The sequence below is a fragment of the Somniosus microcephalus genome, unplaced genomic scaffold, assembly GCF_052327205.1.
Source record: "Somniosus microcephalus isolate GS21.2 unplaced genomic scaffold, FLI_Smic_1.0 unresolved_chr2, whole genome shotgun sequence".
Lineage (NCBI taxonomy): Eukaryota > Metazoa > Chordata > Chondrichthyes > Squaliformes > Somniosidae > Somniosus > Somniosus microcephalus.
The window spans coordinates 15,562,175-15,685,458 of NW_028225180.1; the positions used below are offsets into that span (position 1 = coordinate 15,562,175).

At 49.1% G+C, this 123,284-nt stretch overlaps 1 protein-coding gene across 1 annotated transcript; it reads right to left on the reverse strand.

The window, feature by feature from the left end:
- Positions 1 to 29,384: 29,384 nt before the first annotated feature.
- On the reverse strand, positions 29,385 to 84,291 carry LOC147092180 (serine protease FAM111A-like). The gene is given in 4 exon segments (XM_085975866.1): positions 29,385 to 30,039; positions 30,041 to 31,707; positions 41,780 to 41,853; positions 83,842 to 84,291. Coding segments are annotated over 3 exon segments (1,797 nt in total). The 5' UTR covers positions 41,834 to 41,853; positions 83,842 to 84,291; the 3' UTR covers positions 29,385 to 29,963.
- Between the last annotated feature and the right edge of the window lie 38,993 nt (positions 84,292 to 123,284).

Consider the following 123,284-nt stretch of genomic DNA (forward strand, 5'->3'; position numbering starts at 1 on the left):
CTCAGACCCAAACGGCCAGGAGCTGGGTAGTCTGAGAATTCACAATGTGAGTAAGGAAGCTGACCTACAAACTATCTGGGTCATGCTAAAAATAGCTGGAATCCAAGTGAAAATGGAGTTGGACACTGGATCAGCTCTATCAGTCATAAATCGAAGGGATTACCACCGGCTATTCTCACATATACCCTTAAGAGATACCAAGTTCGTATTGCAGACATACACGGGGCATAAAGTATACCCCATGGGAAAGATAAGAGTCAAAGTGAGAGATAGGGGTAAAGAACACCCAAGAATGAACTTATACGTACTACATGAGGGAGGACCACCACTTCTAGGACGGGAGTGGATCAAGAAAATAGACATGGAATGGCACTATCTAAAAGCCATAACGAGTGAGGACTCGGTGCAGACAATCAGCTCAGATTCTGAAACGGATGACGATAAGACCAACCCAAATATGAAAGACAAGGCTGAAATGGACTTGCCGACGAAGGTTGGAAAAACGAAGGCAAGCATAAAGGCTTATGCTCCAGAGAAGAACAAAGTTTCAGAGCAGAACTCCACCGAACAACGACAACCTAGTTTGACAGAAAATTCTGAGCCTGTTCAAGTTACGGACATAGCCATGACGGAAGAACACCGAGCTCGGACTCAAACTTATTTCAAATTACGACAACAATTAGAACAATTGAGTTACCGTCTCGTACAAGAGATGAAAACAATGAAAAAGTTCTATGACACCGAATGGGAGAATCTGGAAAGACAACAGAAGCAGCTAGCTCAAGCAGAGAGCGACCATAGAGCCATCGTGACCAATTACCGATCACATCTCCCTTATGCTGTTCAGGAGTTAGAATATTTGCAGGAAGAAGCAAATGAAGAGGAATCTTCAGGAAGCCAGGATTTTATTCCAGTTCTTCTCTACGACTCCTTACAAGCAGAGTGTGAGAAGTTGAAAGAACAGTATGAACAGGCCCAGGCTACAATTCTGGAAGGGGTTAACTCGGCAACCTCCGAAAAGCTAGTTTCAGTGGAAGCATATGAGCAACTGAAGGTTGAACATGAGCAAGAAGTCCAAAGGCTGCAGGAAATTCTTGATGAGCTCAAGGCCAAGACAGACTCATCAGTAGAAGTTCCATCCATAGATGAGAAATTAGAGGTGAAAGACATGGCAGAACATGAAAGACAAGATGTACAAGAACTCATAAAAATATTAAAGGAAACCCAAGACAAATATGGGGCGGCAATGACCGAGATTCAACAACTTGAAGAACAGATTCAACTGGGAATCCGTTCAGTGGAAGAAAAGGGAACTGTAAGAAACACAGAGACTGTAAGAATGGCCTCTGAACATGAGCTAGAGAGCATCAAGGCGCAACTTCTCCGAGCGCTGGAAGCCAAAGTACAAGAGGAAGAGAAGGTGAAAGCATTGGAGGAAAAGGTGGATGAAATGGAGAAGACTCTGACCCACAGTGTTCCCGTGGAAGAGTTAACGGTCAGCCAACTCCTTCATATGCTGAAGGACAAGACTCTACAATGGGAACAATCTGAACACGAGCTTCAATCTTCAAAGGGAAGGAGTTCGGAGCTCTCAAAAGTTATGGAAATAGCTGAGGTTGCAACACAGATTTTACAGGGATGCCAAAAGTACGCTGAATCACGTCAATGTGAACAGCAGAATGTTGAAACAGCTGCTCCAGTAGAAGGATTGAATAGCCTGATCAATCAATCCCCGAGGGAAGGGGAAGTATTGAAATCACAAACAAGGTCATTAGTGAAGGATTTGCAGGAAACCCAGGAAGAGCGGGATGAATATGAACGCATGAAGAAGTCTCTTCAGGAAAGATGTCTAGGGAGGGAACAACAGTCGGCTAACGTCCAGTTGGGTACGGAAGAAGTAGCAGGCCCTCTCGCTAGACTAGCTCAGGACGACACCGAATATTACCATGACCTGTTGAGTGACACGGAATATTACGATGACTTGGTCTGCCCAGCTTGTGATGAAAACTCCCAAAGTGCAGAAATCAGGATGAAGCACTTAAAGTCTAAGGAACATAGGGAGATGGTGGCGCTACAGCTGGCAGCGGATAAGGGAGCCCCGAGAGTCTCCAAGAAGCAGAAAAGAAAAAGACGAAGCAGAAGACGATAACCATCTAAATCATTATCACTTCTATCAGATCATGCACGTGGGCCCACGAAGGGGGCCAAATCAGTTGGAAAGTAGGAAAAATTACCAAGGCAGTCCAGCTGTTTGTAAAAGTCAGCACTGCTGGTTCAGCAGGACGGAAGTTCAAGCTGTTAAGCCAAGGGAAAGACTATTGGATGAGTCACGCTAGAAATGTGAACCGGCTACACCACAGAGATGTTGTTCGGACCGAGTCAAGACCAGAGACTGAATCTGTGAACTGTTCCCGCAGAGACTGAATCTGTGAACTGTTTCCCGCAGAGACTATATCTGTGAATTGTTTTACATGAAGTTGATTATATGTTATGTTTAATGGGGAATAAGTATGTTGTAAGCTAAAAAGGGAGGATTGTAGTGTATGTACCCGTCTACCTTTAAGAGAACTATTGTATGTAACTGTTCACCTTTAAGAGAACTATTTTAGGTGTGGCACTACTTTGTTTGGCTTCTGTATACGGTAATACCGACGGTGACCACACCAGTATATAAGTGTTGTGCCAGGAGTTATTGGGCAGATTCGCCCTGACCTTCGAATAGTAAAGTCCTGTTTTAAGTTACTCTTGGAGTCTGTGTATTAATTAACTAAACAACCCACAGACTTTACAGTAGTGGCCCCAAAAAAGGTCACTTACGGCCCCATTTACACCGGTGTTCTGGCTGACACCATCTTGGGTATGGGGGTCCTGAGATGAGCGGCCTGCTTCTGGCAGAAGGCCACTTGTAATATACAAATCGTGATCCTATGATGTACATGGGACCCCCATTGCAATTTCGAGGTACCAATGTGCAGAGAATGCGCGGCACATACTCTACCGATTACGCACTCGGCTTTAAGTGACCCTGGCTATGCTTAATATTTCTCAAAATAGTGACTCAGGCAATTTTATGCTATCAGGTGGACCTGACTGAATATCTTCACTCTGGAGCTTACAACCTATTATATCATAGAATCATAGAATGGTTACAGCACGGGAAAAGGCCATTCGGCCCGTCGAGCCCGTGCCGACTCTCAGCTGGTCCCACTCCCCCTGCCCTTTCCCCGTAGCCCTGCAATTTTTTTCCCCTTCAGATACTTATCCAACTCCCTTTTGAAAGATAAGATTGAGTCTGCCTCCACCAACCTTTCAGGCAGTGCATTTCAGATCTTAACCACTCGCTGCGTAAACTTTATTTTTCTTACGTCGCATTTGGTTCTTTTGCTGATCACCTTAAATTTGTGTCCTCTGGTTCTCGACCCTTCTGCCAATGGGAACAGTTTCCCTCTATCTACTCTGTCCAGACCCCTCATGATTTTGAACACCGCTATCAAATCTCCGCTCAATCTTCTCTGCTTTAAGGAGAACAACCCCAGCTTCTCCAGTCTATCAATGTAACTGAAGTCCCTCATCCCTGGAATCATTCTCGTAAATCTTTTCTGCGCCCTCTCTGAGGCCTTCACATCCTTCCTAAAGCGCGGTGCCCAGAATTGGACACATTACTACAGTTGGGGCTGAACCAGTGTTTTATAACGGTTCATCATCACTTCCACAGTTTTGTACTCTGTACCTCTATTTATGAAGCCCAGGATCCTGTAAGCATTTTTAACTGCTTTTCTCAACCTGCCCTGCCACCTTCAATGATTTGTGCATATATACCCCCAGGTCTCTGTTCGTGCACCCCCTTCAGGATTGTACCCTTTAGTTTATGGCCCAGAAATTCGGGTCCCAACGCGCGAGTACGGACGGGGTACTCACGCGTGGACCCGATGGAAGTGCCGGAATCTTGCATGCACTACGCATGCGCGGGAAACCGGCACTCCCGATCCTCTGAACCAAGGGGTTCAGAGGTCGAACGCGTGCGCGCGGGAGCCTGCGCCTGCGCGTTGAACTTCCTTTTTTTTTTCAGGTTTTAACGTGCGGGTAAGTCTGTACATTTTAGAAATGTAAAAAGCAGCCGTAAGGACTTCATTTTCAAAGGTAAGTGGTCAATTATTTAAAATTAAAACATTTTTTCCACAGGTTTTTTACTTTTAAATACTTTAAAGCAAGGTAAGTTTATTTTTAGCCCCTTTTTTTTATTAAATTATTTTTTTCAAAAATTTAAATTTTTGTTTAAAATAGTTATTTAATGTCATTTATAGTTTATTTACAAAGTGTGATGTTTTTTAAAAATTTATTTGAAGGTAAAGTACAGTTTTACAGCCTCAGCATTTATACGTTTTGACAGGTCTATCTGTCAAGACTTATGAATGGAGCATTCCCTGCTCCGATTGGCTGCCTGTTGCTCACGTGATCCCAGGGGACGCTTCGCACTAACTACGCCCCTGGGACACGCCAGCATAGCACGCCGGCCTCTGGGACAGGCCTCGGAGAGCAATTCCACGCAGGCCAAGAGGTCAACTGCCGACGCGCTAGGTAAGTGTAGGTCGGGGACTTGCACCCGCGGGAAGCCCCCGACCCAAATTTCTGGGCCAATATGTCCTCTCCTCATTCTCTCTACCAAAATATATCACTTCACACTTTTCTGCCACGTGTCCGCCCATTTCACCAGCCTGTTTATGTCATCCTGACTTCTATCAGTTTCCTCATCACTGTTCACTATGCTTCCAAGTTTGGTGTCATCTGCAAATTTTGAAATTGTGCCCTGTACACCCAAGTCCAAGTCATTAATATATATCAAGAAAAGCAGTGGTCCTAGTACCAACCCCTGGGAAACACCACTGTATACCTTCCTCCCGTCCGAAAAACAACCGTTCACCACTACTCTGTGTTTCCTGTCACTTTACCAATTCCGTATCCATGCAGCCACTGTCCCTTTTATTCCACGGGCTTCAACTTTGCTAGTGGTACTTTGTCGAATGCCTTTTGGAAATCCATGTACATTACATCAACCGCATTACCCTCATCACCCTCTCTGTTACCTCATCAAAAAACTCGATCAAATAGGTTGAACATGATTTGCCTTTAACAAATCCGTGCTGGCTTTCCTTAATTAATCCAAACCTATCCAGGTGACTGTGAATTTTGTCCCTGATTACTGTTTCTAAAAGCTTCCTGTGATGAAATATGCCATTCATCACTCATCGGTATTCTCTGCCTGTGACTGTGGTTTGGTTTCAGTTTCATTTCCCTTACCTCAGTTCCGTTTTCCTCACCATTGTATTGTATTGTGTGTAGGGCTCCGCCCATACCTGGCCCCTATGTAAGCAGGCCCAGCCTGCCTCACATCCTGGATGGAAGATACCTCTCCGCTGTGTGTTACCTTCTAAGTTAATAAAAGCCTTGTTTTGTTCCGCTAACATTGAGTCTCGGATTTATTGAGGCACATCACTTCCCCACTAGCAAGGTTAAACTGACTGGCCTGTAGTTGCTGGGTTTATCTTTACACCCTTTTTTGAACAATGGTGTAACATTTGCAATTCTCCAGTCCTCTGGCTCCATCCCCGTATCTATGGAGGATTGGAAGATTATGGCCAGTGCCTCCACGATTGCCTCCCTCAATTCCCTCAGCATCCTAGGATGCATCCCATCCGCTCCTGGTGATTTATCTACTTTAAGTACAGCCAGCCTTTCTAATACCTCGTCTTTATCAATTTTTATATTATCAAGTGTCTCCACTACCTCCTCCTTCACTATGTCTATGGCAGCATCCTCTTCCTTGGTGAAGACAGATGCAAAGTACTCATTTAGTACCTCAGCCATGCCCTCTGCCTCCATGCATAGGTCTCCATTTTGGTCCCTAATCGGACCCACCCCTCCTCTTACTACGCTTTTATTTATTGTTGTTGTAATATGCCTATAGAAGACTTTTGGATTACCCTTTATGTTGGCTGTCATTCTATTCTCATACCCTCGCTTTGCCCCTCTTATTTCCTTTTTCACTTCTCCTCTGACCTTTCTATATATAGCCTGATTCTCAGATGTATTTGCAACCTGACATGTGTCATACACCCTCTTTTTCTGCTTCATCATATTGGCTACCTGTTTCGTCATCCAGGGAGCTCTGACCTGTCTCCCTCGAGGGAATGTACCTCAACTGTACCCAAACTATTTCCTCTTTAAAGGCAGCCCATTGTTCCACTACAGTTTTGCCTGCCAATCTTTGATTCCAGTTTACCCGGGCCAGATCCATTCTCATCCCACTGAAATTGGCCTTCTCTCAGTTAAACATTCTTACTCTAGATTGCTCCCTGTCCTTTTCCAGAGCTAATCTAAACCTATGACCACTTTTCCCTAAATGTTCACCTACTGACACTTGCTCCACTTGACCCACCTCATTCCCCAGAACCAGATCCAGCAATGCCTCCTCCCTGGTTGGGCCGGAAACATACTGATCAAGAAAGTCCTCCTGAACACACTTCAGAAATTCTTCCCCTTCTCTGCCCTTTACACTATTACTACCCCAGTCTATATTAGGATAATTGAAGTCCCCCATTATTACTACTCTATAGTTCTTGCACCTCTCTGTAATTTCTCTACAAATTTGCTCCTCCATATCTTTCCCACTATTTGGTGGTCTATAGAATACACTGGTAATGTAATGGCACCTCTATTATTTCTTAACTCTAGCCATATAGATTCTGTCCTTGACCCCTCCAGGACATCCTCCCTCTCTAGCACTGTAACATTCTCCTTAACCAATACTGCCACACCACCTCCTATCTTTCCTTCCCTATCTTTCCTGAACACCTTATAACCAGGAATATTTAAAACCCAATCCTGCACTTTTTTGAGCCAGGTCTCAGTTATCAAATCAAAATCAAATCAAATCAACTTTTATTGTCATTGTTAGTGCACAAGCGCAGTACAACGAAATGTAGGCTTGCGGCTCCCGAGAGTGTACAATTTGGATTAGGACACTTAAACATTTCAACATACATTTGTACATATATATTAGCATAAATATGACCATAATAAAGTGCATCGGCAGATGTGCAGGCTTTAGTGTTTATTTGTGGAGTTCAGTAGGATGACAGCCCTGGGAAAGAAGCTGTTCCTAAATCTGGTCGTATGGGTGCGAATGCATCTGTAGCGTCTCCGAGATGGTAGGAGGGCGAACAGACTGTGGCTGGGGTGGGTAGGGTCTTTGATGATGGACATCATCATATTGCCACAGCATCATATTCCCATGTGTCTATTTGTGCCTGTAGCTCACTTACCTTGTTTACTACGCTTTGTGTGCTCACATACATACACTGTAAACCTATCTTAGACCATCCTATTCTCTCTTAGTTTGACCCCACCTAATACTTTACTATTTCTTATTTTAGCGCTCTCTGCCTCTCCCAATCCTTTGAGCACTTTATTTCCCCTTTCTAATGTTACATCCTGGTGCTCATCCCCCTGACAAATTAGTTTAAACCCTCACCAACAGCACTAGCAAACCTCCCCGCGAGGAGATTGGTTCCAGTCCTGTTGAGGTGCAACCCGTCCGGCCTGTACAGGTTCCAACCTCCCCCAGAACTGGTCCCAATGCCCCAGGAATCTGAAGCCCTCCCTCCTGCACCATCTCTCCAGCCATGCATTCATCTGCTCTATCCTCCTATTTCTATATTCACTTGCGCGTTGCTCCAGGAGTAATCTGGAGATTACTACCTTTGAGGTCCTGCTTTTTAGTCTCTTTCGTAGCTCCCTAAAGTCTTCCTGCAGGGCCTCATCCCTCTTTCTACCTATGTCGTTGGTACCAATATGGACCACGGCCTCTGGCTGTTCAACCTCCTCTCAGAATGTCCTGCAGCCACTCAGTGACAGCCTTGACCCTGGCACCAGGGAGGCAACATACCATCCTGGAGTCACGTCTGCGGCCGCAGAAATGCCTGTCTGCTCCCCTAACTATCGAATCCCCTACCACTATTGCTCTCCCACTCTTCTTCCTCCCTCCACTGTACAGCGGAGCCACCCGTGGTGCCATGGACTTGGCTCTGGCTATACTCCCCAGAGGAACCTTCGCCCTCACCAGTACTCAGAACCGAATACTGGTTGGAGAGCGAGATGCACTCCGGGGGCGCCTGCACTACCTGCCTGGTCCTCCTCTTCTGTCTGGTGGTTACCCATTCCCTGTCTGCCTGCGCACTCCTTATCTGTGGGGTGACCACCTCCTGAAATGTGCTAAACTCTTATTGATTATTAATATTACTCTTCACATATCCCTGTAGATGTTGACCACTTTGATATGGCAGCGCAGGTTCACTCCCCAATCTCTGCTTGCTAACAATTACAACTGCGTTAACTAAAATCTTCATTCCGAGTCACAGAACACAACTGGCACTACAACTCACCACAAACAGCTCACTGTCCACATCCTAACAGCAAAAACCCTAAATATGGAGATCTCAGTGTAAGTTTTCGATTAAAGTTCCTTGAAACCTCATAATTCCAACCCCAATTCCTGTTTTATTTCCAAACTCTGGCAATTCTGAAATTGCTGTGACAGGAATGCTCAGACAAAGCCAGTTAATATATTCACAGCAAGAATAAACACCAAGAATAAACATCGTATCTCAAAAAAAGCTTCTGCGTCTAATCTTGATGAAAATTTACCTGCACAACGGACAACTTTTGGGCACGTTCCAGAAAGTTCTTTGAGAAGAATTTTTTTTTTTTAAAAGAGGCTACATTTTAGCAGCTGACTTGTTTCATATCTAAGAAGTCACACAACACCAGGTTATAGTCCAACAGCTTTATTTGAAGTCACAAGCTTTCGGAGCGCTGCTCCTTCGCCAGGTGAAGGGTGTGAAGAGTTAGAAGTGGCTGTTTGGGTAAGGTACTGCTGATGTGGAGGTTCAGTGGTGTCTGGGCAGAATAGTGCTAGTGTGAAGGGTTATCAGTGTCTTAAGCAGGATAGCTCTGGTTACAGTCTGTTAGCAATGTCTGTGCTGGACAACTCTGGTGAAGAGGTGTATCTCAGCAGAGTTAGAGATAGGTCTAGGTCACATAGTGCCTAATTGGCAGCATGTATGTTCAGACAGTGTAGCACAGGGAGCAACTAATATTGGAGACCACAGAAATGTCTTTGAAACACTCTTACTCAGCCTTTGTCCATATATGGCATGAAAGTGATATCAAGATAATCAAATCCATTGTTGAAACCCACCAATATAAGTGATGTGATCAATAACGGGCATCGGTTGTATGCAAAACTACCTTATAAGGTGCTGTCAGTTTACGTCATAATGCATACCAAATATGGTTGTTGATACACTACATGGCAGTACTATGTCATTCAACAATCGCGGTGCTAGGTATTAAAGGCTGCCTACGGGAGCAAATATTCAATTGGAAATCTCAAATCAGTGAGATAGTATACCAGTCGGTTTGGAAATCAAGGAGTCATGACCAAGTCAAGATGTCGCAACAGACGCAGTCGTCCACGCAAACGATATGGAAGACGGCTGCGGAAAACAAGGTGTCGAAGAAGAGGAAGGCGGGTTAGCCGCAGACCTCGCCATGCAACTTCCAGGAGAAGAGTAAGGGAGATTGTGCATCTAAAACGCCGCAGTAGACCGCAAGATGACATTGATAATTTGAAAGTAAAGAACAACAGACGTCTTAATGAATCGCTTAAGCAGCATAGAATGCCCATGAGGGTACCTGTCTGAATGCCATGTTGCTACTTAAGAAAAGAGTATCACTTGATATTGAATAAAAAAACAAGTACTTGAGACTTGGAAAACATATTTGCTGTGTTCACTTTGCACTTTTCTCTTGTGTAGATAGGAAGAATAGTGTGCCACTTGTCGTTATTCAGTTAAACTACACTAATGAGCTTTCAGTAACTCTGAAGTTCCCCAAATTATCTCTCATAAGGGTACTGATGGTGAAATTTTAATACATTTTCAAAATTTATTTACAAAGGCCCTGCACTCTAGGAATAAAGAGATGGGGTTTAGAAATATGGCGGAGGCAGAACGTTGGGGGTTAAATGGCCATTTCCAGTACTTACATTGTGTTCTTATGTAAATTGTTGACAATCACTTCCCAACATGCTGTGTACTAAAACTTAGACTTAGTAGGAGCATCTGTCATTGAGAATGAGCTGGAGGAAGAAGCCATACCTTGGAAAATAAATTAACCACAAGCAAGACCTTTCTTGAATATGTGTGAGAACTAATTGATCCAATATGCTGATCCATTAAGTGATACATCATGGGGGTTGGGGAACTCAAACTTCAGGGAAGGAACAGAGCAAACCAGCCCAGGAAACTCGAGCACGTTGCCCAGCAACAGGTTACAGTGTGGCATCATTGGAGAGACAACAGCAACAACTTGAATTTATCTTGTTTATTAATTCTCGGGAGGTGGGCATCGCTGGCAAAGCAAGTATTTATTGCCCATCCCTAGGTGCCTTTGAGAAGGTGGTAGAAAGCCATTTTCCTTGATTTGCTGCAGTCCGTGTGGTGAAGGTGCTCCCACAGTGCTGTTAGGTAGCGAGTTCCAGGATTTTGACCCAGCGACGATGAAGGACTTGGACATATATCGCCATATGTGTCCAAGTCGGGATAGTGTGTGACTTGGAGGGGAACTTGGAGGTGATTGGGGTTCCCATGCACCTGTTGCTCTTGTCCGTCTAGGTGGTAGAGTTTGTGGGCTTGGGAGGTGATGCTGAAGAAGCCTTGACAAGTTCCTATAGATAGTACACCCTGTGGTATAGGGTGTAGATGTTTAGACAGTAGATGTATAGGCTAGTGGATGAGGTACATGGACTGCTTCATTATCTGCAAATGAAGCTAAACACTGCGATCATCAGTGAACAACCCCACTTCTTGCCATATGATGGAGGGAAGGTCCTTGATGAAGCAGCTGAAGAGAGTTGTGCCTAGAACGTTGCCCTGAGGAACTCCTGCAGTGGTGTCCTGGGGCTGAGATGTTTGGCCTTTAGCACCTTTAACACAGTTAAATGTTCCAAGGCCCTTCACGGGAGCATAGTCAGACAAAAATTGACACCGAGCCAAAGAAAGAGAGGACAGGTGGCCAAAATCTTGGTCAAAGCGATAGGTTTTAAGGAACATCTTAAAGGAGGAGAGAGAGGTGGAGAGATGGAGAGGTTTAGGGAGGAATTTCCAGAGCTTAGACCTTTGAAGGCATTGCCACCAATGGTGGGTCTTATGTTCATTAATAAATAGACATTCTTATTATGAACACAGCTAGCTTTTGCTAGTTACTTTATTGAGCACATGTGGACTAGGTACAGTATCTGTAGAGGCTTCCATCTTGACTGCTGCCTTGTGGGTAGCCTAGTGCCTCATGGGTAATGTAGTCTTAATATACATACAGCTGGGTAGTGTAGTCTTATACATACAGCTATATACAGCTCTATGGCTCCACCTAGTGTCCACTATAGAATGACATGTTATTGATCATTACAGTGGGGTGAAGGAAATGGGGGCTGCACAAGAGGCCAGAGTTGGAGGAATGCAGAATTCTCAAACGGTTGTATGGCTGAAGGAGATTACATAGATAGGGAGCGGCAAGGCCATAGAGGGATTTGAACACAAGGATGGGAATTTTGAAATCGAGGCGTTGGTGGATTCGGAGCCAATGCAGATCAGCAAGCGCAGGGGTGATGGGCGAGTGGGACTTGGTGCGAGTTAGGATATGGACAGAAGAGTTTTGGATGAGCTTAGCTTTATGGAGGGCGTAAGATGGGAGGCTGGCCAGGCGATCATTGGAATAGTCAAGTCCGAAGGTAACAAAAGCATGGATGAGGGTTTCCGCAGCAGTTGGGTTGAGGTAGGGGCGGAGACAGGTGCTATTACAGTGCAGTGCAGAGAAAGGTGCTTTTACTGAGGGAGTGCTGCACTCTCGAAGGTGCCGTATTTCGGATGAGACATTAAGCCCGTCTGCTCTCTCAGGTGGACGTAAAAAATCCCATGACACTATTTTAAAGAAGAGCAGGGGAGTTATCCCTGATTCCCTGGCCAATATTTATAGATCACTCAACATTATCGTATCAGTTTATCTGGTCATAATCACATTGCTGTTTTGTGGGGCCGTGTGCAAACTAGCTGTCGTGTTTCCTTTACAACAGTGTCTAAACTTCAAAAGTACTTCATTGGCTGTAAAGCGCTTTGAATCATAGACTCATAGAATGGTTACAGCACAGGAGGAGGCCATTCGGCCCGTCGAGCCCGTGCCGGCTCTCTGCAAGAGCACCTCAGCTAGTCCCACTCCCCCGCCCTTTCCCCGTAGCCCTGACAATTTTTTTCCTTCAGGTATTTATCCAATTCCCTTTTGAAAGCCACGATTGAACCTGCCTCCACCGCCCTTTCAGGCAGCGCATTCCAGATCATAACCACTCGCTGCGTAAAAAAGGTTTTTCCTCATGTCACCTTTGGTTCTTTTGCCAATCACCTGAAATCTGTGTCCTTTGGTTCTCGACCCTTCTGATAATGGGAACAGTTTCTCTCTCTCTACTCTGGCTAGACCCATCATGATTTTGAACACCTCTATCAAATCTCTTCTTAACCTTCTCTGCTCTAAGGAGAACAACCCCAGCTTCTCCAGTCTATCCACGTAACTGAAGTCCCTCATCCCAGGAACCATTCTCATAAATCTTATCTGTACCCTCTCTAAGGCCTTCACATCCTTCCTAAAGTGTGGTGCCCAGATTTGAACACAGTTGTCCAGTTGAGGCCGAACCAGTATTTTATAAAGTTTCATCCTAACTTCCTTGCTTTTGTACTCTATGGCCCCGATTTTCTGCCCGCCGTCCGGCCGCTTTCCAGGCAGCCGGGGGCCGAAAATCGCCGAAAAAGCAGGTCGCGACCCCCCCCCGCCTGATTCCCCGCCCCTTCCAACTTTCGGACCGCCGTTTCTCCGCAACCCGCTTCAGTCCCGCCCGCCGCTGGCGGGACTGTCCGTCGGAACACTAATCACCAATTAGTACCTTGTTTAAGTAGATTTTGAGGGGCCTTAGCGATTTTGGGGCTTCCCCCACGTGAAACACGCCTGCGGGGAACCCCGCTGATGAAACCTGGCGTGAAGCTTGCCGCATTGCTTGCTGTCAGCTGCAGGTCATTCGGGAAAGCTGCGATTTAAAGGGACAGCATTTGTTTGGTGAAGGACCTTGTTGCAGGTTTGGGGCTACTTGTTCAAGGCTTAGGCACAGCTGTGGAAGGTTGGAGCCTCACACACTTCTCCAATGTGATCTCCTGGGAAGCCCCTCTCGCCACCCTCACTCAGCGCTTCCTCAGCGGAGGCATCTACGAGAAGCATGGGACGCCTTTTTTTCCTTCCCTTCTTGCCATTAGAGGATCTCCAGCAGCAGAGGCGGCAGCAGCAGAACCAGGAACAGCAGGATGAGCACCAGGAGCACCAGGCTGCTGCTCACTCACCTGAAGCTGCACAGGCCAGAAGGGGCCAGCGCTTGGAAGTGGCTTGAGAGCACCTTGCTGCGCTTTAGGGGGCCATGGGGACCTGTTTCTGCACTGGCAGTCCTACTCAGAAGGACTTCCATGAAGATCTGGTTTCTCTGTTCAATAGATGGCCAACGCTCCTCAAGAGATGTCATTCTCTTATGAGCACTCACCATGTTTTCCGTACCCTGGTGAGTTATCTCCTCCATGGAGGTTGCCAACCTTTCCATGGTGATGCGTTCATGCACCAATGACTCCACAAAGGCTCTGCTCATGGTCGCTATGGACTCCTCCATTCGCTCCACACTCGCAGCGACCCCGGAGACAAAACCTGCCAGAGGTTCCTGCATCTGTGCATGGAGATCCATCACCTCTTCTCTTGCGGATGGACCCAGAGGCAGAGGGTCGATATGCAGCGCAGCTGAGCTGAGCTGGCAGTGTCCTGCGCCCTCCGACGAGGACTCTCCACTGCTGTCCCTGTCTCCAGAATCTGCTGAGGCTCACTTGTGAGCTGTGAAACACCAGGTGACAACACTACTCTATGTCCCGAAGGTCCCCCCGAGGTGTGAGTGTCTGCGCTGGTGCTGGGTGCGCTTACTTCTGCTGACGCTGCGCCCTCAGAGGTTGGAGCTTCCTCTGAGGAGTCTGGCTGCAAAGCCTCTTCCTCCTCCACAGTGAGGACGGGGGCTCTGGATGGTCCTGTGGGGGAGTAAAGGAAGGAGATAGAGATGTAATGCCAAGGTTCTTCTGGTGAATCCCAGCGAGTTGGCATCTGCTGACACCTGCATCCATGCAGCCTTGGTCTCAGTGGGAGGCCTCTTGCTGCCTGACCTAGGGAAGAGGACCTCCCTGTGGGCCCTAACCCCATCCAATAATGCCTGCAGTGAAGCCTTGTCAAATTTGGAGGCAGCTCGGGGTCTGGCACTGGCCACAGCTGCTGCAGGCTCCTCTGCCATCCTGTATGGTTCGTTTGGAAGCCTTCAGAGGATGCAGTGCTTGCTATGGACCTTGAAAGCACCACGAATGAGGACATCATACTGTGGGGCTTTCTGATGAGAAATGGACAATTAGCAAGGCTTCCCACACGCTGGGAATTAATTGGCCACTTGAGGGAAAATTGCGTGGTGCTGGCTGACACTTTTTTTGTGTGTCAGAACCCCACATTCGGGGGAATCCGACCATTTCCCACACAAGTCACAACATCGGGCCCTATGCCTCTATTTATGAAGCCCAGGATCCCGTATGCTTTCTTAACCACTTTCTCAACCTGCCCTGCCACCTTCAATGATTTGTGCACATATACCCCCGGGTCTCTCTGTTCATGCACCCCCTTTAGGATTGTACCCTTTAGTTTATATCGCCTCTCCTCGTTCTTCCTACCAACATGTATCACTTCGCACTTTTCTGCATTAAATTTCATCTGCCACCTGTCCGCCCAGTCTACCAGCCTCTTGAAGTCTATCACTATCCTCCTCACTGTTCACTATACTTCCAAGTTTTGTGTCTTCTGCAAATTTTGAAATTGTACACCTAAGTCCAAGTCATTAATATTGTAATGTGTGTACCTTTAAGGGAGAGAACTACTTTTTACAGCTCCTGTATACTGTAGTACCGGCAGTGACCACACCTGTATATAAACCCTGAGTAGGGATCTGTACAGGCAGTTTTAGAGTAACCCTCATTCAGTAAACACCTGTTGTACCGTTTCTCCTGCAGTCTGTGTCTTATTATACACAGGCACAACATTGGCGACGAGCAGATTTGAACCTACCTGCAACTCTGCATCACCTCCCAGGGATTCGCTCCTGGAGAACAGTGGAAGGAGGTCGAGTCCAGAAGCACGGGCGTCGACCACGGGCAACCGCCCAGTCATCCAGCGGAGATTTGAGCATCGCAGGGGAGGCTGTCGAGAGCCAGGCTTGGCTTTCCAGTCACGGTGGTCCAGCGAGGCGGGCTGGCAACAGGTACTGCGCAGACCCTTCCCGGACAGCGACGGGCTAGAGCCCGACTGAGCGGCACAGAAAAAGGCCGAGCAGCGTCGATGGGGGAGAGAGAGAGGGCAGAGCGCACAGGGCGCAGCCGGTGTTCAGGACCGAGTGGCGTCAATGGGGAGAGAGACGAGAGAGAGCAGAGCGCAGCCAGTGATCAAGGGCCGAGCAGCGTCAACGGGGGAGAGAGATGAGAGAGTGCAGAGTGCAGCCGGTGTTCAAGGGCCGAGCATTGTCAACGGGGGAGAGAGGCGCGCAGGAAAATGCGAGGTGCTGCCATTGCCACGAGGACCGCAGAGAGCGGCATTTGCAGCAGCGCAGGAGCAGCGCACGAAACCCACAGGGCATCGCCATTTACCACGAGGACTGCCGAGAGCGGCGTTGGCAGCAGCGCGGGAGACGCCATTTTAAGTCACAGCAGGGAAGAAAGGAAAGTGTGGGAGATGCCATTTTAAGCCAGTCTAATCACACCCAAAAATGCCGAAGAGTGGCAGTATCACAGTGTTCGACAATGAAGTCGAAGATTGGATGACATATGTCGAACGCATAGAAGTATACTGCAAGGCGAATGAAGTGCCAGATGACAAGAAAGCGCTGGTATTGTTGAATTCAATGGGTGCAAAAACGTATGGCTTACTACAAAACCTAGTAACCCCAGAGAAGCCAGTGGAAAAGGATTTTGAAAACATAGGCCTAGAAATTCAGTTGCCTTAGCGCCGCTTTTGAGGCGCTAGAGGGACTAGCGCCAGAGTTATGGCCAGTTTAAAAATTCCCTGGGGCCCTAAATCGGCGTTGCACCGGTAGCGCTGCGCCGGCACCGATGACGTCATCGGTGTGCGCAGCGTCCCGGTTGCCATGCCGACGGGCCCTAGCGCCGAAATTCAGTTGCGGCCGCCTCGCCCGTGGCAGCCGCAACTAAGACTCTGGCAACAGAGTCTTGCATGAGTTTGCGCCGGCGCATTAAAGGCCCCGTGGCGGCCGGCCGCTTTCCCGCCGGCCGCCTGCCCGCAGCTCCCTCCCCGGACTTCTCCCCCCCACCCCCCGGAACAGATGCAAGCCCGGCACTTGTCCGAGGTGCCGGGCTCATTTTTAGACAGATTTGCGCGGGCCGCGGCCGGGTGCAGGCAGCTCCTCCTTAACGGAAGGAGGAGGCCTGCACTTCCCGAGCCTGCCGCACCGCATCAGGTGCCGCAGCGCCGGAATTGCGGCGCGAAACGGCAGTTAGTGCCGATTTACCGCTGCAAAGACCCTTCAGTAGCGCCGGCAGCCGTTTGGGCGCGGCCCTGCTGAATTTTTGGCGCGCGCAGGGGGACTTAGCGCCGGCACTAACTTCCGGCGCTAAAGCCCTGGCTAAGCCAAAACCCAATTTCTAGGCCATAGTGTCAATCCTACAGGACCACTTAAACCCCACACCGCTGCTGATAGCAGAAAGATTTAAGTTTCACAAAAGGAACCAGCTTAAAGATGAAAGTAATGCTGAGTATTTAACGGAACTGCGCAAGCTATCGAAACACTGCCAGTTTGGAACGGAACTAGCAGATACTTTAAGGGACAAGTTTGTGTGTGGGCTTCAAAGTGAAGGAACCCAGAAACGGCTTCTATCAGAAAAGGATCTTATGCTGGACAAGGCTTTCAGCATTGCAGTATCACACGAAGCAGCAGCACGGGGCGCTGCAGAGATACAACGGAGACCGCAAGAATATGGCACAAATGAAATGTCATACAGAACAGTGAAGTGCTATCGCTGCGGCAGAACAACACACGACCATAATGATTGCTGGTTCAAGGACAAAGTGTGCAGACAGTGTGGAAAAGTAGGGCATATAGCAAGAGACTGCAGGTCGGGAAAGAAAACCAACAGCAAGAAATCTCCACAGGAGAAGTACAAGAAGGTACATAAGGTGACGGAGAGTAGTTCAGACGAACAGAAGAGTGATGCAGACTCCGGAAGCAAGGAGCTGGGTTGTCTGAAACTACATAATGTGATCAAAACAGAGGATCACCAAACTATCTGGGTCACGCTCAAGATAGCAGGAGTCCAAGTGAAAATGGAATTGGACACAGGATCAGCCCTAACAGTCATAAACCGAAGGGACTACAAGCGGCTATTCTCACACATACCCCTGAGAGATACAAAGATTGCCTTGAAGACATACACGGGGCAAAAAGTCTACCACAATGGAAAAATAAGGGTGAACGTTATATATAACGGCAAGGAAACACCAAAAATGGACCTATATATATTGCCAGATGGAGGACCACCACTACTAGGATGTGAATGGATCCGGAAGATACAGCTAGATTGGCATTCCATACAAGCACTGACTGTAGATGCCAAAAAAGGATGACGACATCACACCTGGACGACTGTCAAAAATGTTAACTGACACACAAGAAGTGTTCCAGCAGGGACTCGGAACACTAAAAGGCATAACAGCAACGATCAAAATAGAGGAAAATGCAAGCCCAAAGTTTTTTAAGGCCAGACCGGTACCTTATGCGATCCGCCCAGCCGTCGAAGCAGAGCTGGAAGGTTTGGAACATTCAGGAGTACTGTCCAAAGTGGACAGGAGCAAGTGGGCTACACCCATCGTTCCTGTAATGAAGAGGTCGTTGAGTAATACGCCTGGGGAACCAAAGAAGGTTCGCATCTGTGTGGACTTTAAGGTGACAGTGAACCCAGTCCTTCACACTGTACAATATCCGCTTCCGCGGATTGAAGATATTTTCGCCTCGCTATCTGGAGGGAAACACTTCACTAAGATTGATCTGGCCCAGGCGTACCTGCAAATGGAGGTAGAAGAAGCCTCGAAACAGTACCTCACGATCAACACTCATAAAGGTCTCTACCAATACAACCGGCTGGTGTTTGGGGTAGCATCAGCTCCGGCTATTTGGCAAAGGGCAATGGAACAAGTCCTGCAAGGGAATCCAGGGACCCAGTGTTATTTGGACGACACCCTGGTCATGGGTGAAAATGACAGTGATCACCTCGCTAACCTGGAGCAGGTGCTCACTAGATTGAAGGAATATGGGTTCCGAGCTAATCGCCACAAATGCGAGTTTTTCCAGAAGCAGATCTAGTATTGTGGCCACGTTATTGATAAAGAGGGGTTGCATAAGTCCCCTGAAAAGATTGAGGCAGTAGTCAAGGCTCCAGCACCGGAAAATGTGTCACAACTGAGGTCGTTCCTCGGGCTGGTGAACAACTACTATAAGTTCATGCCGAATTTGTCTACAGTACTACACCCACTGAACACCCTACTGCAAACGGGGGTACCATGGAAGTGGAATGACGAATGTAAACGAGCTTTCCAGAAGAGCAAAGCATTGATCACATCAAAAGAGGTGTTGGCTCATTTCAACCCAGCACTACCAATTCGGTTGGTGTGTGATGCATCACCCTATGGCATTGGAGCGGTGCTGTCGCACAAATTCCCGGACGGCTCGGAGAGGCCAGTAGCCTTTGCGTCTCGGTCACTAACCTCAGCCGAGCGTAACTACGCCAAGATTGACAGGGAGGCCCTCAGCCTAGTGTGGGGAGTGAAAAAGTTCAATCACTATCTGCACGGGCAGAAGTTCACCTTGCTGACTGACCACCAACCACTTGTCTGCATCTTTAATCCAAAGAAGGGCGTTCCGGTGATGACTGCGCAACGGCTACAAAGATGGTCCCTTTTTCTAGGGGCGCACCAATATGAAATCGAGTATAATCAAGTGGAAAAAGTGCTAGTAGGTGAGCACTTTGGTGATAGTGACCATAATATGGTAAGATTTAAGGTGGTCATGGAAAAGGACAGGGATGGGCCGGAAGTAAAGGTTCTAAATTGGGGGAAGGCCGATTTTAATAGGATAAGGCAGGATCTGGCCAAAATGGACTGGGATCAGCTACTTGTAGGAAAATCCGCATCGGAGCAATGGGAGGCTTTCAGAAGGGAGATTGAGATCATACAATGGCAACATGTTCCCGTAAAGGTCAAGGGTGGTTCCAAAAACCACAGGGAACCTTGGATGTCAGGGGATATACGAGAATGGATTAGGAAAAAAAGGAGGGCTTTTGGTAGATACAAAAGGCTAAAGACGGAGGAAGCCCTAGAGGAGTACAAAAAGTGCAGGGGGATACTTAAAAAAGAAATTAGGAGATCAAGGAGGGGCCATGAAATAACACTGGCGAGCAAAATAAAGGAAAATCCGAAGATGTTTTATAAGTATATTAAGGGTAAGAGGATAACTAGGGAAAAAATAGGGCCCATTAGGGACAAAAGTGGCAATCTGTGTGTGGAGCCGGAAGATGTAGGAGGGGTTCTAAATGAATTTTTTGCATCTGTTTTCACTATGGAGAAGGACGATGTAGACATAGAAATAGGGCGGGGGGACTGTGATATGCTCGAACATATTAACATCGAGAGGGAGGAGGTATTGGCGGTTTTAGCTGGCCTAAAAATGGATAAATCCCCAGGCCTGGATGAAATGTATCCCAGGCTGCTGTGTGAGGCAAAGGAGGAGATTGCGGGGGCTCTAACACATATATTCAGGACCTCTCTGGCCACAGGGGATGTGCCAGAGGACTGGAGAACTGCTAATGTAGTACCATTATTCAAGAAGGGTAGTAGGGAAAAACCGGGGAACTACAGGCCAGTGAGCCTAACATCAGTGGTAGGAAAATTATTGGAAAAAATCCTGAGGGACAAAATTTGTCTCCACTTGGAGAGGCAAGGATTAATCAGGGATAGTCAACATGGCTTTGTCAAGGGAAGATCATGTCTGACTAATTTGATTGAATTTTTTGAGGGGGTGACTAGGTGTGTGGATGAGGGTAACGCAGTGGATGTGGTATACATGGATTTCAGTAAGGCCTTCGATAAAGTCCCGCACAGGAGACTGGTCAAGAAGGTAAGAGCCCATGGAATCCAGGGTGCCTTGGCACATTAGATACAAAACTGGCTTAGTGGCAGAAGGCAGAGGGTGATGGTCGAAGGTTGTTTTTGTGACTGGAAGCCTGTGGCCAGTGGGGTACCACAGGGATCGGTGCTGGGTCCCTTGCTGTTTGTGGTCTACATTAATGACTTGGATATGAATGTAAAGGGTATGATCAGTAAGTTCGCGGATGATACAAAAATTGGTAGGGTGGTAAATAGCGAGGAGGGTAGCCTCAGTCTGCAGGACGATATAGATGGGCTGGTCAGATGGGCGGAACAGTGGCAAATGGAATTTAACCCGGAAAAGTGCGAGGTGATGCACTTTGGGGGGACTAACAAGGCAAAGGAATACACAATGAATGGAAAGACCCTAGGCAAGACGGAGGGTCAGAGGGATCTGGGCATGCAAGTACACAGATCCCTGAAGGCGGCGGAACAGGTGGATAAGGTGGTAAAAAAGGCATATGGGATACTTGCCTTCATTAGCCGAGGCATTGAATATAAGAGCAAGGAGGTTATGATGGAGCTGTATAAAACACTGGTTAGGCCACAGCTGGAATACTGTGTGCAGTTCTGGTCGCCACACTACAGGAAGGATGTGATCGCGTTAGAGAGGGTGCAGAGGAGTTTCACCAGGATGTTACCAGGGCTGGAGCGCTTCAGCTATGAAGAGAGACTGGGCAGATTGGGTTTGTTTTCCTTGGAGCAGAGGAGGCTGAGGGGGGACATGATTGAGGTGTACAAAATTATGAGGGGCATAGATAGGATGGATGCTGAGGAGCTTTTTCCCTTAGTAGAGGGGTCAATAACTAGGGGGCATAGATTCAAGGTAAAGGGTGGGAGGTTTAGAGGGGATTTGAGAAAGAACTTTTTCACCCAGAGGGTGGTTGGAGTCTGGAACTCACTGCCTGAAAGGATTGTGGAGGCAGAAACCCTCACAACATTTAAGAAGCATTTGGATGTGCACTTGAAATGCCATAGCATACAAGGCTACGGGCCAAATGCTGGAATATGGGATTAGATTAGGCAGGGCTTGATGGCCGGCGCGGACACGATGGGTCGAAGGGCCTCTATCCGTGCTGTATTACTCTATGACTCTATGACTCTATAAGGGCACGAAACAGCATGGAAACGCTGATGGGCTATCACGCCTGCCACTGCCTACTGCGGAGGAAGCACCAGCAGTGGATCCTGTCGAAATATTTCATTCGACTATAATTGAATGCTTGCCAGTAACTAACGCTGATATAGAGAAGGAGACCCAAAATTACCCAACACTGTCTCGGGTATATGATTTGACGGTGAAGGGATGGCCAGCACATGGCGACTCACTGTTGCTAGCATTCTCATCCAGAAGAGAACAGCTGTCAGTATGCCAGGGGACCTTGATCTGTGGATCCCGAGTGGTAATTCCACCCAAGTTAAGGGAGAGAGTGCTCAATGAGCTTCACGAAGGTCATCTGGGAGGGGTGAAAATGAAAAGCCTTGCTAGGGCTTATGTGTGGTGGCCGGGGATCGATCAGCAAATCGAGGACCTGACAAAGAGCTGCTCAGGATGCCAGAAGGTCCAAAATACACCACCACTTGCCCCTCTACACCCATGGGAGTGGCCCTCATCTCCATGGCAATGGGTGCATATTGATTTTGCTGGTCCATTCATGGACTCAATGTTTTTAATAGCCGTGGATGCACACTCGAAATGGCCTGAGGTGATCAAAATGTCCTCCACCACCACGGAGAAAACTATTGCAGTCCTATGGACCATTTTTGCCAGGAACGGCTTGCCAGAGCAGATTTGCTCTGATAACGGACCACAGTTTGTGTCCAAAGAGTTTCGAAGATTTATGAAAAGGAATGGGGTAAGGCATTACACATCCGCCCCGTATCATCCAGCCACAAATGGATTGGCTGAGAGGTTTGTACAAACCTTTAAAAAAGCAGTAAAGGCCATGTGCGATGACGACATTCCACTGCAGCATAAGGTGGACAATTTCCTGTTAGCCTACAGAAATGTGACACATGCAGTCACCAAACAGGCCCCAGCCATGATGTTCTTTAACCGAAGGTTGAGATCTCGTCTGGATTTGCTCAGACCAAATGTACGAAGAGATGTTGAGAGTAAGCAATTCCAGCACATCAATGAGAAGCCGACAAGGAGCTTCAATGTAGGGCAACCAGTCTTGGCCCGCGACTACCGAACAGAGAAATAGCAACCAGGAATGAAATGCACACGGCAGGGCCCACTAATGTACACAGTGGATGTTGGGGAGAACATTGTGAGATGCCATGCTGACCAGATCCTAGAGTCACAGGAACGAGTCAACCCCATGTCTCGGTCATACGTACCTGGTGAGGAACCCGACGTACAGGTCGCATCTACCTCAGAAACAATAGCATTGGAAGCTGATGACAGGGTGCTAGAATCGCCTCTGCACCAATAGCGAGACACTCGGGAAAGGCATTATCCCGAAAGAATCAGGAAGCCTCCCCAAAGACTGAATTTATAAATAGACTATTTTCAGCTAATGTTGCATGTTAAAAGTGTTAACTGTAATTAGTTTGATATTTAATTGTTAAATGAGTGTTATGGTACTGTTAATCTAAAAGGGGAGGAATTGTAATGTATGTACCTTTAAGGGAGAGAACTACTTTTTACAGCTCTTATATACTGTAGTACCGGCAGTGACCACACCTGTATATAAACCCTGAGTAGTGATCTGTACAGTTAGTTCTAGAGTAACCCTCATTCAGTAAACGCCTGTTGTACCGTTTCTCCTGCAGTCTCTGTCTTATTATACACAGACACAACAAATATATATCAAGAAAAGCAGTGATCCTAGTACCGACCCCTAAACTAACAACTGATACTGAACCTGGGACCCTAGACACTGCTGATATTCATTCATTTCCTTCACATTCATTCAATCTTTCAAGCCACTCCACTTGGGATGTCCTTAGGTCATGAACGGCGCAACAGAAATATAAGCCTTTTTTGTTACAGAGGTGAAAGTAGACGGTCTTTGTGAAGGAGAGGAAATGTGGTTGGAAGCTCAGCTCAGGGGCAAATAGGGTTCCAAGGATGCAAATAATCTGGTTCAGCCTGAGACCGTGACCAGGGAGGGGAATGGAGTCTGTGGCTAGGGAACAGAGTTTGTGACGGGGGCCCCAGACAAATGGCTTGTCAGGTTATCTTGGAGTAAGTCACGTTGAGCCAACATTGAGGAAACCAGGTACATAAACATCTGCATTGTGACATCATGTGGGAAACATTGGCAAGGCCACTTTTATTGTCTTTTTTTCTCACCTGAGTGGTTTACTCAGAACTTCAGAAGACATTAAGGAGACAACCACAGGTGTAGACCAGATTTTGTGGAGATAGCAGGTTCCCTTTGTCCCCGAACAACATAATGCGCCAGTTTGTATGACAAACTGACAGCTATCATGGGCATGACATTACTGAATTTAGTTTCACAACTTGGTGAGATTTAACATCACGACTTCTGAGTTACTAGAACAGGTCCATACCCACTACATTAGCATCAGTTAATGATGATGGGTGGCTATACATTGGCCTAGAAATTCAGTTGTTAGCGCCAGCCACTAGTGCCTTAGGAGGAGGAGAAGTGGGGCGCTAAGCGGCTAGCGCCCGGGCGCGGCGTGATCTGCGCCTCTCGCGAACTTCACTCAAGATTTAGTGGCAGCGCAAAACCGCAGCGCCCGCTCAGCTGCGCGCGCAGATCGTGACGTCATTTCATGGTGCAACGCCCTTGGTGATCCCCGAACCGGAACTTCAGTGGCGCCGCCCTTCTTTGCACCTGGCGCCCCCAGCAACTAGTAGAGGGGAACAGTTCCCAGTCGCTGCGGGGCATGGGGGGCGCTATTTAAAGGGGACTCCTCCTGCATTATAAGTGGCAGCCATTTTGTGCCAATCCTTCTGTGTGAGAGAGAGAGAGATTTGGAGAGAGACAAAGGAAGAGAGCTTTCTGCTTTGACTCAGCGCTCGCACAGGTACTTCTGGCTTCAGGCCAGAGCTTTGCACTTGGATTTCACTTTCAGTGCCATAGCCTTGAGCCATCACATATAATGGGGACTGCAATGGGTGGAAACGTTGGTCTTTCTCCATTGCTTTCAAAGGACTCAGAGATGCCGTGAGAGAGTGCCAGTCATGGCCAGACGGAGAAGGGCCAACAGGCGTCGGCACAGGAGGCCTTACCCACCCAGGGTATACCGCCAGCGGTTCTCATATCTCAACATGTCTGAGGAGCAGTGTGTTCGGAGGCTGTGATTCAGAAGGGAGGTGGTCACTGAGATCTGCTACCTGCTTCGCAGAGATCTGCAGCCACAGCGGAGGAGCAGGACGTCTCTGTCGGTGGCAGTGAAGGTGACAGTGGCTCTCAACTTCTATGCCACCGGCTCCTTCCAATCCGCTACTGGGGACATTGCCAACATCTCCCAGTTCGCGGTACATTGCTGCATCCGCCAGGTGAACAATGCCCTTTTCAGAAGGAGACGTCAGTACATCTCCTTCCCCATGACCCCGGACAAGCAGCAAAAGTGTGCAATGGGATTTGGAAGAATAGCGGGCTTCCCCATGGTCCAGGGTGTAGAACTGATGAACCAGCAATGGTCAGGCCTTGCTTCAGGGCTGCAGTGTGCAGGGCATGGCAGCCAAACAAGTCGACCCTCCCCCTTTAAGAGCTGACCGGCGCCAGCGTGTCTGCCTTCAATCAGCAACTCGCCGTACCTGTGCTGCGCCCGCCCTCGGTGTTAGCGCCTCGGCACGCCGGCTTAGCGCCTTCTGATAGTCGTGCATCGCCTGCTTTAGCGCAGCAGCAACCTCTTGGGGCGATGCAACTGAATATCGGCGAAGGTGGCGCTAAGTTGCGCCGGGCGCTAAATTTAGCAAACGCCCGGCTGCAGCACCCCAAACGTGGCTATACTGAATTTCGAGGCCAATGAATCTGTGAAAACTTAATTTAATAAGAATTAGCATGAGATTGCAAGCAAACATCTGACAGTTATGTAGCGTATAACAATTACCGGTTATACTTTAGCAAGGGTAACTGTGAGGGGCGGGGTTTAGAGTGGGAGGGGCAAGAGTAACTGAGGGTTGGGGTTTACAGTGGGAGGGGCAAGGGTAACTGAGGGGTGGGGTTAATAGTGGGAGGGGCAAGGGAAACTGAGGGGCGGGGTTTACAGTGGGAGGGGTAAGGGTAACTGTGAGGGGTGGGGTTTATAGTGGGAGGGGCAAGGATAACTGAGGGGCGGGATTAACAGTGGGAGCGGCAAGGGTAACTGTGAGGGGCGGGGTTAACAGTGGGAGGGGCAACGGTAACTGAGGGGCGAGGTGTACAGTAGGAGGGGCAAGGGTAACTGAGAGGTGGGGTTTATAGTGGGAGGGGCAAGGGTAACTGTGAAGAGGAGAGGTTTACAGTGGGAGGGGCAAGGGTAACTGTGAGGGGCGGGGTTAACAGTGGGAGGGGCAAGAGTCAGAGTGAGGGGCGGGGTTAACAGTGGTAGGGGCAAGGGTAACTGTGAGGGGCGGGGTTTACAGTGGGAGGGTAAAGGGTAACTGTGCGGTGCGGGGTTTACAGTGGGAGGGCCAAAGGGTAACTGTGAGAGGTGGGGTTAACAGTGGGAGGGGCAAGGGTAACTGTGAGGGGCGGGGTTAACAGTGGGAGGGGCAAGGGTATCTGTGAGGGTCGGGGTTTACAGTGGGAGGGGCAAGGGTAACTGTGAGGGGCGGGGTTAACAGTGGGAGGGGTAAGGGTATCTGTGAGGGCGGGGTTAACAGTGGGAGAGGTAAGGGTATCTGTGAGGGCGGGGTTTACAGTGGGAGGGGCAAGGGTAACTGTGAGGGGCGGGGTTAACAGTGGGAGGGGCAAGGGTAACTGAGGGGTGGGGTTAACAGTGGGAGGGGCAAGGGTAACTGTGAGGGGTGGGGTTAACAGTGGGAGGGGCAAGGGTAACTGTGAGGGGTGGGGCTAACAGTGGGGGGGCAAGGGTAACTGAGGGGCGGGGTTAACAGTGGGAGGGGCAAGAGTCACTGTGAGGGGCGGGGTTAACAGTGGTAGGGGCAAGGGTAACTGTGAGGGGCGGGGTTTACAGTGGGAGGGTAAAGGGTAACTGAGGTGCGGGGTTTACAGTGGGAGGGGCAAGGGTAACTGAGGGGCGGGGTTAACAGTGGGAGGGGCAAGGGTATCTGTGAGGGGCGGGGTTTACAGTGGGAGGGGCAAGGGTAACTGTAAGGGGCTGGGTTAACAGTGGAGGGGCAAGGGTAACTGAGGGGTGGGGTTAACAGTGGGCGGGGCAAGGTTAACTGTGAGGGGCGGGGTTAACAGTGGGAGGAGCAAGGGTAACTGAGTGGCGGGGTTAACAGTGGGAGGGGCAAGGGTAACTGTGAGGGGCGGGGTTAACAGTGGGAGGGGCAAGAGTAACTGTGAGGGGCGGGGTTAACAGTGGGAGGGGCAAGAGTATCTGTGAGGGTGTTGAAGTGCCTTACTTCTTAGCTCTGGGTAATGACTCAATACACTCTTGGATTCGTCAGACGGACAGGCCTTTTATTTCCCTTGCAAGGGGAATCAGCACCTCCACTCAAGGGGTGAGGCTACTATTCCAATGATACAGCGTAAGCGTTCCATATTTATACAGTGTAACAAACAAGTTTGATTGACATTCCTTTGTTCCTCTATCAGGATACATTTTAGATTAATCATCAGGTCTTATGACATATTGACAGAAGGATCCTGGACACATAAGTCAACCGTTAATCTATAACAGGGCATGAATCGTGCAACCGGAGGTCCTCTTTAATCTTAATCATGTATTGGGAGGGTAGGTTTGCTTACGGTCGCAAGTTGTCAGGTCACTGGGTACTTCAAATGGAACCCATTGTTTCACTTCTACATTCTCATTAGGTGGGCAGACATCTGTTCTTGGCTGTAATCCAAGTACGTGCAATAGCTCTAGTTACACATCGACTCTTGACCGGTGTCAAGTCTGAAAACTTTTACCCAGCAAGCACCTGAAATTAACCCCTTATAATATGTAGATTTCCTCAAGGGGCGGGTTTAACAGTGGGAGGGGCAAGGGTAACTGTGAGGGGCGGGGTTAACAGTGGGAGTGGCAAGGGTAACTGAGGGGCGGGGTTTACAGTGGGAGGGGCAAGGGTAACTGAGGGGTGGGGTTAACAGTGGGAGGGGCAGGAGTATCTGAGGGGCTGGGTTTACAGTGGGAGGGGCAAGGGTATCTGTGAGGGGCGGGGTTTACAGTGGGAGGGGCAAGGGTAACTGAGGGGCGGGGTTAACAGTGGGAGCGGCAAGGGTAACTGTGAGGGGCGGGGTTAACAGTGGGAGAGGCAAGGGTAACTGAGGGGCGGGGTTAGCAGTGGGAGGGGCAAGGGTAACTGTGAGGGGCGGGGTTTACAGTGGGAGGGGCAAGGGTAACTATTCACAAAGGAGGACACAAATAACCTCCCAGGAATATCGGCAAACATAGGGACTAATGAGAGGGAGGAGCTGACAGAAATTAGTATCTCTAGGGATATGGTGTTGGGTAAGTTGAGGGGACTGAAGGCCGACAAATCCCCGGGGCCTGATAAACTACATCCTAGGGTACTTAAGGAGGTGGCCCTGGAGATAGCAGATGCTCTAAGGATCATCTTCCGGAACTCCATTGACTCGGGAACAGTACCCGTGGATTGGAGGGTAGCTAATGTTACCCCAATATTTAAAAAGGGGGGTAGAGAGAAAGCAGGGAATTATAGACCAGTAAGCCTTACATCGGTTGTGGGCAAAATGCTAGAGTCCATTATTAAGGATAAAATAGCGGAGCACTTGACAAATGGGGAAAGGATCGGACAGAGTCAACATGGATTTACAAAGGGTAAATCGTGTTTGACTAATCTGCTGGAATTTTTTGAGGAAGTAACTGGTAAAATAGATGGGGGAGAGCCAGTGGATGTGGTGTACCTTGACTTCCAGAAAGCCTTCGATAAGGTTCCACACAAAAGATTATCATGCAAAATTAAGGCTCATGGGATTGGGGGCAAAGTATTAACGTGGATAGAGAACTGGCTGGCGGATAGAAAACAGAGAGTTGGAATAAACGGCTCGTTTTCGGAGTGGCAGGCAGTGACCAGCGGGGTGCCGCAAGGATCTGTCCTGGGACCCCAGCTGTTCACAATATATATAAATGATCTGGATCAGGGAATTGGATGCAATATTTCCAAATTCGCTGACGACACTAAACTAGGAGGAGGGGTGGGCTCTGATGAGGATGTCAGGAGGCTACAGTGCGATTTGGACAGGTTGGGGGAATGGGCGGATACGTGGCAGATGCACTATAATGTGGATAAATGCGAGGTTATCCACTTTGGGGGTAAAAACAGGAGGGTAGATTATTATCTAAATGGCAATAGATTGGGAGATGGGGAAGTGCAGAGGGACCTGGGTGTTCTTGTGCACCAGTCACTGAAGGAGAGCATGCAGGTGCAACAGGCGATTAAGGCGGCAAATGGTATGTTGGCCTTCATATCAAGGGGGTTCGAGTATAGGAATAGGGATACCTTACTACAGCTGTACAAGGTGCTGGTGAGACCGCATCTGGAGTATTGTGTACAGTTTTGGTCGCCCCATCTGCGGAAGGATGTTCTTGCCATGGAAAGAGTGCAGCGGCGATTCACCAGGCTGATACCTGGAATGGCGGGAATGACCTACGAGGAGAGATTGAATAGTTTGGGCTTGTACTCACTGGAGTTTAGAAGATTGAGAGGGGATCTCATCGAAACATATAAAATTATGGCAGGCCTGGACAGGCTGAATTCAGAGAGAATGTTTCCAATGGCAGGGGAGCACAGAACCAGGGGCCACAGTCTAAAAATAGCGGGCAAATCATTTAAAACAGAGATGAGGAAGAATTTCTTCACTCAAAGAGTGGTGAGCCTGTGGAATTCCCTGCCACAGAGGGCTGTGAAGGCTAATTCAATAAATATTTTCAAGAGAGAATTGGATATATTTCTGAAGGCTAAGGGGATTAAGGGTTACGGAGAAAAGGCGGGGACGGGGTACTGAACTGGTAAGATCAGCTAAGATCTCAGACGAAGATCAGCCATGATCTCATTGAATGGCGGAGCAGGCTCGAAGGGCCGAATGGCCTACTCCTGTTCCTATCTCTATGTTTCTATGAGGGGCGGGGTTAACAGTGGGAGGGGCAAGGGTAACTGTGAGGGGCGGGGTTTACAGTGGGAGGGGCAAGGGTAACTATGAGGGGCAGGGTTAACAGTGGGAGGGGCAAGGGTAACTGAGGGGCGGGGTTAACAGTGGGAGGGGCAAGGGTAACTGTGAGGGGCGGGGTTAACAGTGGGAGGGGCAAGGGTAACTGTGAGGGGCGGGGTTAACAGTGGGAGGGGCAAGGGTAACTGTGAGGGGCGGGGTTTACAGTGGGCCAATGGCCAGGAGTCCATTGGAATAGTTGAGTCTGGAGGCATGGATGAAACAAGGATGAGAATTTAAAATGCGGGGCATTTCGACTCAAACTCGTTAGATTGCCTCCATTAAAACTTGCTCCTGGTCACCGGACGGCATGTTCTGATCATCAGGGGCCTGGTTACAACCGGTCAAATCCTGGATGGTGTTTCTTCATGTGGGCAGCAATGGCTTCAACAGTGTGCCCGAATTCGATCACACTGCTCTTCCTGTAGCCGTTGTCATACTCGTATCCTCCAGCGTGCATCCCCACAAGCTCACCAGAGGAATTGAACACGGGGGAACCAGAGGCACCATGGAAGAAGCAAGTATTGTAGGTAATCCTGTCTGAACTGAGCATTCCTCTGAAAGTGTACTTCGTGATCAGTTGGAAGTGTGGATGATTGTAAACTTCCACCTCTCGTTGTGTGAGAGGGATGACGAAGCAAGTGTCGGTGGATTTGCAAACCCCTTCAGGGTGACCTATAATGTAGACCTTTCCATTCTGGGGCGGGGTGGCTGCCCTGAGTGACACACATGGTGGAAGAGCTGGTCCTTGGCCATCAGGGACCTCCAGCCTCAGCAGCGCGTAGTCAAGGTCTTGGCAGTAGGCTTCGAACCACGGACCAACTTTGTGCCAGCCACTGGTCGGATGCTCATCTTTGTAGGTGAAGCTTACCTCAGTAGAATTCTGTATTACGTCTCCCCACTCACCCTCAGGCACCCCGTCCCCTACGATCATCATCACCACATGGCAACATGTCAGAATGTAGCGGTCACCGAGGTGGAAGCAAGAGGCGGTGCCTTGATTCCCGTTGTTGTTCCATCTGACAAATCCAACCGACTCGCTCAATTGCACCAGCATCTCGTGGACCCTAATGGTAACGGCATCACTCGTGATCTTCCCAAAGTTTTCCTTGAACACTTTCCATTGCTTCCGATACTCCCGACTGCCTCTTTCCCCTCCCAAACATTCATCAACCTTCTCCTTCAGCTGGCGGAGCAGCTGGTTCCCTTCTCCTGACACATTCCTCTCCTCTTGGCTCTCGCTGGGCTCGGCACCGCCTGCCTTACTCCCTGCTTGGTACTTGTTGTTGCTCAGTTCAACTTCAAAGCGTCGGGTGTGAAGGTCATTCACGGTGAGGGTGAACTGCAGAGACGTCTGCCCTTCGAGCAGGTTCCACATATTGAGATAAATTCCGGGCAAAAACCTCTCGTCCTCGCACAGAGCCTCTCGGATAGTCTCGCCCTCAAAGGCGAAAATGCACAGGTCACATCCACCACCTCGCAGGGATTTGGACTTGATGATAAGTCTCGCTGCTGTTTTAAGTTTGCCAGCTGACTTTCCAGTGCTCCGGACGTGGAATATAACGCACTGCTTACCTGAAGAGTCGGCATTGCGATAGCATAACTTACCGCTATTTTGGTAGAATATCACTTTGAAATGGGCTTTCTGTGGCAGACATTTGCACGGCATCCCTAGGTTGACAGCACCCGTGAACTCTCTCTCCCCAATTAAGTGGAATTCCTTCCCCTTGTGTTTAACTTGTTCTTCATTGAACGCCTCGGAAGACTTCAGAACAGAAAGCAAATTCTCGTCCGGTGCCCCTCTCGCCAGGTGCTCCGTGCTGTCCCTTTGGAAACTGAACGTGAACTCTTTCACTCGGTCCTCTTCGCTGTGCTCTGCGACCTTGCCCATGGTCGCCTCTGGCTTTTTATCCGTGTCCTTTGAGGCATTTCTGGCAGACAGAGGTTCTCCCTTTTCAGTGTGGGACTTCTCACCCGGTACTGGAGTGGGAGGTTGATTTGGATCTTTCTCCTGGCGAGGAAAGGAAAGTCAAAATTCAGTGGAACTGAAATGGAACAGGAGGAGGCCATTCAGCCACTCGAGCCTGTTACAGACAGGAACTGGAGGAGGCCATTCAGCCCCTCGAACCTGTTACACAGGAACAGGAGGAGGCCATTCAGCCTATCGAGCCCCTTACATAGGAACAGAAGGAGGCCATTCACCCACTCGAGCCTCTTACATAGGAGCAGGAGGAGGCCATTCAGCCCCTCGAGCCTGTTGCACAGGAACATGAGGAGGCCATTCAGCTCCCTCGAGCCTCTTACATAGGAACAGGAGGAGGCCATTCAGCCCCCTCGAGCCTGTTACACAGGAACAGGAGGAGGCCATTCAGCTCCCTCGAGCCTCTTACATAGGAACAGGAGGAGGCCATTCAGCCCCCTCGAGCCTGTTACACAGGAACAGCAGGAGGTCATTCAGCCACTCGAGCTGGAGGAGGCCATTCAGCTCCCTCGAGCCGGAGGAGGCCCATTCAGCCCCTCTCAAGCCTGTTACACAGGAACAGGAGGAGTCCATTCAGCCCCTCGAGCTGGAGGAGGCCATTCAGCCCCTCAAGCCTCTTACATTGGAACAGGAGGAGTCCATTCAGCCCCTCGAGCTGGAGGAGGCCATTCAGCCCCTCAAGCCTCTTACATTGGAACAGGAGTAGTCCACTCAGCCCCTCGAGTCTGTTACATGGAATCAGGAGGAGGCCATTCAGTCCCACTCGAGCCTGTTACACAGGAACAGGAGGAGGCCATTAACCCACTCGAGCCTCTAACATAGGAACAGAAAGAAGCCATTCAGCCTCTCGAGCCTGGTACACAGGAACAGGAGGAGGCCATTCAGCCCGTCGAGCCTGTTACACACGAACAGGAAGAGGCCATTCATCCCCTCGAGACTGTTGCACAGGAACAGGAGAAGGCCATTCAGCCCCCTCGAGCCTATTACACAGGAACAGGAGGAGGCCATTCAGGCCCTCGAGCCTGTTACACAGGAAAAGGAGGAGGCTGTTCAGTTCCCTCGCACCTATTACACAGCAACAGGAGGAGGCTATTCAGCCGCTCGAGCCTCTTACATAGGAACAGGAGGCCATTCAGCCCCTCGAGCCTGGTACACAGGAGCTTGAGGAGGCCATTCATCCCGTTCAGCCTGTTACACAGGAACAGGAGGAGGCCATTCAGCCCCTCAAGCTTGTTACAGAGGAACAGGAGGAGGCCATTCAGCTCCCTCGAGCCTCTTACATAGGAACAGGAGGAGGCCATTCAGCCCCACTTGAGCCTGTTACACAGGAACAGAAGGAGGCCATTCAGCCCGTCGAGCCTGTTACACATGAACAGGAGGAGTCCATTCAGCCCCTCAAGCCTGTTACAGACAGGAACAGGAGGAGGCCATTCAGCCCCTCGAGACTGTTACACAGGAACAGTAGTACACCATTCAGCTCCTCGAGCCTGTTACACAGGAACAGCGGGAGGCCATTCAGCCCTGGAGCCTTTTACACCGGAACAGTAGGATGCCATTCAGCCCCACTCGAGCCTGTTACACAGGAACAGGAGGAGGCCATTCAGCCCCTCAAGCCTGTTACAGAGGAAGAGGAGGAGGCCATTCAGCTCCCTCGAGCCTCTTACATAGGAACAGGAGGATGCCATTCAGCCCCACTCGAGCCTGTTACACAGGAACAGGAGGAGGCCATTCATCCCCTCGAGCCTGTTACACAGGAACAGGAGGAGGCCATTCAGCCCCTTGCGCCTGTTACACACGAACAGGAGGAGGCCATTCAGCTACCTCGAGACCCTTAAATAGAACAGGAGGAGGCCATTCAGCTCCCTCGAGCCTGTTACACAGGAACAGGAGGAGACCCATTCAGCCTCTCTCGAGCATGCTACACAGGAACAGGAAGAGGCCCATTCAGCTCCGTCAAGCCCCTTACATAGGAACAGGAGGAGGCCATTCAGCTCCCTCAAGCCTATTACACAGGAACAGGAAGAGGCCATTCAGCCCCTCGAGCCGGTTACACAGGAACAGGAGGAGGCCATTCAGCCCCTCGAGCCTGGTACACAGGAGCGGGAGGAGGCCATTCAGCCCATGGAGCCTGTTACACAGGAAGAGGGGGAGGCCATTCAGCTCCTCGAGTCTGTTTCACAGGAACAGGGGGAGGCCATTCAGCCCTGGAGCATTTTATACTGGAACAGTAGAAGGCCATTCAGCCCCTCTCCAGCCTGTTACACAGGAACAGGAGGAGGCCATACATCCCCTTGAGCCTGTTACACAGGAACAGGAGGAGGCCATTCAGCCCATCGATCCTGTTACACAGCAACAGAAGGAGGCCAATCAGCCCCTCGAGCCTGTTACACAGGAAGAGGAGGAGGCCAATCAGCCCCTCGAGCCTGTTACACAGGAAGAGGAGGAGGCCAATCAGCCCCTCAAGTCTGTTACACAGGAACAGGAGGAGGCCATTCAGCCCCTCGAGCCTGACACTGGAGCAGGAGGAGGACATTCAGCTCCCTCGAGCCTATTACTCAGCAACAGGAGGAGGCCATTCATCTCCCTCGAGCCTGTTACACAGGAACAGCAGGAGGCCATTCGGCCCCACTGAGCCCCTTACACAGGAACAGGAGAAGGCCATTCAGCCCCTCGAGCCTGTTCCGCCCTTGAATTACATCACGGCCAAGCCTTGATACCATAAACCTTAATACCCTTGGTAACAAAAGTCTATCAACCTCAGTTTTGAAATTTTCAATTGACTCCCAGCCTTAACAGCTTTTTGGAGGACAGAGTTCTAGATTTCCACTACCCTTTCTGTTAAGAAGTGCTTCCTGACATCACCCCTGAACTACGATATGAAGGTTTAGCCCCCTTATTCTGGACTGCTCCCACCAGAGGAAATAGTTTTTCACTATATACCCTATCAACTCCTTTAATCATCTTAATCCCCTCGATTAGATCACCCCTTACTCTTCTAAACTATAGGCAGCTTTTTGATCAGGAAGAGTGCTCCTATTAAACAGTAAATCAGGAGCTGCCAAGTGGTACCCGTCAGTGTAGCACTATCACCATACGGACCAGAATGTCCCGGGTTCTACTGCCTGTCTGAGCTAATCTCACTTTAGGCTATGGTGGGGCCACTGCAATTAGTTTTAGCACCTCTGGGCTAGGGAACGGAGCAAAAACTACTACACAGTATTTACAGCACAGAAACATTCGGCCCAATTGGTCCGTCCCGGTGTTTATGCTCCACATGAGCCTCCTCCCACCCTACTTCATCTCACCCTACCATAGTAGATCCTCCTATTCCTTTCTCCCTCATGTGCTGATCTAGATCCCCCCTTAAATGCAGCTCTGGCTGAGGTGCCAAATGAGTACTTTGCACCTGTCTTCACCAAAAATCACAGTAAAGAATATGAGAACATAAGAAATAGGAGCAGGAGTCGGCCATTCGGCCCCTCGAGCCTGCTCCGCCATTCAATAAGATCATGGCTGATCTTCGACCTCAACTCCACTTTCCCGCCCGATCCCCATATCCCTTAATTCCCCATGAGTCCAAAAATCTATCGATCTCAGCCTTGAATATACTCAAAGACACTGGGTGAAAAAAGTTCTCCTCAACTCCCTCTAAACCTTCCCCCAATTACTTTAAATCTGTGCCCCCTGTTTTCTGACCCCTCTGCTAAGGGAAATAGGTCCTTCCTATCCAATCTATCGAGGCCCCTCATAATTTTATACACCTCAATAAGGTCTCCCCTCAGCCTCCTCTGTTCCAAGGAAAACAGACCCAGCCTATCCAGTCTTTCCTCAGAGCTAAGATTCTCTACTCCCAGCAACATCCTTGTAAATCTCCTCTGTACCCTCTCTAGTGCAATCACATCTTTCCTGTAATGTGGTGACCAGAACTGCACGCAGTACTCTAGCTGAGGCCTAACTAGTGTTTTATACAGTTGAACATAACCCCCCTGCTCTTGTATTCTGTGTCACGGCTAATAAAGGCAAGCATTCCGTATGCCTGCTTAACCACCTTATCTACCTGGCCTGCTACCTTCAGGGATCTGTGGACATGCACTCCAAGGTCCCTTTGTTCCTCTACACTACTCAGTGTCCTACCATTTAATGTGTATTCCCTTGCCTTGTTAGCCCGCCCCAGATGCATTACCTCACACTTCTCCAGATTGAAGTTCATTTGCCACTGTTCTGCCCACCTGACCAGTCCATTGATATCTTCCTGCAGTCTACAGCTTCCTTCTTCATTATCAACCACACAGCCAATTTTTGTATCGTCTGCAAATTTCTTAATCATACTTCCTACATTCAAGTCCAAATCATCGATATATACCACAAAAAGCAAGGGGCCCAGTACTGAGCCCTGCGGAACCCCACTGGAAACAGCCTTCCAGTCACAAAAACACCCATCAACCATTCCCCCTTCAATAGACTCTGGAACAGTACCCATGGATTGGAGGGTAGCTAATGTTACCCCACTATTCAAAAAAGGTGGTAGAGAAAAGGCGGGGAATTATAGACCGGTAAGCCTGACATCGGTAGTGGGGAAAATGCTAGAGTCCATTATAAAAGATGTAATAGCAGAGCACTTGGAAAACAGTGACAGGATCGGACAAAGTCAACATGGATTTACAAAAGGTAAATCGTGCTTGACTAATCCACTGGAATTTTTTGAGGATGTAACTGGTAAAATAGATAAGGGAGAACCAGTGGATGTGGTGTATTTGGAATTTCAGAAGGCTTTCGATAAGGTCCCACATAAGAGATTAGCGTGCAAAATTAAGGCACATGGGATTGGGGGCAAGGTATTGACTTGGATAGAGAACTGGTTGACAGATAGAAAGGAAAGAGTTGGAATAAACGGGTCATTTTCCGAGTGGCAGGCAGTGACTAGTGGGGTACCGCAAGGTTTGGTCCTAGGACCCCAGCTGTTCACAATATATATTAATGATCTGGACGAGGGAATTGAATGTAATATCTCCAAATTTGCAGACGACACAAAGCTGGGTGGGAGGGTATGCTGTGAGGAGGATGTCGTGAAACTCCAGTACGATTTGGACAGGTGGGTGATTGGGCAGAAACATGACAAATGCACTATAATGTGGATAAATTTGAGGTTATCCACTTTGGTGGCAAAAACAGGAAGGCAGATTATTATTTGAATGGCAATAGGTTGGGAGAAGGGGAAGTGCAAAGAGACCTGGGTGTCCTTGTGCACCGAGATAGAGTCCATATTTTCAGCCTGTGCTCAGGACACAGCAGACCAGCTGTGTCTTTATGCATCTCTCCACTTCACCTGATGAAGGAGCAGCGCTCCGAAAGCTTGTGATTTCAAATAAAACTGTTGGATTATAACCTGGTGTTGTGTGACTTCTTACATTTGTCCACCCCAGTCCAACTCCGGCATCTCCACACCTTGAGTATTGTGTGCAGTTTTGGTCACCTTATCTGAGGAAGGATGTTCTTGCCATGGAAGGAGTGCAGCGAAGATTCACCAGGCTGATACCTGGGATGGCAGGAATGACATATGAGGAGAGATTGTGTCGATTGAGCTTATACTCACTGGAGTTTAGAAGATTGAGAGGGGATCTCATCGAAACCTATAAAATTCTGACAGGACTAGACAGACTAGATGCAGGAAGGATGTTCCCGATGGTCGGGGAGTCCAGAACCAGGGGTCACAGTCTAAGGATAAGGGGTAAGCCATTTAGGACTGAGATGAGGAGGAATTTCTTCACCCAGAGAGTGGTGAACCTGTGGAATTCTCTGTCACAGAAGGCAGTTGAGGCCAATTCATTAAATATATTCAAGAAGGAGTTAGATATATTTCTTAAGGCTAAAGGGATCAAGGGATATGGGGAGAAGGCAGGGACAGGGTACTGAATTTGGATGATCAGCCATGATCTCATTGAATGGCGGAGCAGGCTCGAGGGGCCGAATGGCCTACTCCTGCTCCTATCTTCTATGTTTCTATGTTTCCTGCCTCTGAGCCAATTTCGGTTCCAACTTGCCACTTTGCCTTGGATCCCATGGGCTTTTACTTTTGTGACCAGTCTGCCATGCGGGACCTTGTCAAAAGCCTTGCTCAGGTCGGTTTGATTAACTTGATTGAGTTCTTTGATGAAGTAATGGAGAGGGTCAATGAGGGTAGTGCGGTTGATGTTGTGTATATGGACATTCAAATGCATTTGATAAAGTACCGCATATTCGACTTGGTCACAAAATTGAAGCCCATGGGATAAAAGGGGCAGTGACTGCGAGGATACAAAGTTAGTTAAGTGAAAGAAAGCAGATTGCAGCGGTGAACGGTTGTTTTTCAGACTGGAGGGAAGTGTGCAGTGGTGTCCCCCAGGGATCGGTATCGGGACCACTGCTCTTTTTGATGTATATTAATGACCTGGACCTGGGTATACAGAGCAGAATTTCAAGGTTTGCAGATGAAACGAAATTCAGAAATGTAGTACAGGTAGACTATCCTTTATCCGAAAACCTCGGGACCAGCCGTGTTTCGGTTTTAGGAAAATTTCGGATTTCGGAAGGTGCGCGAAAACACTTCGGTTTTCAGAGGTAATTCGGTTTTCGGGAGTGCGGATAAAGGATACACTGGCCTAGAAATTCAGTGCCCTTAGCACCGATTTTGCGGCGCTAGAGGGCCTAGCGCTGCAATTGGCGCCGGTTCCTAAATTGCCTGGGGCCCTTCCGCGGCGGTAGACCGGTAGCGCTGCGCCGCCACCGATGACATCATCGGTGTGCGCAGCGTCCTGGTTGCCGTGGTAACCCGGCCCCAAGCCGAAATTCAGTTGCGGCCGCCTCGCCAGTGGCAGCCGCAACTAAGACTCCGGCAAACGAGTGTTGCCGGAGTCTGCGCCGGCGCTTTAAGGAGGCGCGGCGGCCGGCCGCTTTCCCGCCGGCCGCCTGCCCGCAGCTCCCTCCCCGGACTTCTCCCCCCCCCCCCCCCCCCGGAACAGATGCAAGCCCGGCACTTGTCCGAGGTGCCGGGCTCATTTTTGCAGAGATTTGCGCGGGCCGCGGCCGGGTGCAGGCAGCTCCTCCTTAACGGAAGGAGGAGGCCTGCACTTCCCGAGCCTGCCGCACCGCAGCGTGCGCCGCAGCGCCGGAATAGCGCCGCAATGCGGCGCGTTGCGCCAGTTTTCAGGCGCTAAAACCCTTCAGTAACGCCAGCAGCCGTTTGGGCGCGGCGCTACTGAATTTTTGGCGCCCGCAAAGGGACTTAGCGCCGGCGCTAACTTCCGGCGCTAAAGCCCTGGCGCAGCGCAAACTCAATTTCTAGGCCACTATCCCTTATCCGAAAGGGTGGGATAAATAATCGGCCGGGGGGTCGGGGGTGGGGGTCGGCGGGGGTCGTGGTCGTGCGCATTTCGGTTTTCAGAAGTCATGCTTTGCTCCACTTTCGGCTTTCAGAGGTTTTCTGGTTTCGGGTGTGCGGATAAAGGCTGGTACACTTACGCTGAGCGATTTCGGTTCTCAGAAGTGCGGAATAATGCTACACTATCCTTTATCCGGCTAGGCCTGTAAGTCGTGCGCCACTCTGGTCATGTCGTGCGCACGACTTACGCTGACCGAAAAAACCTTTGGTTTTTGAGGGTTTCGGTTTTCGGAAGTCCGGATAAAGGGTAGTCTACCTGTATACAGTGAGGAGAGTAACAGACTTCAGGAGGACACAGACAGGCTGGTGAAATGGGCAGACACATGGCAGGTGAAATTTAACACAGTGAAGTATGAAGTGATTTAGTTTGGTAGGAAAAATGAGGAGATGCAATATAAACTAAATGGTGCAATTTGAAAGGGGCTGCAGGAACAGAGAGCCCTGGGGGTGTATAAGAACATAAGAAATAGGAGCAGGAGTCGGCCATTCGGCCCCTCGAGCCTGTTCCGCCATTCAATAAGATCATGGCTGATCTTCTAACTCAACTCCACCTTCCCGCCCTATTCCCATATCCCTCGATTCCCTTCATAATCAAAAATCTATCGATCTCTGTCTTGAATATACTCAACGACTGAGCCTCCACAGCCCTCTGGGGTAGAGAATTCCAAAGATTCACTGCCCTCGGAGTGAAGAAATTCCTCCTCATCTCAGTCCTCAATGGCCGACCCCTTATTCTGAGACTGTGACCCCTGGTTCTAGACTCCCCAGCCAGGGGGAAACATCCTCTCAGCATCTACCCTGTCAATCCCCCTCAGAATCTTGTATGTTTCAATGAGATCACCTCTCATTCTTCCAAACTCTAGAGAATATAGGCCTAGTCTACTCAATCTCTCCCCATAGGACAATCCCCCATCCCAGGAACCAGTCTGGTGAACCTTCGGTGCACTCCCTCTATGGCAAGTATATCCTTCCTTAGGTAAGGAGACCAGAACTGTACACAATACTCCAGGTGTGGTCTCACCAGGGCCCTATATAATTGCAGTAAGACATCTTGGCCTAGAAATTCAGTTGTTAGCGCCAGCCGCTAATGCCTTAAGAGGGCGAGAAGTGGGGCGCAAAGTGGCTAGCGCCCGGGCGTGGCGCGATCTGCGCCTGTCGCGAACTTCAGTCAAGATTTAATGGCGGCACAAACCCGCAGTGCCCGCTCAGCTGCGCGCGCAGATCCTGACGTCATTTCATGGTGCAACGCCCTTGGTGCGCCCCGAACCGGAACTTCAGTGGCGCCCCCCTTCTTTGCGCCTGGCGCTCCCAGCGACTGGTAGAGGGGAACGGTTCCCAGTCGCTGTGGGGCGCGGGGGGCGCTATTTAAAGGAGACTCCTCCTGCATTATAAGTGGCAGCAATTTTGTGCCAATCCTTCTGTGTGAGAGAGAGAGATTTGGAGAGAGACAAAGGAAGAGAGCTTTCTGCTTTGACTCAGTGCTCGCACAGGTACTTCTGGCTTCAGGCCAGAGCTTTGCACTTGGATTTCACTTTCAGTGCCATAGCCTAGAGTCGCCACATATAATGGGGGCTGCAATGGGTGGAAACGTTGGCTTTCTGCATTGCATTCAAAGGGCTCAGAGACGCCATGAGAGAGTGCCAATCATGGCCAGACGGAGAAGGGCCAACAGGCGTCGGCACAGGAGGCCTTTCCAACCCAGGGTATACCGCCAGCAGTTCTCATATCTCAACATGTCTGAGGAGCAGTGTGTTCGGAGGCTGCGATTCAGAAGGGAGGTGGTCACTGAGATCTGCCACCTGCTTCGCAGAGATCTGCAGCCACAGCTGAGGAGCAGGCCGTCTCTGTCGGTGGCAGTGAAAGTGACGGTGGCTCTCAACTTCGATGCCACTGGCTCCTTCCAATCCGCTACTGGGGACATTGCCAACATCTCCCAGTTCGCGGTACATTGCTGCATCCGCCAGGTGAACAATGCCCTTTTCAGAAGGAGACGTCAGTACATCTCCTTCCCCATGACCATGGACAAGCAGCAAGAGCGTGCAATGCGATTTGGAAGAATAGTGGGCTTCCCCATGGTCCAGGGTGTAGAACTGATGAACCAGCAATGGTCAGGCCTTGCTTCAGGGCTGCAGTGTGCAGGGCAAGGCAGCCAAACAAGTCGACCCTCCCCCTTTAAGAGCTGACCGGCGCCAGCGTGTCTGCCTTCAATCAGCAACTCGCTGCACCTGCGCTGTGCCCGCCCTTGGTGGTAGCACCCCGGATCGCCGGCTTAGCACTTCATGAAAGTCTTGCATCGCCTGCTTTAGCGCAGCAGCAACCTCTTGGGGCGATGCAACTGAATATCGGCGAAGGTGGCGCTAAGTTGCGCCGGGCGCAAAATTTAGCGAACGCCCGGCTATAGCACCCCAAATGTGGCTATACTGAATTTCTAGGCCCTTTACTCTTATACTCAAATCCTCTTGTAATAAATATATGCACACGAGTCTTTGACGGTGGCAGGACAAGTTGAGAAGACTGTTCAAAAGACATACAGGATTCTTGACTTCATAAATAAAGGCTTAGAGTACAAAAGCAAGGAAGTTATGCTAAACCTTTATAAAACACTGGCTGGTCCCCATGGAGTATTGTGGCCAATGAGTTTTTACAAGTAACTGCAGTGAAGGTGACTTTCAGAAAGCAACGTACATTATTTTTTCTGCAGTGGTGCCTTTTGGATTTCCTGCGTTGTTTCGAAGGCATGTTTCCGTTTCACTGGTTATCTGTGGAATAATGACAGATGGTAATTGTCATAAATCGCAACTTCTACAAGTACTACTGAACGGCCAGCTGAGGGCGCCACCCGAGGAGTATAAATACTCAGGCGTGGGCCCACCTTGGCCAGAGACAGTCTGGAAACAGGAAGTTAGTGACTACTAACTAGACCTCCATGTTTTGTTACAAGTCGATTAAAGCCTTGCTTTATGTACAGCCAAGTGCGTAGTGAGTCTTTATTACGTCGGTAATATCCCTGAAAGACAATGATTAGTAAGCATGAATAATATACAGTGAGATGGTGGTCAGAGATGAACTTATGTAGACCTTTATAGGAAGGAACACAGGAACAGGTGAAGGGATATTTACTAGTCCTAGCCCCTTTAGGGCTACCCCGGATCAGGCATATTTCTCAAGACGTTCACTTTCAACTAAAGTTTGAAGTAGCTGAATTCTAAAGATGCTTAATTGGGCCTAAAGGTCGGGACTATCTCTCCCTTAAGGAAAGGAACAACCCGAGAATGTTACCATCCTCCAGATAGCACTTTTAATAAGTTTAGCCAGATTGTAACTTCCGGATATTGTGAGGGTCTGGAATACCCCCCAGAATTCTGCAACTCCTCACCAAGGAGTATTACAGTTCTTAAAGGTTTCTTATACAGGATATACATCAATATCAAAATACCTTTGATCCCCGAGGTACAAAGAGTGGAGACTACAGAGCCGCCTCTGAAGCCGAGAATCGCTTTGCCCGATTAAAGCGAGTCAATATCCCATTTGAGAGTTTGATATTTATACCCTTTTCCAGTGGTATTTCCTTTAAGGTTTTCTGCTGATGCAAGTTAAATATCCCTGTTCATTTTTCTGCCGACCTCTGCAGTTCTTACTGCCACATCAGCCAGAATCTTGTCTCATCTCCAGGTGTTCTAGGATCACCGTATAAAAACGGTGTGAAAGGCAGGTATTCCTTATTTTGTGTCATCTTTACGAGGTTTAAATTAGAACACCTTATCCAGGGTGAACCATTGTTTTGTTCCCAAAGGTTCAGCCTGTCAGAGCCATGCACCTTCTGTTTCAATAAGGTTATTTATTCAGGGTCAACAACTGTCTTATCTCAATAGCCAGAATCCTTTCACAGCTATTTCATAGTTAGGTTTCTAAATTTCCAAACCCAGTTTGTCCAGTTTTAGTAAGGCCAGAATTCTTTCATAAGATAGTGTATTTTTCTGAACAGGTGATATGGCTTATTCCTTCACACAGGAGGAAGCCATTCAGCCCCTCGAGCCAGTTACACAGGAATAGAAAGAGGCCATTCAGCCCCTCGAGCCTTTTACACAGGAACAGGAGGCAGTTCAGCCCATCGAGCCTGTTACACAGGAACAGGAGGAGGCCATTCAGCCCCTCGAGCCTGTTACACAGGAACAGGAGAATGCCATTCAGTCCCTTCAGCCTGTTAAACAGGAACAGCAGGAGGCCATTCAGCCCCTCGAGCCTGTTACACAGGAACAGGAGGAGGCCATTCAGCCCCTCGAGCCTGTTACACCAGAACAGGAGGCCAACTCCTGCTCCTATTTCTTTTGTTCTTAGGACTTCCCTGGTGTCTCCAGAAATTTAAGATTAATCTCCATTGTGAATGGCTTCCCTCTCCTCGGGCACTGCCCGATGCCCCTTTAACACCGCCATTATCACTCTACTTCTCAAAGAAGGCCCACCTTGTCCATTTCAGGCTTGCCTCCTTCTGCCCTTGAGGATAAGCCCCTTTGTAGGAGGCTGTAGATAAAGTCAGACCTAAGAAGATAAGACATAGGTGCAGGAGTCGGCCATTCGGCCCCTTGAGCCTGCTCCACCATTCAATGAGATCATGGCTGAACTTCGACCTCAACTACACTTTCCCGCCTTTATCCCCATATCCCTCGATTCCCCTAGAGTCCAAAAATCTGTCGATCTCAGCCTTGAATAGACTCAATGACTGAGCCTCCACAGCCCTCTGGGGTAGAGAATTCCAAAGATTCACCGCCCTCTGAGTGAAGAAATTTCTCCTCATCGCAGTCCTAAATGGGCTTATCCTGAAACCAAGGGCTAGAAATAGCGCACCAATTAACGCCTAAAGAGGCCGAGAAGTGGGGCACTAGCCAATTTCCGGGTGGGCGCAGGGCGCCTAGCGCTTCACCCCATATTGAGCATGCATTTAGCGCCAGCGCGAAATCTTAGCGCCCGCTCATGGGCGCAGGCAGATTATGACGTCATTTGAGTGTGCAATGCCTTTTGGGTGCCCCGGACCGGAAATTCAGTGGCGCCCCCCTCCGTAGTGCCTGGCGCTAATAGTGACAGCTTACCTGGAACCTTACCAAGTCGCCCTCGGGCTGGAGGAGCGTTATTTAAAGGGGACTGGTGTGGTTTAAAAGTGGCAGCCATTTTTAGAGCACAACTTCCTCGAGAGCTACAAAGAGTTGCTGAGCTGCACACTGAGAGCCATTTGACCACTGAGCCAGCGCAGGTAGATGAACTTCAGCCTTCTGACCATCACCTTGCTGTTGGTGAGCCATGACAACGGGGAACCTTCCTGTGGGCACTTATTATGGGGGCTGCATTGGAGGGGAACGACCTGCTGCTGAATCATCTGGAAAGGGCACTGAGACGCTGGGAGAGGGGGCGGGCATGGCCAGACGGAGGAGGGCCAACAGACGTCGCCACACCAGACCTTACGCTGCCAGGGTTTTCCGACAGCACTTTTCCTACATGAACATGTTGGAGGAGCAGTGTGTCAGAAGGCTGCGATTTAGAAAGGAGGTGGTGACTGAGCTGTGCCACCTGCTTCGGCCAGATCTGCAGCCTCAGATAAGGTGCAGGACATCTCTGTCGGTGGCTGTGAAGATGGCTGTTGCCCTGAACTTCTACGCGAGCGGCTCTTCTCAGGCTGCGTGTCAGAGGCTGATCGGAAGTAGCTTCTAGGCCCCTCTCATGGAATGCTTGCTGCCATTCCAAGAACAGGAATGGAACCGGTCTGATACCCCCAAGCCTGTGAAGGGCAAGATGCATGTAAATAGCAGACATGGCCATTGTAAATGAAGAAAGTGTTTCATTACACAAAATGTGGTTCCTTCAAACATGAGAAAGCTATGGCAACAGAAAGCAAAACTAATACACTGACACATAACTGACTCTCACACCCGGGAGACTGTCCAAAACATAAATCACATTCCGACCATCTTCCTTGGCCTTGATTTCACTGCGCCAACCAAAGCATCCAATGCCCCATCAGTGAGGTGTTCCGCCCTCTGCCTCACCCTTTCCATGTCTTGCTAGGCTGGTGCGCCACAGGTAGGCTCCCACCGATTTGAAGGCCGACAAGGCAGTGTGTCTGGTGATGCCAATTGACCTGCCCCTTTAAGAGCTGGCCGGCGCCAGTGTGTCTCAGGGAAAGTGATTATTGACAGCACCCTCGCTGCGCCCCGCCGCCGCGAAATTGGGTTGCGCCGCCGGGTTAGCGCCTTAGGAGTCTCGTGCAGCGCCTGATTTAGCGCCGCAATCACCTTCAGGGGCGCTGCAACCCAATATCGCGCTAGGTGGTGCTAAATTGCGCCTGGCGCTAAACTTAGCGCTTCGCCAGGACTAGTGCCCCAAACGGGGCAATACCGAATTTCTAGCTCATAGAGTTATACAGCACAGAAAATGGCCCTTCAGCCCATTGTGTCCGCGCCGGCCATCAAGCCCTGTCTATTCTAATCCCATTTTCCAGCACTTGGTCCGTAGCCTTGTATGCTGTGGCGTTTCAAGTGCTCATCTAAATGCTTCTTAAATGTTGTGAGGGTTCCTGCCTCTACCACCCTTTCAGGCAGTGAGTTCCAGATTCCAACCATGCTCTGGGTGAAAAAGCTTTTCCTCAAATTCCCTCTAAACCTCCGTCCCCTTACCTTGAAACTATGCCCCCTGGTTATTGACCCCTCTACTATGGGGAAAAGTTCCTTTCTATCTACCCTATCTATGCCCCTCATAATTTTGTACACCTCAATCAGGTCCCCCCTCAGCCTTCTCTGCTCTAAAGAAAACAACCCCAGCCTGTCCAGTCTCTCTTCATAGCTGAAGCGCTCCAGCCCAGGTAACATCCTGGTGAATCTCCTCTGCACCCTCTCCAATGCAATCACATCCTTCCTATAGTGTGGCGACCAGAACTGCACACAGTATTCCAGCTGTGGCCTAACTAGCATTTTGTACAGCTCCATCATAACCTCCCTGCTCTTATATTCTATGCCTCGGCTAATGAAGGCAAGTATCCCATATGCCTTCATAACCACCTTATCTACCTGTCCTGCTGCCTTCAGGGATCTATGTACATGCACACCAAGGTCCCTCTGATCCTCTGTCCTTCCTAGGGTCCTACCATTCATTGTGTATTCCCTTGCCTTGTTAATCCTCCCAAAATGCATCACCTCACACTTTTCAGGGTTAAATTCCGTTTGCCACTGTTCTGCCCATCTGACCAACCCATCTACATCGTCCTGTAGCCTGAGGCTTCCCTCCTCGCTATTTACCACTCCACCAATTTTCGTGTCATCTGCGAACTTACTGATCATACCTCCTACATTCATATCTAAATCATTAGTGTACACTGCAAACAGCAAAGGACCGAGCACCGATCCCTGCAGTACACCACTGGACACAGGCTTCCAGTCACAAAAGCAACCTTCGACCATCACCCTCTGCCTCCTGCCACTAATCCAATTTTGGACCCCTCGTTCTAGAGCCCCCAGCCAGGGGAAACGTCCTCTCTGCATCCAGTCTGTCTAGCCCTGTCAGAATTTTATACGTTTCAATGAGATCCCCTCTCATTCTTCTAAACTCTAGTGAATATAGGCCTAGTCAACCCAATCTCTCCTCATACGACAGTCCTGCCATCCCAGGAATCAGTCTGGTGAACCTTCGCTGCACTCCCTCTATGGCCAGTATATCCGTTCTTAGGTAAGGAGACCAAAACTGCACACAGTACTCCAGGTGTGGTCTCACCAAGGCCCTGTATAACTGGAGTAAGACATCCTTGCTCCTGTACTCAAACTCTCTTGCAATGAAGGCCAAAATACCATTTGCCTTCCTAACTGCTTGCTGCACCTGCATGTTTGCTTTCAGCGACCGGTGTACAAGGACACCCAGGTCCCTTTGTACATCAACATTTCCCAATCTATCACCATTTAAATAATACTCTGCCTTCCTGTTTTTCCTACCGAAGTGGATAACTTCACATTTATCCACGTTATACTGCATCTGCCATATATTTGCCCACTCACTCAACTTGTCTAAATCGCCTTGAAGCCTCTTTACATCCTCCTCACAACTCTCAATCCCACCTAGTTTCATGTCGTCAGCTAACTTGGAAATATTACATTTGGTTCCCTCATCCAAATCATTGATATATATTGTGAATAGCTGGGGCCCAAGCACTGATCCCTGCAGTACCCCACTAGTCACCGCCTGTCACCCCGAAAAAGACCCATTTATTCCTATTCTCTGTTTCCTGTCTCTTAACCAATTTTCAATCAATGCCAGTATATTACCCCCAATCCCATGTGCTTTAATTTTGCACACTAACCTCTTATGTGGGACTTTATCAAAGGCCTTCTGAAAATCCAAATACACCACATCCACTGGTTCTCCCTTATCTATTCTACCAGTTACATCCTCAAAAAAACTCCAGTAACTTTGTCAAACATGATTTCCCTTTCATAAATCCATGTTGACTTTGTCTAATCCTGTTGATATTTTCTAAGTGCCCTGTTATCACATCATTTATAATAGACTCTAGCATTTTCCCTACTACTGATGTTAGGCTAACCGGTCTGTAGTTCCCTGTTTTCTCTCTCTCTCCTTTTTTAAATAGTGGGGTTACATTTGCCACCCTCCAATCTGCCCGAACTGTTCCATAATCTATAGAATTTTGGAAGATGACAACCAATGCATCCACTATTTCCATGGCTACCTCTTTTAGTACTCTGGGTGCAGATTATCAGGCCCTGGGGATTTATCGGCTTTCAGTCCCATTAATTTCTCCAGCACTATTTTTTTACTAATATTAATTTCCTTTAATTTCTCCTTCTCACTAGACCCTTGGTTCCCTAGCATTTCTGGGGAGTTATTTGTGTCCTCTTCCATGAAGTATTGTTTAATTGCTCTGCCATTTCCTTGTTCCCCATTATAAATTCTCCCGTTTCTGACTGTAAGGGAACGACATTTGTCTTCACTAATCATTTTCTTTTTACATACTTGTGGAAACTTTTACTGTCCACTTTTATGTTCCTTGCAAGTTTACTCTCATACTCTATTTTTCCCCTCTTAATCAATCTCTTGGCCCTTTTTTGCTGAACTCTAAACTGCTCCCAATCCTCAGGCTTGCTACTTTTTCAGGCAACTTTATATGACTCCTCTTTGGATTTAATACTATCCTTAATTTATTTTGTTAGCCATGGTTGGGCCACTTTTCCTTTTGTGTTTCTGTGGCAGAAAAGAATGTATAACTGTCATTTCACATTTACAGCATCCGCTTGCAGAGGGAAGAGGAAGATGCAGAAGAGGAGGAAACGGAAGAGGAGGATGTCGAAGAGGAGGAATCGGAAGGAAGGATGAATCACAGACAGCCCCTTTGTGGCCGGGATATCCGGGATGGAATCATCCCCCTGCGGTCCCACTGGCTGGGCAGGCTGCCTCTTCTTGTTGACCCACTGGCTGGACAGGCTGCATTTCTTGGGTGTGTGAAATGAGGAAGGCACAAGGGTGGAGTTATGCTGACAGGAGGGCGGGAAGGCAATGAGGATACCCGCATCTTGTACCCTTTCAGCCCCACCGCTGGTCAAGGGCTCAACCATGCCCCTGCCAAGAATGGCCTGCACCGTCTCCTCCAAGGAGGTGAGGTGAGGCTCGGAATGGGAGATGTGTCTCGTGATTGGTGCAGACTGTTGGTAGGTGAGTGATTGGGGGTAGTACTTTGAGCAGTGTGTGAGGCGAGTGGTGCAGTTGGTAGGAGACGGCCTTTGAAGATGCATTCACTGACCTTGACCAGTGGTCTGATGTCACGAAGCTTCTTTGGGCACTGGAGCCAGGTGGTGATGGCCTTAGTGATGTACTCCCACATCGCTCTTTCTGGAAGGCCTCCTGGCCCCTGTGGGTAGAGGGCCTCTCTTGCAGTGTTGACCCCCTGCACAAAGCTGGAGTGCTGCGTACAAGACCCTGGTGCCCCTTCCCTGGCTTGGTGTTAGTGCTGAGGAAGGTAATTCAGCCTTAAGAGCTGAATGTTCACATTTGAAACTTCTTTCAAATATTGAATATTTCTAAAAAAGGCAGAAAGGGCTGAAAAATGTATCGATTCACTGCATTTTATTTTGTGCATGGCCCCTTTAATTCTCAGGCCTCTTCATTGCCCACAATTCAATGCGAGTGCCACAGCCTCGTTCCCAGAGGCTATGGGAAGCTGCAACGCCGAACCTGGACAGGAACTTCATCCCGATCCCTCCAGCAAGGCCTCCAGGACAGCATTGCACGGAAGGTGAGCGCTGCACCACCTATCTCCATGCACCCCCAGACCAATTTCACTCAGTTAGCATTGCGACCATTTCCAGCGACCATTAACTGCAGTTGTCGGTGACACTGGCTGCTTTGCTGGTGAACACACATTTTTCCCCCAATATCTCCAAGTTCTCGTCTCTCCAGCCAGGGGAAACAGCCTCTCAGCATCGACTCTGTAAGAATTTTATACGTTTCAATGCGATCAGCTCCCATTCTTCGAAACTCCAGCGAATATCGACTCATTCTATTCAAACTCATCTCATAGGACAACCCTCTCATCCCATGAACCAGTCTGGTGAACCTACGTTGCACCCCCTCTATGGCAAGTATATCCTACCTTAGGTAAGGAGACCAAAACTGTACACAATACTCCAGGTGTGGTCTCACCCAAGCTCTATATAATTGCAGTAAGACGTCTTTACTCTTATACTCCAACCCCCTCTTGTAATAAAGGCCAATATACCATTTGCTTTCCTAATTGCTTGCTGTACCTGCATGTTAACTTTCAGTGATTCGTGTACAAGGACACCCAGGTCCCTCTGAACACCAACATTTCCCAATCTCTCACCATTTAAAAAATATTCTGCTTTTCTATTCTTCCTACTAACGTGGATAACTGCACATTTCCCCACATTATACTCCATTTGCCATGTTCTTTCCCACTCAGTTAACCTGTCTATATCCCTTTGCAGACTCGTTGTGTCCTCCTCCGAACTTACTGTCCCACCCAGCTTTGTATCATCAGCAAACTTGGATACAAACACTCGGTCCCTTCATCTAAGTCATTGATGTAGATTGTAAATAGTGGTGTATGTAACCGTTCCACCTTTAAGAGAACTATTTTAAGAGATGCACTACTTTATCTTGTCTGCTGTATACTGTAACACCGGTATATAAGTGCTGTGTAATGATTTATTGGGCAGTTCAGCCTGACCTCCGACTAGTAAAGACCTGTTGAATTTACTCTTGTGGTCTGTGTGCAGTGATTCTTATTAACAATAACTAGAACACACAGACTTAACAGCGGCGACGATGACGATTTTACCCTGCGGCAGAGATATATCCAAGGCAGTTTAACGGGCGTCGAGAAGAGGCATCCACCCTCATCATCCTGCTGAGAAAAGACTCGGGTCTGAAGAGCAAGGAAAAATCCTGACACGAAGCCTTCCATCAGCAACAGGCAGTGATCATCCCTTCTATCACGGTGGTGGGTAAGCCGATCAGCGACGAGCAGCAAGTCGGCCACGTTGGCTGTGAAGTAGGGGAGGGGAAAACGGAGGATATAAGGGCGGAGAACTCGACCACGGCCGGGGAAAAGAGCCGGACAGAAGTCAGGGCCAGAGGCGCTGAGACTGGGGCAGCGTAAGGCACGGGAGCCGCGGTGAATGCAAACGCAGCCGGTGTAAAAGACCGGGCTGCAAGCGGGCTGGGAGACGCAACAGCATCGAGAAAGAGCTCGACCGTGACTGGGGAAAAAGGCCGGGCAGCTACCAAGGCCGCGAGGCGCGGGATAAAAAAATAAAAAAATAAAAAACCGCGAAGAACTCAGCCGCAGCCGGGGGAAAGGACCGGACTGCAAGAGGGGCTGGGAGGCACGATTTGAGAACCGCTGGGGAGGGCGAACGCAGCAATATGGCAATCGCCATTACAGCCAGCGGGAGAGAAAGGCAAACGCGGGAAGCCGCCATTTTCGTAGGCGGGGGAAGAAGACAAGCGCGGGAAACCACCATTTTGAAAAAAAAATAAAAGAAACATTTCTTTTTGTTTCTCAAGAAGATTGCGAGGATGCCTAAGCGTGGTAACATCAACGATTTCGATGCCGATGTTGAAGATTGGGCCACGTATGTAGAACGCATAGAGATTTATTGTAAGGCAAATAAAATATCAGGTGAAGATAAAGCACTAACCTTACTAAACTCAATGGGTGCGAAGACATACGGGCTATTGAAGCATCTTCTATCACCAGCTAAACCGGCGGATCAGGCTTTCGCTAATATTGTTGCTGTCCTGAGAAATCATTTGAACCCCACACCGCTGATGTTAGCGGAACGATTTAAATTTTATGCGAGAACGCAACTGAAAGAGGAAAGCAACGCGGAGTATTTAATTGAACTGCGTAAGCTAGCGAAATACTGTCAGTTTGGGGAAAGACTGACAGAGGCACTGAGAGACAAATTCGTGTGTGGATTGTCGAAAGAAGGAACACAGAAGCAGCTGCTTGAAGAGAATGATCTTACACTTGATAAGGCTGTCACTATTGCAGCATCGCACGAAGCTGCAGCGAGAGGCACTGCGGAAATGCAGCTGAAGGCAGCGGTACTCAGCGTAGATCAAATGGCTTTGGGTACAGCAAAATGTTATCGTTGTGGAAAGACAACACACGATCAGAACCAATGCTGGTTTAAAAATCAGGAATGTAGAAAATGTGGCAAGCTTGGTCACATAGCTAAAGTATGCTGGTCAGGAAAGAAGACCAGCAACAAAAAGTCACCGCAGGAAAAGTGCAGAAAGGTACATAAGGTGGCTGAGAAGAGTTCGGATGAACAGAATTCGGATTCAGACTCCAACAGCAAGGAACTGGGTAGTCTGAGAATTCACAATGTGAGTAAGGAAGCTGACCTACAAACTATCTGGGTCACACTTCAGATAGCAGGAGTCCAAGTGAAGATGGAATTGGACACCGGATCGGCGTTGACGGTCATGAATAAGCAAGATTACAAAAGGTTGTTCACACATATTCCCCTACGGGATACGGAGATAGTATTGCAGACATACACGGGGCAAAGAGTATACCCCATCGGAAAGATAAAAGTCAAGGTGGTACACAAGGGCAAAGAACACCAAGGAATGGACTTATATGTACTACCTGAGGGAGGTCCACCACTTCTGGGATGGGAGTGGATCAGGAAAATAAATATGGACTGGCACTCCCTAAAAGCAATAACGGTAGATTCCGGAAAAAAAGATGTCAAACCTGAACGATTGTCCAGAATATTGGATGAGGCTAAAGAGGTGTTCCAACAGGGACTGGGAACACTGAGAGGAATTACGGCAAAAATCAAGATTGCAGAACATGCAAACACAAAATTTTTCAAAGCCAGACCGGTACCTTATCCGATACGACCTGCTGTGGAAGCTGAGCTGGAAGGGCTAGAACGTTCAGGAGTACTGTCTAAGGTGGACTGGAGTGAGTGGGCCATGCCCATTGTTCCCGTCATGAAGCGTTCATCGAGTAACAAGCCAGGGGAACCGGGGAAGGTCCGCATCTGTGGAGACTTCAAGATCACGGTTAATCCGGTGCTTCACACAGTGCAGTATCCGCTTCCGCGGATTGAGGATATCTTTGCTTCATTGTCTGGCGGGAAACACTTCACCAAGATAGACCTGGCGCAAGTGTACTTACAGATGGAAGTTGAGGAAGAGTCGCGCCAGTATCTCACAATCAACACACACAGAGGCTTGTATCGATATAATAGACTGGTTTTTGGAGTGGCTTCGGCTCCAGCAATTTGGCAGAGGGCCATGGAGCAGGTATTACAGGGAATTCCAAGCACTCAATGTTACTTGGACGATATCCTGATTACAGGAGGTGACGATGAGGAACACCTTGCAAATTTGAAACTGGTGCTCACCAGATTGAAGGAATATGGACTTCGAGTTAATCGCCAGAAATGTGAGTTCTTTCAGAAACGGATCTCGTACTGTGGTCATGTCATTGACCAGGAGGGGCTGCACAAGTCACCTGACAAGATCGAAGCTGTTGTGAAGGCTCCCGCTCCGGAAAATGTATCCCAGTTGAGGTCGTTCCTAGGGTTGATTAACTATTACCATAAGTTTCTGCCAAATCTATCCACGGTGCTGCACCCGCTGAACGCTCTTTTGCAGAAAGAAGTACCATGGAAGTGGAGCGAGGACTGTAAGAAGGCCTTTCGCAAAAGCAAGGCATTGATCACCTCAGAGGAAGTGTTGGCTCACTTCAACCCAACGCTACCTATTCATTTAGCTTGTGATGCTTCTCCTTATGGTATTGGAGCAGTACTCTCACACAAGTTGCCAAATGGCTTGGAAAGGCCAGTCGCATTTGCATCCAGATCATTGACCTCCGCTGAGCGCAACTATGCTCAGATAGATAGGGAGGCTCTCAGCCTTGTGTGGGGAGTAAAGAAGTTTAATCATTACCTGCAGGGCCAGAAGTTACCACTGCTGACAGACCACCAGCCGTTGGTATCCATTTTTAACCCTAAGAAGGGTGTTTCGGTGATGACAGCACAGAGGCTCCAGAGATGGTCCCTTTTCCTAGGGGCACATCAATATCAGATAGAATTCAAAGGTACAAAGCAGCATGGTAATGCTGATGGGCTGTCGCGCCTGCCACTACCTACTGAGGAGGAGGCACCGACGGTTGACCCGGTGGGGTTATTTCACTCGACCATCATCGAATGTTTACCTGTCACCAATGCAAATATTGAAAGGGAGACTAGGAATGACCCGACACTGTCCCGGGTCTACGAATTGACAGTAAAGGGATGGCCAGCCCATGGTGATCCACTGTTACCGGCATTCTCAGCAAGACGAGAACAGCTGTCCATCTGTCAGGGAACATTCATGTATGGAACAAGGGTGATTATCCCTCCTAAGTTAAGAGAGAGAGTTCTAAAAGAACTACATGAAGGTCATCTGGGGGGAGTCAAGATGAAAAGCCTTGCTAGGGCTTATGTGTGGTGGCCGGGTATCGACCAACAGATAGAGGATCTGACGAAAAGCTGCTCAGGGTGCCAAAAAGTCCAAAATGCACCTCCAATTGCACCGCTGCATCCATGGGAATGGCCTTCAACCCCATGGCAACGTGTGCATATTGACTTTGCTGGTCCATTCATGGACTCCATGTTTTTAATTGCGGTGGACGCACATTCTAAATGGCCAGAAGTAATTAAAATGACTACCACTACCTCGGAGAAGACGATCGCGGTGCTAAGAACGATATTTGCAAGAAATGGATTGCCAGAGCAAATATGTTCAGACAACGGACCACAGTTCGTGTCAGGGGAATTCCAGAAATTCCTGAAGAAGAATGGGGTGAAACATTATACCTCTGCCCCATATCATCCAGCTACGAATGGGCTGGCCGAGAGGTTTGTACAGACGTTCAAAAAGGCAATAAAGGCCATGAGCGAAGATCAGATTCCACTGCAACACAAGGTGGACAATTTCCTACTGGCATATCGAAACGCCACCCATGCAACAACAAACCAAAGTCCTGCCATGATGTTCTATAACAGGAGGTTGCGGTCCAGGTTGGACTTGTTAAAACCAAATGTGCGGAGGGAAGTCGAAAACAAACAGTTCCAGCATATCAATAACAAGCCCACTCGGAGTTTTGAAATAGGACAACCGGTGTTAGCCAGGGACTATAAAAACGAGAAATGGCAATCTGGAACAATTCGGGCCAGACAAGGACCCCTGATGTACATGGTAGATGTTGGTGAAAACGTAATGCGACGTCATGCTGACCAACTGGTGGGATCGAGAACAAGGGTCGAGCCCATGGTTACGACAGAGACAACCGTGGAGGAAGTTAGTGAACCTGAAGCATCTACCTCAGAAGTGAATATACCTGATGATGATGTCCTATCCATAGGGGATCAACTAGATGAGTCACCCCAGCAACGAGAACCAGAGACCCCTGAAAGGCGTTATCCGTCTCGGATCAGGAGGCCTCCTCAGAGACTGAATCTGTGAACTGTTTTTACACGAAGTTGTGTGTATATGTTATTATGTTATGTTAAATGGGGAATATATACTGTTAAGCTAAAAAGGGAGGATTGTGGTGCATGTAACCGTTCCACCTTTAAGAGAACTATTTTAAGAGATGCACTACTTTATCTTGGCTGCTGTATACTGTAATACCGGTGGTGACCACACCGGTATATAAGTGCTGTGTAATGATTTATTGGGCAGTTCAGCCTGACCTTCGACTAGTAAAGACCTGTTGAATTTATTCTTGTGGTCTGTGTGCAGTGATTCTTATTAACAATAACTAGAACACACAGACTTAACACCTTCCATCGCCAAGACCGCCTACTTCCATCTCCGTAACATCGCCCGACTCTGACCCTGCCTCAGCTCATCCGCTGCTGAAACCCTCATCCATCCATTTGTAACCTCCTGACTCGACGATTCCAAGGCACTCCTGGCCGGACTCCGACCTACCACCCTCCGTAAACTTTAGCTCGTCCAAAAGTTTGCTCGCCTCATATTCTAACTTGTACCTGAGGTCGCTGGCTAACATTATCTCCCGGTCTGGCAATGCCTTGATGTTCCAACTCTCATCCATGTTATCACATCTTGTCCTAGCCCCACCACTCCCTATCTCTGTAACCTCCTCCAGCCCCTACAACCCTCCCTATCTCTGTAACATCCTCCAGTCCCTACAACCCTCCTTATCTCTGTAACCTCCTCCAGCCCCTACAACACTCCCTATCTCTGTAACATCCTCCAGCCCCTACAATCCTCCCTAACTCTGTAACATCATCCAGCCCTACAACCCTCCCTATCTCTGTAACCTCCTCCAGCCCCTACAACCCTCCCAATCTCTGTAACATCCTCCAGCCCTGCAACCCTCCCTATCACTGTAACCTCCTCCAGCCCCTACAACCCTCCCTATCTCTGTAACCTCCTCCAGCCCCTACAAACCTCCCTAACTCTGAAACCTCCTCCAGCCCCTACAACCCTCCCTATCTGTGTAACCTCCTCCAGCCCCTACAACCCTCCCTATCTCTGTAACCTCCTCCAGCCCCAGAACCCTCCCTATCTCTGTAACCTCCTCCAGCCCCTACAACCCTCCCTATCTCTGGAACCTCTTCCAGCCCCTACAATCCTCCCTATCTCTGTAACCTCCTCCAGCCCCTACAACCCTCCCTATCTCTGTAACCTCCTCCAGCCCCTACAACCCTCCCTATCTCTGGAACCTCCTCGAGCCTCTACCATCCTCCCTATCTCTGTAACCTCCTCCAGCCCATACAACCCTCCCTATCTCTGTAAACTCCTCCAGCCCCTACAATCCTTCCTATCTCTGTAACCTCCTCCAGCCCCGACAATCCTCCCTATCTCTGTAAACTCCTCCAGGGCGGGTGAGCGGCACTAGCTGAGCTGCTCTTGCAGAGAGCCGGCACGGGCTCGACGGGCCGAATGGCCTCCTCCTGTGCTGTAACCCGCCTATGAACTCTACGATTAATATCAAGGTGTTGCTGAACCAGGGACCAACATAGCTGAGCGAGCACAGGGGGGGTGACGGTTTAACGGGACCTTGGTGCACGCTAGGACGCGGGGCTGCAGAGTTCTCAGACGAGCTGAGGTGGACGGTGGGCGGGGGATGGTAGGCCTGGCCAGGGGAGCGTCGGAATGGTCAAGCCGACAGGCCGAAAGAAGCACCGGTGAGGGGTCGCCGCAGCAGCTGGTCTGACGCAGGGTTTGCAGAGCGGGGTGAAGTTAGGGAGAGGGGAGCAGGCGGTCCCAGTGATGGGACGGACAAGAGGTCGGGAGCTCGCCTGTTTATCCAGCACCCTTCACGGCCTCAGGATATCCCACAGCACCTCACAGCCGGCGAAGGACTTTCTGTCGAAGCGTAGTCGTTGTTGCCCGATAATGCGCATGGCAAGATCCCACAAGCAGCCATGTGATCAGTGAGCGGATTATCTCTTTTGGGGAAGTTGGTTGATGGAGAAATATTGTTCCCCAGGATTGTGAAGGAGTCGCCGGTAATTAAAGGTTAAACACCTGGCCGCCACTGTGAGAAAAATTCACTGGGGCGTTCAAAACAATTGTGTGATCTCCGCCCTCCTCCAAATCTGGTCTCTTGCGCATCCCCCGATTTCCATTGCTCCACCATTGGTGGCCGTGCCTTCAGCTGCTTGGGCCCCAGGCTCTGGAATTACATCCCTAAACCTCTCCGCTTCTCTCTCTCACCTACTTTAAGATGCTCCTCAAAACCTGTCACTTTGATCCAGCTTTTTTGGTCGCCTGTCTGAATATCTCCCTGTGTGGCTCAGTGTCAAATCTTTGTTTGATAATCGCTCCTGTGAAGCGCCTTGTGTTGGGGTGAAAATAAATTCACATCTAAACCATGTAAAAGTAAAAAGATGCAGGCCTAGAAATTCGGTAGCGTTTACGCCGACTTAGGGGCGTTACAGTGGTTTGCGCCGGAAGTAACGCTGCGTCCGAAATTAGGTGCGCCCTAACATCGGCGTTAGCCGGTAGCGCTGCGCCGGCACCGATGACGTCATCGGTGTGCGCAGTGCCCCGGTAACGGCCGAACCCACGCCGATCCCCATCTTCAGTAGCGGCCGCCTCTTCCCTGGCGGCCGCTAACAACGTTGTGAAGACCTGGCCGTGCTGCAGCCTTAGAGGCGCTATTTAAAGCGGAGGTGCGGCCGGCCGCTTTTTCGGCGGCCGCCTGCCCGCACCTCCTTCCCCGGCCTCCTCCACCCCCCCCCCCCCCCCCCCCCGCGGCATTGCCGGCTGGTTTCCGTGGAGCCCGGCACTTCGCCGTTGTGCCGGGCTCTTTTGCCGGCACTTTCAACGGGGCTCCGGCCGTTGCAGGCACCTCCCCCTTAAGAGAAGGGGGAGGCCTGCAGTACAGCAGCCTGCCACACCGCATCGGGTGGCGCAGCGGGACCGACAGCACTGAAATTCACTTTCAGCGCCCCAAGCAAGGCGGGCACACCCTGTACCAGCGCCCGCTTCCGCTTTGGGGTGCTGAAAGTGAATTTGGGGCGGGCACAACTGGCTCGGCGGCGGGCGCTAAATTTCCGGCGCAATCGTGCTGGCGGGGCGTCACCGAATTTATAGGCCGCAGTTTATTATCAGAGCTCTGGGAGAAGCGCCTTAGACCCCGCGGCCTGTGCGAGCACCTTCTCGTTCTCTCTTGGTTGGTACAGCATTTTATTCTATTTTCATCCAATCACATTGTATTACAATAATCACCTGATCACATATGGATTCTTTTCAGTATTAATAAAGGTTAGTTACATCTTACTATGCCTTTGGTTACAGGTCAAATTCCCATGACCCCTATATTCTGCTGTGTCTACAATTTTTCACTAAAGCAGCATATTCCTTATCGCTTACACAAAACGCACACGCTGTCTGGTCCCACAACTGCGTCTTAACTTGGTTTTTCGAAGCTTCTCACATTGTTCTTTGTTTTAGTTTTGCCTTTTTACGTAAGTCAATTTTTATTGGGCCAGAAATTGGTGAACGGGGCTTGCAGCCCCGTTTCTGCACTTACCCCGCGCTACTGCCGATCAGCTCCAGGGACGCCTGGAATTGGTGTTTCCAGAAGAATCCCGGGCAGCGTATGACGTCACGCCGCCCAGGAGTGCAGCCAGCGCGAAGCCAGGAGCGTGCAGTGCAAGTGAGACACGCCCCTTGAGGTCTCAGTTTCACTGGACACGCCCCCAATGTTTCTGTCAAGCTGCTAAGCATTTTTACATGCAAAGCAGCAGTTTAAATAGGTTTTTGGAAGTTTTTTGAAGATTTTGGTAACTTTTATAAACTTTTTTAAATGTTTACATTATTTTGAGTAATCTGAAGTAGTTTTAAACAGAATTAAAGCAATTTAAAGACTTTTAAAAGCCCTAAAAGAATTTTTTTAATTCCATTTATTTATTTAGCAATGTCGTCGTCATACGTGTCTTCACACTGTTCCCTTTGGGGAACTGTATGAAGTGGTGGAAGGATTTATGGCCATGATTAACGCTCATTCCGTGACCGTAACCATCTTTGAACCAGGCATTAGGGCGGTTAGTCCTATGGCGGGAGGGTTTTACGGGCTCCCACAAGCTATACAAGGAGGGGGGGCCACCCACACCCACAGACGCAAATATCCCACTGGATGTCAACCCAGAATTTAGAGCCGGAGCTCCGACTCCACTTGCCGGGACTGTCTGGAGCGGGATTCGAAACCCTACCCTGATCTGGCCCAGCGGCGGGGATCCTACCGCTATGACAAAGGCCCAATCCGATTGGCAACGCGAAATGGCAGCATAGGGCTCCAGTCACGGGGAGGGAAAAGGCACAGGAAACATATGGGTGTCACCTTTTGTGCGGAGTGGGCCTTTTGCGTAGCAGTAAGCATCCCCGCCGCTGGGCCAGAAGGAGTAGGGTTTTGAACCCCACTCCAGACAGTCCCGGCAAGTGGAGTCGGAGTTCCAACTTTAAATTCTGGGTGGACATCCAGCGGGATACTTGCGTCCGTGGGTGTTGGTGGCCCCCCCCCCCCTCAGATGGGTTGTGGGAGCCCGTAAAACCCTCCCGCCATAGGACTAACCACCCTAATGGCTGGTTCAAAGATGGTTACGGTCACGGAATGAGCGTTAATCACGGCCATAAATCCTTCCACCACTTCATACAGTTCCCCAAAGGGAACAGTGTGAGGATACGTACGATGATGACCTCTTGCGCAATGCACCTCCTTGGACCCTCAGTCGCAGATGCGAGGGGGCAAGTCGTGCAATTGTTAAATTTTTCATTTTATTGACATGTAAAATTTTGGCCCAGTAATTCCCTTCCAACTGCGCGAGTACGGTCGGGGTACTTACGCATCTGGCCGGATGAAATGCCGGTTTTCAGCATGCACAGTGCTTTTGGGGAAAACCGGCATTTCCTGTTCTCTGAACGAAGGGGTTCAGAGGCAGAACGCGTGCGACTGCACAGGCAGCGCGTGCGCAGTATAATTCGCCGCTTTCATTACTGCTTTCAGTGAGGTCAAGTCCTTACAACTTACACCTTACACGTGAAAAAAGCATGGGTACAGTTGCTCCAGAGGAAGATATTTCTTATCGTGGAGCTTCTGAAAGTATGTATGTCTGTATATATTCCTTTGCGTGTTATGTATATATTCCTTTACTTATGTGTATGAATGTATTATTTAATTATGACTTTCAGAGAAAGTAACTTATTGGAAAATCATAATTAAAAACACACATTCATACACATTAGTAAAGGAATATAAAACATACATACATATACGTAAAGGAATATATGTGGACATACATACATAACTCATTCTCACATTCCATTCACACAGCCACAATTGCTCCTTCTACCTACCGTTCTGAAAATCCTTTAAAAAAAAAAAAAAATTTTAACTTTAAAACTTACTTAAAATTTCTTAAAATAACTTTCCTCCCTTTCCCAAACAAAAATATTGCATTTCAGAAGCTCCACGATAAAATGTTTCTTCCTCCGCAGCCAATGAACCACTTTACACTTGCTTTTTTCAAGTGTAACTTCTGAGGACTTACCCTCACGGATTTCATGAATGAAATCTACGAGGTTCACTGCGCAAGCGCTGCCTGTGCAGTCGCACGCGCTCGAGGTCTGGAAATGCCGGCGTTCCTCGCATGCGCTGTTCATGCTGAACGCCGGCATTTCCAACGGCCAGATGCGTGAGTACCCCGAGCGCACTCACGCCTTTGGCCGCCAATTTCTGGCCCATTGTGATATTTCTTATCTTATTCACTTTCACATGACCCCACTCCTTTGTTCTGAGTTTAATTTTGCTGGCATCACTTAATTAGTGGTCACCTCGGCTGTCCGAATTCTGAGAGGGTTCAATTTAACCCCTTCAATACAATAGCTAATTAATCCTCCCCTGCAATGATTCTGACGGTTAGGCCCTCGTGACCCTTCTTGGTCTGCAATACTGGGCTGCAGTTCATAGGTTACAGTATCAACAACTCGTTTGTAACTGAGCCCATTCTTTCTGTTCTGTTCCTTATCTCTGCCACCTGTGTTATGACGTCTGGTTCTACAGTTGCTAGGCTGAGGTTTCTTTAATAATCTACGCAAGCCATTTTGTTTCTTTATGTTCCTACTTTAAGTTTAGCTGATTTTATTAAATCTTTCTCACAGTTCAGCATTAGCTGTGTGTAGCTTGGTGGCTGTGCCTTATCTTATTCTTGTAAGGCTCCATTGTGTAAAGTCCTTGAGCTGGGCAGACATTTTATCATCACCTGGCTTCTCCTCAGCTCTTAGTGATTTCGCACATAACCCCTTTCTCTTTCCTTTGTAATTTGTTTGCTTTGCATTTTAAACACTGAGAGGATTTGCTTTTAACCCTTTCAATCCCTCCTGTTGGTCCCGCACCAAATTTAAACTTTGGCTAGGGATACCAACTTCTCTTCCACTTTTATCATCCCCGGGATTACTCCTATACTGATGGCTTAAACTTAGTACCTAAGTTCGTCTTTCCCCTCTGTCTATCTTGTTGTGCTAGGCGTGGTAGTCTGTGAAAATGAACAAAGAACTTTACATGTATGTTCCTATCGCTATCAGTTCATTATCCCGCATTAACTGTTCGGTTTCTGGCTCAATATTGATTATATCAACTGTAGCAACCGGCACTATTCGGGACGCAGCTGCCCTACAGCATGCTCCAGATCTCTTTTTTGCTCGTATCCATCTTGTGGATAATTCTTGCTAAACATGATTTCTCCTTGGCCCTCAATTGTCCCAATCCAGATTCCATGTAACTCTCCACTTCAACTTTAATTTCAATCCCTCTAACAGGTACCCGTGTGTTTAACTCTATTCTGATTGTTTCATTAATTAGATAGTTTTTCGATAGAGTATATGCTTTAAAAGTTGTCTCGCTCTCCTGAGCCACATTAACCATTTCATGTCTTGCTGTTGTCAAGTAACTGAGCATGTCTGAGACCCATTCTTCAGTGCAAATTCACCATACATTCCTGGATGGTAATTACTTCATACATAACAAATCACATTTGCACACTCATACCGGTATCTCAATATCATGCCACCCATGCCATCCGATACAAGCCTTTCTCGGGCTTTCAGGTATCTTATCGAAAGATTGTAGTCGTCTAATGGCTGAATACTTCTTCAAGGTCTTACTTGCTGCTATTTAAGCTTTGCCCTGAGCTCTTGGCCCTCTGCCTGTAATCTGGCCACTTCAGCCTGCTTGATTTCAAGCTGATTTTTGGCAGTAACTAGCCCTACATTAATCTCTTCCATTTCTTTCTCCTGAAGTGCTCTTTCCTGTAGTTGTGCTTTCACTAATGCGGTTTTCTCAGCTATTAGGCTCTCTAAAAGCATAATCTGTTGCTTAAAGTTATTCTCAAGATTCAACTTTCCTTTTTCCACGGTCTCTATTGTTGCCTGACTTTTCTCAATGTTTTCCGAAAACTGCTTTAACCTGTCAACTTTTTCAAGTAAAGCATCTTCCTTCTCCGCTAGAAGGGAGGCAAGAGAATTTTCATTCTGCTTTGACTTCATTAATTTATTCTCCAAGTCTGAAACCAGTTCTTCCTTGGTCTGGCAATCTACCTGGAGATTTAGTAAGCAGTCGTTCAAATTATTTTCTTCTTGTTTCAGATCATCGAGTTCAGACTGATTTTTTTTCAGTTTTGTTTCTGTTCTTTTAAACTGCCTGAGAGCATTTTGCAAGTTCTCATTCAGTAGTGTAATTCTCCTGTTTCAATCTTACACTCAATCACTTTCCTTTAATTACCATTCATATCTCATTCATGAGTCCTGGAAAAACTTTACTGTCCAGTACAATATTTAAGATAGAAAACATAGATCAAACGTTCTCACTTGATCCAAGTTATTAACACATTTTATTATTATTATTTTTAGAGGATCTTTTATTTTCCCAAAAGTAACCAAATATATAGTGCCTGAGTCCATTTTGTCATTTCAAAATTATCCCAAAATCCAAATAGCAGTACAGTTGAACTGACAGAGATGAAATTGACATTGATAAAACCTGTCAATTTATCTTCCATTTCCAATTTCAGAAACAAGTGATTCTCAGGCTAGGTGGCTTACACAGTGTTTTAACATTAGTGACAGAAGTGCTGCAATTAGTTTACAAGGTAACTTCCATATAACAGAAGAAAGAAGGGAATCCATTGTGACTCTGCTTAGAGCCCAAGGGGTTAATTTATCAAATCTTAATTTTCCCTCTGTCACTGTGGTGAAATAATAACTTAAAATTAAGAAACTTAAATTTAATAATGTCCAATATCTCTAGATTTCATACTAAAGTTGTTGCTTGGTGAACTTAAACAGCTGTCAGTGGAAGGGTTAACTCCTTTGCAGGTTTTTAAGAAGGTGGAGCAAAACATTATCAAATGCACGCAACTGCGTCAATTCACGTAAATCAAAAAAAAAATACTTTCCTGATCGAAAGACAGTTGTGTTTTCACACTAACTAAACACGAACACGGAGGTAATATGGACAGTGAAAAAAAGACGGGATTGAGCAAAGTTCACAAGCTAAGTAAGTCTTTGTAAGGAACTCTGCAACTATCGGATGTTCTTGCGGAGCGGAGTTATCTTATTCAATGCCGTCTACACAAATTTACACCAACCAAAATGTCACCGTAGCCACAATGAAAGTTTGGTTTTAATAGGTTAATTAACCTCATAACTCCAATTTAATCCAGATCTTGTAAACATTCAAATTAATTTTCTTCCAAGCACATTGGCAACTGTAACTTTAAGGCAGAAGCTTATCTTTTGTAAAACTATGGACAGACAAACAAAACAAAATAGCACATTCTTGCAGAAAACAGTAAATTACGTCATATTTTCTTATCAAATCAAACTGCTTTAGAAGATTTCACCATAGCAACCGTGACTCCAAGGTTAAATCTTAGACTGAAACTTAATCTTTTATTAAACAAACTTTTTGTTGCTCTTCAGTTTTTACACCAGCTAAACTTAAATTAGTTCAAAGGTTTTTTTTTTCAATTCTTGGGGCACAATCTTATTTGCATATGCTTCCAAAATCCAAGACAAGACAAATGTTTTTAAATGCTTTTAACACACAGAAGTGGGTGGAGCTAAAACAAACATAACAGAATCTCTCTTTTAAAGACAGACTTTCAGACAAAAGAAATATTGTAACTTCTTAAACATTCATAGTCAGGAAAACTTTCACAAACTGAAATTCCAGCATTTTTTTAAGGTTCCTTTCACTCAGCAAATCTTGTGTTTTATTTGTCTCAGCACAAATGTTAATAACTTCCATGTCAGTAAAACTTTAAGTTTCTCTTTTTTTTCTCTTTTTCCATCGGTGTCCCTATCTTCTTTCTCCTTGTTTATCCTTTAGTTTTGCCAATTTTTTTTCTCTAATTTTGTCACCTGCTCCTGTAGATTTTCGTTTTAATTTCCTCGGTCTTTTGAATGACCGTTACTAATTGGTGTACCAATAAAACTTTCTTTGTCTTACTTCCCTTTTGTGTCTCCCACTGTTCTCGTTGTGTTATTGGTTTTCCCAAAGGATCCCATCCGTCTTTTGTCATTTTATCGACCAAACCTTTCTGATCATCAGCATAGAGCCAACTTAATGACCCTGGCGGTCCCCACTCTGGGCCTCCGCCTTCTGCCATAATGTATTATTTTTTGATACTAGTTTACCGCGTTCCGGCCCTCCCCTAGTATCTCGTTCTCAGAGGTCTACCGTTCATCCACCACCAGCGATGGCGGTCCTGACTTGTAACTATTTTGCTGTCAGAGGTGATTATTTTTCACTTGTAGCCGTTAACACATTAATCTCGCTCTCAGAGGTGATTTCACTTGCAGCCGTTAATATATTATTACCATACGTCATGTCACGCAACACAACAGAGATTTTTAGTCTGTCTCGGATTCCCAACTAACTCTGGCCTTCACGTGGGGCCCAATTGCCCTCTTAATTCCGGCTCAGTATGGGTCCTCGAGACATTTACATTCCGAAATAACACATCAGATTTCAATCAACTTAACCACTTATTTAGACTTATCCACTATCTGAGCTTATCCACTATTTGAACTGCATCTCTCACCCGTCACGGATACCAGATTCTTTTGGTACTGCGTCGCTGTCACACCGCCCTGCCGAGTGATTCAATTTCTGGACGGTCAAGATTTGACTACTCGCCCCGTTCACTGGTGCAGGCGGTCTTCCAGCTCCGAAGCACCCTGCTCGCAGCGCCAATTTGTTGGGGTGAAAATAAATTCACATCTAAACCATGTAAAAGTAAAAAGATGCAGTTTATTATCAGATCACTGGGAGCAGCACCTTAGACCCCGCGGTCTGTGCGAGCATCTTCTCGTTCTCTCTTGGTTGGTACAGCTTTTTATTCTATTTTCATCCAATCACATTGTATTACAATAATCACCTGATCACATTTGGATTCTGTTCAGTATTAATAAAGGTTAGTTACATTTTACTATGCCTTTGGTCACAGGTCAAATTCCCATGACCCCTATATTCTGCTGTGTCTACAATTTTTCGCTAAAGCAGCATATTCCTTATTGCATACGCAAAACGCACATATTCTGTCTGGTCCCACAACTGCGTCTTAACTTGGTTTTTCAAAGCTTCTCACATTGTTCTTTGTTTTAGTTTTGCCTTTTTACGTAAGTCAATTTTTATTGTGATATTTCTTATCTTATTCACTTTCACATGACCCCACTCCTTTGCTCTGAGTTTAATTTTGCTGGCATCACTTAATTAGTGGTCACCTCGGCTGTCCAAATTCTGAGAGGGTTCAATTTAACCCCTTCAATACAATAGCTAATTAATCCTCCCCTGCAATGATTCTGGCGGTTAGGCCCTTGTGATGAAATATTCCATTCACCACTGCCTGTGACTGAGATCGGTTTCAGTGTCATTTCCCTTCCCCCCAGACCTCATTGTATTGTGTACTGGAATGTGCTGTATTGTATACTGGAATGTGCTGGAATGTGCTGTGTGTAGGGCTCCGCCCATACCTGGCCCCGTTTGTAAGCTAGCTTCAGTCTGGCCTCAGTCTCCAGAAGGAAGACATCTCTCTCTCTTACGTGTTACTTTCTAAGTTAATAAAAGCCTTGTTTTTGTTCTGCTAACTTCGAGTCTCGGAATTATTGAGGCACATCAATTTTATTAAATTATTTTTCAACACTATGGATCAACTCCTGAAACCCGAACGTTTGGATTTGGATCAACATGCTCCGGATGCATCAGCACGCTTCGGACACTGGTTTGAGTGTATGGAATTCTTCCTGGACAATTCCGCAGCCATCAAAGACGCTACGGACGCTGCGAGGATGAGACTCGGAATTCTGCGGAATTGGGTAAGCCACCGGGTTTACCCCCTCATCCAAGACGCCGAGACGTACCTGGCCACCTGCGACATCTTAAAGGCGCATTACCAGCAGCCTACAAATGAGGTGTATGCTAGGCACCTACTCGCTACCCGCGCACAGCGACCTGGGGAATCGGTGGAGGAGTTCCTAAGCACCCTGAAAATGCTTGGCAAAGACTGCAAGTGCCGAGATGTAAAAGCCGCAGTGTACACTGACGAGCTTGTTCGCGATGCCTTCATCACAGGCCTCAGCTCCACTTACATCCGGCAAAGACTGCTGGAAAAAACGGGGTTGGACCTGAAACAGGCTGCGGACACCGCGCGATCCCTGGATGTGGCCCAGAGAAACTCGGACGCCTACTCTTCAGCCCGCGCCGTCCACGCCGCCACATGTGCACCGAGGGCGCCGCCATCTTGGAAGGCATCTTCCCCGCCCGACAGCCCGACACCGGCTGGGCCCCGCTCTCCCCCCCAGAAGGACGCCATCTTGCCCGACATCGTGGGGTCCACCATCTTGTGAGCAGACAGCGTGGACGCCATCTTGTATCGATCAGGGCCCTACAGTGGCATCGGTCACAGTGGACCAGACCAGGCTGCACCCGCTATCCAGATCAATGGTGGACATCGAGGTAAACGGGTGCCGGGTTAAATGCTTAATTGACAGTGGAATCACGGAGAGCTTTATCCACCCAGAACTGGCACAACAACTCTCCCTAAAGGTGGTCCCTACTCAGGGTACCATCTCTATGGCTGATAAAACCCAGACATCGACCATTCTGGGTTACTGCACGGTACAATTGTGCGTTAACGGAACTGTATATGATAATTTTAAAGTATTAATCATGAAGAACCTATGTGCGAGCGTGATCTTGGGCCTGGATTTCCAGTGCAACCACCAAAGCATCACGCTCAAGTACGGTGGGTCCCAGCCGCCCCTCACAGTGTGCGGCCTGGCTACCCTGAAGGTAAAGCCGCCTTCGCTATTCGCGAACCTTACCCCTAACTGCCGGCCAATAGCGACCAAAAGCAGGAGGTACAGCTGGGAGGACAGGCGGTTTATCGCGACCGAGGTAGACAGGCTCCTGAAAGAGCGCATTATTGAACGCAGCAACAGCCCGTGGCGCGCCCAAGTGGTAGTGGTAAGGGGTAGCGAGAAGAAACGGATGGTGATCGACTATAGTCAAACGATCAACAGGTACACCCTACTAGACGCCTACCCGCTACCCCGCATATCAGAAATGGTGAACCAAATCGCCCAATACCGGGTGTTCTCCACCATCGACCTCAAGTCAGCGTACCACCAGCTCCCTATCAGACCAGAGGACCGCCCGTACACCGCCTTCGAGGCGAACGGACGCCTCTACCAATTCCTCAGAGTCCCCTTTGGGGTGACGAATGGGGTCTCGGTCTTCCAGAGGGAGATGGACCGCATGGTCGATGACCACCACTTGCAGGCAACCTTCCCCTACCTCGACAACGTCACCATCTGCGGTCACAACCAGCAGGATCACGACTTGAACCTCGAGAGGTTCCTGAAAACCGCACAAAAACTCAACCTCACCTATAACGAGGACAAGTGCGTTTACAACACCACGCGCCTCTGCATACTAGGCAGCGTGGTGGAGAATGGGGAAATCGGGCCAGACACCGACCGATTGCGCCCCCTACGGGAGCTGCCCCTGCCCAACACTCCCAAAGCCCTGAAAAGGTGCCTGGGGTTATTTTCTTATTATTCCCAATGGGTCCCCAACTACTCCGACAAAGCCCGCCCCCTCTTGAAAACATCCTCTTTCCCGCTCTCTGCTGAGGCCCACGCCGCCTTCAAAAGCATTAAGCAGGATATTGAGCGGGCCACGCTACAGGCAGTGGACGAGAACACTCCATTTCAAGTGGAAAGTGATGCGTCTGACTTCGCCTTGGCGGCCACCCTCAACCAGGCGGGGCGGCCCGTAGCTTTCTTCTCGAGGACCCGCCAAGGGCCCGAGATCAGACACTCCTCCGTGGAAAAGGAGGCCCAAGCCATCGTGGAGGCAGTGCGCCACTGGCGCCACTACCTAGCCGGCAAACGCTTCACCCTACTTACCGACCAGCGGTCGGTAGCGTTTATGTTCAATAATAAACAGAGGGGGAAGATTAAAAATGATAAGATTCTTAGGTGGCGGATCGAGCTCTCCACCTTCGAGTACGACATCATTTACCGGCCAGGGGCCCTTAACGAATCCCCTGACGCCCTCTCACGAGGGATGTGTGCCAGCGCCACCGGGGATCGGCTACAGACCCTCCACAACGACCTCTGCCGCCCAGGGGTCACGCGGCTGTTCCACTTCATAAAGTCCCGTAACTTACCCTACTCGATTGAGGAAGTTCGGTCCCTGACCAGGAACTGCCGCACTTGCGCTGAGTGCAAGCCTCGGTTCTACCGCCCAGATAGAGCCCACTTAATCAAAGCTACACGGCCCTTTGAGCGGCTCAGCTTAGATTTCAAGGGCCCCCTCCCATCCGTCGACCACAATGTTTACTTCCTGAACATTGTGGACGAATACTCCCGGTTCCCATTCGCCTTCCCCTGCCCAGACATGACCAGCGCCATGGTCATTAAGTGCCTCAACAGCCTGTTCTGCCTGTTCGGTATGCCGAGCTACATCCATACGGATAGGGGGGCGTCCTTCATGAGTGAAGAGCTACGCCAGTACATGCTGTCCAAGGGGATCGCCACGAGCCGTACCACCAGCTACAACCCCCGGGGTAACGGCCAAGTGGAGCGAGAGAACGGGACAGTATGGAAAGCAGTCACTCTAGCTCTAAGGACCAAGGGCCTTCCTATCTCCCGCTGGCAGGAAGTCCTCTCGGATGTGCTCCATTCGATACGGTCACTATTGTGTACGGCCACTAATACCACGCCTCATGAACGAATGTTTGTCTTTCCCTGGAAATCCACCTCAGGCGTATCCATGCCGTCATGGCTCTCCACCCCAGGTCCGGTACTCGTGCGAAGGCATGTGAGGGGCCACAAGACGGACCCTCTCGTGGAGCCAGTGCACCTACTCCACGCCAACCCCCAATACGCATATGTCCGGCACGCCGACGGAAGGGAGGACACCGTGTCCATAAAAGACGTCGCCCCAGCCGGCATCGACAACAACCACGGCAATAGCGGCAATGACGATCACAGCAACTCTTACCCACCCACTACTCTTTCATCACCCCCGGAAGAACACCGACCAACGGCACCCCCACCAACTACCCCTCCAACAACCCTGGCGGCACCCCCGGCAGAGACCCAGGAGGCTACCGGGGACACCCAACCGACACCCGCGGCACCGCAACAGCCACGTCGGTCGCAGAGGACTATCAAACCCCCGAACAGACTAAATCTATAGAAGGGGTGAATGTGATGAAATATTCCATTCACCACTGCCTGTGACTGAGATCGGTTTCAGTGTCATTTCCCTTCCCCCAGACCTCATTGTATTGTGTACTGGAATGTGCTGTATTGTATACTGGAATGTGCTGGAATGTGCTGTGTGTAGGGCTCCGCCCATACCTGGCCCCGTTTGTAAGCTAGCTTCAGTCTGGCCTCAGTCTCCAGAAGGAAGACATCTCTCTCTCTTACGTGTTACTTTCTAAGTTAATAAAAGCCTTGTTTGTGTTCTGCTAACTTCGAGTCTCGGAATTATTGAGGCACATCAGCCCTCGTGACCCTTCTTGGTCTGCAATACTGGGCTGCAGGTCATAGGTTACAGTGTCAACAACTCGTTTGTAACTGAGCCCATTCTTTCTGTTCTGTTCCTTATCTCTGCCACCTGTGTTATGACGTCTGGTTCTACAGTTGCTAGGCTGAGGTTTCTTTAATAATCTACGCAAGCCATTTTCTTTCTTTATGTTCCTACTTTAAGTTTAGCTGATTTTATTAAATCTTTCTCACAGTTCAGCATTAGCTGTGTGTAGCTTGGTGGCTATGCCTTATCTTATTCTTGTAAGGCTCCATTGTATAAAGTCCTTGAGCTGGGCAGACATTTTATCTAGCCACCTGGCTTCTCCTCAGCTCTTAGTGATTTTGCACATAGCCCCTTTCTCTTTCCTTTGTAATTTGTTTGCGTTGCATTTTAAACACTGAGAGGATTTGCTTTTAACCCTTTCACCTTGGGATATTTTTAATTACATTAAAGGCGCTGTATAAATGTAGGTGGTTGTTATTGTTCGAAGTTCATTCTTCTATGCGTCAGCCCTGGATCAGTGGGCGGCACGCTCGCCTCTGAGTCAGAAGGTTGTGCGTTCGAGTCCCCACTCCAGAGAACCGAGCACAAAAATCTATGGCTGACACTCCGCCGTGGTGCTGAGGGAGCGCCAGACTGTCGGAGGGGCAGTACTGAGGGAGCAACACACTGTCAGAGGGGCAGTACTGAGGGAGCACTGCACTGTCGGAGGGGCAGTACTGAGGGAGCACCACACTGTCAGAGGGGCAGTACTGAGGGAGCGCTGCACTGTCAGAGGGGCAGTACTGAGGGAGCGCCGCACTGTCGGAGGGGCAGTACTGAGGGAGCGCTGCACTGTCGGAGGGGCAGTACTGAGGGAGCGCCGCACTGTCAGAGGGGCAGTACTGAGGGAGTGCCGCACTGTCGGAGGGGCAGTACTGAGGGAGCGCTGCACTGTCGGAGGGGCAGTACTGAGGGAGCGCCGCACTGTTGGAGGGGCAGTACTGAGGGAGTGTCGCATTGTCGGAGGGGCAGTACTGATGGAGCGCTGCACTGTCGGAGGGGCAGTACTGAGGGAGCGCCGCACTGTCGGAGGGGCAGTACTGAGGGAGCGCCGCACTGTCGGAGGGGCAGTACTGAGGGAGCGTCGCATTGTCGGAGGGGCAGTACTGAGGGAGGACTGCACTGTCGGAGGGGCAGTACTGAGGGAGCACTGCACTGTCGGAGGGGCAGTACTGAGGGGGCGCCGCACTCTATGTGGAGCAGTACTGAGGGAGCGCCGCATTGTCGGAGGGGCAGTACTGAGGGAGCGCTGCACGGTCGGAGGGACAGTACTGAGTGAGCGCTGCACTGTCGGAGGGGCGGTACTGAGGAAATGCTGCACTGTCAGAGGGCCGTACTGAGGGAGCTCTGCACTGTCGGAGGGCAGTACTGAGGGAGCTCTGCACTGTCGGAGGGGCAGTACTGAGGGAGCGCCGCAGATCTTAGGCTAACTGGTCCATAGTTTCCTGCTTTCTGTCTCCCTCCTTTCTTAAATAGGCGTGTTACATTAGCGGTTTTCCAATCCGCTGGGACCTCTCCAGAGTCCAGGGAATTTTGGTATATTGCAACCAATGCAGCCACTTCTTTTAAGACCCTGGGATGCAGGCCATCTGGTCCAGGGGACTTGCCAACTTTTAGTCCCATTATTTTACCGAGTACTATTTCCTTAGTGATAGTGATTGTCTTTAGTTCCCCCCTCCCTGTGGCCCCTTGATTATCCACTACTGGGATGCTGTTAGTGTCTCTACAGTGAAGACAGACACAAAATATTTCTTTAGAGTCTCTGCCATTTCCCCGTTCCCCATTATTAATTCCCCAGTCTCATCCTCTAAGGGACCAACGTTTACTTTAGCTACCCTCTTCCTTTTTATATACCTGTAGAAGCTCTTACTTTCTGTTTTAATGTTTCTTGCCAGTTTACTCTCATAATTCATCTTCTCTCTCTTTATTATTTTTTTAGTCATCCTTTGCTGGTTTTTACAAATTTCCCAATCCTCTGGTCTCCCACCAATCTTGGCAACATTGTATGCCTTCGTTTTCAATTTGATACCACCCTTTACTTCCTTAGTTATCCACGGATGGTGCTCCCTTCTCTTAAAATCTTTCTTTCTCACTGGAATATATTTTTGTTGAAAGTTGTGACATATCTCCTTAAATGTCCACCACTGCATTTCAACTGTCTTGCCTTTTAATTTATTTTTCCAGCCCACTTTAGCCAGTTCTGCCCTCATGCCATTGTAATTGCCTTTGTTTAATATCAGGACACTGGTTTGAGATACAACTTTCTCACCCTCCAACTGAATTTGAAATTCAACCATGCTATGATCACTCTTTCCTAGAGGATCCTTTACTATGAGATCATTTATTAATTCTGTCTCATTACACAGTACCAGATCCAAGATAGCCTGCTCCCTGGTTGGTTCCATTTCATACTGTTCTAGGAAACCATCCCGGATGCACTCTATGAATTCCTCTTCGAGGCTACCATGGCCAATTTGATTTGTCCAATCAATATGGAGATTAAAATCACCCATGATTATTACCGTATCTGTTGTGTCCGTGTATAATAAGACACAGGCTGCAGGAGAACGGTATAACAGGTGTTTACTCAACGTGGCTCACACTGGAACTGATCTGTACAGATTACTACTCAGTGCTATATGCAGGTGTGGTCACTGCCGGAACTGCAGTATACATGAGCTGTAAAAGATAGTTCCCCCCCCATTAAAGTTATATACATTACAGTAGCTTTTTTACAGGCCTCCATTATTTGTTGATTTATACTCTGTCCAACAGTATTCTTACTGTTCGGGGGCCTGTAGACTACGCCCACCAGAGACTTTTTCCCTTTATTATTTTTTATCTCCACCCAAACCGATTCTACATCTTGATCTTCTGAGCCAATATCACTTCTCACCACAAAAGCTTGGTCAAAGAGGCAGGTTTTAAGGAGTGTCTTTAAGGAGGAGAGAGAGGCGGAGAGGTTTAGGGAGGGAATTCCAGAGCTTAGGGCCCAGGCAGCTGAAGGCACAGCCGCCAATGGTGGAGCGATGGAAATCGGGGATGATCAAGAGGCCAGAATTGGAGGAGCGCAGAGATCTCGGGAGGTTGTGGGGCTCAAGGAGATTACAGAGATCGGGAGGGGCGAGGCCATGGAGGAATTTGAAAAAAAGTATGAAAATTTTGAAATTGAGGCGTTGCTTAACCAGGAGCCAGTGTAGGTCAGCGAGCACAGGGGTGATGGGCGAACGGGACTTGGTGCGAGTTAGGACACGGGCAGCCGAGTTTTGGATGAGCTCAAGTTTACGTCGGGTGGAATGTGGGAGGCCAGCCAGGAGTGCATTGGAATAGTCGAGTCTGGAGGTAACAAAGGCATGGATGAGGGTTTCAGGAGCGGATGAGCTGAGGCAGGGGCGGAGACGGGCGATGTCACACTTCCGTAAAAGCATTTCATAATCTTCGATACCTCGTCACTAAGGTACATTGTGAGAACCTCATCTTAACTTCAATTCTTTTGATTCTTCACCGAGCCATTCTGAAAAAGTTCTCCTTGAAGTGAGACTAAGAATGCAAGGATGTTGCCATCAGTAGTTCTTTGACTCATCGCGGCATTGGGTGTGATTGAACGCATAGACATTCTGGAGTGATCTTCTCGGTATAGTGTTACTTAAACAGGCTGTTGCGTCCAAGAAGAGTCATAGTCATAGAGTCATAATGGCACAGAAGGAGGCCATTCGGCCCATCGAGTCCGTGCCAGCTCTCTGTAGAGCAATCCAGTCAGTCCCATTCCCCCGCTCTATCCCCGTAACCCTGCAAGTTTATTTCCCTCAAGTGCCTATCCAGTCTCCCCTTGAAAACATCGAGTGTCTCCGCTTCCACCACTTCCGTCGGCAGCGAGTTCCAGGTCCTCACCACTCGCTGAGTAAAAAAGATTTTCCTCACATCCCCCCCTGTATCTCTTGCCCAAAACCTTAAATCTGTGTCCCCTAGTCCTTGTACCATCAACTAGTGGGAACAGCCTTTCCCCGTCTAGCCTATCCAAACCCGTCATAATCTTGTACACCTCGATCAAATCACCCCTCAACCTCCTTTGCTGTAATGAAACCAAATCCAGCTTCTCCAACCTGTCCTTGTAGCTAAGATCCCCCATCCCCGGAACCATTCTGGTAAATCTCCTCTGCACCCTCTCAAGGGCCTTCACATCCTTCCTAAAGTGTGGTGACCAGAACTGGACGCAATACTCCAGTTAATGTGCATAGGTCCCTGAAGGTGGCGGGACATATTGAGAGAGTGGTTAGCAAAGCAAATGGGATCTTGGGCTTCATAAATCGAGGTATTGAGTACAAAAGTAGAGAAGTTATGCTGAACCTTTATAAAGCGCTGGTTAGGCCACAACTGGAGTACTGTGTCCAGTTCTGGGCACCACACTTTAGCAAGGATGTATATGTCTTGGAGAGGGTGCAGAGGAGATTGACCAGAATGGTACCAGGGATGAGGGACTTCAGTTACGTGGAGAGACTGGAGAAGCTGGGGTTGTTCTCCTTAGAGCAGAGAAGGTTAAGGGGAGATTGACCAGAATGGTACCGGGGATGAGGGATTTCAGTTACGTGGAGAGACTGGAGAAGCTGGGATTGTTCTCCTTAGAGCAGAGAAGGTTAAGGGGAGATTGACCAGAATGGTACCAGGGATGAGGGACTTCAGTTCTGTGGAGAGACTGGAGAAGCTGGGATTGTTCTCCGTAGAGCAGAGAAGGTTAAGGGGAGATTGACCAGAATGGTACCAGGGATGAGGGATTTCAGTTACGTGGAGAGACTGGAGAAGCTGGGATTGTTCTCCTTAGAGCAGAGAAGGTTAAGGGGAGATTGACCAGAATGGTACCAGGGATGAGGGATTTCAGTGACGTGGAGAGGCTGGAGAAGCTGGGATTGTTCTCCTTAGAGCAGAGAAGGTTAAGGGGAGATTGACCAGAGGTGTTGAAAAATATGAGGGGTTTTGATCGAGTAAATAGGGAGAAACTGTTTCCACTGGCAGTAACCAGAGGACACAGATTTAAGATCATTGACAAAAGAACCAGAGGGGGTTAATGCGGAGGTTTTTTTACGCAGCGAGTTGTTACGATCTGGAATACACTGCCTGAAACGATTCAATGTTAACTTTCAAAATGGAATTGGATAAATACTTGAAGTGGAAAAATTCACGGGCAAAGGGCAGGGGAGTGGGACTAATGGGATAACTCTTTCAAAGAGCCGGCACAGGCACGATGGGCCGAATGGCCTCCTCCTGTGCTGTATGATTTCATGGGGTTAATTTTAACTGCAATAGACTTTTAAAAACAGGGATCTTGAAATGTATCCGGTCCTACCTGTTGTGCTGTAGTTGCACTGATCCCCGTCCCACAGGACGTACTGGTCCCCTCAGATGGTTGTCACGCCTGTTTTTATTCTAACTCTCTCTCTCGATTGCCCCTCCCATAGTTTTCGTACTCACTTACCTCGGCCTCTTTTATTTTCAGCCTGGGTGTTGTCCTGCCGAATACACCTCGGTCCTACACTCGGCTATGTCAATAGCCAAAAGCCACAACGACACAACTCGGAGTAGGGAGTGGGAAGAGTGGCGATCAAGGGTTAAGCGATCAAAGGCATGGCACCCCTTCCCCCACCCGAAATCTAGCACCGAGAAATGAATTTTGCTTCGGAGCCCGGCCTCATCCGACCCAGCGAATCATAAATAGCAAACAACTCTAACTCGCGATATCTTTAAGATAGTGTCGAGTGAAAAAAAAGGATACATGTTCAGTAACTTACAGACAAAAAGCACTTCAGAATGCCTCGACAGCTGGACTTTGACTGATTCCGCTGGTCAGGGGACATGGCAGGAAGGAAACAGGCTATTCCTGTGTGTCAGTTTGGTTTCTGATGATGGTATCATTGTGTGCGCAGTGCTTCTCTCTCTCTCTTAGGCAGTCCCTCAGAAACGAGGATGACTTGCTTCCACATTAAAATGAGTTCTCAGGTGACTGATGAGTCCAATGCGGGACCTACAGTCTCTGTCACAGGTGGGGCAGACGGTGGTTGAACGGGCGGGTGGGTGGGGTGTGTTAAGTATGTGTATTGTATTGAACAATTAACACAAAGACTTAAACGTATAACTCAAATAGGTCTTTACTGGTTGGAGGTAGGGACTGTACGTAGGTCTTTACTTCATGCCCACAGGCGGGAACTGAGGGGAGATCAGTACCCACAGTACTATTTATACCCCTATGGCCAGGAGTGGTACTGCGTATCACTACGCCCAACAAGTAGTGCAGTCCTGTCCATAGGTTCAAAGTAGCACACATATTACATACACAACATTCCTCCCTTCCTAGCTTTACAGTCATCTCCCCATTTAACATAACGTAATAACATATATACATATATAACTTCAGGTTTACATAACAGAATAACATAGATACATAGATAACTTCATGTCAAAACAGATCACAGATTCAGTCTCTGCGGAAAACAGTTCACAGATTCAATCTCTGTGGTGTAGTCGGTTCACGTTGCTGGAGTGACTCATTCAATAGTCCTTCCATGGATTTAACAGTTTGAACTTCCGAACTGAATTGGCTCCGTTCGGAGGGACCACGTGTGTGATCTGGTAGAGGTGATAATGGTTCAGATGGGTCATCTTCTGTTTTTACTTTTCCTTTTCTGCTTCTTGGAGACTCTCTGGGCTCCATTGTCAGCTGCCACAGCTGCCAGCTGCATGCGCAGTTCCTCCTTCTCTTCCTCCTTTTTCCGTAGTAGAGCCACCTTCTCCCGATGTTCCGTAGACTTTCGGTGCTCCTCCATGATTTCTGTATGGTGGGAGTCGAAGTTACAAGTTGGGCAGGACAGGACATAGTAATATTCGGTGTCGTCCTGATCTAGGCCAGCGAGAGGGTCTTCTATTTCCTCCATACCCAGCTGGGCGTTAGCCAGCTTTTGTTCCAAGTCCAGACATCTTTCCTGAAGAGACTTCTTCATGCGTACCTCTTCATCTAGCTTTTTCTGGGCTTTCAGCAAGTCGTTTACTAATGACCTCATTTGAGATTTTACTACTTCAACTTCTTTTGGAGATTGATTGATCGGACTATTCAATCCCTCTACCGGAGCAGCTGTTTCAGCGGTCTGTTGTTCTACGTTGACGTGAGTCAGCGTACTTTTGGCATCCAAGGGCTGCTCTGTTGCAGTCATCTCAGTCTGTGTTGCCACCTCAGCTCTTCCAATAGCCTTTGAGAGCTCCGAACCCCTTTCGTTTGAATATTGAAGTTCGTGTTCAAGTTTTTCCCATTTCAGAGTCCTGTCCTTCAGCATATGCAGGAGTTGGCTGACCGTTAACTCCTCTGACATCAGACGTTTTGTGTGCTCCTGCTCCATTTTCTCCATCAGCTGCTTCTGTTGTCTTTCCAGATTCTCCAACTCTATATCAAAGAACTCTTTCGTTGCATTCAACTCTTGCTCAAAACGGCGAAGCATTTGTTCTAATTGCTGTTGTAGTTTGAAATGGAGTTGAGTTCGAGCCCGGTGTCCCTCAGAAATGGGCACATCAGTAGACTTGCCAGACTCAGAATCCACAGTTAAACTATGTTGTTGTTGCTCAGTGGAATTCTGTGCTGAAACTTTGTCTTTTGCACCTGAGTTGGGCTTACCATCATCCGTTCCAGAGTCTGGGCCGATTATCTTCACCGAGTTCTCACTCGTTATTGTTTGTAGGAAATGCCAGTCCATATTCATTTTCCTAATCCACTCCCGTCCTAGTAGTGGAGAACCTCCTTCAGATATCACATATAAGTCCATTATTTGACTGTCTTCGCCCTTGTGGACCACTGCAACCTCTATTTTCCCGATGGGATACACTCTTTGCCCCGTGTATGTTTTTAATATAATCCCCGTATCCTGTAGGGGAATATGTTGGAATAACTTTCCGTAATCTTTCTTATTTATGACTGTCAATGCTGATCCAGTGTCCAATTCCAGTTTTACTTGGACTCCTTCTATCTGAAGAGTGACCCAAATTGTCTGGAGGTCTGCACCCTTACCAGCGTTGAGTACTCTTAAGCTAGCCAGTTCATTACAGCTTAAGCTAGCCAGTTCATTACTGCTAGCGTCTGAATCGGACTCCTGTTCGGTCACCTTGTGTACCTTTGCGTATTTTCCTTGCGGTGACTTCTTGTTGCTGGTCTTCTTCCCTGACCTGCATACTCTAGCTATATGTCCAAGCCTACCACAAGTTCTACATTCTTGGTTTTTAAACCAACACTGGTTCTGATCATGCGTTGTCTTTCCACAACGATAACATTTGCCAGGACTCACACCCAATTTGTGTGCACTGAGCTCCGGTGACCGTAGCTGCATTACTGCCGTGCCTCTCGCTGCGGCTTCGTGTGCTGCTGCCATAGTGACCGCCTTCTCAAGCGTCAGCTCATTCTCCTCGAGCAGTCGCTTTTGTGTATCCTGTTTAAATAAACCACACACAAATTTGTCTCGTAGTGCATCTGTCAGTCCCGTTCCAAACTGGCAATATTTAGCTAATTTACACAATTCCAGCAAATATTCAGCATTGCTTTCATGCTGTAGCTGCCTTCTGTCGTAAAATTTAAATCGTTCCGCTAGCATCAGCGGCGTGGGGTTTAGATGATCTTTCAGGACAGTAACAATCCCATCGAACGTCTTATCCGCCGGTTCATCTGGTGATAACAGGTGTTTCAATTGCCCGTATGTCTTCGCACCCATTAAATTTAATAATGTTAGAGCTTTATCTTGGTCACGAATTTTATTGGCCTTACAATAATTTTTTACTCTTTCAACATATATGGCCCAATCTTCGAGGTCACTATCAAAGGTGCTAATATTCCCGTGTTTAGGCATTGTAGATTTGCAATTTCTCAGATTTTATTTTGTTTACATGTTATCAAAGATGGCGGCTTCCCGCTCTTGCCGTCGTCCTCCGCCCACAAAATGGCGGTTTTCCCGCGCTTGGCGGTCTTCACCCGTCCCCCGACGCCGTCTCCCTTCAGCCCCCGAGTGCGGCCCTTATTTTCGCCGCGATCGCCCTTATCTTCTCCAACTTCCCCAGCCCTGTCTTTGCAGCCAACGCTGCACGGCTTACCCCACCACCTAGGTTGAACAAGGAAACTGCAGAAAGACTTCTGTCAGTCGCTGGAAGCTGTCAGGATGGCTGCTGCACTCCAGTGCTCAGTCGCTGATGGAGGCTTCAGAGTCCTAAAGCCTGTCGCTTCTAGTGGGGTGGTGATGTTTGAAACCTCTCTTCAACTGCCGCAGGGTAAGAACCTGACTCGTCGCCAGTGTTAAGTATGTGTATTGTATTGAACAATTAACACAAACACTTAAACGTATAACTCAAACAGGTCTTTACTGGTTGGAGGTAGGGACTATACGTAGGTCTTTACTTCATGCCCACAGGCGGGAACTGAGGGGAGATCAGTACCCACAGTACTATTTATACCCCTATGGCCAGGAGTGGTACTGCGTATCACTACGCCCTACAAGTAGTGCAGTCCTGTCCATAGGTTCAAAGTAGCACACATATTACATAAACAACAGGGTGCTTGGGTTGAATTCCGCTGTTTGCACTTGGCTTCCGCTTGCTCCTCATCCCCGAGTACTCGTCCAACTCCCTTTTAACAGTACTGATGGAACCAGCTTCCACCACCTTCTCAGGTCGAGCGTTCCCGATCCCGACAACTCTCTGAGTGAAAAAATTTCTTCTCATCTCCCCTCTAGATCTTTTGCCAATGATTTTGAATCTATGACCTCTAGTTATTGACCCACGTACCAGGGGGAATAGTTATTCTCTATTTACTCTATCAAAACCCCCTCATCATATTGAAAACCTCAATTAGGTCACCTCTCAAGCTTCTCTGTTCCAAGGAGAACAGTCCGAACTGTTCCAAATTCTCCTCATAACTGAAGTCCTTCATCCCTGGTAACATCCTGGTAAACCTCCTCTGTCCCCTTTCTAAGGCCTTTACATCTTTCCTGAAGTGTAGTGTCCAGTATTGTCCACAATACTCCAGCTAAGGCCTAACCCGTGTTTTATAAAGGTTCATCATAACTTCCTTGCTTTTGTACTCTCTGCCTCTATTTTGAGGATGTAAGGAGCAGGGTGGATAAAGGGGAACCAGTAGATGTAGTGTATTTGGATTTCCAGAAGGCATTCGATAAGGTGCCACATAAAAGGTTACTGCACAAGTTAAGGGCTCACGGGGTTGGGGGTAATATATCAGCAAAGATAGAGGCTTGGCTAACGAACAAAAAACAGAGAGTCGGGATAAATGGGTCATTTTCAGGTTGTCAAACTGTAACTAGTGGGGTGCCACAGGGATCGGTGCTGGGGCCTCAACTATTTACAATCTACATTAATGACTTGGATGAAGGGACCGAGTGTAATGTAGCTAAATTTGCTGATGATACAAAGATAGGTGGGAAAGCAAATTGTGCAGAGGACACAAAGGGCGCGATCTTGCCAACCCTGGGGAGGCGGGTATAGAGGCGGGACTGCTGGGAAAATGGCAGAATTCAGGGGCGGGTGCCCAACCCAGCTCCGTGCCATCTTGCCAGGAGGCGGGTAGCCGGCCCGCGCCGAGACCCGTCTCCTTGGAGGCGGGAAAGGGATTTGTGCCTCTTATCTGCCTGTTAACAGGGAGTTAACAGGCAGATAAGAGGATTATCCCCATTTTACCCACACAAATGCGGGCTTACCAAATGCTCCGAACCCCGCCAGGGTCACCGAGACGAGTAGTGGGTCTGCGGGGGTCGGAGGGGTGCAAAAGTGCGCTGTGGAGGTGAGTGATGGGTGCAAGTGTGGAGAGGTGAGTATGTGAGGTGAGTGGAAAGTGATAGAAAATGTTTACTCACCTTTGTTTCTTCCTGCAGGCTTCAACCGTTGGGTATGCGGAGAGTCTCGCACCTCAGCGGCAGAGATGACAGGTGGCCGCTGCATTCTCCAATGCAACAACCATCTAATTTCTGCTCACAAAAGAGGTTTGATGAGGTCTTGAATTCAAGAACTCATCAAACTACAGAGAATGTCATAGAGCTGTCAAATTTTTGACAGATGAAACGTCATACGCTGACGTTCTCTGTAACCGGCTTCCCCTTAATTGGCCTGCTGAGCCCACTGGGCAGACTTAACAAGGTCAATCAACGGAAAATAGCGTTGGCTGGCCAGAAGTTGTTGGAGGCGGGACGAAAACCCGACAAGTGGGAGTCCCGCCTCCAAAAGCTCCCCATTTGCAAAATCCAGCCCATAGAATCTCCAAAGGGATGTCGACAGGCTAAGTAAGTGGGCAAAAATTTGGCAGAAGGAGTATAATGTGGGAAAGTGAGAGGTTATCCACTTTGGTAAGAAAAATAAAAAAGCAACTTATTATTGAAATGGAAAGAGATTACAAAATGCTGCAGTACAGAGGGACCTGGGGGATCCTTGTGAATGAAACACAAAAAGTTGGCAAGCAGGTACAGCAAGTAATCAGGAAGGCAAATGGAATGTTGGCCTTTATTTCAAGGGGGTTGGAGTCTAAAATCAGGGAAGTCCTGCTACAACTGTACAGGGTATTGGTGAGACCACACCTGGAGTACTGCGTACAGTTTTGGTCTCCTTATTTAAGGAAGGATATACTTGCATTGGAGGCAGTTCAGAGACGATTCACGAGGTTAATTCCAGAGATGAGGGGGTTGACTTATGAGGAAAGGTTGAGCAGGCTGGGCCTCTACTCATTGGAATTTAGAAGAATGAGAGGTGATCTTATTGAAACATATAAGATACTGAGGGAGCTCGACAAGGTAGATGCAGAGAGGATGTTTCCCCTCGTCAGGGAATCTAGAACTCGGGGGCACAGTCTCAGAATAAAGGGTCGCCCTTTTAGAACTGAGATGAGGAGGAATTTCTTCTCTCAGAGGGTCGTAAATCTGTGGAATTCTCTGCCCCAGAGAGCTGTGGAGGCTGGGTCACTGAATATATTTAAGGTGGAGATAGACAGATTTTTGAACAATAATGGAGTGATGGGTTATGGGGAGCGGGCAGGGAAGTGGAGCTGAGCCCAAGATCAGATCAGCCATGATCTCATTAAATGGCGAAGCAGGCTCGAGGGTTCAAATGGCCGAATCCTGCTCCTATTTCTAATATTCTTATGGTCTTATGAAGCCCAGGATCCCGTTTGCATTTTTAACCGCTTTTAAACGGTTAAACTATCAAAGGCATGTTACCCCCCGCCACCCGCCCGAAACCTAGTACAGGTAGACTATCATTTATCCGAACTTCCGATAACCGAAACCCTCTAAAAACCAAAGGTTTTTTCGTTCAGCGTAAGGCGTGCGCACGACCCCGACCCCCACCCCCGACCCCCACCCTTTCGGATAAGGGATAGTGTATCCTTTATCCGCACTTTCGAAAACCGAAATCCTCTGAAAACCGAAAGTGTTTTCGTTCAGCGTAAGTCGTGCGCACGACCCCGAACCCCGCCGAACCCCCGACCCCCGCCGACCCCCACCCCGACCCCCCGCCGACCCCCCGCCGACCCAGACCCCCGCCGACCCAGACCCCCGCCGACCCCCCCGCCGACCCCGACCCCCGTCGACACCCCCGCCGACCCCGACCCCCCGCCGACCCCCACCCCCGACAAATTTCCCAGTCTTATAAAATACCTTCTGAAATCCGAAATTTTCCGAAAACCGAAACACGGCTGGTCCCGAGGTTTTCGGATAAAGGATAGTCTACCTGTACTGTACAAACAAATGAATATTGCTACAGAGCAAGTCATTGCTTGGCCACAGGCTACCCTGAGATCGCATCAAAAAAAAATAGTGAGCAACTAGAACTGGTGTTGTAGGAATTCGGGTTCACCTAAGTAGGTATTGGACGAATGCCTACTAAATAATCGAGTTCGACTTCAGGAGAAACAATCCAATAAGTCTTTAATGAAGGATTTGACGAAATACAAAAACAGCGTAGATCGAGGCAGGAGAGCCGTGGAACAGGTCTTTCCCCAGCAGGGACACCACGAGGACAGAGTCCGCAGTCCCGTGGATTGCATGATGACGTCATCACGCTCGGTCACGTTTTCCCGCGCTTAGGTGGTCACGTGACCTGCGTCGTGATGTCGACGCGTTTGCCCGTGCTTGGGCGGTCACGTGACCTGCGTCGTGATGTCGACGCGTTTACCCGGCAATGAGGCTGGCCGTTGCGGCCGAAGTCGCGAGAGCGGGAGGCACCCGCCACTGCGGCTGGCCGAATAGGCCGAAGTCGCGGGCGCGGTAGGCCGAGCTGTGCTGGCGGCCGTTACGGGAGGCCGAGCCGGGCCGGCGGTCGCCGCGCATGCGTCACGTGATGCGCGACGTGACGTCAGTGCGTTACATCGCGTTCTTAAAGGGGCAACGGCCCAAACAGGTAAGTTATATACAAACATAGGTAAGTTGTATACATACGTAGTAAAGTTAAAGGGAATTTTATATCTTTATAAGCAAGGGACACTCGGTAGAACCGCCACAGTGCCACCTTTAAGAATGTTTAGCAACTTACAGACCTGACAAAAAGCTCGTCCCAGGATAACTTCGGCGGAGAATGAGACTGCGGAAGAGGAATCTGTTGACTTGGCGCACCAAGTCTGCTTACTGAGAATGGCGTCAGTGCATGCGCAGTGCACTCAGCACTAAAGTTGGCTTCAGGACGACAGGAAAGGAGACGGCCTACAATGGAGACGTTACTCATTCCATTGGTATCTCACCCCACCTTCACCACACACAGGAAAGTGCGCCTGCGTAGGTATGTGAGGCAAGAGCTGAATACTGGAACTGGTTTCTGTTACAAAGCAGCAAGCGTGTTCTTACTGGAACTTCCACGCCCATATTGTACACCAGCCATGGCAACTGGTCTGCAGGTGATACACGCAACAAGGAAACCCATGATTGGTTCCCAGCTAAAAGATTCACTGCCCACAACCTCGGTGTCCTATTGGACCCCGGGGTGTGCTTCCGAACCATATCCCTTCCATCGCCAAGACCGCCTAAATTCATCTGCGTAACATCGCCCGACTCCGACCCTGCCTCAGCTCAGCCGCTGCTGAAACCCTCATCCATCCATTTGTAACCTCCTGACTCGACGAGTCCAAGGCACTCCTGGCCGGACTCCGACATACCATCCTCCGTAAAATTTAACTCGTCCAACAGTTTGCTCGTCCCATATTCTAACTCATACCTGTGCTCGCTGGTCTACATTGCCTGCCAGTCCGACATTGCATCGATTTTCAAACACTCATCCTTGTTATCAAATCTTGCCCTGGCCCCACCCCTCCCTATCTCTGTAACCTCCTCCAGCCCCTACAACCCTCCCTATCTCTGTAACCTCCTCCAGCCCTACAACCCCCCTATCTCTGTAACCTCCTCCAGCCCCTACAACCCTCCCTATCTCTGTAACCTCCTCTGCCCCTACAACCCTCCCTATCTCTGTAACCTCCTCCAGCCCCTACAACTCTCCCTATCTCTGTAACCTCCTCCAGCCCCTACAAACCTCTCTATCTCTGTAACCTCCTCTGCCCCTACAACCCTCCCTATCACTGTAATCTCCTCCAGCCCCTACAACCCTCCCTATCTCTGTAACCTCCTCCAGCCCCTAAAACCCACCCTATCTCTGTAACCTCCTCCAGCCCCTACAACCCTCCCTATCTCTGTAACCTCCTCCAGCCCCTACAACCCTCCCTAACTCTGTAACCTCCTCCAGCCCCTACAACCCTCCCTAACCCTGTTGCCTCCTCCAGCCCCTACAACCCTCCCTATCTCTGTAACCTCCTACAGCCGCTACTGTTAGATCCATGTATCTTGATGTTGTGTGTCCTTCAATAATTAGACAAGAGACTGCAGGGAACAATCAACAGGTCTTTACTGGATGAGGGTTACTCTAAAACTAATTGTACAGATCCCTACTCAGGGTTTATATACAGGTGTGGTCACTGCCGGTACTACAGTATACAGGAGCTGTAAAAAGTAGTTCTCCCCTTAAAGGTACATACATTACAATTCCTCCCCTTTTAGATTAACAGTACCATAACATTCATTTAACAATTAAATATCAACTAATTACAATTAACACTTTTAACATGCAACATTAACTGAAAATAGTCTATTTATAAATTCAGTCTTTGGGGCGGCTTCCTGATCCTTTCTGGATAGCGCCTTTCCCGAGTGTCTTGCTCTTGGTGCGGAGGCGATTCTGGCCCCCTGTCATCGGTTGGTTCATCAGCTTCCGATGCTACTGTTTCTGGGGTAGATGCTGCCTGTATGTCGGGTTCATCACCAGGTACGCAAGACATGGGGTTGACTGTTAGGGCTGATCCTGTGTCCAATTCCATCTTTACCTGCACTCCTGCTATCTTGAGAGTGACCCAAATGGTTCGGTGATCCTCCGTTGTGATCACGTTATGTAGTTTCAGAGAACTCAGTTCCCTGCTTTCGGAGTCGTTATCACTCTTTTGTTCATCTGAACTATTCTCCGTCATCTTATGTACCTTCTTGTACTTTCCTTTGGTAGGTTTCTTATTGCTGGTTTTCTTTCCCGACCTGCAGATTCGTGCTATGTGTCCTACTTTTCCACACTGTCTGCACACTTTGTCTTTGAACCAGCAATCATTCTGGTCGTGTGTTGTTCTGCCGCAGCGATAGCACTTCTCTGTTCCATATGACATTTCGTTTGTGCCATATTCTTGCGGTCTCTGTTGTATCTCTGCAGCGCCCCGTGCTGCTGCTTCATATGATACCGCAACGCTGAAAGCCTTTTCCAGCGTAAGGTCCTTTTCAGATAAAAGCCGTTTCTGGGTTCCTTCACTTTGAAGCCCACACATAAACTTGTCCCTTAAGGTATCTGCCAGTCCCGCTCCAAACTGGCAGTGTTTCGATAGTTTGCGCAGTTCTGTTAAATAATCAGCATTGCTTTCATCCTTATGCTGGTTCCATTTCTGAAACTTGAATCTTTCTGCTATCAGCAGCGGTGTGGGGTTTAAATGTTCCTTTAGTATCGTTACTATGTCTTCAAAACTCTTTTCCATTTGCTTCGTTGGGGTTACTAGATTTCGTAATAACCCATACGTCTTTGCACCCATTAAATTTAACAATACCGATGCTTTTTTGTCATCAGACACCTCATTTGCCTTGCAGTATACCTCTATTCGTTCGACATATGTAGTCCAATCTTCGACTTCATTGTCAAACGCGGTGATACAGCCACTCTTCGGCATTTTGGGTGTGGTTTAAAATGGCGTCTCCCAATAGCTTAAAATGGCATCTGCTGCGCTTTCCTTCCTCCCCCGCTGCTGCCAAAGCCGCACCCGGCGGTTCTCGTGGCAATGGCGGTGCCCTGTAGGTTTCGCGCACTTCTCCTGCGCTGCTGCCAACGCCGCTCACAGCGGTACTCGTGGCAATGGCAGCGCCTCGCGGGTTTCTGCGCGTCTCTCTCTGCCTATCTTCGACGCTGCTCGGCCCCTGAACACCGGCTGCGCCCTGTGCGCTCTGCCCTCTCTCTCTCTCCCCCGTCGACGCTGCTCGGCCCTTTGCTGTGCCGCTCGGTCGGCCTCTAGCCCGCCGCTGTCCAGGAAGGGTCTGCGCACTACCTGTTGCCAGCCCGTTTCGCTGGACCACCTCGACTGGAAAGCCAAGCCTGGCTCTCGACAGCCTCCCCCGCAATTCTCGAATCTCTGCTGGATGACCGGGCGGTTGCCCGTGGTCGACGCCCGAGTCTCTGGCCTTGACCTCCAACCCACTGATCTCCAGGAACGAATCCCCGGGAGGTGATGCAGAGTTGCAGGTAGGTTCAAACTTGCCTTGCCGCCAATGTTGTGTCCGTGTATAATAAGACACAGACTGCAGGAGAACGGTACAACAGGTGTTTACTCAACATGGCTCACACTAGAACTGATCTGTACAGATTACTACTCAGTGCTATATACAGGTGTGGTCACTGCCGGTACTGCAGTATACATGAGCTGTAAAAGATAGTTCTCCCCCTTAAAGTTATATACATTACAGTAGCTTTTTTACAGGCCTCCATTATTTGTTGATTTATACTCTGTCCAACAGTATTGCTACTGTTCGGGGGCCTGTAGACTACGCTCACCAGAGACTTTTTCCCTTTATTATTTTTTATCTCCACCCAAACCGATTCTACATCTTGATCTTCTGAGCCAATATCACTTCTCACCACAAAAGCTTGGTCAAAGAGGCAGGTTTTAAGGAGCGTCTTTAAGGAGGAGAGAGAGGCGGAGAGGTTTAGGGAGGGAATTCCAGAGCTTAGGGCCCAGGCAGCTGAAGGCACAGCCGCCAATGGTGGAGCGATGGAAATCGGGGATGATCAAGAGGCCAGAATTGGAGGAGCACAGAGATCTCGGGAGGTTGTGGGGCTCAAGGAGATTACAGAGATCGGGAGGGGCGAGGCCATGGAGGGATTTGAAAAAAGTATGAAAATTTTGAAATTGAGGCGTTGCTTAACCAGGAGCCAGTGTAGGTCAGCGAGCACAGGGGTGATGGGCGAACGGGACTTGGTGCGAGTTAGGACACGGGCAGCCAAGTTTTGGATGAGCTCAAGTTTACGTCGGGTGGAATGTGGGAGGCCGGCCAGGAGTGCATTGGAATAGTCGAGTCTGGAGGTAACAAAGGCATGGATGAGGGTTTCAGGAGCGGATGAGCTGAGGCAGGCGCGGAGACGGGCGATGTCACACTTCCATAAAAGCATTTCATAATCTTCGATACCTCGTCACTAAGGTAGATTGTGAGAACCTCATCTTAACTTCAATTCTTTTGATTCTTCACCGAGCCATTCTGAAAAAGTTCTCCTTGAAGTGAGACTAAGAATGCAAGGATGTTGCCATCAATAGTTCTTTGACTCATCGCGGCATTGGGTGTGATTGAACGCATAGACATTCAGGAGTGATCTTCTAGGTACAGTGTTACTTAAACAGGCTGTTGCGTCCAAGAAGAGTCATAGTCATAGAGTCATAATGGCACAGGAGGAGGCCATTCGGCCCATCGAGTCCGTGCCAGCTCTCTGTAGAACAATCCAGTCAGTCCCATTCCCCCGCTCTATCCCCGTAACCCTGCAAGTTTATTTCCCTCAAGTGCCTATCCAGTCTCCCCTTGAAAACATCGAGTGTCTCCGCTTCCACCACTTCCGTCGGCAGCGAGTTCCAGGTCCTCACCACTCGCTGAGTAAAAAAGTTTTTCCTCACGTCCCCCCCTGTATCTCTTGCCCAAAACCTTAAATCTGTGTCCCCTAGTCCTTGTACCATCAACTAGTGGGAACAGCCTTTCCCCGTCTAGCCTATCCAAACCCGTCATAATCTTGTACACCTCTATCAAATCACCCCTCAACCTCCTTTGCTGTAATGGAAACAAATCCAGCTTCTCCAACCTGTCCTTGTAGCTAAGATCCCCCATCCCCGGAACCATTCTGGTAAATCTCCTCTGCACCCTCTCAAGGGCCTTCACATCCTTCCTAAAGTGTGGTGACCAGAACTGGACGCAATACTCCAGTTAATGTGCATAGGTCCCTGAAGGTGGCGGGACATATTGAGAGAGTGGTTAGCAAAGCATATGGGATCTTGGGCTTCATAAATAGAGGTATTGAGTACAAAAGTAGAGAAGTTATGCTGAACCTTTATAAAGCGCTGGTTAGGCCACAACTGGAGTATTGCGTCCAATTCTGGTCACCACACTTTAGGAAGGATGTGAAGGCCCTTGAGAGGGTGCAGAGGAGATTGACCAGAATGGTACCAGGGATGAGGGACTTCAGTGACGTGGAGAGAGTGGAGAAGCTGGGATTGTTCTCCTTAGAGCAGAGAAGGTTAAGGGGAGATTGACCAGAATGGTACCAGGGATGAGGGATTTCAGTGACGTGGAGAGACTGGAGAAGCTGGGATTGTTCTCCTTAGAGCAGAGAAGGTTAAGGGGAGATTGACCAGAATGGGACCAGGGATGAGGGATTTCAGTGACGTGGAGAGACTGGAGAAGCTGGGATTGTTCTCCTTACAGCAGAGAAGGTTAAGGGGAGATTGACCAGAGGTGTTGAAAAATATGAGGGGTTTTGATCGAGTAAATAGGGAGAAACTGTTTCCACTGGCAGTAGGGTCAGTAACCAGAGGACACAGATTTAAGATCATTGACAAAAGAACCAGAGGGGGTTAATGCAGAGGTTTTTTTACGCAGCGAGTTGTTACGATCTGGAATACACTGCCTGAAACGATTCAATGTTAACTTTCAAAACGGAATTGGATAAATACTTGAAGTGGAAAAATTCACGGGGAAAGGGCAGGGGAGTGGGATTAATGGGATAACTCTTTTAAAGAGCCGGCACAGGCAGGATGGGCCGAATGGCCTCCTCCTGTGCTGTATGATTTCATGGGGTTAATTTTAACTGCAATAGACTTTTAAAAACAGGGATCTTGAAATGTATCCGGTCCTTCCTGTTGTGCTGTAGTTGCACTGATCCCCGTCCCACAGGACGTACTGGTCCCCTCAGATGGTTGTCACGCCTGTTTTTATTCTAACTCTCTCTCTCGATTGCCCCTCCCATAGTTTTCGTACTCACTTACCTCGGCCTCTTTTATTTTCAGCCTGGGTGTTGTCCTGCCGAATACACCTCGGTCCCACACTCGGCTATGTCAATAGCCAAAAGCCACAACGACACAACTCGGAGTAGGGAGTGGGAAGAGTGGCGATCAAGGGTTAAACGATCAAAGGCATGGCACCCCTTCCCCCACCCGAAATCTAGCACCGAGAAATGAATTTTGCTTCGGAGCCCGGCCTCATCCGACCCAGCGAATCATAAATAGCAAACAACTCTAACTCGCGATATCTTTAAGATAGTGTCGAGTGAAAAAAAAGGATACATGTTCAGTAACTTACAGACAAAAAGCACTTCAGAATGCCTCGACAGCTGGACTTTGACTGATTCCGCTGGTCAGGGGACATGGCAGGAAGGAAACAGGCTATTCCTGTGTGTCAGTTTGGTTTCTGACGATGGTATCATTGTGTGCGCAGTGCTTCTCTCTCTCTCTTAGGCAGTCCCTCAGAAACGAGGATGACTTGCTTCCACATTAAAATGAGTTCTCAGGTGACTGATGAGTCCAATGCGGGACCTACAGTCTCTGTCACAGGTGGGGCAGACGGTGGTTGAAGGGGCGGGTGGGTGGGGTGTGTTAAGTATGTGTATTGTATTGAACAATTAACACAAAGACTTAAACGTATAACTCAAACAGGTCTTTACTGGTCGGAGGTAGGGACTATACGTAGGTCTTTACTTCATGCCCACAGGCGGGAACTGAGGGGAGATCAGTACCCACAGTACTATTTATACCCCTATGGCCAGGAGTGGTACTGCGTATCACTACGCCCTACAAGTAGTGCAGTCCTGTCCATAGGTTCAAAGTAGCACACATATTACATAAACAACAGGGTGCTTGGGTTGAATTCCGCTGTTTGCACTTGGCTTCCGCTTGCTCCTCATCCCCGAGTACTCGTCCAACTCCCTTTTAACAGTACTGATGGAACCAGCTTCCACCACCTTCTCAGGTCGAGCGTTCACGATCCCGACAACTCTCTGAGTGAAAAAATTTCTTCTCATCTCCCCTCTAGATCTTTTGCCAATGATTTTGAACCTATGACCTCTAGTTATTGACCCACGCACCAGGGGGAATAATTATTCTCTATTTACTCTATCAAAACCCCCTCATCATATTGAAAACCTCAATTAGGTCACCTCTCAAGCTTCTCTGTTCCAAGGAGAACAGTCCGAACTGTTCCAAATTCTCCTTATAACTGAAGTCCTTCATCCCTGGTAACATCCTGGTAAACCTCCTCTGTCCCCTTTCTAAGGCCTTTACATCTTTCCTGAAGTGTAGTGTCCAGTATTGTCCACAATACTCCAGCTAAGGCCTAACCCGTGTTTTATAAAGGTTCATCATAACTTCCTTGCTTTTGTACTCTCTGCCTCTATTTTGAGGATGTAAGGAGCAGGGTGGATAAAGGGGAACCAGTAGATGTAGTGTATTTGGATTTCCAGAAGGCATTCGATAAGGTGCCACATAAAAGGTTACTGCACAAGATAAGGGCTCACGGGGTTGGGGGTAATATATCAGCAAAGATAGAGGCTTGGCTAACGCACAAAAAACAGAGAGTCGGGATAAATGGGTCATTTTCAGGTTGTCAAACTGTAACTAGTGGGGTGCCACAGGGATCGGTGCTGGGGACTCAACTATTTACAATCTACATTAATGACTTGGATGAAGGGACCGAGTGTAATGTAGCTAAATTTGCTGATGATACAAAGATAGGTGGGAAAGCAAGTTGTGCAGAGGACACAAAGGGCACGATCTTGCCAACCCTGGGGAGGCGGGTATAGAGGCGGGACTGCCGGGAAAATGGCAGAATTCAGGGGCGGGTGCCCAACCCAGCTCCGTGCCATCTTGCCAGGAGGCGGGTAGCCGGCCCGCGCCGAGACCCGTCTCCTTGGAGGCGGGAAAGGGATTTGTGCCTCTTATCTGCCTGTTAACAGGGAGTTAACAGGCAGATAAGAGGATTATCCCCATTTTACCCACACAAGTGCAGGCTTACCAAATGCTCTGAACCCCGCCAGGGTCACCGAGACGAGTAGTGGGTCTGCGGGGGTCGGAGGGGTGCAAAAGTGCGCTGTGATGGTAAGCGATGGGTGCAAGTGTGGAGAGGTGAGTATGTGAGGTGAGTGGAAAGTGATAGAAAATGTTTACTCACCTTTGTTTCTTCCTGCAGGCTTCAACCGTTGGGTATGCGGAGAGTCTCGCACCTCAGCGGCAGAGATGACAGGTGGCCGCTGCATTCTCCAATGCAACAACCATCTAATTTCTGCTCACAAAAGAGGTTTGATGAGGTCTTGAATTCAAGAACTCATCAAACTACAGAGAATGTCATAGAGCTGTCAAATTTTTGACAGATGAAATGTCATACGCTGACGTTCTCTGTAACCGGCTTCCCCTTAATTGGCCTGCTGAGCCCGCTGGGCGGACTTAACAAGGTCAATCAACGGAAAATAGCGTTGGCTGGCCAGAAGTTGTTGGAGGCGGGACGAAAACCCGACAAGTGGGAGTCCCGCCTCCAAAAGCCCCCCATTTGCAAAATCCAGCCCATAGAATCTCCAAAGGGATGTCGACAGGCTAAGTAAGTGGGCAAAAATTTGGCAGAAGGAGTATAATGTGGGAAAGTGAGAGGTTATCCACTTTGGTAAGAAAAATAAAAAAGCAACTTATTATTGAAATGGAAAGAGATTACAAAATGCTGCAGTACAGAGGGACCTGGGGGATCCTTGTGAATGAAACACAAAACGTTAGCAAGCAGGTACAGCAAGTAATCAGGAAGGCAAATGGAGTGTTGGCCTTTATTTCAAGGGGGTTGGAGTATAAAAGCAGGGAAGTGTAAGGATTACGGGGGTTTCTTTAAACTGGTTTAAGGTAATCTACCTGGCCAGCAGTCCTTTTTGCTGCTGCACTATAAACCAATTTTAAAACAGCGGTTTCGAATCACTACCCCTCCTTTAGTTCTGAGTGGAGGAACTTATAATTAATGATATTAACGGAACACGTGGTTTGGATGAGAGAAAAAAGTATCAATCTTTATTAACTAAAAGAAACTATAATCACAATATCAAACTATCCCACATGAACACAGTAAAATTGTAAAACTATATAACAAGGGGGTACACACGGCAAAAACGAGGGATACGATGGCTACAATGTTATTTAAACAATCTTAGCAATTCCCTTAAATCACCATCCCCCCCCCCCTTAACTCCTGCTAGGTTGCCTTGTTGAGAGTCAGAAAATCTCTGCTCACATGGTCCAGCGAAGAGAGAGAGAGAGAGAGAGAGCTCACCTTATCGTCCCAGGAAGTCAAGAGAAAGAGCTGGCTTCAGCATCTATCTTTATACCTGGTGAGCCCCCCTGCCGTTCTGCCTTGCAAGGGCTGTGTGCAAAATTAACCCCAAAGCTGTGATAGGCTAACTCAAAGTGGTTAGATTGAGTTAATGTGATTTTCAGAGCTCCCTGTGCTGAAACAAAAGGGAGGTACATCTGCTCCATTGTCCAGTACTGGGTGTCTTAAAAATCCTTTCAAATGTTAACGCTTCCCATTTAAGATACAAAAAGTCACTTCTGCAGTTTAGATGTCCTTTGGATCCACTCGACATACAAACAAATGCTAATAGCATTCAATTGCTTTGTAAACAAAGCATTGTCCTTTGTCTTCATTGAACCTTACTTCCAGACACAGAAAGCTGCATTCCAAACCTCTTTTGTCCTTCGGCCATGTGGTGTGACAGCCATTTTATCTTTGGAAACTTAAAAGCACCTCGCTCAGGGATCCTTTAATCAAAAAAATGAATCTTCATAACTGTAAATTATTGCGAATTCTTACAGTCCGCCCTTGGATACTTCCAGCTTGCTTGTAGTATCCTCTTGAAGAAATGAGCAATGATTTCTGACCCCCCACAAACAACCATCCCCTGTATTTACCTAATAGCTATCTGCCACTGATCCCTGTCCCATCTATTCCCCTTAAATTCAAGAAAAAAACTATGGTACGGTAGGCACCTTACAGATACTTCAGTTTTCACTAAGGGGTCTCATACCCCTACACGCTTGTAAAATTATACAGTGTAAACCAAATTTACAATCACCTTTTTTTTTTACATCATAAGTTATTACAAAATGTTGCAATCTTAGTTACACAATGTACTCAAAAATTTATCGCAAGCACGGAGAGGGTCCTATGCCTCTGCTCAACTTGGAGTTGTCACAAACTGGTCCCAATCACGGAGAGGACCTCACGCCTCTGCTCAACTTGGGGCTGCAACACAAAATACAAACAATCATTAAACAACATGCTTATGAACCCCGATCATCACGTGCCGATGATGGGTCGCGAAATTCGAGTGGGTATTGTTCTTCCCACTCGGGCAGTAAAAGTACCTTCCACCCCCCTTAAAACAGGCAGAATGGATTTACCAACCAGCCTGCTCCGCCAGCCCCGAGCCGTTCCCTTGTCCCTTTGTGGAGGCGGGGTACCCCTCACGTTCAAAATTACCTTGGCACAGACCGAGACCGGGGAGTATGGGATCTCATGACTCCCAGTCCCTCCCCCTCCCGTCTACCCTCGACTGGCTGCAGAAAATGATGGGTGCCTGTGTGGCAGCACTCTCTGGCCCCACACTGATCCGGCCACCCACTCATCCTTCCCAGCCACACTTATCCTCTTGCCCGTGGGCCCCCGGGTGAGTTCCTCCCTCCCCCGACCGCACCCACGCGACTCTTGGGTCTCCCCCTCCTCTATACAATCTTCCCGGGCCATCACCACCCACCCCCGGGGAACGCGTCCCTATGACCAAGCACCCGCGCATCCCCATCGTGACTCCTCAACAGCGAGGTCTCCCGCACGTGAACTTCGGTCAGGATAGTGCTGGGTTGGGGGCCATGCCCCACCCAGCTGGGGCCATCTCCTCCCCGTAGGAGGAGTAGGCAAGTTCCTCCGGACTCTGTCCGGTTTTTCCCGAAGTTCGCTGCCGGGTCTCCTGGATTCGTCCAGTGGCGAGGTGATCCCCAACATTCCGTATCTTCATTCGATGTCCAGCTCGGGCTGGGCGAACATGGCTGCTTCATTTTCCCATCTCCTGCAAAAACTTAAAAGGGACATGCAGCCAGGTCTCACTGACCTGCTGCCTTAGGTGGAGACATGGTCGGGTCCCTCGACCTCGGACCAAAACACAAACATTTTGCACACATGTAAACTTAAACTCTTTGCACTTTGACTTAAAACTAGTTACACAAACTTAAAATACCTTAAAAGCACGCTATATACACACACATAGCTATAATACAAATGCCGCCCGTCTCCGGATGGCCAGTCTAATCTCTGGCACTGTCGCAGATTGCTGCTGGCTGCGGCGAAGCTGGACTGCCTCCTGTCTCTGGTCCCTCGCAGCTTATGGCTGTTGAGTGGGGACCTCTGTTCTCTGGCTTTTCCCTGGCTCGGGAAACCGCCCTACTCCACTGTAAAGTGAGTGACCATGCTTTTTTAGGCTGGGGCACCCGCTGAGACCTCCTGAGGGGTGTCTCTACGGGGGAAACTTTGGCTGGCGGACCCTGAGCTTGGGTCACAGACCCAGCTGGCTGGGAACCTTCTCCCCCATGTCCAAATAGCCCGCACTGTATAATATATCTGGAAGCCTGCTGGTACAAATCTCTCTCTCCTGATCCAAAACCTGGTGTCAGCTCCCTCCCTATGTCTCCTACCACCCCATTGTCCACCCCTCCTCGCTGCCAGAGCTCCTCAAGACCCGGAGCTGTGGGCTGCGGTCTTGGGATCTCTAATTCCCTATCCAGCACCGTTCTGGGTGTTGCCTGTGGGATGGTTCTACTTGGGCTGCCAGTAAAGTCCAGCTGACCTGCCTTCAGGCTGATCATGCAAATCATCCCCTTAGATGCATTTAAAGCCATGTTAAGGCTTTCTATCTCTGCCCTACAGGGGCCATGATCTGCTTCCTCAAACCTTAGGGCGCAGGCCAGCTTATAAGCTGCCTTTGCTTCCCTTAACCTTTCCTCCTGCTCTCTCTTCACAACCTTCTTAACCCAGCCACCTATACCCTGATAGGTCAGCCTACACGCTGCTGCGAACATCCGCAGGGCTACCCACATACTGAAAACAACGAGAGAAACAAGAGCTGATGCTTTCTCCAGATCCAGACCACTTATTAAATCAAAAACTGCCTCCACTCCTACCTGGCTCACCATTGTAAGGATTACGGGGGTTTCTTTAAACTGGTTTAAGGTAATCTACCTGGCCAGCAGTCCTTTTTGCTGCTGCACTATAAACCAATTTTAAAACAGCGGTTTCGAATCACTACCCCTCCTTTAGTTCTGAGTGGAGGAACTTATAATTAATGATATTAACGGAACACGTGGTTTGGATGAGAGAAAAAAATATCAATCTTTATTAACTAAAAGAAACTATAATCACAATATCAAACTATCCCACATGAACACAGTAAAATTGTAAAACTATATAACAAGGGGGTACACACGGCAAAAATGAGGGATACGATGGCTACAATGTTATTTAAACAATCTTAGCAATTCCCTTAAATCACCATCCCCCCCTTAACTCCTGCTAGGTTGCCTTGTTGAGAGTCAGAAAATCTCTGCACACATGGTCCAGCGAAGAGAGAGAGAGAGAGAGAGAGCTCACCTTATCGTCCCAGGAAGTCAAGAGCAAGAGCTGGCTTCAGCATCTATTTTTATACCTGGTGAGCCCCCCTGCTGTTCTGCCTTGCAAGGGCTGTGTGCAAAATTAACCCCAAAGCTGTGATAGGCTAACTCAAAGTGGTTAGATTGAGTTAATGTGATTTTCAGAGCTCCCTGTGCTGAAACAAAAGGGAGGTACATCTGCTCCATTGTCCAGTACTGGGTGTCTTAAAAATCCTTTCAAATGTTAACGCTTCCCATTTAAGATACAAAAAGTCACTTCTGCAGTTTAGATGTCCTTTGGATCCACTCGACATACAAACAAATGCTAATAGCATTCAATTGCTTTGTAAACAAAGCATTGTCCTTTGTCTTCATTGAACCTTACTTCCAGACACAGAAAGCTGCATTCCAAACCTCTTTTGTCCTTCGGCCATGTGGTGTGACAGCCATTTTATCTTTGGAAACTTAAAAGCACCTCGCTCAGGGATCCTTTAATCAAAAAAATGAATCTTCATAACTGTAAATTATTGCGAATTCTTACAGAAGTCCTGCTACAACTGTACAGGGTATTGGTGAGACCACACCTGGAGTACTGCGTACAGTTTTGGTCTCCTTATTTAAGGAAGGATATATTTGCATTGGAGGCAGTTCAGAGACGATTCACTCGGTTGATTCCTGAGATGAGGGGGTTGACTTATGAGGAAAGGTTGAGCAGGCTGGGCCTATACTCATTGGAGTTTAGAAAAATGAGAGGTGATCTTATTGAAACATATAAGATACTGAGGGGGCTCGACAGGGTAGATGCAGAGAGGATGTTTCCCCTCGTGGGGAAATCTAGAACTCGGGGGCACAGTCTCAGAATAAGGGGTCGCCCTTTTAGAACTGAGATGAGGAGGAATTTCTTCTCTCAGAGGGTCGTGAATCTTTGGAATTCTCTGCCCCAGAGAGCCGTGGAGGCTGGGTCACGGAATATATTGAAGGTGGAAATAGACAGATTTTTGAACAATAAGGGAGTGACGGGTTATGGGGAGCGGGCAGGGAAGTGGAGCTGAACCCAGGATCAGATCAGCCATGATCTCATTAAATGGTGAAGCAGGCTCGAGGGTTCAAATGGCCGAATCCTGCTCCTATTTCTAATATTCTTAAGGTCTTATGAAGCCCAGGATCCCGTTTGCATTTTTAACCGCTTTTAAATGGTTAAACTATCAAAGGCGTGTTACCCCCCCCTCCCCCGCCCGAAACCTAGTACTGTACAAACAAATGAATATTGCGACAGAGCAAGTCATTGCTTGGCCACAGGCTACCCTGAGATCGCATCAAAAAAAAATAGTGAGCAACTAGAACTGGTGTTGTAGGAATTCGGGTTCACCTAAGCAGGTAGTGGACGAATGCCTACTAAATAATCGAGTTCGACTTCAGGAGAAACAATCCAATAAGTCTTTAATGAAGGATTTGACAAAATACAACAAACAGCGTAGATCGAGGCAGGAGAGCCGTGGAACAGGTCTTTCCCCAGCAGGGACGCCACGAGGGCAGAGTCCGCAGTCCCGTGGATTGCATGATGATGTCATCATGCTCGGTCGCGTTTTCCCGCGCTTAGGTGGTCACGTGACTTGCGTCGTGATGTCGACGCGTTTGCCCGTGCTTGGGCGGTCACGTGACCTGCGTCGTGATGTCGACGCGTTTACCCGGTAATGAGGCTGGCCGTTGCGGCCGAAGTCGCGAGAGCGGGAGGCACCCGCCACTGCGGCTGGCCGATTAGGGCGAAGTCGCGGGCGCGGTAGGCCGAGCTATGCTGGCGGCCGTTACGGGAGGCCGAGCCGGGCCGGGGGCCGCCGCGCGTGCGTCACGTGATGCGCGACGTGACGTCAGTGCATTACGTCACGTTCTTAAAGGGGCAACGGCCCAAACAGGTAAGTTACATACCTAGGTAAGTTGTATACATACGTAGTAAAGTTAAAGGGAATTTTATATGTATTATAAGTAAGGGACACTCGGTAGAACCGCCACAGTGCCACCTTTAAGAATGTTTAGCAACTTACAGACCTGACAAAAAGCTCGTCCCAGGATAACTTCGGCGGAGAATGAGACTGCGGAAGAGGAATCTGTTGACTTGGCGCACCAGGTCTGCTTACTGAGAATGGCGTCAGTGCATGCGCAGTGCACTCAGCGCTAAAGATGGCTTCAGGACGACAGGAAAGGAGACGGCCTACAATGGAGACGTTACTCATTCCATTGGTATCTCACCCCACCTTCACCACACACAGGAAAGTGCGCCTGCGTAGGTATGTGAGGCAAGAGATGAATACTGGAACTGGTTTCTGTTACAAAGCAGCAAGCGTGTTATTGCTGGAACTTCCACGCCCATATTGTACACCAGCCATGGCAACTGGTCTGCAGGTGATACACGCAACAAGGAAACCCATGATTGGTTCCCAGCTAAAAGATTCACTGCCCACAACCTCGGTGTCCTATTGGACCCCGGGGTGTGCTTCCGACCCATATCCCTTCCATCGCCAAGACCGCCTACTTTCATCTGCGTAACATCGCCCGACTCTGACCCTGCCTCAGCTCAGCCGCTGCTCAAACCCTCATCCATCCATTTGTAACCTCCTGACTCGACGATTCCAAGGCACTCCTGGACGGACTCCGACCTACCATCCTCCGTAAACTTTAGCTCGTCCAAAAGTTTACTCGCCCCATATTCTAACTCTTACTTGTGCTCGCTGGTCTACATTGCCTGCTGGTCTGGCAATGCCTCGATTTTCAAACACTCATCCTTGTTATCAAATCTTGCCCTGACCCCACCCCTCGCTATCTCTGTAACCTCCTCCAGCCCCTACAACCCTCCCTATCTCTGTAACCTCCTCCAGCCCCTACAACCCTCCTTATCTCTGTAACCTCCTCCAGCCCTACAACCCTCCCTATCTCTGTAACCTCCTCCAGCCCCTACAACCCTCCCTATCTCTGTAACCTCCTCCAGCCCCTACAACCCTCCTTATCTCTGTAACCTCCTCCAGCTCCTACAACCCTCCCTATCTCTGTAACCTCCTCCAGCCACTACAACCCTCCCTATCTCTGTAACCTCCTCCAGCCCCTACACCCCTCCCTATCTCTGTATCCTCCTCCAGACCCTACAACCCCTCCCTATCTCTGTAACCTCCTCCAGCCCCTACAACACTCCCTATCTCTGTAACCTCCTCCAGCCCCTACACCCCTCCCTATCTCTGTAACCTCCTCCAGACCGTACAACCCTCGCTATCTGTGTAACCTCCTTCAGCCCCAACAACCCTCCCTATCTCTGTAACCTCCTCCAGCCCCTACAACCCTCCCTATCTCTGTAACCACCTCCAGCCCCTACAACCCCTCCCTATCTCTGTAACCTCCTCCAGCCCTACACCCCTCCCTATCTCTATAGCCTCCTCCAGATCTTACAACCCCTGCCTATCTCTGTAACCTCCTCCAGCCCCTACAACACTGCCTATCTCTGTAACCTCCTCCAGCTCCTACACCCCTCCCTATCTCTGTAGCCTCCTCCAGACCCTACAACCCTCTCTATCTCTGTAACCTCCTCCAGCCCCGACAACCCTCCCTATCTCTGTAACCTCCTCCAGCCCTACAACCATTCCCATCTCTGTAACCTCCTCCAGGCCTACAACCCTCCCTATCTCTGTAACCTCCTCCAGCCCTACAACCCTCCCTATCTCTGTAACATCCTTCATCCACTACAACGCTCCTTATTTCTGTAACCTCCTCCAGCCCCTACAACCCTCCCTATCTCTGTAACCTCCTCCAGCCCCTACAACGCTCCCTATCTCTGTAATCTCCTCCAGCCACTACAACCCTCCCTATCTCTGTAACCTCCTCCAGCCCCTACAACCCTCCCTATCTCTGTAAAGTCCTCCAGCCCCACCCCTCCCTATCTCTGTGACCTCCTCCAGCCCCTACAACCCTCCCTATCTCTGTAACCTCCTCCAGCCCTACACCCCTCCCTATCTCTGTAACCTCCTCCAGCCCTACAACCCTCCCTATCTCTGTAACCTCCTCCAGCCCCTACAACCCTCCCTATCTCTGTAACTGTTAAATCTGTGAGTTATCTAGTTAATTAAGACACAGACTAATTAATAACAATCAAAAACAGGTCTTTACTGGTTGGAGGTAGGGACTATTCTGAATACAAGATTACTGCACAGTGCTTATATACCGGTGTGTTCACCCCCGGTATTACGTCTACAGCGGCCTGAGAAAGTAGTACATCTCTTAAGGTGGAACAGGCTTAAGCTCTCTTAAGGTGGAACAGGTTACATACACAACACTCCTCCCTTCTTAGCTTTATAGTCATCCCCCCATTTAACATAACGTAATAACATATATACATATATAACTTCATGTTTAACGTAACATATCACAGATTCAGTCTCTGCGGAAAACAGTTCACAGATTCAATGTCTGTGGTGTAGTCGGTTCACGTTACTCATTCAATAGTCCTTTCATGGATTTAACAGCTTGAACTTCCGAACTGATTTGGCTCCGTTCGGAGGGACCACGTGTGTGATCTGGTAGAGGTGATAATGGTTCAGATGGGTCATCTTCTGTTTTTACTTTTCCTTTTCTGCTTCTTGGAGACTCTCTGGGCTCCATTGTCAGCTGCCACAGCTGCCAGCTGCATGCGCAGTTCCTCCTTCTCTTCCTCCTTTTTTTGTAGTAGAGCCACCTTCTCCCGATGTTCCGTAGACTTTCGGTGCTCCTCCATGATTTCTGTATGGTGGGAGTCGAAGTTACAAGTTGGGCAGGACAGGACATAGTAATATTCGGAGTTGTCCGACAGGTCAGCGAGAGGGTCGTCTATTTCCTCCATACCCAGCTGGACGTTAGCCAGCTCTTGTTCCAAATCCAGACATCTTTCCTGAAGAGACTTCTTCATGTGTACCTCTGCCTCCAGCTTTTTCTGGGCTTTCAGCAAGTCGTTTACTGGTGACCTCATTTGTGATTTTAATACTTCAACTTCCTTTGGAGATTGATTGATCGGACTATGCAATCCCTCTACCGGAGCAGCTGTTTCAGCGGTCTGTTGTTCTACATTGACATGAGTCAGCGTACTTTTGGCATCCAATGGCTGCTCTGTTGCAGTCGTTTCAGTCTGTGTCATCACATCAGCCATCTCAATGACTTTTGAGAGCTCCGAACCCTTTTCCTTTGAAGATCGCAGCTCGTGTTCAAGTTTTTCCCATTTCAGAGTCTTGTCCCTCAGCATATGAAGGAGTTGGCTGACCGTTAACTCTTCTGACACCAGATTATGGCACGCACCTTCAGAACCTGAATCAGCTTTGATTCGTTCGGCCTCCTCGCGCAGATGGTTGGTGTGCTCCTGCTCCATTTTCTCCATCAGTTGCTTCTGTTGCCTTTCCAGATTCTCCCACTCTGTAACAAAGAACCTTTTTATTTCATTCATCTCTTGCTCAAAACGGCGAATCATTTGTTCTAATTGCTGTTGTAGTTTGAAATGGAGTTGAGTTCGAGCCCAGTGTCCCTCAAAAATGTGCATATCAGTAGACTTGACAGACTCAGAATTCTCTGTTAAACTATGTTGTTGTTGCTCAGTGGAATTCTGTGCTGAAACTTTGTCTTTTGCACATGGGTTGGTCTTACCATCATCAGTTCTAGAGTCTGGGCTGATTATCTGCACCGAGTTCTCACTCTTTATGGCTTTTAGCGAATGCCAGTCCATATTTATGTTTCTAAACCACTCCCGGCCTAGTAGTGGTGGACCTCCCTCCGGTAGCACATATAAGTCCATTATTTGACTTCCTTCGCCCTTGTTGGCCACTGCAACCTTTATTGTCCCGATGGGGTACACTCTCTGCCCCGTGTAGGTTGTCAATATAATCTCCGTATCCTGTAGGGGAATATGTTGGAATAACCTTCTGTAATTTTTCTTATTCATGACCGACAATGCCGATCCAGTGTCCAATTCCATTTTTACTTGGACTCCTTCTATCTGAAGAGTAACCCAAATTGTCTGGAGGTCTGCACCCTTACCAACGTTGAGTACCCTTAAGCTAGCCAGTTCAATACTGCTTAAGCCAGCCAGTTCATTACTGCTAGCGTCTGAATCGGGCTCCTGTTCGGCCACCTTGTGTACTTTTGCGTATTTTCCTTGCGGTGACTTCTTGTTGCTGGTCCTCTTCCCTGACCTGCATACGCTAGCTATATGTCCAAGCCTACCACAAGTTCTACATTCTTGGTTTTTAAACCAACACTGGTTCTGATCATGCGTTGTCTTTCCACAATGATAACATTTGCCAGAACTCACACCCAATTTGTGTGCACTGAGCTCCGGTGACCGTAGCTGCATTACTGCCGTGCCTCTCGCTGCGGCTTCGTGTGCTGCTGCCATAGTGACCGCCTTCTCAAGCGTTAGCTCATTCTCCTCGAGCAGTCGCTTTTGTGTATCCTGTTTAAATAACCCACACACAAATTTGTCTCGTAGTGCATCTGTCAGTCCCGTTCCAAACTGGCAATATTTCGCTAATTTACGCAATTCCAGCAAATATTCAGCATTGCTTTCATGCTGTAGCTGCCTTCTGTCGTAAAATTTAAATCGTTCCGCTAGCATCAGCGGCGTGGGGTTTAGATGATCTTTCAGGACAGTAACAATCTCATCGAACGTCTTATCCGCCGGTTCATCTGGTGATAACAGGTGTTTCAATTGCCCGTATGTCTTCGCATCCATTAAATTTAATAATGTTAGTGCTTTAGCAGCCTCACGAATTTTATTGGCCTTACAATAATTTTTAACTCGTTCAACATATATGGCCCAATCTTCGATGTCACTATCAAAGTTGCTAATATTCCCGTGTTTAGGCATTGTAGTACTTTATCAGATTTGCAATTTCTCAGATTTTTTTTTTTTTACTGCTATCCAAGATGGCGGCTTCCCGCTCTTGCCGTCGTCCTCCGCCCACAAAATGGCGGTTTTCCCGCGCTTGGCGGTCTTCACCCGTCCCCCGACGCCGTCTCCCTTCAACCCCCGAGTGCGGCCCTTATCTCCGCCGCGATCGCCCGAGTGCGGCCCTTATCAGAGGATGCGATCGTTGGATCGCGAAGTGGCTCCCGACCGAAGTGGCTCTCGGCCCTTATCTGGAGATGCGATCGCTCTCGCGGCTCTCGGCCCTTATCAGGAGATGCGATCGCTCTGTTGAAACGCCTCCCGCTCGAAGCGGCTCTCGCGCCCTATTCCTCCGGCTTCCCCAGCCCCGTTCGTGCGGCCAACGCGGTCGACTGCCTGTCGCGTCGCTGCCCGGCTCAGACAACGGCTTACCCACCACCAAGCTGGAGAAGAAGCTGACGGTCGCTGATGGAGGCTCCGAGGTCAGGATGTCTTCCAGTGGGGTGGAGAGGGTGGAAACCTCTCTGCAACGTCCTAGCTGTGGACGAAGCTGCCGTGGAGTGACTGCCGCAGGGTCCGAATCAGACTCGTCGCCAGTGTTAAATCTGTGAGTTATCTAGTTAATTAAGACACAGACTAATTAATAACAATCAAAAACAGGTCTTTACTGGTTGGAGGTAGGGACTATTCTGAATACAAGATTACTGCACAGTGCTTATATACCGGTGTGTTCACTCTCGGTATTACGTCTACAGCAGCCTGAGAAAGTAATACATCTCTTAAGGTGGAACAGGCTTAAGCTCTCTTAAGGTGGAACAGGTTACATACACAACAGTAACCTCCTCCAGCCCCCTACAACCCTCCCTATCTCTGTAACCTCCTCCAGCCCCTACAACCCTCCCTATCTCTGTAACCTCCTCCAGCCCCTACAACCCTCCCTATCTCTGTAACCTCCTTCATCCCTACAACCCTCCCTATCTCTGTAACCTCCTCCAGCCCCCTACAACCCTCCCTATCTCTGTAACCTCCTCCAGCCCCCTACAACCCTCCCTATCTCTGTAACCTCCTCCAGCCCCTACAACCCTCCCTATCTCTGTAACCTCCTCCAGCCCCTACAACCCTCCCTATCTCTGTAACATCCTCCAGCCCCCTACAACCCTCCCTATCTCTGTAACCTCCTCCAGCCCCTACAACCCTCCCTAACTCTGTAACCTCCTCCAGCCCTACATCCCTCCCTATCTCTGTAACCTCCTCCAGCCCTACAACGCTCCCTATATCTGTAACCTCCTCCAGCCCGTACAACCCTCCCTATCTCTGTAAATTCCTCCAGCCCATACAAACCTCCCTATCTCTGTAACCTCCTCCAGCCCCTACAACCCTCCCTATCTCTGTAACCTCCTCCAGCCCCTACAACCCTCCCCATCTCTGTAACCGCCTTCAACCCTACAACCCTCCCTATCTCTGTAACCTCCTCCAACCCCCTACAACCCTCCCTATCTCTGTAAACTCCTCCAGCCACCTACAACCCTCTTTATCTCTGTAACCTCCCCCAGCCCCTACAACCCTACCTATCTCTGTAACCTCCTCCAGCCTCTACAACCCTCCCTATCTCAGTAACCTCCATCATCCCTACAACCCTCCCTATCTCTGTAACCTCCTCCAGCCCCTACAACCCTCCCTAACTCTGTAACCTCCTCCAGCCTCTACAAACCTCCCTATCTCTGTAACCTCCTCCAGCCCCTACAACCCTCCCTGTCTCTGTAACCTCCTCCAGCCCCTACAACCCTCCCGATCTCTGTATCCTCCTCCAGCCATACAACCCTCCCTATCTCTGTAACCTCCTCCAGCCCTACAACCCTCCCTATCTCTGTAACCTCCTCCAGACCCCACAACCCTCCCTATCTCTGTAACCTCCTCCAGACCATACAACCCCTCCCTATCTCTGTAACCTGCTCCAGCCCCTACAACCCTCCCTATCTCTGTAACCTCCTCCAGCCCTACAACCCTCCCTATCTCTGTAACCTCTTCCAGCCCCTACAACACTCCCTAACTCTGTAACCTCCTCCAGCCCCTACATCCCTCCCTATCTCTGTAACCTCCTCCAGCCCCTACAACCCTCCCTATCTCTGTTACCTCCTGCAGCCCCTATAACCCTCCCTATCTCTGTAACCTGCTCCAGCCCCTACAACCCTCCCTATCTCTGTAACTTCCTCCAGCCCTACAACCCTCCCTATCTCTGTAACCTCCTCCAGCCCTACAACCCTCCCTTTCTCTGTAACCTCCTCCATCCACTACAACCCTCCCTATCTCTGTACCTCCTCCAGCCCCTACAACCCTCCCTATCTCTGTAACCTCCTCCAGCCCCTACAACCCTCCCTATCACTGTAACCTCCTCCAGCCCCTACAACCCTCCATATCTCTGTAACCTCCTCCAGCCCCTACAACCCTCCCTATCGCTGTAACCTCCTCCAGTCCAACAATGCTCCCTATCTCAGTAACCTCCTCCAGACCCTACAATCCACCCCATCTCAGTAACCTCCTCCAGCCCTACAACCCTCCCTATCTTTGTAACCTCCTCCAGCCACTACAACCCTCCCTGTCTCTGTAACCTCCTCCAGCCCCTACAACCCTCCCTATCTCTGTAACCTCCTCCAGCCCCTACAAACCTCCCTATCTCTGTAACCTCCTCCAGCCCCTACACCTCTCCCTATCTCTGTAACCTCCTCCAGCCCCTACAAACCTCTCTATTTCTGTAACCCCCTCCAGCCCCTTAAAACCCTACCTATCACTGTAATATCCTCCAGCCCCTACAACCCTCCCTATCTCTGTAACCTCCTCCAGCCCGTAAAACCCACCCTATCTCTGTAACCTCCTCCAGCCCCTACAACCCTCCCTATCTCTGTAACCTCCTCCAGCCCCTACAACCCTCCCTATCTCTGTAACCTCCTCCAGCCCCTACAACCCTCCCTAACTCTGTTGCCTCCTCCAGCCCCTACAACCCTCCATATCTCTGTAACCTCCTACAGCCCCTACTGTTAGATCCGTGTATCTTGATGTTGTGTGTCCTTCAATAATTAGACAAGAGACTGCAGGGAACAATCAACAGGTGTTTACTGGATGAGGGTTACTCTAAAACTAAGTTTACAGATCCCTACTCAGGGTTTATATACAGGTGTGGTCACTGCCGGTACTACAGGATACAGGAGCTCTAAAAAGTAGTTCTCCCCCTTAAAGGTACATACATTCCAATTCCTCCTCTTTTAGATTAACAGTACCATAACACACATTTAACAATTAAATATCAAACTAATTAAATTAACACTTTTAACATGCAACATTAGCTGAAAATAGTCTATTTATAAATTCAGGCTTTGGGGAGGCTTCCTGATTCTTTCTGGATAACGCCTTTCCCGAGTGTCTCGCTCTTGGTGCGGAGGCGATTCTAACACCCTGTCGTCAGTTGATTAATCAGCTTCCGATGCTACTGTTTCTGAAGTAGATGCGACCTGTACGTCGGGTTCCTCACCAGGTACGTATGGCCGAGACATGGGGTTGACTCGTTCCTGTGACTCTAGGATCTGGTCAGCATGGCGTCTCACAATGTTCTCCCCAACATCCACTGTGTACATTAGTGGCCCCTGCCGTTTGCATATCGTTCCTGGTTGCCATTTCTCTGTTCGGTAGTCGCGGGCCAAGACTGGTTGCCCTACATTGAAGCTCCTTGTCGGCTTCTCATTGATGTGCTGAATTGCTTACTCTCAACATCTCTTTGTACATTTGGTCTGAGCAAATCCAGACGAGATCTCAACCTTCGGTTAAAGAACATCATGGCCGGGGCCTGGTTGGTGACTGCATGGGTCGCATTTCTGTAGGCTAACAGGAATTGTCCACCTTATGCTGCAGTGGAATGTCGTCATCGCACATGGCCTTTACTGCTTTTTAAAGGTTTGTACGAACCTCTCAGCGAATCCATTTGTGGCTGGATGATACGGGGTGGATGTGCAATGCCTTACCCCATTCCTTTTCATAAATCTTCGAAACTCTTCGGACACAAACTGTGGTCCGTTATCAGAGCAAACCTGCTCTGGCAAGCCGTTCCTGGCAAAAATGGTCCGTAGGACTGCAATACTTTTCTCCGTGGTGGTGGAGAACATTTTGATCACCTCAGGCCATTTCGAGTGCGCATCCATCGCTATTAAAAACATTGAGTCCATGAATGGACCAGCAAAATCAATATGCACCCGTTGCCATGGAGATGAGGGCCACTCCCATGGGTGTAGAGGGGCATGTGGTGGTGCATTTTGGACCTTCTGGCATCCTGAGCAGCTCTTTGTCAGGTCCTCCATTTGCTGATCGATCCCCGGCCACCACACATAAGCCCTAGCAAGGCTTTTCATTTTCACCCCTCCCAGATGACCTTCGTGAAGCTCATTGAGCACTCTCTCCCTTAACTTGGGTGGAATTACCACTCGGGATCCACACATTAAGGTCCCCTGGCATACTGACAGCTGTTCTCTTCTGGATGAGAATGCTGGCAACAGTGAGTCGCCATGTGCTGGCCATCCCTTCACCGTCAAATCATATACCCGAGACAGTGTCAGGTCATTTCGGGTCTCCTTCTCTATACCAGCGTTAGTTACTGGCAAGCATTCAATTATAGTCGAATGAAATATTTTGACAGGATCCACTGCTGGTGCTTCCTCCGCAGTAGGCAGTGGCAGGTGTGATAGCCCATCAGCGTTTCCATGCTGTTTCGTGCCCTTATACTCGATTTCATATTGGTGTGCCCCTAGAAAAAGGGACCATCTTTGTAGCCGTTGCGCAGTCATCACCGCAACGCACTTCTTTGGATTAAAGATGGAGACAAGTGGTTGGTGGTCAGTCAGCAAGGTGAACTTCTGCCCGTGCAGATAGTGATTGAACTTTTTCACTTCCCACACTCGGCTGAGGGCCTCCCTGTCAATCTGGGTGTAGTTACGCTCGGCTGAGGTTAGTGACCGAGACGCAAAGGCTACTGGCCTCTCCAAGCCGTCCGGGAATTTGTGCGACAGCACCGCTCCAATACCATAGGGTGATGCATCACACGCCAACCGAATTGGTAGTGCTGGGTTGAAATGAGCCAACACCTCTTTTGATGTGATCAATGCTTTGCTCTTCTGGAAAGCCCATTTACATTCATCACTCCACTTCCATGGTACCCCCGTTTGAAGTAGGGTGTTCAGTGTGTGTAGTACGGTTGACAAATTCGGCAAGAACTTATGGTAGTAGTTCACCAGCCCGAGGAACGACCTCAGTTGTGACACATTTTCCGGTGCTGGAGCCTTGACTACTGCCTCAATCTTTTCAGGGGACTTATGTAACCCCTCTTTATCAATAACGTGGCCACAATACGAGATCTGCTTCTGGAAAAACTCGCATTTGTGGCGATTAGCTCGGAGCCCATATTACATAGTGACATAGTAACATAGAGATAGGAACAGGAGTAGGCCATTCGGCCCTTCGAGCCTGCTCCGCCATTCAATGAGATCATGGCTGATCCTCGTCTGAGATCATAGCTGATCTTACCAGTTCAGTACCCCGCCCCCGCCTTTTCTCCGTAACCCTTAATCCCCTTAGCCTTCAGAAATATATCCAATTCTCTCTTGAAAATATTTATTGAATTAGCCTTCACAGCCCTCTGTGGCAGGGAATTCCACAGGCTCACCACTCTTTGAGTGAAGAAATTCTTCCTCCTCTCTGTTTTAAATGATTTGCCCGCTATTTTTAGACTGTGGCCCCTGGTTCTGTCTAGTGAGCACCTGCTCCAGGTTGGCGAGGTGATCACTGTCATTTTCGCCCGTGACCAGGATGTCGTCCAAATAACACTGGGTCCCTGGAATCCCTTGCCGGACTTGTTCCATTGCCCTTTGCCAAATAGCCGGAGCCGATGCTACCCCGAACACCAGCCGGTTGTATTGGTAGAGACCTTTATGAGTGTTGATCGTGAGGTACTGTTTCGGGGCTTCTTCTACCTCCATTTGCAGGTACGCCTGGGCCAGATCAATCATAGTGAAGCGTTTCCCTCCAGATAGCGAGGCGAAAATATCTTCAATCCGCGGAAGCGGATATTGTACAGTGTGAAGGACTGGGTTCACTGTCACCTTAAAGCCCCCACAGATGCGAACCTTCTTTGGTTCCCCAGGCGTATTACTCAACGACCTCTTCATTACAGGAACGATAGGTGTAGCCCACTCGCTCCAGTCCACTTTGGACAGTACTCCTGAACGTTCCAAACCTTCCAGCTCTGACCACCCCTGTATATAAAGCCATAGCAGGCTTCTGTATTTCAGTCTGACGTTACCCTCTGTTGAGCACCTCATTCTCAGCATTGCTGCCTGTGCAGCTGCCTCAGTCAGCAGGAGGAGCAGACAAGGAAAAGGAACAGCCAAACCAGGAGAGTGGAGAGTGGAAAGTGGTGGTCTCCTGACCAGGAAGAGGAGGACAACGAAAGACCACCACCACCAACTCCACCATCATCATCACAACAGCTGAGTTGCCTGGAGAGAGAGGACAGAGGAGGAGAAGGAGGGAGGAGGCCAACAAACATCATCAACCAGGGGAGAGGCCTTTCCCATCACTGCCTCCCCAAATTGGCCTCCACTTCAGGAGAGGGAGAAAGGGGAGAGAAACCACCATCAACAGAAAACAACCAACTGTTGGAAGGAGGGAAGGAGAACATCTTGCTGAACATCTATAGGTGGGTGTTATTTGGTGCACTCTCCCAAAGACTTTGTTTTGTAGGTGGGGGGAGGAAAGAAGAAAACAAGGCCGGAACATCAAGGGGTGTCTGTGTGTGTGTGTGGCTCTTGCTAAAAACTAGGCCACACACACCACTATTAAACATCCCTTCTATTGCCTGACCTGGGACAGCTGGAGCTGCCTAGGTGAAGCCCAATTCACTTTAACATCGTTAAGACCTGGTGTGGGACTGAGCCTGGGGCATCACCAGCTTTCCCAGGTGAAGACATCTTCTCCCCCTGCCAGAAGACCACCACCAAAGACTTTAATTTTCCATCGGAGAGTGCACCCCTGCCGACACCCACCCACCCACCATCCTGAGTGACGACCCTGCCCTTGCGGCCTCCCTCCTTCCAAACCCCCCCTCTCTCTCTCTCTTTGTCTCTCTCTCTCTGCCTTTCTCTCAAAAGGCACCTCATCTATCTATATCTTAATTACCTATTGAGCAGAGGGGAGAAGGCCCCTCTCCCAATTCCAATCAATAGTGGGAGAGGTGTGCCTTCAATTTAAACAGCTCCCTCTGCTCAATAGAGGACACAAAAACAACCGAGGCCACAATTAACACCTTCAGGCCTGTGACTTGGGGTGAGTGTAGCCCTTCTTTAAAATCCAACACCCCATAATGGCGCCTGCACCTTCGCCGGTGGCGGGGCCAGCCAGGACTTATGCAGGAGTGGCAGCCACAGCCACAGCTGCTCCCGCTGCTTCTGCTGCCCCGTCACCCTTTAAACTTATAACCAAAAAGCTTGGGGTGAAGAGCTACACTCACCCCACTATGACCATTGAGGCCGCCGTTAAAGCCATGGCTGGGGTTGTCGGCCCCTCAGCCATCGTCGCGGCCTCAAAAATGTACGGGAAGGCTGTGTTCTTCCTGGGGTCGGAGCGGACGGTGTCCCTGGTCGTCGCCAAGGGGCTCACTGTGGGCGGGACCTTCCTGCCGGTGGAGCCTCTCGAGGCCACCGCGCAGAGAATTATCATCTCGAAAGTCCCGCCCTATGTTCCCGGTGAGCTCCTCCTCCCACATTTGCGCCAACCTGGGGAGGTGAGGTCAGGGATCACGCCCATCCCGCTCGGCTTCCGGGAGGCCAGCCTTCGCCACGTCTTCTCCTTTCGGCACCAGCTGTTTATCCAGCTGGCGCGGGAGGAGGACACCGACGGGGCATTCGTCGTCCTCCACGAGGGGACCACCTATCGCGTCTTTTGGATGTCGGACGGTGTGCGGTGCCACGCCTGCAAGGAGGTGGGGCACATCAGGAAAAACTGCCCCGCCTCCAAGGCCGCCGGATCATCTCGTGCGGCCGAGGCTGGCGCCGCCGCCGCTCCTCCCCCCGGATCTGCCCGCGCGTCGTGAACATCTGATGCACGGTCGACGTTGGGGGCCGATGCCACCAAGGCCTCCGGCGGGGGGGAGGAAGCACGTCTGGCCGGAAAGAAGGCGCGGCAAAAACTAAACACCTTAGGGCGGGTCCCCCCGTGGAGGGCCAGCCCTTGCCCCTTGTGCCCCTTACACCCGCGCTCCTCACGGAGTTGATCGGGGCAGACGAGGGCGGGAGGGGCCTCGTGTCCGAGCCTGTGGCCGTGACTGCCGTAGCGGAAACGCCAATACCTGCGGCCGGGCTCGGGCCCAAGGAACCCGACAAACCTGCTCCGCCGGAGGGAGTAGACGAGGAGGCCCCAGCAGACATGGAGGTCTCCCTCGCTCCCTCCGCACTGAAAAGAAGGCGTGACCCCCTGGAAGAGGAGGAGGACCAGGAGGAGGAAGATCCCTCCGAGCAGGGGGAGTCGTCGCCCGCCGCGGGTACTGCGCCACCCCCCCGCTGTCGTCATCACCAGCGATCGGCAGGGGTCACCTGTCCCTCGGGAGGCTGAGGCAGATGTGTCTGTCCGGCACGTGCCACCCGGGGATGGGGACGAGACCATACCCGTGGGGGTGGGCGCGGAACAACCCGCGGTGGAGATTGACATTTTATTGGTGCCGTTACCCCTCGCCGGGTCGGGCGGCCTGGAGTCTGGGTCGGGCGAGCTCGACGAAAATGAGCTCGCCCAATGCGACCCGGATATCTCCCAGGGGCTGCTCGACCTGGTAGAGGTTTTAATTCAAAACACCCCATCCGCTGGGTCGGAGGTTGGTGGCGGGGAGGAGGATGGCCCCCTGGCTGCGTCTCTGGTGCCGGACATACTGGAGGAGCTGGGAATTGTTCTCTCCCCGGTTTCTCCGGTCGTTCTGGTGTCTGAGGCGGAGGGGGACTCTGAACCGCCGCCGTCTTCTGGCCCAGTGCCCCTAGAGGAGCCCAGGGAGGAATCCTCTGCCGCCGATCCTGGGGGTGGGATCCGGGCGGAGGCGGGGCCGGCTGATGCGGCCGAGCCGTTCGCTGCGCACTGCGCGACGGATGGGTCGGCCACTGACGGCGACCCCCCGGAGGAGGATGGGGACTCGGTGATGGGCGCGGAGGACGAATTTGACTCCGTCGCCGACGAGGCGATGGACGACATCGTGCCTCTCGCCGAGTCTCCCCTCATTCCCGTAGGGGAACTCCGGGACTTTATGGCCACGTGCCTGGGTCGGCACAATCAGATCCGGCTGGCCCTTGACAGGTGGTCGGAGCTGGCGCTGCTCAACGTGTCCGTCCGCGCCGCCGTTAAGATCATGGGCGTGGACGAGGGTGTGAACCCGCTCGAGCTGCGCCGGCTCAGAACGTTCCTCACTGGGCTGCTGAGGAAGTGGCGGCTGACCAGCGGCTGCGCTCCCTCCCCCCGTTAGGTGTAGGTAGAGGTTGCACTATGCTTCTGACATGAAGATAACCATAGCCAGCCTCAACATCAACGGCAGCAGGGAGGCGCGCCGCAGATTCAATAACTTCTCGGTCCTTCAGGACGGGAAGTATGCGGTGTGCTTCCTGCAAGAAACCCACACCATTCCGGGAGACGAAGCCACGTGGCTCCTGGAGTGGCAAGGAGGGGTCAGCATGAGTCAATTCAATTCAATTCAAATCGCTTTATTGGCATGACAAGTTACATCTTATGTTACCAAAGCATCGAAAAACATTCATGTTTGTACACAAAAATACAGATCTATCCATACAGTGTATAAACAGATATATCCCTGAGTGTATAAATATACTTTCATATATAATTTATATATATTCTTTTCTTATATTTAGTGGTTGTCCCTCTGTTTATGGCAAGCTGTAACATAGTGTGCCGCTAGTGTTACACAATTTCTCTCTTCCCCAAGTAGGTATGGGAGTTTTTGGTCGTCATTCAAATTTCTGAATTCCGGGCATATTTTTGTGAATTTTGGGTAGAAATTCTCCCTTATGCCCTGATATTTTCTACAAGCTGTGAGGAAGTGCATCTCTGTCTCCACCACTCCCTGACTGCAGTGAGAGCATATCCTGTCCTCTCTTGGTAGCCAGGTCTGCCTGTGTCTACCTTTTTCGATCACCAGGCTATGTTCACTAAGTCTGTACATTGTCAAGGTTTTTCTCAGTTTGCTATCCTTTACCATGGTCAGGTAATCAGCCATGTTGTATTGTCTGTTTAGGGCCAAGTAGCAATTGAGTTTGCTTTGGGTTTTTGTTGTTTCTGCCCAATATGACAGATATTTTTCCTTTTGCTTAGCGACGATTGTGTTGGGTCGAATTCTTTGTGTTACGCTGTCACTGTCCTGGGGCTGGTTATTGTTAGTAGTGTTAGTAGTTACTTCACTGAGTCCCAGGACTAGTTGACTGAGGGTATTCTTCTTTATGGTCCTCTCTTGGCATTTCAGGGCTTCGTAATGATAGCATTGGGGGTTGCTCATTTCTAACAATTCCAGCGGGGTGGCTATCTTGCTGGCCCCGCATTTTCAGCCGGAGATCTTTGGGGTCAAGGAGCACGTGTTGGGCCACTTGCTGCAGGTCACTGTTTGCCTGGGGGGCGTGCCGCTCCATCTAGTGAACGTGTACGCCCCTCAGACCGGTGCGCAGCAAGTGCGCTTCTTCGAAGAAGTGTCCGCTCTTTTGGGCTCCGTCGATGTGGGCGAGTGTGTCATCCTCGGGGGGGATTTTAACTGCACCCTCGAGGCGAGGGACCGTTCGGGTCCCCCGCGAAGCCCGGCGGCGATGGAGAAGTTGAGGGACCTGGTTTGGTCCTTCAACTTGGTGGACGTCTGGCGAAATCTCCACACCGACTCCAGCGCCTTCACTAGCATGAGGTCTGGGGGAGGAAGGTCCAGAATCGACCGCCTCTACATTTCCCGGGCGTACGTCTCCTGCGTTCTGGCGGCTTCCATGTGGCCGGTGCCGTGCACGGACCACCACCTGCTGTGGGCAGAGCTCGCTCCGTTGCGCGCGCGGGGGGGGTCCGCGTACTGGCATTTTAACAACCTGCTGCTGGAGGACGCGCGGTTCCGGGATTCATTTCGTCGGTTCTGGGCCGACTGGAGAAGGAAGCGGGGGGGCTTCCCCTCCTTGAGCCTATGGTGGGACGAGGGCAAGGCTCACGTCCGTCTCTTCTGTCAGGAGTACGCGAAGGGGTCGACCAAGAGGCGGGAGGCCCGGGTCGGGCGGTTGGAGAAGGAGGTGCTCGACCCGGAGTCCTGTCTCGCTCAGGTCATCGAGGACCCGGCCCTGCGGAAGGTGTACGAAGAGAAGAAGGGCGCGCTGAAGGACCTGCAGCTCGTTGGGTCCCGAGGCACGTACGTGAGGTCGCGGATCCAGCTCCTGCGGGACCTGGACCGCGGCTCCCCCTTCTTCTACTCGCTGGAAAAAAGACGGGGGGTCCGTAAGCAGCTCTTGGGGCTGCTGGCCGACGACGGATCTCTGGTCTCGGATCCGGAGGGAATCATCGCGGAGACCCACGCCTATTACGGGGCTCTGTTCTCTCCGGATCCGTCCAGCGAGGATGTGCGCAGAGTTTTGTGGGAGGACCTGCCAAAGGTCAGCCCGGAGGACGCCGAAAAACTGGACGCTCCGCTAAGCCTGGCGGAGCTGACCGGCGCCCTCCGCCAGCTCTCTAGGGGAAAGTCCCCGGGGCTGGACGGGCTGACCGTGGAGTTCCACAGGGCGTTCTGGGATGTCTTGGGGGGCGACTACGCGCGGGTCCTGGGGCAATGTTTGGCGACCGGGGAGATGCCCCTCTCTTGGCGCAGGGCGGTCATTGTCCTGCTGCCTAAGAAGGGCGATCTCCGCCTCCTTAAGAACTGGCGCCCGGTCTCCCTCCTTAGCACGGACTATAAAATCTTTGCCAGGGCTATGTCTGCTCGCCTTGGCACCGTGCTGGCCCACATGATCCACCCCGACCAGTCCTACACGGTCCCGGGCTGGACCATCCACGATAACATCCATCTGGTCCGGGACCTGGTCCACCACTCCCAGAGGGCTGGTCTGTCGGTCGCCTTCCAGAGTTGGAGGAATGCAGAATTCTCAAAGGGTTGTATGGCTGAAGGAGGTTACATAGATAGGGAGGGGCAAGGCCATAGAGGGATTTGAACACAAGGATGGGAATTTTGAAATCGAGGCGTTGGTGGATTCGGAGCCAATGCAGATCAGCAAGCGCAGGGGTGATGGGCGAGTGGGACTTGGTGCGACTTAGGATATGGACAGAAGAGTTTTGGATGAGCTTAAGTTTATGGAGGGTGTAAGATGGGAGGCTGGCCAGGCGATCATTGGAATAGTCAAGTCTGAAGGTAACAAAAGCATGGATGAGGGTTTCCGCAGCAGTTGGGGTGAGGTAGGGGTGGAGACAGGTGCTATTACAGTGCAGTGCAGAGAAAGGTGCTTTTACTGAGGGAGTGCTGCACTCTCGAAGGTGCCGTATTTCGGATGAGACATTAAGCCCGTCTGCTCTCTCAGGTGGACGTAAAAGACCCCATGACACTATTTTAAAGAAGAGCAGGGGAGTTATCCCTGATTCCCTGGCCAATATTTATAGATCACTCAACATTATCGTATCAGTTTATCTGGTCATAATCACATTGCTGTTTTGTGGGGCCGTGTGCAAACTAGCTGCCGTGTTTCCTTTACAACAGTGTCTAAACTTCAAAAGTACTTCATTGGCTGTAAAGCGCTTTGAATCATAGACTCATAGAATGGTTACAGCACAGGAGGAGGCCATTCGGCCGTCGAGCCCGTGCCGGCTCTCTGCAAGAGCACCTCAGCTAGTCCCACTCCCCGCCCTTTCCCCGTAGCCCTGACAAATTTTTTTCCTTCAGGTACTTATCCAATTCCCTTTTGAAAGCCACGATTGAACCTGCCTCCACCACCCTTTCAGGCAGTGCATTCCAGATCCTCACCACTCGCTGCGTAAAAAAGGTTTTTCCTCATGTCGCCTTTGGTTCTTTTGCCAATCACCTGAAATCTGTGTCCTTTGGTTCTCGACCCTTCTGATAATGGGAACAGTTTCCCTCTATCTACACTGTCTAGACCCATCATGGTTTTGAACACCTCTATCAAATCTCCTCTCAACCTTCTCTGCTCTAAGGGGAACAACCCCAGCTTCTCTAGTCTATCCACGTAACTGAAGTCCCTCATCCTTACGTCCTTCCTAAAGTGCGGTGCCCAGAATTGGACACAATACTCCAGTTGAGGCCGAACCAGTGTTTTATAAAGGCTCATCATAATTTCGTTATTCAAGTGACTACAAGCCTAGTCCATGCAATCAGTCCTTGTAATTTAACCCTTTTTGCCCCAGTATCATAAATTATAACAGCTAGATCGCAAAATAGACTTAAAAACAGAGACACTGATATTGCAGATGGTGTCACTTATCTTCCTGTCTGTTGTGCTGTAGTTGCGGTGATTCACAGAGGCATTGCCAAGTCCCACAGGATGTAGGACTGCTGACCAAGTATTTCTTTTTAACTCTTCCCTGCCAGTTTAATTCCTCATTGACCTCGGCCCTCTTTTAGTTTCACCCTGGGTGGGTGTCCCCGCCATATGGCCCTTGACCCTTCACCCTGGTTTGATCATTAACCAAAAGCCGGGGCGACACAACTCGGAGTAGACAGGGAGAAGAGTGGAGCTCAACGGTTAAAATATCAAGGCCGTGCTTTACCCCTCCCTGCTCCAGCCTGAAATCTAACACTAAAACAACAGGAACCTAGCTCCCCAGTAGGGAAAAACAATGAACAACTGGCACTTACAACACCTTTAAGATTACGTTGAACAAAAAAAGAAAGGTGAGACATTTTTCACAACTTACGCACAAAAAGCCCTCAAGCAAAGTCTCTGCCACTGGACTGGGCAGGATTTCACTGAAGGGCAAGACGGCGGGTAATTCAAACTCTTCCTGTGGCGCAGCCTGCTCCACAGCGATTGGCTGTTGACGAGGAGTGCCCTGCACACCGAGTCTGAAAACATGTCAGGCCAATGGGGATACAGAATGGAAACAATCATCTGTCGGCATCTCGCCCCACCCTTTGACAAACACAGGAACTATGTACCAGTGTCTGATCCCAGATCCCACTTGGCAGACAGTGGCTGAATCCTTGCCAATGGTTTGTGGTTAATAATAAAGCAGAGCGCCTTTTCTTTAGACTCACAGAACGATACAGCACAGATGGAGGCCATTCGGCCCGCTGTACCTGTGCCAGCTCGATCCAAGTAGTCCGACTCCAGCCCCTGCCCCTGCTCTTGCCCCGTAGCCCTGCAAAGTTGCCCCTTCAAGTATTTATCCAGTTCCCCTTTTGGAAGTTACTATTGAATCTGCTTCCGCCGCCCTTCCCCGCAACGCATTCCAAAGCGTAACAACTGGCTGTGTAAATGTTTGTCCCTCATGAACTTTATTGGAACCCAACCCCCTCCCTGCCCATGAATGACATCAGCTCTGGCAGCATGCTACCCAACAGGTGGCTACAGTGAGGGTAGCCCATGCTCCAGGATTGAAAAAAAAATATTCGTTTGTATGGGATGTGGGCGTCGCTGGCAAGGCCGGCATTTATTGCCCATCCCTAGTTGCCCTTGAGAAGGTGGTGGTGAGCCGCCTTCTTGAACCGCTGCAGTCCGTGTGGTGAAGGTGCTCCCACAGCGCTGTTCGGGAAGGAGTTCCAGGATTTTGACCCATGTAAGGGGGGCATCTTTTAACTGGTCTATGGTAATTTACCTGGTCAGCAGCCTTTTGCTGCTGCACTCTAAACCAATTTACAAACAGCGGTTTCGAATCGCTAACCCTCCTTCAGTTCTGAGTGGAGGAACTTATAATTAATGATATTAAAACGGACAAGTGGTTTGGATGAGAGAAAAATCAAGTTTATTACCTAAATAAACTACAATCAAAAGAATAAACTATGCCACATGAACACAGCAATTACAGTAAAACTATATAACAGGGGGTTGCAGACAGCGAAAACGACGGATAAAATGGCTCCAATGTTACTTAAACAATCTTAGTAATTCCCTTAAATCACCACCCCAAACTCCTTGCTAGGTTGTCTTGTTGAGGAGTCAGAACACCCTGCTCACCTGTGGTCCAGTGAAGTAAAAAGAGAGATATCTTCTCAGCCGCTATCTTTATACCTGGTGAGGTCCTGCCGTTCTGCCCTGCAAGGGCTGTGTGCAAAATTCCCCACCCAAAGGGTCCAATACACAAGAGAAAGCTGTGATTGGCTAACTCAGAGTGGTTGGACTGGGTTAATGTGTCTTCCGGAGCTCCCTGGGCTGAAACAAAAGGGAAATACAACTGCTCTATTGTCCAGAATGCTAGGTGATTTAGACCCATTCAATTCTTAAACGGATCCCATTCAAGATACAAAAGTCTCTTCTGCAGTTTAGATGTATCCACTCGATATTCAAACAAATGCTAATAGCATTCAATTGCTTTGTAAACAAAGCATTGTCCTGTGGTAACGTTTTGTCTCCACTGAACCTTACTTCCAGACACAGAAAGCTGCTTTCCAAGCCCCTTTGTCTTCGGCCATGTGGTGCGACAGCCATTTTTAATCCCTGGAAATTTAAAAGCACAACGCCCAGGGATTCTTTAATCAAAATAATTAATCTTCAGAACTGTAAATTATTGCGAATTCTTACACCCAGTGATGATGAAGGATCTGCGATATATTTCTAAGTCAGGATGGTGTGTGACTTGGAGGGGAACTTGGAGGTGGTGGTGTTCCCATGCGCCTGCTGCCCTTGTCCTTCTAGGTGGAAGAGATCGTGGCTTTGGGGAGTACTGTTGAAGATGCCTTGGCGAGTTGCTGCAGTGCATCTTGTAGATGGTACACACTGCAGCCACGGTACGCCGGTGGTGGAGGGAGTGAATGTTTAAGGTGGTGGATGGGTTGCCAATCAAGCGGGTTGCTTTGTCTGGACGGTGTCAAACTTCTTGAGTGTTGTTGGAGCTGCACTCATCCAGGCAAGTGGAGAGTATTCCATCACACTCCTGACTTGTGCCTTGTAGATTGGGGAGTCAGGAGGTGAGACACTCGCCGCAGAATACCCAGCCTCTGACCTGCTCTTGTTGCCACAGTATTTATGTGGCTGGTTCAGTTAAGTTTCTGGTCAATGGTGACCCCCAGGATGTTGATGGTGTGCGATTCAGCGATGGTAATGCCATTGAATGTGAAGGGGCCATGTTTAGACTCTCGCTTGTTGGAGATAGTCATTGCCTGGTACTTCTGTGGCGGGAATGTTACCTGCCACTTATCAGCCCAAGCCTGAACGTCTTCCAGGTCTTGTTGCATGCGGGCATGGACTGCTTCATTATCTGAGGAGTTGTGAATGGCACTGAACACTGCGCAGTCATCAACGAACATCCCCACTTCTGACCTTATGTTGGAGGGAAGGTCATTGATGAAGCAGCTGAAGATGGTTGGGCCTTGGACACTGCCCTGAATAACTCCTGCACTGATGATCTGGGGCTGTGATGATTGACCTTTGATCACCACAACCATCTTCCATTGTGCTAGGTATGACTCCAGCCAGTGGAGCATTTTCCCCCTGATGCCCATTGACTTCAGTTTTATCAGGGCTCCTTGATGCCACACTCGGTCAAATGCTGTCTTTATGACAAGGGCAGTCACTCTCACCTCACCTCTGGAATTCAGCTCCTTTGTCCACGTTTGGACCAAGGCTGTAATGAGGTCGGCTGCCGAGTGGTCTTGGCAGAACCCAAATTGAGTATCAGTGATAACAACAGAAAATGCTGGAAAAACTCAGCAGGCCAGGCAACATCCGTGGAGAGAAATTAGAGTCGACGTTTCGGGTCGAAACCCTTTTCCAAAACTGGAAAGGAAATAAAATAGATCGAAGGCAGGGCTGGGAGAGAACAAAAGAAGTGAAAGAGACATTAAGAGGTATTCAAAACCAGACGAGATGGTAATAGGACAGTGGAGACAAAAGACGGCTGAGATTAGGTGTGAAGTGTACTGGCAGGATGAGAAACAGCTGCCATGTGGGAGAGAGAAAAAAAAGGAAGGTGGGGGGGGAACGGAAGTCCCAAAACAAAGGGGTGGAAAAATATATAAGTATCAGTGAGCAGGTTATTGGTGAGTAAGTGCTGCTTGATAGCACTGTCGATGACACCTTCCATCACTTTGCTGATGATTGATGGGGCGGTAACTGGCCGGGTTGGATTTGTCCTGCTTTTTGTGGACAGGACATACCTGGGCAATTTTCCACATTGTTGGATAGATGCCAGTGTTGTAGCTGTACTGGAACAGCTTGGCTAGAGGCGCGGCTAGTTCTGGAGCACAAGTCTTCAGCGCGATAGCCGGGATGTTGTCAGGGCCCATAGCCTTTGCTGTATCCAGTGCGCTCAGTCATTTCTTGATATCAGGTGGAGTGAATCGGATTCCTTATTAATGACTTGGATGAAGGGACCGAGTGTAATGTAGCCAAATTTGCTGATGATACAAGGATAGGTGGGAAAGCAAGTTGTGAGGACATAAAGAATCTGCAAAGGGAAATAGATAGGTTAAGTAAGTGGGCACAAAATTTGGCAGAGGGTATATAACATGGAAAAATGTGAGGTTATCCACTTTGGTAGGAAAAATAATAAAGCAAATTATTATTTAAATGGAGAGAGACTACAAAATGCTGAGGTACAGAGGGATCTGGGGGTCCTCGTACATGAAACACAAAACGTTAGCATGCAGGTACAGCAAGTAATTAGGAAGGCAAATGGAACGTTGGCCTTTATTGCAGGGGGTTTGAGTATAAAAGTAGGGAGGTCCTGCTACAACTGTACAGGGCGTTGGTGAGACCACACCTGGAGTACTGCATACAGTTTTGGTCTCCTTATTTAAGGAAGGATATACTTGCATTGGAGGCAGTTCAGAGAAGGTTCACGAGGTTGATTCTTGAGATAAGGGGGTTGACTTATGAAGAAAGGTTGAGCAGGTTGGGCCTCTACTCATTGGAATTTAGAAGAATGAGAGAGGATCTTATTGAAACATACAAGATATACTGAGGGGGCTCGACAAGGTAGATGCAGAGAAGATGTTTCCCCTCATGGGGGTATCTAAAAACTAGGGGGCATAGTTTCAGAATAAGGGGGAACCCATTTAAAACGGAGATATAGAGGATTTCTTCTCTCAGAGGTTTGTGAATCTGTGGAATTCTCTACCCCAGAGAGCTGTGGAGGCTGGGTCATTGAATACATTTAAGGTGGAGATAGACAGATTTTTGAATGATAAAGGAGTCAAGGGTTATGGGGAGCGGGCAGGGAAGTGGAGTAGAAAGAAAGAAAGACTTGCATTTATATAGCACCTTTCACGATCACCGGATGTCTCAAAGCGCTTTACAGCCAATGAAGTACTTTTGGAGGGTAGTCACTGTTGTAATGTAGGAAACGCGGCAGCCAATTTGTGCACAGCAAGCTCCCACAAACAGCAATGTGATAATGACCAGATAATCTGTTTTTATGCTGATTGAAGGATAAATATTGGCCCCAGGACACCGGGGAGAACTCCCCCTGCTCTTCTTCAAAATAGTGCCATGGGATCTTTTACGTCCACCTGAGAGAGCAGAAGGGGCCTCGGTTTAGCGTCTCATCCGAAAGACTGTACTGGAGTGTCAGCCTAGCTTTATGTGCTCAAGTCCCACAACCTTCTGACTCAGAGGCGAGTGTGCTACCAGTGAACCACAGCTGACACAAGTCAGTTGAAGCCAAGATCAGATCAGCCATGATCTTATTGAAGGGCGGAGGAGGCTCGAGGGGCCGAATGGCCGACTCCTGCTCCTATTTCTTCTGTTCTTAGGACTTCCCTGGTGTCTCCAGAAATTGAAGATTAATCTCCATTGTGAATGGTTTCCTTCACCTTGGGCACTGCCCCATGCCCCTTTAACACCGCCATTTTCACTCTCCTTCTCAAAGAAGGCCCACCTTGTCCATTTCAGGCTTGCCTCCTTCCGCCCTTGAGGATAAGCCCCTTTGTAGGAGCCTGTAGACAAAGTCAGACGTAAGAAGATAAGAAATAGGTGCAGGAGTTGGACAACAAACCCCTCGAGCCTGCTCTGCCATTCAAAAAGATCATGGCTGATCTTCAACCTCAACTCCACTTTCCCGCCCTTATCCCCAAATCCCTCGATTCCCCTGGAGTCCAAAAATCTATCGATCTCTGTCTTGAATATACTCAACGACTAAGTCTCCACAGCCCTCTGAGGTAGAGAATTCCAAAGATTCACCACCCTCTGAGTGAAGAAATTTCTCCTCATCTCAGTCTTAAATGGGCGACCCCTTACCCCTTACCTTGTAGCTGGTACACACTGCAGCCACAGTGCGCCGGTGGTGGAGGGAGTGAATGTTGAAGGTGGTGGATGGAGTGCCAATCAAGCGGGCTGCTTTATCCTGAATGGTGTCGAGCTTCTTGAGTGTTGTTGGAGCTGCGCTCATCCAGGCAAGTGGAGAGTATTCCATCACACTCCTGACTTGTGCCTTGTAGATGGTGGAAAGGCTTTGGGGAGTCAGGAGGTGAGACACTCGCCACAGAATTCCCAGCCTCTGACCTGCTCTTGTTGTAAGATCTTAACGATCTCTGAGTTCTTGGACAAAACACCAATAGGCAGCAACCAGTATGTTTGAGCAACAGATCAAGATTTATTAAGCTTACAGCGTAATCAATACTTAAGAAAAGGCA